Raw genomic sequence first — 144,179 nt, forward strand, 5'->3', positions numbered from 1 at the left:
AAGACGAAAAGACAACCCTCAGAATGGGAGAAAATATTTGCAAATGAAACAACAGACAAAGGATTAATCTCCAAAATATACAAACAGCCCATGGAGCCCAATATCAAAATAACAAACAATCCAGTTAAAAAATGGGCGGAAGACCTAAATAGAAATTTCACCAAGGAAGATATACAGATGGCCAAGAGGCACATGAAAAGATGCTCAACATCACTAATTATTAGAGAAATGCAAATCAAAACTACAATGAGGTATCACTTCACAGTGGTCAGAATGGTCATTATCAAAAAATCTAGAAACAATAAATGCTGGAAAGGGTGTGGTGAAAAGGGAACCCTCCCGCACTGTTGGTGGGAATGTAAATTGATACAACCACTATGGAAAACAGTATGGAGGTTCCTTAAAGAACTACAAATAGAACTACCATATGACCCAGCAATCCCACTACTGGGCATATACCCTGAGAAAACAATAATTCAAAAAGAGACGTACCACAGTGTTCATCGCAGCACTATTTACAATGGCCAGGACATGGAACCTAAGTAAATATCCATTGACAGATGAATGGATAAAGAATATGTAGCACATATATACAATGGAATGTTACTCAGCCATAAAAAGAAATGAAATTGAGTTATTAGTAGTGAGGTGGATGGACCCAGAGTCTGTCTTACAAAGTGAAGTAAGTCAGAAAGAGAAAAACAAATACCATACGCTAATGCATACATATGGAATCTAAAAAAAAAAAATTTAAATGGTACTGATGAACCTAGTTGCAGGGCAGGAATAAAGAGGCAGACATAGAGAATGGGCTTGAGGACATGGTGTGGGAGGGCAAAGCTGGGACGAAGTGAGAGTAGCATCGACATATATACACTACGGAATGTAAAATAGTTGGCTGGTGGGAAGCAGCAGCATAGCACAGGGAGATCGGCTCGGTGCTTTGTGATGACCCAGAGGGGTGGGATAGGGAGGATGGGAGGGAGGGCATATGGGGACATGTGTGTGCATATGGCTGATTCGCTTTGTCATGCAACAGAAACTAACACAGTATTGTGAAGCAATTACACTCCAATAAAGATCTATTTAAAAAAAAAAGAAGAGCAGATCTGGGAGATTTTTTTTTTGTCTCCTCCAAGCATGAATCAGCACTGATTGGTTTAAATACCTGTTGTGCTTTCCAGCCACTTCCTGCTTTGAATCTTGGGCTTGAATATAGTTGACAAAGGTAGCACTAATTAATTAATGCTACTTTATTTTGCACACCTGGAGTAGGGTCTCTTGGATATTAATGCAGATTTATGTAAAAATAACCAAATTAATACTGCTCTGGCACTTCTTTTAATGGGACTAGAGCCTAGTTCTAGATAGAAATAAGTTAACCATCTGCCTTTAGGAACTATTTTTTTCAACCACATTTGATTTTGATCTGTCTCATGAAGTTATTTTTAAAAATTAGAAAATCTCTCAAAACATAATACACAGCTCAAATGCTAAGGCAACAAAGAACATATTTTTGGAAAAACAAATCTGACAGTAAAAAAAGATTGGATTATTTTTACTGAATCATAACATAGCTTGAAACACAATCTAGAAATCCTTGTCAACACCAACTTTTTTACAGCCAATCTGTTCAAGACTGCAATTCTTGTAGCACCTCATCTTCTCCTGGGTTCCTACAGGACCTCGATCAAGCTGGCTTCCTGTAGGTTTAGCCAGGACTAGCAAGAAACCACTCATGAGGCTGGCACCCTCCTGTTCAACCTTCATATCACATCTACATCCTGAATCCAAAGTCTCCACTGCCTTTGTTACTTAGGCAACAAAGTAAGATGTACAGTAATACAAGACAAATGATAAAGCTTTGGGACCTCAAAAGTTAGCCTGGAAAATGATGGAAGCTTGGGAGACTGGATCCATTCAAATGGCATAAAGCTCCTTTCACTTTTCGCTCAATACTTCTGCCCACACATAACACACACACACACACACACACACACATCACACTTTGCTTGCTCTAAGAACTTCAAGAATATTATTGACCAATTGATTGTAAACAAGAGGGAGAAAAAAGGCTTCCAGAATATATGAAATAACTTTTTCGTATGATACATTTGTATACTATTGACACAAACAGACAAGATTGAGGTGCCCCAAATAATATTTGAGGATATAGAAAGACACTCTGGAAAAAAAGTTTAAAGCATTTTATAGGTCAAGGGAGAGCTCTTAAGGGATGTGACCAATCACTAAGTGGATAAAAATATTAGTGGCAGTAGCATCTTGAACTTACATAGAACTTTTTATTTATTGTCATTTATGGTATTTTATTAATAATTAAGCATACAGTATACCTTGATTTCCTATCTCCATAAAATGCATGTTAAATTCATACCAGATGCTCACCTACATTTTCCAACACACCCTCAATGATTTGTGTAGTAGAATAGTCTTCTTCAGAAAAGGGGAGACATAAACCAAAATTTTATTGAGTGTCTACCATATGCCAACTCATACTACATACATTATTTCATTTAATCCCCACAGCAGTCATATGAGTATCATATTATTATTCCCAATTTATAAATGAGAAATCAGGGATTTAGAAAGGCAAATAACTTTTTAAATGTTTCACAGCTACAAGGGAGAAGAATCGGTATTTGAATGGAAGTCCATCTGGCTTCAAATCCCAGCAAGTTTTCTTTCCCCTGTGTTAAATCCTCCCTAATCAATGTGGTATGTAACTGTGAAAAGGTAGAATAGGAAAATTCTCCCCTCTCCCCACTGTAGGGGATGAAATTTTGGCAACCCAAATTGTGTTTCTTTGGCATGAGGATTAATTTAGGCCGATTATTTTTAAGGCCCAAAAGACTCAGGAAGAAATGCTGACCTTCCCTCTAACTGCCTAAAAGAATGCAAACAGAGGACCTGTTACAGGAAGGGAGATGTCACCGTGGATAACGATAGTATGAACTAGGTGCATAGACAGGGAGGAATCTAGCAAAGCCTGTTTGTTAAAATTCCTCTCTGTGTCCCATGATCTCTGCATGGCCCATGGAACATTTGAAAACACCTGCTTTTCCATCTCCATGTGAATTGCCTTCCTCCCCTTTGAGGTCCCAAACCACTGCCCCCAACATCCTCTTCTGTCTTTAGCTGAAAATGGTACTCAAGGTGAAGTCTTCTGCCACTCTGGTGAGTTAGTTTTCTTGGGTCGGTCTCAGGTATACATGTTATTAAACCTTTGATTTTCTCTTGTTAATCTGTCTCATATCAATTTAATCTTTAGACCAATCAGAAGAACCTAGAGAGGCAGAGTAAAATTCTTCCTCCCTGACACCATAATCTAATATCAAGGATGATCTTAATGGAGAAACTGACATCAAGCCACAGTAAAGCCTGTCAGTAGTGAAAGCCTTTTGGAAAACTTCTTGGAATACCAATCCCTAGGGGTAGTCAGGCAACATGGCTTTTGCCTCCTCCTTCTAAGTCATTCACAGCTTATGTCTTTCACTAAAATGCTGCTGATTGCAAGTGACTTCCAAATCCAAACAAGCATTTTAGGTCTGTTTAATAGATCAATACAGTAATTCACTCCTGGGCCCCTGAAATCATTTGTTTGGACCTGATGTCTATGTCATCAGATTGAGGTGTATACATTAGCACGTGCAGAGATTACACAAATAACTTGCATTGAAAGATGTTAAACCAATTTAGATTGTGTGAAGGAGGTAGGATTTAACTCATTTCCAAGTGACTGGGATTAAATGGATCATTATAAAGGCAATGCCTTCAACGAGAATCACAGAGGAAAATAAACCTTCTGGCCAAAGAATACACTCCATCATGTATAGATGCTTCAGAATTCCACTGAGCAGAGGCTAGAAAGAAAACAGTCAAGAAAACCTAATATAGGTTGAAGAGGCTTTTTTCTTCTCTTTTCTTCTTCTTTTTTTTAATCACTTCTATTTGACAGTGAAAGAATCTCCCAAGGGAAATAGTAGACGACCTGTTGCTTGATTCACTTAAAACTCAGTGGACAAAACACCAGAGGGGAGCAATTTTGCCTCAACTCCCCAGAGGAACAGGGTCTATGTGGAACTAATAATAATTTTCCATCTCTAATTTTGATGACACGAAAAACACAGTATGTGCTTATTTGATCCAGTGTTGGGTTGGCTTCTAGCAGCAACATTTCATATCAACTGAAGTCTGTTAATTACGTGTGCTGGGACACCAGCCAAAAGACCATTACAATAGTCCAAAGGGAATAAAATAAAAAGTTTTAACATGGATCCTTCTATCAGGAACAGAGGATTGGCAGTGGAAGGAAAATTTCATTACAGCTGAGGTGTGACTCATTTGTCAGATGTTGAAGTAAAAGAGGATTCTCCATGACAGAAACAAAAGAGATACCTTGAAAAGAGTTAAAGGAAGTTGTTTGCTGATCAGTAAATGACTTGGGTATGTCCATTGGTACAATGCTGGTAACAGTGAGGTCATATAAGCATTTGTTCATTCATTTATTCAATCATTCAAAAAATAGTTTTATCACCAAGTACTTTGCCAGATGCTATCAGTTTGAAAAAGAATAATACTCCATCCATGTCTGCAAGATAGAAGGACAAAGTGGGGAAAATAGATATAAATAGAAATGATAAGTGATATTTGAAGCACAGTGTTACAGAAGCACAGAGAAAAAGCATGTCACTTTCCATGGACTGAAGTGTAGGGACATCTTCCTAGAGGTCAGGAAACCTGACATAATCTTGAAATATGAATAAAACTTAGCCAACTGGAGAAGATAGTATTCATGAAAGAGGAGACAGCATGGGCCAGAGGAAAGAAACTAAGGCCAGAGTTGTGGTGGGAACTGTAAGTAATTTGGTGTTGATGAAGCAGAGAGAGTTGCTGAAGGATGAGAAACAGAGAGAGGCCAGATTACGGTGAGCACTGTGTCTTCTCAAGGAGCAAGGGCTTCATTCTGGGGAGTGACACAGTAAACAGAGGATCACGGCAGCTGAACAGAGAGGGGATTATAACGTCACCAAAGTGGAGACAGGATGACCTGTGGGAAGTCTCTTACAGTAATTACAGCTAGGCGTCGCGAGGGAACACTGAATAAGGAACACTAAGGGTAGAAAAGAGGAGACAATCTGAAAAATATCTGAAAGCAAAGTGGGTACAGCCATTGACTGGATGTGAAGGCTAGTGAAAGAAGCCTCAGAAGCTTAAATGAGAAAGGGGAAGGCAGGATAATGAAAGGTAACAAGAGACTTAGCCAGGACAGAGGCTGAAAGAAACCATCATAAAGAGCTGTAGGGAGTCATCCTGAGTTCCTAGGTAATCCTGGTAAACCACGCCACCTTCCTGGGCTCGCATCCTTATTTCTACTTGTAGTACTTGCTTTGATGTCATTTAATAACACATCCAGATCTATCACATTTGGTTTTCCGTTTTTGTTTTTTTTTTTTTACTAGATAACATATATCTGTATGCTACACGTGGAAGTGCCTACACACATTTTGGTTGATTGAATTTGAATCTAAATGTTCTAGTACCCCCTGTGCCTTGCCTTCTTCCAAATAAGATGCCAAGCTCGTTTCAGAATGCCCTGTTAGGCCCATCGTTTCTTCCTCTTTTCTTTATTTTTCTATTAGTGTCTCTAACAGACTGAAGCATGACTGAAAGTTACTATCCAATCTGACCATCCGGCAGCACAATTCTGATATGAATCAGCATTTTCATTATATAAATCTCAATTTTCCGTTCAAATGACCAGTATATAAGGCATTACGCTTCCTGCCATTTGGAATCTCTGACTCATTCAGCGCTTACCTGTATGAGCAAGAAAAATGATAAAAATCAAAACATCATTTTGGTAGCTGTTCAGACAGATGAGACTCTAACGTGGCCTTTCTATTTCTAATTTTTACTAATCTGCCCTGACACATAATTTTTTTCATTCATTTAATAAGTATTTATTGAGCACTATTTTGAGGCCCTTGAATGTTTCTGTGGGGCGGGGGAGGGGAAGAGCAAAAATCCTGCTGTTATAAAATTCAGTTCTACTATAGGGAAACGTTCAATTAAATGTGTGTGTGTGTGTGTGTGTGTGTGTGTGTGTGTGTGTGTGTGTGTGTGTGTGTGTGGTGTATATGAAGAGGAGTGGGTAGATGGATAGAGAGATAGATAAATTAACAACTTGAGCAGAGTAAGGCATATTAGATGAAGGGGTTCCTAGGATGTGGGACTTGCAATGTTAAAACCAGGAAAGTTCCAGGCAAACCAGGACAAGTTGGTCCCCAGAGTGTAGAGTGGGGACCAGTAAGCAATTTTAAAGAGGAAGCTCAGCGTAGGCCTAATTGAGAAGATGGTATCAGAGCAAAGCCCTGATGGAGGTGAGGAAGGTGGATCCGTGGTTATCTGGGGGAAAAGCATTCTAGACAGAGGAAAGGGCTGAGGAAAAGGCCCTACGATGAGGACATGTTTGGTGTGTATGGATATAGTGGAAATATGTACCCCAGACAGCAAAATTAAAAGAGTGAAGTTGTAATCCAACGAGCAGTCCTCAAATGCAGTATCTTCTACTTCTTAGCTCTGATATTGACCTCTCCAAACTCTCAAGGGGCATACTTTCACATTATTGGAAATATAAAAACAATAAGTTTAAATAGCTAGAGAATGGATAACATTACGTTTGTGCTGAATCAACAAACCAGAAGAACTTGAACCCCCAATTCATTGTAGCCGTTCTTTAATATCCTTTGAGTCATTTAGACTTTGTCAATATAAACAAGCCCAACATGAAACCAATCAATATAATTTTTCTTCTGCATATTTCTGCCTTTGCCTTAATAATAAAACATGAGTGTGGGACTCCTAAAACATTCCATAAGTATTTGGTACAACCATAGTAACCCCAGCCTTTCTCCGTACCAAGACTAAGTCAGTATTTCACAAGAAAGACAGGAACTTGCACGTTCACTTTAATTTATTTCTTGTTGACAGCGTAAGTGGATAATTCACACTGAAGAACATCTTTAGCTGAGAAGGACTTTATATGGATTTGTTAGAGCTCCTGTTTCAGCAAACCATGCAATTGCATTAAATTTCATATTCATTTTGCATGTCGTGGGCAGAGTTTACCTGTTCAGCTAGAGTGGACCCTTCAAATAAAACTGGATTTACAGACCCCAAGTCTTTCCCCGCTGGTCATTTTCTACTCAAGGATACATTTTGGCCTAACATGTACCACATCACAACAGAAGCCCCTTTCTTTTCATTTTTTACTACATCCTAAGCAATTTCTCCAACGATTTCCTCAGAGTTATCTGCAGATGGGAAAGGCAATTCACAATGCAATAAAATTTATAGCTCATAAAATTATGAATAAGCCAAACGTTAAAAAAGAAAAGTTAAACTAGGTTTAAAATGATTTTTATAATATCCACCACATGAATTGACACAGAGAATGAACTGCAAATGTAAGGGTAGGCAACAACTGAATGTTCTGTGCTATCTGGGTGTTAAATGAGGACTGTTGGCACAACACAAAGAGATTCAGGAAATAGTCACTGATTTCTCTCAGTAGAGGTGGCCAAAGTAAGGTACAAAGTAGGTTTTTAAAAAAAAAAAAAAGATTAACTGGGTATGACTAAAGGAAAACCCCCAAAAGGAGGAATTTGGAAATTAGATGATGAAATGAAGTGAGTCAACCCAAATCATCAGTGTGGTTTTTGTTGTGGTTAAAAAGAATAAAAATGCAAAAGGAAACAAAGAATTAAACCATCCAAACTCTTTTTTCTCTGAGTAGTAGAAGTTCTTTTTAAAAAGAAGTATTAGAAGACTTACTAATATTCAGAATAAGCTCAGTTTTCCACTTCACTTGCCTACCTAACATAGATACCCTTGGAGAAAATGGCATTAGAATTTAGATTGAGGAAAACAGATATGATCAATATCTAATCCAGAATTGTCAAGTCCCCACAGGGTTGAGTCTTTGGTGGTCTTCTCTTCCCACTATACACACCTTTTCTGGATGACCTCATCTATTCTGTTGGCTCCAATGATTATCCACACATTGATGTTTCCCAGGTCACCATCGTTATGGCTCATATTCTCATGTCCGTATTTCTGCATCTGAATATCTGAATGTTTCTTGGTAACTTCAACCATATGCCCCAATTCAAGCTAAATGTACTTTTTCTTCCGTATTTTCCATCCCAGTTAAATGTCATTCACCCAAGTGTGTGTGGGGACCCGGGGAGGGAGGGGATGAAGTTACCTTCCATACATCCCTCTGGGGCCAGTATCCGTGGCCCATTCCATCCAATTAGCACACTTAGGCATCAATATCTAGGACATGTCTATTCGTTTATCTCTTCCTATCCATTTCCAGTATTACTTTTTCTTAGGTTCATGCGGGCCTTTTGCCTACTTTGCTCTGTATCACTGGAGATTGACCTCTGAAAACTCTGTTTCTGAAGCTCCCTTACCAATTGGATTCTACTTCAGTTTGATCAGTTGGGGGATGGGGGTTGTGCACATGTGGAGAATTGGAGGCCTGAGAAGGGTGACAGTCCAGGAATACCCAGCCACAGAGGGACCCAAATACTCCATGTTTACCAGGCTGCAGGGTTTTGCTCACACTGTTTCTCTACGCAGAGTTCACTTTTTCACCTTTTCCACAAGGCAAATTCCCACTTTCTTCACAGCCAACTCAAATATCATCTGATTGTCCCCTCACCTCAGGGGAATAAATCCCTCCTCTTATACAGCTGTCTTATATAGGCATTAAGGAACATGCTCTGAGCCCTTTGAAAACACGTTCGGTACAGCACTTAATGTGCCAATGAAACTGGTTCCTCATCAAAAATACCACTACCTTGTTTATTATTAAATTACATAGGTACAGTTTATTTCTTATCTAACTTGACATTTGACTCTTCAGTTCTTCCAAAATCTCCTGGGCAATCCCACCCCGGCTGCCACTCCCATTTCCTTCCTACATTCCCACATAAGCAACTCTTTTTCTGACTTAAATATTGAAATCCGTCTACCTGCCTTGTTTTGCCTTTGTTTTACTCTCCCCACCCTCCCTGAATGGCTTCAACCACTCTTATGTTTCCTTTTAGCCTCGGTAAATACATGACTCTTAATCTATAGCTCTGGTCCAGGTTTGTCTCCTCCGCTTCAGATACGAATACACTGGACGTCTATTTCAGTATGTCCCTCAGGCTTCTCAAAAGCAATGTATCAAAACTTAGTCCATTATCTTCTTCATTCCCACATAACCCTCCCGCTACAGAACCCTTCCACTCATCTGTGTCTCAGCAAATAGCACTGTGGAATTTCTCCAGCCAGAAACCTGAGAGTCAAGATTGATTTTCCTTCCCCTAGCACAGATATTTAAATCCATCAGAAATTTTTGTAATGTTTTCCTCCTCCACGACTCACTAATCCGTACCCTGCCTTCTACCCTCATTAAAACACCCATAAATAGGCTGTCATCATTTATCACACGGATCACGCCTTTACTAGCCGGTTTCTATGGCCTCCTATTCATTCTTCCCATGGCTGCTGGAAAGATGCCCTTTGTGGCTCTTTAGAATATAGTTCTGACTCCATCAACCCACAGCTGGAAATTCTGATGGCTTTCTCCTGAGTTCAGCGTAAAATCTAAGCTCCATATCATGACACAAGACCCTCCACGATTTTGCCCCATCTCACTCATCTCTCACCCCTCCTTCTCTTCACACTGTGCCCTCGTACTATCAAAATATCTGCAGTTCTCAGACTCTCAATCTGGTTTCACACTGGACTGCTGTGGCCCACTCCACCCTCCTCCCAGAATGTACTTCCCTTCCTTCTTGACCTGGATCACCCTTTGCACCTCGAGATTCCACAGAGGCATTACCTCTTCCAGGAAGTCTCTTCTGTACAATCTCCTTCAGGTGCAATTCACCTGTTATTCCATGATGCCCTGTGCATATTTCTATGAAAATAACTGTCACTGTCTCCTAATTGTATTTTTATTTGGTCTCTACCATCAGACTATGAATTTCTTGAAGGCCAAATCTCTGTCTTTTTCTCTGGGCTCCCCCTACTTATTACAGCTTTCTAGCACACAACAGATATAAAATAAATATTTTTTGAATGAAGGAGGTAATCTTACCATAGTTATATGTATATGTATAAAGCATATCTATAATATACTTACTGGAGGAAATTGAAAATTAAAGATGACTTTATTCACCTTTGAATCCCTAGCATTCTAGCAGAGTGCCTGACACACAACATGTGCCTAATAAGTGTTGAATTTTCATTGGTCTTAAATGGCCTAGATGGATTGATTTCGCTGCCTCAGTTCATTGGAAAATCATGCCAACCCTCTGCTCTCTTTTCCTATGCACGTTACTGAGTAGGTAAGTTGTCAGTCTGTCATTTGAGGATGTATATTGGGCAAAGCACTGTGAAAAGCTTAAAAGGTTTGGTCTTTGTTCTCTTGAGATTTTTACAATGTAAATACATACATAGATGCATATATAAGCTTTGTATCAGAGTCCATCACATGGACAAGACAGACAGGATCTTACTAGCCCTGTAAAATATTACACCACAGCCCCTGTGCTCCATGGATTCAGAGATAACATTGTTCCCATTTGTATATGGTGCTTTGCAATTCAAAAACTCTCTAAAATCCAATATCAAGAGCTAGGAAAAGAGTCAGAAAAAGACATCTCACTCTATGAGATAACTCGCTCTAATTTCCTCATTAGTGAACACGACATCGTCATAAAGAATATCTGCCAACAATCTGATATAAAAACGTACCTGCATCATGAAAAATAATTGCTGTTCAATTACTACTGAATTATAAAGCCGTCACACAGGTGCAATAATGCAAGAGCTTTGCAAGTATGGAAAACTGCTTAGTTTAGGTACTTACATGTGCTTGAATAAAGTCCTCAGAATAAAATTTGCCGAGCTTGAAGAAACAAATCAGAATCAAAGTGCCATTTATAATTATATAGTTTTAAATTTTCTCTTCTTTCTCCTGCATAAATTTTGAAAGGACAGGGATAATTTTTTAACTCTTGGGTCCAGGGAGTGAGAGAGAGATAAGTAGCTCTTCCTTTGCTTTTTACCTTCCCACCTCTCAAACTGGATCCACAGGGACAGTACTACCAAGATAGAAATCTAGCTATAACCACGGTTATTGCATCTTTTAAAATAGTTAAATCTTACTTATGCCCTGTGCAGTTTACATATATGAAAAGTAAAATTTATAGAAAGGCAATTCTATCACTACTGTGAAAAGGATATATTTCTCGTAAACTTCCAGGGTTTTCAGCAAGGGAAATTAGAATCAGAAAACTAGACAGCGCCTTAAGTATCATGTAATCCAAAGCCGTTGGTCACCATATAAGGAAACTGAGGTCCTGAGAAGATAAGTTTATTGTACAAATGTGTGTAGTGAGTAGGAGAACTGGGTCTAAAAGCATTTCTACAATATTATGGACTTCATTAAGCACAAACTTTACAGATCCAGGTCAATTTCTAATTTTCAAGATACTCAACCTTCAGAGCTCTAAGACAGATTTTTTACCCAATTACAATGCTATAGAAATAAAATTGGACTGGCAACAAAGGGGCATGAATTTTATTGCAGGACAGGCTGTTAATTAGTTAAGTTAGCTTAGGCAAATCACTTCACCTCTCAGACCTTCAGGTGTAAAACACTGTAAAACAAGGAGCTTGGCCAAAATGTCCTCTTCCGGATTTAAAATTGTATAATTTTGACATTAGGTGCTAGTTGATCTAAAATGATGAATTTTAAAAATTAGAGGCCACCAGTCCTACCCGTGTACCCACATCTCCAATCCTCCCTCACCCTACGGTAAGATGCCTTCCTTAAGCAAGCCATCATTCTTTCAAAACACATCTGTTAGTTTATGACCAAGCTCATATTCTAAGGGAATGATTGGTTTAAAAGTGGGTGCTTTAACATTCATCAACATTTTAAGTTTTCAAGGCCAGTACTATAGAGGTTAATGATTTCCTTCTACGTATCTTCCCTAAAATTGGTGCAGGCAAAAACCCCAAACTGAGGTGAGTGACAAGAAATTAGTTTTACCTTCACACTGATTAACATAGTATGTGATTCATCTGCTTACTTTTTTCTTTTAGTGAAGATATAATCTAGTGTTAAAATTAACAGCCAAATTGTTTAGTTTACTCCAAGAAATAAAAAAAGTGATTCAAAACATTAAAATTGGGCTTCCCTGGTGGCGCAGTGGTTGAGAGTCCGTCTGCCGATGCAGGGGACACGGGTTCGTGCCCCGGTCCGGGGAGATCCCACATGCCGCGGAGCGGCTGGGTCCGTGAGCCGTGGCCGCTGGGCCTGCGCGTCCGGAGCCTGTGCTCCGGCAACGCGAGAGGCCACAACAGTGAGAGGCCTGCGTACCGCAAAAAAAAAAAAAAAGCAACAAAACATTAAAATTAAAATCAAAATACGTGGATGGACCTAGAGACTGTCATACAGAGTGAAGTAAGTCAGAAAGAGAAAAACAACTATCGTATGTTAACGCATATATGTGGTATCTAAAAAAATGGTATAGATGATCTTATTTGCAAAGCAGGAATAGAGACACAGATGTAGAGAACAAATGTATGGATACCAAGGAGGAAAGCAGGGGGGTAGGATAAATTGGGAGATGGGGATTGACATATATACACTATTGATACTATGTATAAAATAGATAACTAATGAGAACTTACTGTAAAGTACAAGGAACTCTATTTAATGCTCTGTGGTGACCTAAATGGGAAGGAAATCCAAAGAAGAGGAGATATATGTATACGTATAGTTGATTCACATTTCTGTACAGTAGAAACTAACACAACATTGTAAAACAACTATACTCCAATAAAATTTTTTTAAATAAAATAAAATAAAAGGATATGGAGCGAGTAGAACAAATACAAAAATAAAATAACATAAAGGCTATTCAGCTATTTAAAAAAACCAAAATAGGGCTTCCCTGGTGGCGCAGTGGTTGAGAGTCCGCCTGCCGATTCAGAGGACACGGGTTTGTGCCCCGGTCCGGGAGGAGCCCACATGCCACGGAGCGGCTGGGCCCGTGAGCCATGGCCGCTGAGCCTGCGCATCCGGAGCCTGTGCTCCGCAACGGGAGAGGCCAGAACAGTGAGAGGCCAGCGTACCGCAAAAAAAAAAAAAAAAAATCAAAATAGATTACTGTTTTGTGATTAATTTCAAAACAACTAAAACAAATCCATTTTGTTACCTTCATAAAAACTTTAAGCTTTTCTGAAGGTTATTGTTCTGGGGTATGTTTAGCAGAGACTATGGTCTCCTATAGTCTTCTCTAGGTGTTTTTCAAAGGTATTACATAGCGCCCCATAAATTCTCATGAAATCCACATGGTATTCAGTGGAGGCGATTAAATAGTAACGTTTTAAGATGCTTTTGCCTTGGAATGTTTAACATCATTACAGAAAGTGTCATTGGGGTTGTTTCACTTCCACTCAAAGCAGGAAGTAACTCTTCCCACGTACACTCAAAGGGTTTTTGATTCACCTCTTTCATCACCGATTGGATATTCCACAGGTGCCTCAAATTCAATATGTCAAATGGTAAAGATGACTTCGCCCCAGCTCTGTTCCTTAGTGTTGAATAGCACCTCTATCCACTGCAACGTCTCTTCTAGGTCCTACTCATCATCCTTGATACTCTTACTTCTTTATACCACACATCCAATTAGTCCTAAGGACTCGGCCTCCAATTTCCTAGCAAATCCTAACATTTCTTTTTTCCATTCATTCTTTCCTAGATTACTACACTAGTACTTTGGGTAGTGGTGGTAGTAAAAGAAGTAGCTAGGAATTATTGAGTCTTGTCAATACCTCTTAATTTGTGCCCACACTTCTGATCATGAGTGGAAAAAAATGATTTCGTATGAAAGACTTTAGTCCTTTATACCCTGCTTTATAGTAGAAATTCATTCTATTTGACAGGTCCAACATATAAAAGAGGAATGACTTCAGGACTCAGTTAAATTTTCCATCTTATAAAGCCATTTATGATCTAGGTTTTTTCTTATCTCTTTAGCTTCCTCACTCTTTTCTCCCACACCCCTGGAGCTCCCCAACCCAGGCCTTTTGAATCTGCTTCTGCCTTGAACCATTAAAAACAACTTCTTTTGGTCCTTAAAGAGTAAAGTGCTCTGTATTATGGAGCGCGTGCCCTCTGTTAGGAAGAAGCCTCACCTTGTACATTTTCCCAGGGCTGAATTCTGTCCCTCTAAGGGATCCAAGCATGGGTATTGCTTCCATGGAAATCTTTCTGTAGACTTCTGAGGTCGGGAAACAGGCACTGCTACAGGCTCTGCTGTACTTTCTTCTTCCTCCACCATAGCATGTAACTCACTGGACTGTAGGTCTTGCTTAATTGTTGCTATTTCTCACTATGTGGTAAGCCCCATCCAGCCAAGGTTGCTATTTTGTCATCATGGGCTCCCCAGGGCCTGGCTGCTACTAGGTGCTCAACAAATACTGTTAGTACTCAGATAGGGTCCACTGGTGCATAATAATGCTGTTGTTTCCTTCACAATACCCTGAGAACATCTAATCCTAAACTAATCTTTCATTTATTCACTCAAGAAGTCAATTAGTCATTTATTCATTCAAAATGTTTTCATATAGAGGCATCAAGTGGCTTCTACCCAAGTATTAGAGTCAACATCCTGGTAGCAGATTTAAAAACAAAAAACAAACTGGGCTTCCCTGGTGGCGCAGTGGTTGAGAGTCCGCCTGCCGATGGAGGCGACACGGGTTCGTGCCCCGGTCCGGGAAGATCCCACGTGCCGCGGAGCGGCTGGGCCCGTGAGCCATGGCCGCTGAGCCTGCGCGTCCGGAGCCTGTGCTCCGCAACGGGAGAGGCCACAACAGTGAGAGGCCCGCATACCACACACACACACAAAAAACTAAATGAGAAACACTTCTTGTAGAGCTCTGTGCGAGTGAATGTTATTTGTGTCTGGGTATATCACAGCCACTCTCAGACACTAGACACAAACTGAAATAACATTCCAGGCACTGTTCTAGGCAGTGGGGTATAAAGATAAACGTGAAACCGCCCCTACTCTCAACACATGGTCAGTGAAGAAAATGCAAACTAATTGAAAATTATGTATTAAGAGAGATGTACACAATGTCTTAAGAACACAGAGAAGACTATCTTTGAGAAACAAAAACTTTGAAAAATTTGTTTTTACTGCAGTATAGTTGATTCACAATGTTGTGTCAGTTTCTGGTATACAGCAAACTGATTCAGTTATACATACAAATATTCTTTTTCATATTCTTTTCCATTATGGTTTATTATAGGATATTAAATATAGTTCCCTGTGCTATACAGTAGGACTTTGTTGTTTATCCATTTTATATAGAGTAGTTTGTGTCTGTTAATCCAAAACTCCTAATTTATCCTTCCCTCTTTTCCCCTTTGGTAACCATAAGTTTGTTTTCTGTGTCTGTGAATGTGTTTCTGTTTTGTAAATAAATTCATTTGTATCATATTTTAGATTCCACATATAAGTGATATCATATGGTATTTGTCTTTCTCTTTCTGACTTAACTTCACTTAGTATGATAATCTCTAGGTCCATCCATGTTGCTGCAAATGGCATTATTACATTCTTTTTTATGGCTGAGTAGTATTCCATTGTATATATATACCACATCTTTATTCATCTGTCTGTAAATGGACATTTAGTTTATTTCCATATCTTGGCTACTATAAACAGTGCTGCTATGAACATTGGGGTGCATGTATCTTTTCATATTAGAATTTTGTCTGGATATGTATTTTTTCTGCCCAGGAGTGAGACTGCTGGATCAGATGGTAGTTCTATTTTTAGTTTTTAAAGACACCTCCATACTGTTCTCCACAGTGGCTGCACTAATTTACATTCCCACCAGCAGTGTAGGAGGGTTCCCTTTTCTCCACACCCACTCCAGCATTTGTTATTTGTAGACATTTTAATGACGGCCAGAGAATCAAAAGAACTTTTACTGGGAGTGTGATACTTATGCTGGAGCTTAAAAAATGAAGAGGTTCCCTGAGTGAATGGAAAATGAAAGTATTCCAGGCAAAAGAGACAGCATGTGAAAAAGCATGAAGAGATAAAAGAGCATACCACAGCTGTGCAACTGTGAGTATGTGATCCCGCTCCGTGGCAGAACTGCAAGGGGAGATTCTTGTTACAAGTCAGGAACTTGATCATAAAGGACTCTGTGCCAGCAAAGAATTTGTAATGTGATTCCACAGTCTAAAGGAGTTGTTCTCAAACCTTAAGCAGAAGATCAAATTGATCAAATTCAGATTAAAAAAAATCTCCAGGGCCTTTATGGAGATTTAAATACAGAAGTGTTTTCCAATATCTTGGAATTGGAAACGATTTTAGGTGATATGTGGATTGAGCATTAAATAACATGGAATCCTGTGAAAAGTGGTTGCTTATGCATTATCTTCCAATCTTTTTTTATCACATGAAAGAAAAAGCATCTTATGACTGTAGGCTCTGGAGTCAGGTCACATAGGTTCAAGTCCCTGCTCTCCTATATATTAATTATCTTGAATAAGTTATTTACATTCTGTGCCTTAGTTTCCATTACTATAATAGAGGTTTCATAAAAATAGTATTTACCGCCTAAGATGGTTTCAAAGATAAGTGAATGAATGCTTAGAACAGAGCATGACCCAAAAAGCACTTAATAAATGTTAACTGTTATTTTTAATTAGCATTATAATATTTACTTTTACCTTCTATTTATGGCAAGTGATTCCATTTACGGTAATCATTTTAAATTTCCTTGTTAAACAGGCTTACTTTATTTTTGAAAGTAAATCATTTTAAATGACTATTAAGTAATTAGTATCAATATGGCAAAACTCAGGACAGTCAGAGGGGCAAGAGAGTACACAAACTGATGACAGTGATGTACAAATGACTGAGGTTTGACGTAGAAGGAGGCAATGTTGGAGCAGTGGTGCAAGGAGAAAGGTTAAGAGCTCAAGCTAACATAAAGTAGAAATGGTGAAGGAAAAACAAGGATTTGTGAAATATTTAACAGGTTGGATTGACAGCACTCCCTGCCCCCAAAGTCGAGGATAGTACCTGCCACATGGTAGGTACTCAATAAAAACTTTCTGGGAAAAGGTAGATAAGGAAGAAATAAAGAGTCGAAGACATAGTCTAGTTTGAATATTTGAGTCATGAACTAGAAAGTCGAGCAAGAGACCAAGGATCTGGAAAGAAGATAATGAGTTAAGCTTAGAATGGGACGAGTTTGCCTTTTCAGTAGAAATCTAGATGGAGAGGTCCATGCATTTACCAGGAACCCAGGAGAATGTCTCAGTTAAACATACAGAACTGAGAGCTATCGATTCCCTATTCTTAAGCTTGTCTTTCTCTTTCGTTCTTGTTCAAAGCAGGAAGAAAAACAGGGGCACTATGGGTGGTGTCTGTAGAAGTCAGGATTCTCCAGAGAAAGAGAACCAATAGGAAGTGCAAATATATAGTAAGAGTCTCATTTCAAGGAATTGGCTCACATGATTATGGAGATTTGTTGGGTCTAAAATCTGATCGAGGGGGCTGGCGGGCTGGAGACTCAGAAAAGATTTAGAGTTCGAGTCCATAGGTAGTCTGCTGGAAAATCTGGAAGAGCCGATGCTGCAGGTGAAGTTCAAAGGCAATCTGCTAGAGAATTCTTCTTCCTCCGGGGGAATTAGCCTTTTGCTCTACTCAGGTCTTCAGTTGACTGGATGAAGCAAGTTGCTTTCCTCAAAGTTACTGATTTAAATGTATTAATAAATCACATCCAAAAACATTGTCACACAAACATCCAGAATAATGTTTGACCAAATATCTGGGTACAGTGGCTCAGCCAAGTTGGCACAGAAGATTAACTACTACAGTGTACATGCTATAACTCATTCCCACCTTACTTACTTTATACAAATACACCTTCTATGTAGACTTCAACGCAACAGCAAGATTGATAATAATCATTGCACAGAAGAGGGAAAACCCCTTAGGAGTGCAATGGCCTTCATTCTTAGTTATCCTCAGAGAAAGGAGAATGATGGTACATTTTCTATGTTCTTGAGACTGTATGAGCAATGATTTGTGGGGGGCGGAAGTAAATCTCCTCCACACTTGACAGAAGGATCGAGGTATAGATATTATACAACTGCCGGAGCCTCTTTATAATAGAGGAGTAGGGGTTAACACAGAATGTCGTTTCCCAAAACGAATCCATAGCCCAATGTGTACATTTCCAGTTCCACTTTACAACCAGACGACGAAGCACAAATTGCCCTCCAAGTCTTTGATGCACAGTTTTTAATAGTTAAATTATAGTAAGACCAACCCCCATGTTCTTGACATTGTTTTCAAATCAGCTACGAAACCTCATAGTCAATGGAATTAAATGGAATCGATAGGCCTAAAAGAACAAATATCTTCCACTGACCTTTGTGCATAACATTTACGGAGAATTATTGAGCTAGAAAAATCTTCCCTTAAAAACACTTACTAAGGGACTTCCCTGGTGGCGCAGTGGTTAAGAATCCGCCTGCCAATGCAGGGACACGGGTTTGAGCCCTTGTCCAGGATCCCACATACCGCAGAGCAACTAAGCCCGTGTACCACAACTAATGAGCCTGCACTCTAGAGCCCACGAGCCATAACTACTGAAGCCCGTCTCCCTAGAGTCCGTGCTCCGCCACAAGAGAAGCCACTGCAGTGAGAAGCCCGCGCACCGCAACAAAGAGTAGTCACCGCTCTCTGCAACTAGAGAGAAAGCCCATGCACAGCAACAAAGACCCAATGCAGCCAAAATAAACAAATAAATAAATAAATCTATTTGAAAAACATTGTCTAAAGAAAAACAACATTTATTAAGTGTTTAGAGGACCTATGAAAAGTTATCCTGTAAGTACATATAAAATTTGAAAGTATTACAGCAACACGCTGTAAAATCATTTTGGAAGACACTACGGTTTTCTCAAAATTCATAATCAACTTGGAGATATTTTATAGAAATGCTTTTTAATCCTGCATTGTTAAAAATAGCCTCCTTAAAAGCAAGGCTTGGGCTTCCCTGGTGGCGCAGCGGTTGAGAGTCCGCCTGCCGATGCAGGGGACGTGGGTTCGTGCCCCGGACCAGGAAGATCCCACACGGAGCGGCTGGGCCCATGAGCCACGGCTGCTGAGCCTGCGCATCCAGAGCCTGTGCTTCGCAACGGGAGAGGCCACAACAGTGAGAGGCCCGCGTACCGCAAAAAAAAAAAAAAAAAAAAAAAAAAAAAAAAGCAGGGCTTACATTTCTGGTATGTTCCCAAGGCAACCCTTATGGGATCAGAAGCATTCAGGTTCTGGGTGCTCAGTAAAAGTCATGGGTAGTCATGAGGTCATCAAATAAGCTTCTGACTAATTTTTTCTAATAAATAAGATACATATTTCAATGCCTACAAGTATGGTCAACATCATTACCCCATATGTTGACATGACTTTTGTCTTTCCAATGAAAAATTCTAGTGATAAGTATAGTTTTTACATTCCAAAAATAATACAGGCTTTTTAATTATAAAAAATGCCTGAAATTTGCATTGTAATTTGACATTATATATCAAGATGTCTAAAAACTTTCCCACACTTTAACCCAGTAATATTGTTTCTGAAAAACTAGCCTAAAGATATAATCTGGGAATGGGAAGCTTTAAGCACAAATATTCATTAAAGTATTGCTGATAAAGTTGTCTTTTCTTTTAAATGTGGTTTCATGGTCCAAAGTTAAAGAAAGACTGACTTATAACTGATCTGAGACAAATGTAACTAACCCAAAATGGAGGAATAGTTAAGTGAGCCATGTATCTATCTATTAAAGCAACCACAAAAATTCATGTTTATAAAAAGTTCACAATGGCATGTTAAAGTGCTTATAACATTACTTACAAAAGGAGTAGAAAACATATTATACAGTAATTTTATACAATTTAAATATTTAAAGCCTACTAATAAAAACTAGCCATGAGGGGACAACATCAAAAGAAATGCTTCAAAAACATTCAGTTTGTTTTTTTCTTCTATTTTGAGACATTTTCCAGATTGTATCTAATGTGCATACCTGTTTCTATAATGGAGGGAAAATATCACTTTATTAAGGATGGCACGGAGTGGGAGGGGCAGAGAACAAGCCCGAGGGTGTTGGGGGTAGGATAGGGTTGCATAAAGCTAAAGTATGCCTAAGTTCTCACTTAAGGGCCCATGTGTGTTAATAAAGGTGGTATGCAGTATATCCTGCCAAGTGTTATTCTCAAGTGAAGTTGGAACTTGTCCTTTAAGCTCATTCTGAGCTTGGTATTGAGAAATACCAATAAGAAAGAGGTGCTTTGCTATTGTTTCAACACTACTCAGCAAATACTGTTGCTGTCCCGGAATAACCACCCTCACACGACAGGTCCCCACCACGTGTGTCACGTTCTTGGGCAAGGATGCACAGAAGTCAAACACAATCATCACCAGGCCCCAGGAAGAGGCGGTGCTGCCCTGCTTGGGAAATCACACTGCAGGAGACCTTTGTCAGATACTGGCTAAATATATCAGCCAGTGGCTGGGGACCAACTTTCCCTTCCATTTGCAGCAAATAAAAACAAAGTATCACTGAAGACTCTTTGTAAGTCACAGAAACCTAATGGGGATAAGTTAAACCAAAATTGATTGGAAATTGAGTCCTTTATAGAAGGAAAAACTAATCATGTGTCCTTAAAGGATAAGGACCATGGTGGCACTGAGTTCTCCATCAGGGCCACGTGGGCGATCCCTTTTTGGTAAGGCCATCTGACTCAGCTTCTACCATTTCTAATCTTGTCATTCCACTTATGATAAAAATTCCTGTGGAGAAACAGCAAAAGTACTATCTTAGACCATGTGCTGATCCCCTTGGCCAGAAGAAAGCCCCACCAAGATCTCAAGTATAGATGGATGTCATTCCCCAAAGTTAGGATGACTACAGGTTGGGGTTTGCCCTAGACCATCCCAGTGTGTATCTGTTTTTTAGGAATAACTATAAGTAGCATCACTTTCACTCACAAACGTGTCCAAGTTTCGATAATAAATTGCATGATCACTCTATACAAAGGAAAAACAGGGCATTGTTACCAAAGGGGGGAGAAGTGATGCTGAATGGATGAAAATAGCCGCCATTATGAGACTCTTAGAAGAGGTCAACACAAAGTGTTTTGCACCCAATCTCTCAGGTTAAAGATAAGAATTAGCATCAAAAGCTTTTATCAGTCTTTTGCTTTCGACTCCAACATGAAAATAACATTCCTATACTCCCCCCCTATGTTTTGAATTATTATGACTTTGACCCAGTAATTCCATTCCGTTGTCCTTGCTGCTAAACACCTAACTGTTAAAATGTTCCCTTTTACGGCTGCTTTTTTTTTTATTTTAGTATATATTTTTTATAATATTGTGTTTCAGGTGTACAGCAAAGTTATTCAGTTATACATATATATTTTTACAGATTCTTTTCCATTATAGGTTATTACAAGCTATTGAATATAGCTGTGCTATACAGCAAAACCTTGCTGTTTATTTTATATATAGTAGTGTGTATCTGTTAATCCTAAGCTCCTAATTTATCCCTTTGGTAAATTTATCTCTTATTTCCCCTTTGGTAACCATAAGTTTGTTCCTATGTGAGTGTATTTCTGTTTTGTGAATAAATTCATTTGTATTATTTTTTTAGATTCCACATATAAGTGATATCATATAATTGTCTTTCTCTGACTTGGGCAGAAGATCTAAATAGACATTTTCCCAAAGAAGACATACAGATAGCCAAAACGCACATGAAAAGATGTTCAACACTGCTAATTATTAGAGAACTGCAAATCAAAACTACAATGAGCTATCACCTCACACTGGTCAGAATGACCATCACCAAAAAGTCTACAAATATTAAATGCTGGAGAGGGTATGAGGAAAAGGAACTGCTACACTGTTGGTGGGAATGAAAATTGGTGCAGCCACTATGGAAAACAATATGGGTTCCTTAAAAAAGTAAAATAGAGTTACCATATGATCCAGCAACCCCACTCCTTGGTGTATGTTCAGAAATGACAAAAACCCTATTTGAAAAGATACCTGCATCCCAATGTTCATGGAAGCACTATTTACAATAGACAAGACACGGAAGCAACCTAAGTGTCCATCGACAGATGAATGGATAAAGAAGATGTGGTATATATAATATATACACAATGGAAATTAGTCAGTCATAAAAAAAGAATGAATTATCATACGGCTGCTTTTTCAGCTTAATTTGTGCTCTTCTGCTTTCCGAAACAGAATGTTAACATCCCTTCACCCAGCTGAAGGGTCAGGGTGATACCAGATCCAATATTGCCCAAAGCATGTGCGGGATAGTTGCTGTACCCCTGTTGCTGACTAATAAAGAGTCAAATAGTGCCTTTCACTCTGATTTCCTCCGAGAGGCTGTTCTACAAGCCTGGGGTCAACTTAAAGGAAGACGGGTTTTGTTTAATATTTTCTCTTTTCATTAGTGCACTTAAATTACTTTCTTGCAAACTCTGCTTGTTACCTAAATGTACTAGCACTTTTGTTACCTAATTAGCTTTCTTATCAGAATTCCAACCAAAAATAACAAGAAATTTAATAATGATAAGATATCCTGCCCCCTCAAAACAGATTTCCTTTCACGCTTTATCTCTTGATACTGTTCTGGCTTGTTTAATTAAAGTATCAGAAATTATTAGACTCAAATTATTTCTTGATCTAGTGCTCAAATTCTCCTGAAAAACTGCTTCTTCTGCCTCCGTATTTAAACTTTATCAGTGTGAGGCAGATGAGTTTCCACACGTATGCAACTGGATTCATGTAATTCAATATAAATTTGGAGGAAGAGCCTAATTTAGCCTCTAAGTAATTAGACGAACAAATCAGATTTGGCTACACTGAGCTACCATGGTTTAAATACTCATGTCTCTTTTCTTGTGCTCTTTGATCATCAAAATGACCAACACTAACGTGCAAAAAAAACGTATGAAACTTAGCATGGAGTTGTGAAATTCAAAGCAAAGATCTTATTTATTTTTTCATTAGAGGAGTGGGGGAAAAATCACCAAGTTCAAACCACGAGCATAAGTAGTCTTCAAGGAGGGTAGTCATGTCTGTTACAGGCTTTAAAAACACCGATGAGAAAGTACCCTTAAATCACAGCATTGAGAAGGAGAAAACTATAAGACATATTGGTTATTTGTCTTCATCATACTCTGTGAAAAAATTTCAAGTTGGAACCTGTTTGCTTCTGGTGGAGCTGTGTGAGAGGTTCACTTTCTTTGAAGTCGTCTGCAATATGATCCCCTTTTGCACCGTCAAGCTTGGCTATCACAATTACCAGGCCGCCATTTTGAACTTGTGTTTTATTGGAACGTCAATCCTTACCCCGGTGTTTGCAGGATGGCTTGCTGATGTATGTCTAGGAAGAAACAAACTGGTACAGGTTTGCTTATTTCTGCATTTTCTAGGTGAGTGTCCACTTCTGACTGGATTGTTTTACAACTTATTTTAGTGGATTTTTATTAGAACGTTTGATTTATGCTATACCCGCTCTGGTTTTAGCATAAGATGTAATAAATGAGCTAAGAATGTTGCTTCAATTTAGTTTATTCTCTGTATTATTTGAGGGATACTACTAAGTGTGTGTGTGTGTGTGTGTGTGTGTGTTAGAGGATGCTTTGATACTTTTATCATTGCACTGATTATATTTTATAATTATCTCTTCAAATGTCTGTTTTCTATACTCTGCAGAATTCCCTCCTTTCTCCCCTTCCTACCACAAGCCAAAATTTGTGACAAATTCTATGTGAAATATGAAGTTCATTTGCTTCACAACTAAAGTGAAGTGTGCTAAAAAGTTGTTCTGAAGTACATGTAGAAACGTTTTCATCAAAAGGTGGTCTTTTAATTAGTCATATAATAATTAAGATTGCACTTGAAGACATGATTTCCATATTATGAAGTATGGCTACATGCTAAAAAATGAATGAATTTAACGCTACACTGTGCTTCTTTACATAACAAAAAAGAAATAGATCTACAAAAGTTTGGGAGTGACGTGATTGCAAGCAATGTTGGGGAAATATCAAATTTGTTTGATATGGAATAGAGATCAAGTTGATGAACAGTCTAGAAATTTAGGCTGGGAAGTTCAGGTTGCTCTTCTAGACAAGAAGGAGTTACTGAAGATACGAACACATTTGTGAAATGCTTCAATAAACAGGACTGACAATCACAGTGAGAGGTTAGAGAGAGAACAGAAAATCTCAGGATGTTGGTCTAGGTGATGGAGAACTGTCAATCCAGGAAAGAACATAAAACCGTAAAAACTCGTCAACTATGTAAGGTCACAAATATGATGGAAGGACAGAAATTAACTCCAAGTTCTGAGTTGAGGAACTTAGGTAGGCAGTTCATCAAAACTGACCAGTGCAGCAGAAAGGCAGTTTTGGGGGACGGGGGAAGTGAATGAGGAAGTGATGGGTATCAGCCCCTCAACCTACACACAATTCCAATCAGATGGTAAAGTACCATTCACTGAATCGATCAGAGCATGATTCAAACTTGTAAGCTTCTTCATTGTTTCAGTTCCATGAAATAAAAACTAAGTCACTGCATGGCAAATATTTGTTCACCATTCCATAAGTGTTTCTCATTGACTACTCTGTGCTAGACATTGTTCCAGGATCTGGAACCCAACACAGGAGAAAGCAGTCTCTTTTCTTATGAAGTTGACTTTCTGATGTGGGGAGAGGGAAAATCAAGTAATAAATAGCTATCATGTTGGGTGGTAATGTGTGATAATGAAAAAAAAGCTGGGGAAGGGGACAGGATGGACTAGAGAGTGACAAGGTGGCTCTTCTGTGTCAGGGAATGTTTTCTGATGAGAAGACATTTAAGCATGATTTACTCTTCTTCACTTGGTAGCAAGCCATGTCAGTAGCATTAGGTAACTTCTTGTTTAACGTGGTGATTCCCATCAGTCTAAATTCCTGTGTGAGTCATCAGACTAGGACTGAAGTCCCAACTTAGAATTTGGCAAACAGAAGGCAAGTCAATTCCATGACCATTCAGTTTCCTACTCAAAGTTGTTTCCTGGTGTCCCCCACTCATGGATGTCATAAAATTCCAACCAGTCACCAAGTATCAGAGGTTCCATCAAAAAATGTGTCTTCTGTCTGTATTGCTACAACCTTAGCTCAAAAATGCAGCCTTCATCTTCTTGACCATTACAGTGGCCTGCTTACTGGCTGTCAGTCATCAGTGTGACCCCAATGCTGTTTCTACCAAAAAACACTGACTTCCTAAAAGAATAAATCTATACATTGGCTCTATTATCTAAAATGTAAAAGCCAATTTTATAAGAACCTTTAGAAGCTGTCCCAAATTTACCTCTCCAAACTGCTGTCTCAGTACACGACCCCAATCAGGCGGAACTTCTCCTCACGGGCTTCCCTACTTTTCTAATGTTACATCTGCTCTTTTCTCTGCCTGAAATTGTCATTTTCCTTTATCTTTCCATCCCATATCCGAGACATGAAAACTCCTGGCCCTTCCTTCAAGATTCAGGTAGTGGGAGGCTTCCAGGAAGATGGCGGAAGAGTAAAACGCGGAGATCACCTTCCTGCCCACAGATACACCAGAAATACATCTACACGTGGAACTACTCCTACAGAACACCTACTGAACGCTGGCAGAAGCCCTCAGGCCTCCCAAAAGGCAAGAAACCCCCCACGTACCTGGGTAGGGCAAAAGAAAAAAGAAAAAACAGAGACAAAAGAATAGGGACAGGACCTGCACCAGTGGGAGGGAGCCGTGAAGGAGGAAAGGTTTCCATACACTAGGAAGCCCCTTCACGGGCGGAGACTGTGAGCCGCGGAGGAGAGCACAGCAACAGGGGTGCGGAGGGGAAAGCGGAGAGATTCCCGCACAGAGGATCATGGCCGACCGGCACTCGCCAGCCCGAGAGACTTGCCTGCTCACCCGCCGGAGCAGGCGGGGCTGGGAGCTGAGGCTCGGGCTTTGGTCGGAGGACCGGCGTTGGCGGCATGAACACAGCCTGCAGGGTATTAGTGCGCCACGGCTAGCCGGGAGGGAGTCCGGGGAAAAGTCTGGACCTGCCGAAGAGGCAAGAGACTTTTTCTTCCCTCTTTGTTTCCTGGTGCGCGAGGAGAGGGGATTAAGAGCGCTGCTTAAAGGAGCTCCAGAGACAGGCACGAGCCGCGGCTAAAAGCGCGGACCCCAGAGACGGGCATGAGACGCTAAGGCTGCTGCCGCCACCAAGAAGACTGTGTGCGAGCACAGGTCACTATCCACACCCTCCTTCCGGGGAGCCTGTGCAGCCCGCCACTGCCAGGGTCCTGGGATCCAGGGACAACTCCCCCGGGAGAACGCATGGCGCGCCTCAGACTGGTGCAACGTCACGCCGGCCTCTGCTCCTTTAACCCCGTCCTGTCTGAGCGAAGAACAGACGCCCTCTGGTGACCTACATGCAGAGGCGGGGCCAAATCCAAAGCTGAGCCCCTGGGAGCTGTGAGAACAAAGAAGAGAAAGGGAAATCTCTCCCAACAGCCTCAGGAGCAGCGGATTAAAGCTCCACAATCAACTTGATGTACCCTGCATCTGTGGAATACCTGAATAGACAACGAATCATCCCAAATTGAGGAGGTGGACTTGAGAACAAGATTTATGATTTTTTCCCCTTGTGTATGTATGTGTATGCTTCTATGTGAGATTTTGTCTGTATAGCTTTGCTTCCACCATTTGTCCTAGGGTTCTATCCGTCCGTTTTTTTTGTTTTGTTTTTTAAATTTTTTTCTCTTAATAATTATTTTTTTATTTTAATAACTTTATTATATTTTATCTTACTTTATTTTATTTTACATTATCTCCTTTCTTTTTTTCCTTCCTTCCCTCCTTCCTTCCTCCCTCCCTCCCTTCTTTCTTCCTTTCTTTCTTTCTCTCTTTCTACTTCTACTAATTCTTTCTTTCTACTTTTTCTCCCTTTTATTCTGAGCCGTGTAGATGAAAGGCTCTTGGTGCAGCAGCCAGGAGTCAGTGCTGGGCCTCTGAGGAGGGAGAGCCAACTTCAGGACACTGGTCCACAAGAGACCTCCCAGCTCCACATAATATCAAATGGTGAAAATCTCCCAGAGATCTCCATCTCAACACCAGCACCCAGCTTCACTCAATGACCAGCACTCCACCCATTAGCAGAGAGGCTGCCTAAAATCGTAACAAGTCCACAGACACCCCAAAACACACCACCAGACGTGGACCTGCCCACCAGAAAGACAAGATCCAGCCTCATCCACCAGAACACAGGCACTAACTAGTCCCCTCCACCAGGAAGCCTACAAACCCACTGAACCAACCTTAGCCACTGGGGACAGACACGAAAAACAACAGGAACTACGAATCTGCAGCCTGCAAAAAGGAGACCCCAAACACAGTAAGATAAGCAAAATGAGAAGACAGAAAAACAGCAGATGAAGGAGCAAGATAAAAACCCACCAGACCTAACAAATGAAGAGGAAATAGGCAGTCTACCTGAAAAAGAATTCAGAATAATGATAGTAAAGATGATCCAAAATCTTGGAAATTGAATAGACAAAATGCAAGAAATATTTCACAAGGACCTAGAAGAACTAAAGATGAAACAAACAATGATGAACAACACAATAAATGAAATTAAAAATACTCTAGATGGGATCAGTAGCAGAATAACTGAGGCAGAAGAATGGATAAGTGACCTGGAAGATAAAATAGTGGAAATAACTACTGCAGAGCAGAATAAAGAACAAAGAATGAAATGCCAATAAAATGGACAACCTGGAAGAAATGGACAAATTCTTAGAAATGCACAACCTGCCAAGACTGAATCAGGAAGAAATAGAAAATATGAACAGATCAATCACAAGCACTGAAATTGAAACTGTGATTAAAAATCTTCCAACAAACAAAAGCCCAGGACCACATGGCTTCACAGGCGAATTCTATCAAACATTTAGAGAAGAGTTAACACCTATCCTTCTCAAAATCTTCCAAAATATAGCAGAGGGAGGAACACTCCCAAACTAATTCTACGAGGCCACCATCACCTTCATACCCAAACCAGACAAGGATGTCACAAAGAAAGAAAACTACAGGCCAATATCACTGATGAACATAGATGCAAAAATCCTCAACAAAATACTAGCAAGCAGAATCCAACAGCACATTAAATGGATCATAAACTATGACCAGTGGGGTTTATTCCAGGAATGCAAGGATTCTTCAATATATGCAAATCAATCAATGTGATACACCATATTAACAAATTGAAGGAGAAAAAACATATGATCATCTCAATAGATGCAGAGAAAGCTTTCGACAAAATTCAACACCCATTTATGATAAAAACCCTGTAGAAAGTAGGCATAGAGAGAACTTTCCTTCAACATAATAAAGGCCATATATGACAAACCCACAGCCAACATTGTCCTCAATGGTGAAAAACTGAAAGCATTTCCACTAAGATAAGGAACAACACGAGGTTGCCCACTCTCACCACTCTTATTCAATATAGTTTTGGAAGTTTTAGCCACAGCAATCAGAGAAGAAAAGGAAATAAAAGGTATCCAAATCGGAAAAGAAGAAGTAAAGCTGTCACTGTTTGCAGATGACATGATACTATACATAGAGAATCCTAAAGATGCTACCAGAAAACTACTAGAGCTAATCAATGAATTTGGTAAAGTAGCAGGATACAAAATTAATGCACAGAAATCTCTTGCATTCCTATACACTAATGATGAAAAATATGAAAGAGAAATTAAGGAAACACTCCCATTTACCATGGTGACAAAAAGAATAAAATACCTAAGAAGAAACCTACCTAAGGAGACAAAAGACCTGTATGTAGAAAACTATGACACTGATGAAAGAAATTAAAGATGATACAAATAGATGGAGAGATATACCATGTTCTTGGATTGGAAGAATCAACATTGTGAAAATGACTACTACCCAAAGCAATCTACAGATTCAATGCAATCCCTATCAAACTACCACTGGCATTTTTCACAGAACTAGAACAAAAACTTTCACAATTTGTATGGAAACGAAAAAGACCCTGAATAGCCAAAGCAATCTTGAGAATGAAAAACGGAGCTGGAGGAATCAGGTTCCTTGACTTCAGACTATACTACAAAGCTACAGTAATCAAGACAGTATGGTACTGGCACAAAAACAGAAAGATAGATCAATGGAACAGGATAGAAAGCCCAGAGATAAACCCACGCACTTATGGTCACCTTATCTTTGATAAAGGAGGCAGGAATGTACAGTGGAGAAAGGACAGCCTCTTCAATAAATGGTGCTGGGAAAACTGGACAGGTACATGTAAAAGTATGAGATTAGATCACTCCCTAACACCATACACAAAAATAAGCTCAAAATGGATTAAATACCTATATGTAAGGCCAGAAACTATCAAACTCTTAGAGGAAAACATAGGCAGAACACTCTATGACATAAATCACAGCAAGATCCTTTTTGACCCACCTCCTAGAGAAATGGAAATAAAAACAAAAATAAACAAATGGGACCTAATGAAACTTCAAAGCTTTTGCACAGCAAAGGAAACCATAAACAAGACAAAAAGACAACCCTCAGAATGGGAGAAAATATTTGCAAATGAAGCAACTGACAAAGGATTCATCTTCAAAATTTATAAGCAGCTCATGCAGCTCAATAACAAAAAACCAAACAACCCAATCCAAAAATGGGCAGAAGACCTAAATAGACATTTCTCCAAAGAAGATATACAGACTGCCAACAAACATATGGAAGAATGCTCAACATCATTAACCATTAGAGAAATGCAAATCAAAACTACAATGAGATATCATCTCACACCAGTCAGAATGGCCATCATCAAAAAATCTAGAAACAATAAATGCTGGAGAGGGTGTGGAGAAAAGGGAACCCTCTTGCACTGCTGGTGGGAATGTAAATTGATACAGCCACTGTGGAGAACAGTATGGAGGTTCCTTAAAAAACTACAAATAGGGCTTCCCTGGTGGCGCAGTGGTTGAGAGTCCGCCTGCCGATGCAGGGGATACGGGTTCGTGCCCCGGTCCGGGAGGATCCCACATGCCGCGGAGCGGCTGAGCCTGTGAGCCATGGCCGCTGAGCGTGAGTGTCTGGAGCCTGTGCTCCGCAGCGTGAGAGGCCACAGCAGTGAGAGGCCCACATACCGCAAAAAAAAAAAAAAAAAAAAAAAAAACTACAAATAGAACTACCATATGACCCAGCAATCCCACTACTGGACATATACCCTGAGAAAACCATAATTCAAAAAGAGTCATGTACCAAAATGTTCATTGCAGCTCTATTTACAATAGCCTGGAGATGGAAACAACCTAAGTGCCCATCATCGGATGAATGGATAAAGAAGATGTGGCACATATATACAATGGAATATTACTCAGCCATAAAAAGAAACGAAATTGAGCTATTTGTAATGAGGTGGATAGACCTACAGTCTGTCATACAGAGTGAAGTAAGTCAGAAAGAGAAAGACAAATACCGTATGCTAACACATACATATGGAATTTAAGAAAAAAAAATGTCATGAAGAACCTAGGGGTAAGACAGGAATAAAGACACAGACCTACTAGAGAATGGACTTGAGGATATGGGGAGGGGGTAGGGTGAGCTGTGACAAAGCGAGAGAGAGGCATGGACATATATACACTACCAAACGTAAGGTAGATAGCTAGTGGGAAGCAGCCGCATAGCACAAGGAGATCAGCTCGGTGCTTTGTGACCGCCTGGAGGGGTGGGATGGGGAGGGTGGGACGGAAGGAGACGCAAGAGCGAAGAGATATGGGAACATATGTATATGTATAGCTGATTCACTTTGTTATAAAACAGAAACTAACACACCATTGTAAAGCAATTATACTCCAATAAAGACGTAAAAAAAAAAAAAAAACAAGATTCATGTAGTGTTCGTTGCCAGCTCCTCTGTGCTCAGCCACACTCTGATCATACCCAAGTGATTGCATTTGCCCCATTATAATTGTCCACCTGCATGTGTGCCTTCTCCGATGGATGCATTCGCTCCTGATGGGAGGAACCAGCAGACCCCCACCACCTAGCAAGAGATACGACACATCACGGTGCTTTATACAGAGCTACCAAGTACAGGTGTGCGGACTGCGCACTGCACAATAGCACACATCAACAAGGAATCTTCTTATCTCATATGTCAATGACTTGTATTTTTATTACATCAATTTTACAGTAGATAGAAATAAAGTTTTGACCTATTGCAATCAGTGTATTATGACATTTTTCAAAAGATGGAAGTAAAGTGCCTTTCAAATTTACACAAAGGTACCACTAAAAGAATTTGTCTTTAAATAGATGGCTGCTGCAAGAAGCAGTTCTTCTGTCCATCCTCTTTGGATAACCTTAGCCTAGCCAGGCCTCACGTGACACTTCCAGAGATAAAAACTGAGTGGCAGAGAGAGAGAGAGAGAAGTTAGCTGAACATCTGGCTCACCTTAACAGGAAACATTTCAAACTCAGTAAAGGGCCCACCCGCATGGTAAATCAGTCTGTTACCAAACAACTATTAAGGGCATGCATTCTTCACATTGCAAAAGCCACTGTATGGGAGATGGAAACGTTAGGCCCAATTTTTGCCTTTAATACCCTTATAGTCTAATTGAGAAAACTAACCACATAAAATGACTATATAAAAATTTATACCAAAAAGTGTGAATGCCAAGTTAATAAAACGGAGTTGAAAACTAACATGGAGAAGCCATTTTTCCCTAATCAAATTGACCCCCCGAAAAAACTGATTTGATCATGTGATAACAGGAATTTCAAGAAGACGGAGATCACAACTGGGTTACTCCGTAACACTGGGTCACTTAGCCTCAACAAACCTGTTTCTTTTTCTTTTTTTTTGAAAAATCAGAATTAAAAAAAAAAAATCTGTCCTCTGTCATCACAAAGTTTTTCCAAGATCAAACAATGTAGTACACAGAAATGTTTTGCAAACTATAAATAGCTTAGCAAAAGTATGGAATTGAGTGGTAATTATTAGACAAGGAAAGTCTTCAAGTTTGGTCCCTGCAAGATGGAAGTGAGAAGTCAGCTTAACCTTCTTTTTGTTGGTTTGTTTTTGGGTTTGATTGAAGTCTGGTTGATTTACAATGTCGTGTTAGTTTCAGGTGTACAGCAAAGTGATTTCAACCTTCCTTTGTCATTCTCTCCTCCCTCCTTCCCACCTGTACTGCATTGCTCACCTCACACCCGTCCCCAGCCTTCTCACCTATGTGTGTGGCAAAGGAGTCTCCACGCCACTGCAGGAGAAATAAAAGGGATTTAAAAGGAAAAAGCGAAGTAGAAAAGGAAAAGAGAGGCTACGTTCTGCTCTAACTACAATAACGTTCTTCTTAAAACGTTCTCTTTAACAGGCTTCCGAGATGTCTGAGATCATCGCGGTTTCTCGCACTCTGTTGATTAAGAACAAATAACCCTTGTGAATGGTGGTTTTTCTCTGGGGGTGGGACTGCAAACATCTTTAGTGTCTCACATCAGGTATTTCTGAATTGTTTTAACTTTGTTAAAATGGACACGATTTGCTTGTCTGTTCTCTGAGAGATAGTTCAAGTCTGAGGGGAAAAAAACTAGGCCTTTGGATTCATTAAAAACATATACTGAGGGAAATATTTACATTTAGGAAAATCGTATTACCTCCAGAATTGCCATGATTAATATTTTAATAAGACAATTGCATAACGAGGCAACGTTCAGAGGAAAAACCTTATTTCTGATGTGATTTGGTGAGTCAGTGGTCTATACATATTTATTCCTTTTTTTTTTTTTTCTCTGTCTGTAGGCTCTGCTTTATTATCTGTGGCTGCTTTTCCCTTGGAGGGTTTCTACATGGGCACTCACCGTATGATTAACAACACACCAAAAAAGGAACAGACCAGGCTGTTTCACGTAGCACTGGTGGCCATCTGCCTCGGCACAGGAGGAATAAGGACCATTGTCTGTCCACTGGGCGCTTACAGCCTTCAGGAGTATGGATCCCAGAAACAAATGTCCTTTTTTAACTGGTAAGTAGCACTGGCTAGGAGAGAAAACAGGCATTCTCGGGAACAGACATTTCTCTCGCTTTGGGCATTTCTTGTTGCTTGCTCTCTGGTCCTGTTTTGATGATGGTTGTTCAGCCTTTGTCATTGATTGGGCTGGGTGACAAGGGGACAATACCTTTAACAATGACTCAGCCAGTAGTCTGGGAGCCTATGAGTCAGGTATAGACCAAAACAGTTTACCAGCACCTTCTTGAAGCACACTGATGACTTTATCCTTCAAGTAAACAAGTGTGAGATGGCATGTCCTACTGAACAGAATGTGGCTTTGGAGCCAAACAGGCCTTGGTGGAAATCTCAATTCTACTTCACACAGTTGCCTGACCTTGGTCAAGTCATTTCTTCTCTGAGTTTAACCATTTCTGAAGGGTTATAATAATACCTCTTCCTGCGTTTTATTAGAGGTAATAATATGTGTATTACTGGCATAGAATGTGGCACATAGTGGTAATCAATAAGCAGGAGATATTATTAGTTACGTCTACATTGTAATAGACTAACACGGCAGAGATTATAAATTCAGAAAGATGAAAAGGATGGAAGAAGTATTTTACAATTCATTAAAACATCAACCAGCATCTCTATTTAACATCCACTTCACCCCCAGCACCTGAAAGAATTTGTATTCCATGGAAATCAAACTACATTTCTATACATCTTTGTCTCTCTTAGTGAGTTCTTGTACAGTTTTATGTGTTTTCAAGGAACCAATTTTTATTATCAAATGCAAATTCAAGGAAAAATTGAGATTTTGATCTCAAGGTAGAGTATTTCAGCATTTAGTAGAGAATTCTGTTGTTCTTATTGGCATTCACCAGTTGATGTCAAATATATTGGAGATATATTGTCTTTTGCTTCCTCTTCTCTGTGAAATGGGTTAGTATCATTTTTCTAAAATATTTTGCCATTCCATCAATGTTAGCGATGGATAAAAGCAATGCACAGACAGCATCAGACAAAATGTTTAAAGAAAATTCATATTAAAAGCATTAAATGAAAAAAATTTAGAATAAATATTATCTAGGTATACATATAGCTATCTAAGACAGTTCCTTTTTCTTTGTTTTTCTTTCTGCTTTCTTTTGTTTCCTTCTTTCTTTCCTTCTTTCCCCCCCATCCTCCGACAATATTACAAAGCACTCAGGCCTATTTTGGATTAAGTCCAAACGTCAGAGAATAATGCAGTTTTACCAAAGGTGGAAGGGACTTTTTACTTCCTTACAGCAAATTCTGCCTCCTTGACCTGCCCAAAGGAGAAAGAAAAATCCTTCTTTTTTATTCTATTCGGAGGTTTTAATCCTTAATTAGCAACATCATTTTGATTAAATAAGACTCTGGAGGATTAAGACTAAAGAGCAATCAGTTGTTCTGAAAGATAGCTCTGGAGAATTTATTGTACTGTCGTCTTAGTCATTCAGAGTTGTGTTTAATCAAAGTGACATTTCTCAGTGTTGATTACAAAGGAGACATTATATGAATGAAATATTTCCTTGGGGAAACGGAGGGAACACCCAATGGGTTCGTGCTTTAGGACATTGGAAAGGCAGGGATGAGGAATGAGGTGAAAATGAATTTCTGTAGCCAGGCCAAATTTAGGATGAACACATTTCGATTGGGTTACTTATTATTTCCTGATTTCATTAAAATCTCTGATAAAGGAATCATGCAATATTTTTTAAAGTTAAGCACCGAGAAATGTGTATAAAGAACCAGGGTGTTATTCTTTAATGTGATAAGAGACTGTAGAAATAATAAGCCCCTTGAAGGTGGAATATGGTTGTTGTTTTCTCAGTTCAAATACTAAACTTTCATGAACAGCTGCTTGTTGCACTTTATAGAAATGACTGTTCATTCTATTCTTGTACATAACGCAGGGGTTGGTGGCAAGATGAACAGAGTCCCTGCTGGGCAGCCAGATAGCTGGCAGGATCCTGGCTCTGTCACTTAGGAGTCTTATGGTTTTCGGCAAGTTCCTTCACCTCTCAAAAGCACAGAATGGGGATACCTTGGAGGGCTGTTGTGGAGTTTTTACACAAAGTATCCTAGCACATTATAGGCGTTCAAATCAGGGTAACTATGACTGTTATTATTAAATGACGAATAAATAAGTCATCAGCTAAAATCATTGTCCAACTTCTGGGAAAGAGGAAGGCCATTTAGGAGAAGGCCATCTTTAAAATGAGCAGCCCACTGATTTATAATCTATTTCTCCAAGTCAAAAATGCCTCTAGAAATTACAAGCTTGGTTAATATAATGAATTTCAGCAGTGTCTTTAAGAAAGCGACACAGCTAACTTTTGACCACTAATCTCTCCCTACAGAAAGACTTACTACTTTTCAAATTTTTGAATTCAAGTCTTTAGTAATATATTCTTTTTTTTTTAGGCTCCGGACGCGCAGTCTCAGCGGCCATGGCTCACGGGCCCAGCTGCTCCGCAGCATGTAGGATCCTCCCGGACCGGGGCACGAACCTGTGTCCCCTGCATCGGCAGGCGGACCCCCAACCACTGCGCCACCAGGGAAGCCCTAGTAATATATTCTAATTCAAGTCTCTACTACATATATTTTTCTGGTTTAACGACAGCAGTGCTATGCTTATTAAATCACTTATAAACTGAAAAAAAAAAAAAAGCAACACAGCACTTGAACCTATAACCACTTGAAGGCTGCATCCAGTTCTGTTTTCAGCACAGATGTCAGCTGTTCATAGTTACGGGACGCTTAATGAGATGTGTCATTGCATCTCTACCACCTAAAGCTTCCCAATGATCATGTGAAATAGTATAGACTGGAAGTCTAAAGCACTGAAAGCACCACTTCCGAGTAGAGCTGCCAAATGTAGGTGAGAAAACCCCTCCCAGCCAACATCACCATCTGGTACTGGATCTTCCTTGACTATGTACCTAACTGAAAGAATAAAGCTAAACTCCCTGAAATCAAGAGGCATAATAATCTGCCAACATCTCCTTGTGCCATCGTCCAGATCGGAACCCGGCTCTTTCAGCATTTTCCAAAATCTGACATGTACAATAAGAGTTACCATACTGGCGATCATCTAGGTAAATACACCTGTGCAGAATCTTTTCTGGAAACAAAATGAATGGTGAACAATTAAGTCTGTTCATGACCATAATTTTAAATCCTACCACAATTAACCTTAAATCTTGCTTCCTCATGTCTCTACTTATTTCACCTGATAATTTGCATGCCATCTGCATATCATAGTCTGTCGCTAACCAGTTACCAGAGTGAATTATACATTATTTAAAAGCTCAAATAGTAGATTGGCATAAATTTCTTGAAAAAGTCTAGAGACTGACTTATTCCATCCCAGAAATTTTGAATATCTGGTACTCAGTTTGACTCTACATAATATCTGTCTCATACTAAAGTGTTCTGATTTTTAAAAACTTGCTCAAATTTAGTATCTTTTATCTTGGGAAAACACTAGAAGTAAAAAAATTATTATCCCACAGCCTTTTTTTCAAAGCTGTTTTAATATTTACTTGAGTGCTGTTTGACAGCAGCGATTCTCAATCCTAGATGTCCAAGGAAGCCACATGAGGACCCTTAAAAATACTGATGCCTGGGCCCTACCACCAGAAGTTCTGATTATGTTGATTTGAGGTGGGCACCAGAGACTAGGATTTTTTTTTAAGCTGCCTAAGTAGTCAGGTTTGAGAACCACTGCTCTCAAGCAGCATTGCATGATTTTAAGAATCACTTGAGGGCTTTGTTAAAAAATGTTTCCCATGCCCTACCCCCAACCTCCTAGATCAGAATTTCCCGGGAGCATAGCTGGGGAACAAACGTGCATTTTTAGCAAGTGCTTCAGAATTTTGAAAACAGTTCCAGAGACATAAGGAAAGTGGATTCCATACGTGGTCTAGAAATATTCTTGAAAAGGAATGGAGCTAAACATTGAGGGAAGCACCTATTTCATACCAGGATGCTTCAGAAATTTTTGATGATTCCTCACAATTTTTACCATACTTAGAAATCTACCTGTTTGAGAAATTCTACCTACTCCTTGAGAAGAGAAATAAAATATGAATTTACATAATTCTGCAATAGTAAAATCAAAATTTCAGCTAACGAAATCAAAACAGTTCACGGAACAGTCTTACTAGTACCCATTAATACAGGCATATCTCGTTAAATTTGCTTTATTGTGCTTCACAGTGACAAAGTTTTTAATTTTATAAACTTTTATAAATTTTAAATTTTGTAACATTTACAGGAAGTTTGCGGCAACTCCATGTCCAGCAAGTCTGTCAGCGGCATTTTCCCAAAAGCATTTGCTCACTTCCTGTCTCTGTGAAGCATCTGGTAATTCTCACACTATGCAAACTTCATCATTATTATATTTATCATGGTGATCTGTGATCAGTGATCTTTGATGTTACCACCACCATGCGCTGAAGGCTCAGAGGATGGTTAGCATTTTTTGCAATAAAGTATTCTTAATTAAGACATGCACGTTATCTTTTTAGACATAATGCTATTGCACATTTAGCCCATTACAACAGAGTGTAAACATAACTTTTATATATACTGGGAAACCGAAAACTTTGTGCAACCTGTTATACCTCGGGGGCCTAGAACCGGACCCATAGTATCTCTGAGGTATGCTTGCACTCAGAATATCCTCTAAGTTGCATATACTGAGGAATAGCTTGTAAGTAGCTTTCTAAAAAATCACTAGACCTTCCAAAGTTCTATTTTCATGGGCTCTAGCCAAGTTTAACAAATGCTACCCACTCACCCCAATTACAACAGGCACCTCCTTCATTATCTTGGCCAGAATTGTAAACTTTCAGAAAATACACTCAGAATACCTCTCCAACATATAACCATGTAAACTAAAAAGTATTGGGGAAAGAAAAAAAAAAGAAGAAATTTCTTACATCTCTTACTGATCCTGCAGCCTGCTGCTTTGTTTTAAGCCCTGCTTGGTAGCTTTTAAGCTTGGTAGGTGCATCAGCAGGGACTTATTTATATCAATAAACACGCAGTGGTTCAAAGATCTTAAACTCAGGAAATGAGAAAATGATACACATTGTTAAAAAGAACAAAATTCAACGGCAGAAATTTGAAGACCTAATGGGCTTTATTAGGCGATTCATGAATTGGACAGCATCCCATCCAGCAACTACAAGGGTGCTCCGAAGGGTTGTACAAAATGGAAGGTTTTTATAGGAAGAAGGGTAGGGCAAGGGAGCTATTCGCAAAAGAAAAGGAAGCATTATTTTTAGGCCAGGGTATCTTCTTTTTGGGGAGGTGGGGTGGGGAGGGAAAGGCAAGGGTTTTACCACGTAGATTGCCTCTTCTTCTGGGGGATGGAGAGGGCCCACATGACAGATGACCTCATTGATGCCGACCAGAAAATTCCAGACTGGTTGATTAAGATTACATTTCTGGAGAAGCTCGAAACTGCAATTAAGTCCTGTATCTAAGCCTAGGTTTGGTATCATAGGCTTTAGCACAAGTGATGCCATTTGGGGCCTGTGGTTTTCTCTTCAACAACATAAACAACTGTTAAAATTGGGATTTGGCAGAAGACAGGGGAAGAAAGACAGAAAGGGAATGAGAGCAAGTTAAAGGAGTGACACAGGCAGGGAGGGCAGGAGAAAGAGAGTGAAGCATTCCCCCCCAATATCTTAATTAAACGTAAACCTTTTACTTTAATCATGCTGTCGATTCACCAAAATCAATTATCTTCCTTTATTAAGCCATCTTTTCTTTAATAGCATTGTTGAAAAATATTTATAGATAAAAAGTAGGAAAAAATGATATAAATGACCTGATTTACAAAACGGAAACAGACTCACAGATTTCGAAAACAAACTTATGGTTGCCAAAGGGGAAATGTGGAAGGAGGGATAAATTAGGAGCTTGGGAGTAACATACACACACTACTATATATAAAATCATCAACAAGGGCCTACTGTATAGCACAGGGAACTCTACTCAGTACTCTGTAATAACCTATATGGGAAAAGACTCTCAAAAAGAATGAGTATATGCACATGTATAACTGAATCACCATGCTGTACACCTGAAACTAACGCAATCATTATACTCCAATAATTTTTTTTAAAAAAAGTAGGAAATGCAAAATTTCCTTCTGGTCCTTCTTTCTCCAAATTCATGTCAGCTAGAATATTCTTTGAAGTACTTCAGTGGGCCAGTGGTTATGCTAAAAGAAGCAATGATTGACAATAGCCATCCACCATGAAATCGGCGCCCCAGTGTTTCATTGACTCTTCTAAACAGTTCAATTTTGGCCCATTGAAGAACCACAAATCCCCTGGTGAATTATCTCAATATTTTTCAAGGCAGAATAAAATATTCTGTTTCAACTCTTTTTTTTTTTTTTGCGGTACGTGGGCCTCTGACTGCTGTGGCCTCTCCCGTTGCGGAGCACAGGCTCCGGACACGGCACGTGGGACCCTCCTGGACCGGAGCACGAACCTGAGTCCACTGCATCAGCAGGCGGACTCTCAACCACTGCGCCACCAGGGAAGCCCTGTTTGAACTCTTAAAATTGTCCACTAAGGCTATGAAGACCCAGAAGTTTTTCTCCCCTCTTCAATACCTTCTCAAGTAGGTTGGAAAGCCCATTTCAAACTATTTCTCTTATAATCACTTAAAATAAGTGAAGCATGTCAAAATTGGTCAGTCTAAGAAGCGACAGAATATTTGAGTGACTTTAAAAACTATTACTAAATAAATTAAGGTGAATGTTTAAAATAAATAATCTCAAAAGGTTTTCTGAATTTTGCAGCAATAGGGTTTTTTCCCCCTTATTTGTATTCAACACCATAGAATCATGAAGACCAAAAAAAAAAAAAAATTACCACTTATATATACCCCCAATTATTTGCAGTTCCCAGTCTGTATTTAAAAGTAAACTAAAGAAACATATTTTTACTGCTGCTTTCAATATTCCTTAATCACTGGTATTTGTTTTGCTTTAGTGCTTTGCTCTCTGACTTTCTGTGTGAGAGGTGCTTTATATATTCAATTTGCTGGTGAGCTATGAGATGAAAGGAGTCTTAATGGTGAGTTTGAAGACTGTGGATTTTTATTTCTTTTATTTTTTTACAGTTGAGACATATACAGTTTCACCCTTAATTATCTATGGCTTGTCCTGTCCATGGATCAGCAAAGATTATATAAAAGATGATTGTACTAGGTAATTCTTCCAGAAAATTACACAATCAAATAGGTTGGGTGGCATTTGTTAAAACACATTTAGTACTTTATGTGAAATCTCTCCCTATACAGAGAAATTCAGCACTATAATTCTTTGGTTTATAACTATATTTCACAAGATGTAAGTCTTGGAAGAATTGTAATTTTCCTTGACCCTCTTTAGAGCAATTCCGTTTACATCCCCCTGTGGTGTACTGAAGAGTCACACAGTGTCCTCTTGGATTTTTTCTCAGCAATACTTAGCATTTGAAAAAAGAGTTTCTTAAAGATGGAAAGGACCGTAACATTGCTCTGCAATTCCAGCCTCCCTTGGTTGTTACAGCCACAGTTCAAGTATGCAGCCTGCAACTGCATGAAAGGATGACCTGAGGCTGAGCCTAGGGACTCTACCGCATTGTCCTGGAAAATTCTAACTTTGTACCCACGCTGCACTGTGATAAATAAATTGCTATCAGTGGATTACAGTCAATCAGCTTGCTCAGCATGGCCATGTTTGACATTTGATTACTTTTCTAGGTCAGTTATGGAGAGTGGATGTTCACGATTTTGAAAGGGGTGATCGCTTATTGGGTGCATACATATTCAAACGTAAATTGTACATTTTAAGCACATGCAGTTTATTGTATCTCACTTATATCTCAATAAAATTGTTTTAAAAAACAAGAGAAAAAGCAACAGTAATAAAGATAGTATGGTTTTGGCATAAGGATAGATTAGTAGAACAGAATTGAAATTCAGAAAAAAGAACCACGTTTATAAGGTCAATTGATTTTCAACAAAGGTGCCAAAAAATTCAATGGGGAAAGGATCATCTTTTCAATAAATTGTGCTAGAATAACTGGATATCAAATAGAAAAAGTTACTCATGACACCTGACTAGAAATTTAATTAAAAGCCAATCATTGACCTAACATAGAGATCTAAAGGCATAAAACTGCTTTTTAAAAAAGGAAAAAATACTTGTGACCTACATATAGGAAGTATTCTTTACATAGAACACAAGAAGCATGAACCAATTAAAAACAATGATGAAATTTATTAAAATTAAAAACAGTTGCTGTTATCAAAAGATTTAACTAAGAAAATGATGAGGCAAACCACAGATTGGGAGAAAACATTTGTTGAACATATATCTGACAAAAGACATGCAGCCTGAATATATAAAGAACTTTTACAAATCAATAATAGGAAGATAAACTACCCAGTTGAAAAATCATAGAGGAATTCAAGGACAGACCATGACAGTAGCCCCATTCCTTCCAGGTCCTCCTATTTTTACATCTAAAAAACCCTGGACATAACACAACAAACAAACATAGGAAGATTCTGAAAGGTGGAAAGATAACAGACTCTAGCTAGAGATCTTGGAACTTGAGAGAGGAGAGCAATGAGTTTTCTGGGTTTTCTTTTTGCCAACAGTGGAGAAGCCTGGAACTGCCCACAGGCATGGTGGGGAGAGGGCAGCTCCAAGAAAAGCCTGCTGCCCTTAGGTAAAGTACCAGGGAAAGGGTAGCCTAACATAAAATATCTTTTTGATAATACCTGCCCTACTTCAGGCAAACACTGTGGAAAAACTGCCCCACCCTCCTACTCTGGCTCCATAGTTTCGCCAGGAAAGAGGAATCTAATGTACGTACACACACACGTGCACACACACACACCTACACACATACAAAGCAGGCGGGGACACTCTGATTCCCCAGCTTGAGTGGTATGTTGGTGGGACCAAGTAAGGAACTGGTCTTCAATCCTCTGCCCAGCAGAAGCAGGTCAGGCACCAATCCACCCTCCTGGGTAATGTCAGCTGAGCACAGCAAGGAGCCAATCCCCACCGTAAATCAGCAAGTGGAATTAGCAGAGTTAGGAGGCTGGTCTTCAATTAACAATCTAATTCCACATCCACTATTCCTCTCTCTCTTTCCCCACACTTAGCAGTACTCCCCTGAGGAATGAAGGAAGCAATCCTGGTTAAAATTCAACTCTTTACTTGTTCTATTACTGTACTTACAGAGCCAAACAGGTCTGGAGAAAAATGTAAAATCATGCTATGCTGGCACTAAATACATGGCCAACTTCAAGTGAACCCTTACCATCATCCTTCAGGTGTATAGTATGCAATCATTCTCTCTCCTCCTCCTTCATATGACTGTTTCTAACCTTTTCCTTTCTTCTCAAACCTTCAATATACCCTTCTCATAGCCAGTCTTACCTGTTCACTATGCTTCTTTTACTTAAAGGAAGAAAGAAAGAAAAAGAGAGAGAGAGAAAGAAAGAAAGAAAGAAAGAAAAAAAAAAAGAAAGAGGGAGAGAAAGAAAGAAAAAGAAAGAAAGGAGGGAGGGAGGAATGGAGGGAGGGAAGGAAGGAAGGAAAGAAGGGAGAGAGGGAGGGAGGGAGATGTATGGGAAATGCCACAGGATGACCCCCGGTGGGTCACACTCTTGGCAGATCCATGTCCCTGAGTATGGGAACAACCTGTGACCTGTCTCTACTGAATAGAACATGGAAAAGATGATAGGATATCACCCCCTCCTTATGTTATATGGCAAAGGTGAAGGGATTTTGCAATGTAATTAAGTTCTCTAATCAGTTGCTTTTGAGTTAATCAAAGGGGAGATTATCCTGGTATCCTGGGTGGGCCTGATCTAATTAGGTAAGCCCTTCATATTTTAGTGATAAGTGTTCTAATGTAGATCTATTAGTGTTTGTACAACTAAAACATGGACCAAAACTCATAAAACCATATTTTAAAAATTTTTATTTGATTTTAATTTTTATTTTACATTGGAGCATAGTTGATTAACAGTGTTGTGTTAGTTTCAGGTGTACAGCAAAGTGATTCGGTTATGCATATATATGTATCTATTCTTTTTCAAATTCTTTTCCCATTTAGGTTATCACAGAATATTGAGCAGAGTTCCCTGTGCTATACAGGAGGTCCTTGTTGGTTATCTATTTTAAATATAGTAGTCCATAAAACCATATTTTTAAATGGGTAAATTTTATTATATTCAATATTACTTCAATAATTTTTTAAGCTAATGTTAATGAAATGGAATAGGACCCTTTGGTCCTTGTCCCCCATGTCCTCTGCCTGCCCTTTGTCTGTGGAAAAACTTTAGCCAAAGAATGAATTTAGTCAGAGAAGTAAGAAAATGCAGAAGCAAAGAAAATCAGTCAAACAGGACAAAACAATAATCGTTTAGTCCCTAAGCATAGTCAAGGGCCTTTAGTTCCTTCTCAAGGGCTGTAGATAATATTCTAAGCCACATCCTGTGAGCTGTCTTGTAGATACTGAAACCTGTGCCAGGTGGAAGAAGTTAACTACACGATGACCAGACTGTAGCTGTGATATAAGCTGCCACAATTCCAAGAATTGGCCTCAAGGAAATGGGAACAAACTGACCCCGGAACTGAAGATTAACTGTACTTAGGACAATCAAGATGATGCTCGTCAGACCGCTGTATGACCAATTTCAAGATGACTGTCAGAACTAACTGTACTGTTTCTACATGTAGTCCCCTCCTTCCGCCAATAAGAGCTCTTGCCCACCGGCTGTCAGTGGAGGGGAGTAAGCCTTTGGACGGGAGTCCGCCCTCCCCCTGCCCCAGTTTCAGGCATCCAAATTAAAGCAAACTTTCCTTTCCACCAAACTTGCCTCTTTATTGGCTTTTGAGCGGTGAGCAGCCAGACCCCACTTTCAGTAGCTGTAAGACACCCCCTTTGCAATGGGACTCCAGCAGCAGAATTTAGACCCAGTGAAAGGTTGAGAAGTAGAGATTATTCCTCCAGAACTTGCAAACCGTACTACTGGGATAGGTACTTATTTTTAATATTGTTTCTTAGGAGGAGACACTGGAAGCTTTATTCAAATGACACTAATTTCTTTGGTTTACCCATGCCATGGTCTAGGTATAACCTGGGTATTCCTGAGTTTTCCCATACTTTGAAAAGTGGAATAAATAAGTTTCAACTCTTTAACCATGTAATCTTTTCCAGGTTCATTAGGCATATTCAGTGAGGTATTATTTATGGCTTCTCTAGAGTCACAACAGAGTTGACTTGTTGCTGTAGAGACCATATGATTTGTAAAGCCTAAAATATTATCAGACGCTTTACAGAAAAGTTTGTCAACTTCTGCTTTAGAGAAAAGAGAACACATTCTTCCTATATCTATTCTAAATAGAAAGGAAACATAGATAACGAAACTGATAAGACATAGCTGATGTGTATGCGCTTATTAAGAAAGATAAAAACAGAAATGTAGATGGCTAACAGGCATATGAAAAGATGCTCAACATCGCTAATCATCAAGGAAATGCAAATCAAAACTACAATGAGATATCACCTCACACCTGTCAGAATGGCTATCATCAAACAGAACACAAATAAATGTTGGTGAGGGTGTGGAGAAAAGGGAACCCTTGTGCACTGCAGGTGGGAATGTAAGTTGGTACAGCCACTGTAGAAAACAGTATGGAGGTTTCTCAAAAAACTAAAAATAGAACTACCATATGACCCAGCAATCCCACTCCTGAGTATATACCTGAAAAAAAAAAAAAAACCACTAATTTGAAAAGATTCATGTACCCCCATATTCATGGCAGCATTATTTACAGTTGTCAAGATATGGAAACAACCTAAGTGTCCATCAACAGAGGAATGAATAAGGGAGATGTGATACACACACACACACACACACACACACACACACACACACAATGGAATACTACTCAGCCATAAAAAAGAATGAAACTTTGCCATTTGCAGCAACATGGATGGACTTGGAGGGTGTTTTGTCAAGTGAAATAAGTCAGATACAGGAACACAAATACTGTATGATATCACTTATATGTAGAATCTAAAAAATACAGCAAACTAATGAATATGACAGAAAAGAAGCAGACTCACAGATATAGAGAACAAACTAGTGCTTGTGGGGTTGGGGGAATATAGGGGTAGGGGAGTGGGAGGTATAAACTACTGAGTGTAAGATAGGCTCAAGGATGAGTTGTACAACTTGGGGAACATAGCCAATATTTTGCAATAACTATAAATGGAGAGTAACCTTTCAAGATTGTATAAAAAATTTTAAAATGAAATTTAAAAAAAGAAAGCTGATAAACATTTGCAAAATCTAGTTCGGCTAACATGCTGCTAAGTTGTAGCTTATATTTATTAAAATCATTAAAATTAGCAATTGTTATATTAAGTAACTCAATGGTAATTTTATTTTTGTTTTGGTATCCCAGGTTTTATTGGATCATGAGCCTAAATGCAACTGTTGTCTTTCTGGGACTGTCTTATATCCAGCACTCGGCGTCCTGGGCCCTGGTCTTACTTACTCCTTTTATGTCTACACTTATGGCTCTGATAACCCTTCGTATGATGCACTATAACCTGATTTATCAGCCAGGAAAATGTAAGCAAATCACACTTTACATTGGTTTATTTGGTTCTTATGGTTTTCTCAACACATCTTCTTCCTCTTGGATCCCCTATAACTTCTCTTTCAACTCAGAAAATTTGCAGAGTCTGTCAGTTATTATACTTGAGAGCAACAGATTCTTCAAGAATATCAATAATCTCTATCTTCTTTGATCAAATTGTTCCATGTTTGGGCAGTGAGGTACTCTTCATGCTGGGCCTGAGTCCTTCAGACAAGCCTGTGTTGTCTTTGAATGCTTCCTTGCTTTCTGGTATGCCAAGATATTCTATGGTCATCATTCTCTTCCCTGAACTTTGAATCATCTCTTTCTTAAAGAACTGTTTCCTTTTCTTGTATATATACTGGTATTTAGAGACTACAGTCTTGGTGATGGAGATGCTCATCGCTACTTAGTCCATCATGGTTTCTAGGTCTTTTCAATGCACAGACCTAGAAAATGTCCTTTTTTTTTCTCTAAGATAACATACATTTTGAACTATAGAATACCATAATCAAAAATGGAACTACAGGATTTTTACTTAAACTTGTCAAACTCAAGTCTTTTTCTACTTCTTCCCATGCCAAAATCCCAGTTCACAATGATTATTGACAGTCTCAAAATTCTTCTTAGTTGTTTTCTTTATGTTATAATCCCTGGGAATGTACACTAAGATGATTATGTTTTAAAGTCACTTGGTATAGTTCCTCTCTGTTTGGTTATGCCACTAACTTTAAATACAATTAAGTGCATCTGTTCCATTTGTGAGGTTAGTTTTTTTTAGCTGTTGATAGAGTGTAATATGATTCTTATTTTGTGTTAGGCACTTTACATCCTGTATCTCATTTAATACTGTATCAACAGTAGGAAATAGTGTTAAAATTCACTTTTTGCATGTAAAGATTTAGACAATAGTTACTAAAATCTGGGCCCAGACCATTCCTAATAAATTGGGAAAAAGCACAGAATCTTAGTAGCTCTGAACCCACAAGTCTCCTATCCAAAGTATTTCTATATCATATTATGCTCAGTCTAGCCCACTCAAAGCTAAATGTGAAAACTGTTAAATAGCTCATATAACCCTGTCATAAGCATATATTGTTTAACATCCAGCACTGATCCCCCTTAAATCACAGTAACAATACTTCCTATATCTTTGAAGGACCCACAGGTCTTTGGAGACCTTATTGAGCTACACTGTGAAGCCTTGCCTGTTGGACTTTTTAATTACATATCTGCATACATCAGGTTTTTCTTTCCTCCAGTTTTAGTGAGATATAATTGGCATACAGCATTATATAAATTTAAAGTACACAACATAATGTGTTGTTATCCATGCACAACACTTATTGTTTATTTGTTTTGTCTTTTGTGTGGTTTTTGTTTGTAATCAAATGACTTCCATACGTTATGAAATGATCACCGCAAGTTTAGTGACGGTCCATGACCTCATACAGATACAAACTACAAGAAAAAAATAAAAAAAATGTTTTCCTTGTGATGAGAACTCTTAGGATTGACTCTCTTAACAACTTTCGTCTATAACATACAGTTGTGTTCATTATATTAATCATGCTGTACATTACATCCCTTGTACTTATTTATCTTATAACTGGAAGTTTATACCTTTTGACCGTTTCTGTCACCATACAAAGATATTACATTGCTACTGACTACATTGTCCACACTGTATATTTCATCCCTGTGACTCGTTTATTTTGTAACTGGAAGTTTATACCTCTTAATTTCCTTCATCTATTTCATTCATCCTTTAAAAATCCTGAGGTATTTTTAAATTTTGAAAATTTTAAATACTTGGAAGCATTTAAAAATTTTTTTTTTGTTTTAAATCTTAAATAATTTTATGGATCTAAAATTCATGTACAAACAAGGTCTACTTATATTCCTATATCCCCTCTATTCCTTTAGGTGTCCATTTACATATTTTTAAAGAATCATCCTTCCATTTTTTAAATAAAGGAAAATACTAAAATTGTATATATGTGTATGTATCTCTATGTATATGTATGTATTTCCCCCCTTCTCCTATAAACAGTAGCATTTTATTCACACTTTTCTCACCTGCTTTTTTCATTTAATATAACCTAGGAATTGCTTCATAACTGTATATAACAATATTCCTCATTCTTTTTCTAGCTGGATAGTACTCCATTGTTTATTTTACCAGTCTTATATTGATGGATGTTTGGTTCATTTCTTTACTTCTGCCACATTAAATAGGTTCTAAAGAATAGCTTGGTGCATACCTCTCTTAGCATTTTTTCCCCAGCAGATCTTTAGGATAGATTCCTACAAATTGGATTACTAAATCAAAAAGTAAATCCACAGATAATTTTGCTATATATCGCCAAATTCCCTTCTGTAGTGGTTGTACCATATTGTATTTCCACCAAAAATGTATGGCAATGACTACTTCCCTACAATCTCTCCAATTTTTTTCAATTTTTAGATTTCTATACACTGAAGATATTAATTCTTTGTTTACGATAAAAGTTGCGAATATTATTCCCATTTGTCATATATCTTTTAATCTTGCTTCTTGTGTTGTTATCCATGCACAACACTTATTGTTTATTTGTTTTGTCTTTTGTGTGTTTTTTGTTTGTAATCAAATTTATCAGTCTTCTCCCTTATTGCTTCTAGATTTTGATTCATGGTGAAAAAGTTTTCCTCATTCCCAGATTATAAAGGAATTCATTCATATTTTCTTTTGGTATATATATATATATATATATATATACCTTTACATCTGTGACCTATTTGGAAATTATATTAGAATAAGTTTTATGAGTGAACTCAATTTTATCTTTTTCCCATATGACTGTCACATTATCCAACCTCACTCATTAAGAAGTCTGTATTTTCCCCACTAATCTGAGATGCCACCTCCCTTGTATATGGCCACTTGCATTTCTAGAGTTTCTATTCTGTCCCTTTGGTTAGTCAGTCTACCTGTATTCATATTCATCTATTTTGTTTAACTCTGACCTTAATTTCTAAATAACACATTTTACTTTTAGTAGTACTTTGACTGCTACCACTGTTTCTACCACTTACCTATACAACTACCAGTAACAGCAGTGCAATAAGTTATATTTTTAAAAATTCACTGTTGTTACTTCATTTCTCCACATACCAGTGAGGTAGGCAAGAAGGGCCCCATATTTCCTTTTACAGACTAGACTCCATGTCCTATGCCCCTGCTCCTGTACCATCCTGAGCTATTTTTTTTTTTTTTTTTTTTTGCGGTACGCAGGCCTCTCACTGTTGTGGCCTCTCCCGTTGCGGAGCACAGGTTCCAGACGCGCAGGCTCAGCGGCCATGGCTCACAGGCCCAGCCGCTCCGCAGCATGTGGGATCTTTCCGGACCGGGGCACGAACCCGTGTCCCCTGCATCGGCAGGCGGACTCTCAACCACTGCGCCACCAGGGAAGCCCTCTGAGCTATCTTTACCATTTCACCTACCGTGTTGTGCTGAACTATTTCTGAATATAGTTAGAAATTCCTGTGTTGTGTACATACTTGGAATATGGTAAATGCTCAGTGTTTGTTATTGTTAAACTGAGTACAAAAAATGAGACATACTTGAATTAAATGACTTGCCCAAGATGTCACAGGCAGTGGCTGAAGTGGAACCAGAACCCAGGCCTACCTTTTCTCAGGCTAGAGCTCGTTTTATTACACCACATACTGAAGCAGTGAAACAGGGAAAACATCATCCCCAGAAGCCTCTGCCTTGTTCCTCAGAGCTCTGTGCTCTGTGGATCACAGCCAGGCAGTACACAGCCTCCTGGTTGTCTGTGGAATGGGTTCATTATGCAAAAATGGTCTGGGAAATCCTCTCTGTCAGCCCCAAAAAGGCAAAAAAGAGGAAACTGTAAAGGAAGTATAAACTTTTATCAAAAGACCACTTTGATGTATTCTAAAGTGTGTAATTATCAAATAATTCTGATTTTTTGTGACTAATTATGTATACATAATTTTCATATTCAAATTTTCTAAATAACTATTTGGCGTCCAACCATTTGCTTCCTAATCTCCTATTTGAAAATATATTCATCTGAATAAAGAACTACAATTCTTCAAGTCATACAAATCTATCTGAACACCTCTGTTTACTGCCAGCCTACTCTAGTCCATATGTTACATATTTTAACATGTGATAAGGTAACCTTCCTTTGGACATTTACAAGAAAGAAACTGTATTAGCTGCTAGTAAAATTATAATATAAAATGTTCACCCGTGGTTTACTTTACACAATACTATATCAAATGAATATTTTGGAGTTGTTTTGCTTTGTTTTGTTTTCTATTTCCAAGTTATACGATCACCCAATTATGATGAAGTAAAACTCTGTCTTGCCTCTAGAAAAGTATATAATCCTTATTTTGGCTTCTTCCTCTCTGATGACTAAATTGGAAATTCCTCAAAGCTGTAATTCAAAGCCATAGGTGACCTTAAAGAAATGATTTTTTATATGCTACCTTTTATTTTAAGGTAACTTTTCAAATGTGGACCATGCGTTCCATTATGTTTAGCTGTCAAGCATGGCCTTCATTTGCATTTCTTCCCACTGCTATAATTTTGAGAACTGGCAGGTGACCAAAGAAGAAAAAAATGTGCATCTACCATCTACAGTGCAATGTAGGCTTTTTAAATTATAATTAGGTAGCATAGATATTCATGATTAGATCAAGGTCAGAGGAGCAGAACGTCAGAGCTAAGAACTTAAAGGTACAAAGAATAGAAATATTGCTTTCTAAAGTTTTTCTTTTTTAAATAGTAATGGCTACAATCTTTAAGTTTTTCAACAAAGCATTTAAAATAGCTCATCTGTTTTATTTTAAAATGTGCACGCCTGGTGTGTTTGCCATGCACGTTTAAACTGGAGCTTGAAGTTTCAGTTGCATTTTCACTTCAGGTTTTTTTTTCAGCTTCCCATTTCTGCTCCTGGTGCAGAAAACCAATCTGGGGATTATAATGACAATGGATTTTTCTTTTTAAGGCTGAGTCTACAAGACACACAAAATTATTTGTACAGAAGGCATGAGTTTTCTATTAAGTCTAATAGATTAATCCAGGAAGGTGGTGTGATGTTTAGATGCAGAGGTTTTCACGGGGACATCCCTCCTAACACTCGGGATAACTACCTTTGGATGGGACAATGGGCGCTCCCTTTGGGTAGACAGATTACCATATAGCTCCTTTTCTTGACCGCTCTAACTTACTGGCTCCCTCTCAGTCCATCTGATCAATTTAGGTTTATTACTTCCTCTTGTCTCTTGACTTACAACCCATGTAGTTCATTGTCCGCTCTTGGGTACCTTTTCTCCTCTCACAGTCTCCTAATGGGGAGCCCTCCAATTTATTCTAGGGACCCCACTCTTCTCACCCTCTTTCCTTAAGTAACCTCTAGTCCCACAGCTTTTAATGCCAACTATACACCAAACGCTCAATTTCATTTGACCTCTCTCCTCACCTTGAAACTCATATATCCGACTTCCTATTCAACATTTTGATTTTGTTACCTAGCAGTCATCTCAAATTTAACCTGACCAAAACTCAACTCTTGATTCACCCAACTGCAAACGGATTCCATTCTTGTCTTCTCCATCTTCATGTAAGTCACCGAAACCCAGTGGTTTAAGGGGAAGGAAAGTAGCATCCTCAAATCTTCTCATTTCTTCAACCTCTCCCCACATTGGAAGATCCTATTGATTCTCTAACAACACATCCCATTCTGTTCACTTCTCTTCTTGCTGTTTTATGTCCAAGTCATCACGACTTCTTACCTGTATTCCAGCTTCCTCTCTTGTTCCTTAAAATCCATTATGCATACAACTACTAGAGTTCCAGAGTAACTTTTTAAAAATATACATCATATGTCCACTCTGCATAAAATTTCTTAATGGTTTCCCATAACATGGAGAATAAACTCCAAGCTCCTTACTTTTGGCCTGTAAAGTCTGACCCTAATCAAATCTTAGACCTCATCTCCTTCCAACATTCTACCTGAGCTACTGCCTCATTGGCCTTTCCTGTTCCTGAGCTTCTCCCTTCTCATTTCTACTTCATGACATGCCTGATATATGCTTCCTCCAGGTCTTTTTGCCTATTTCCAGTCTATTCAATCCTCAGTTCAAATTTCAACTCTCTAGGTGTCCTCTACACCCTACCCACAATCAGTCTCTATCTTATCACCTCATTTTGTTTTCATCATTGAACTCACCTAATATTTCCCTGCTTGTTTAGTGTCTTCTCAGGGATCTCTAGATCTTGTTCACTACTATATTGTTAAGGCCTAGAAAAGTCCCTGACACATAGTAGGTACGTACTAAATATGTTAAATGAATGAATGATTGCATTCACATTTGTTTGGCATCAATTATGCACACTTGGAGGGCTAAAATTTTAGACCTCATTCATACCTAATCATTTCTTGTTCTTAACCATTTTGTTTTTGCTGCTTCATATCACCATATCAGGTACAAATTTACTTTTTAAATAAATTAGTTTTTCAAAGTGTGTATTCAAGGCAGTGCTACTCAAAACTTGGTCCATGGGGTGGTGTGCAACACAGAAGATAAAGACACTGAGAGAAAACATGTGGAAATATTATGGAAAGTTACCCCATATGTCTGTTGAATCTAATAATCAAAAGATCAGGTTTTATATTTTGTATCTTTGTTTTTATTTTATTTTTTAGGTATTCCATTTTATCGTATTTCACAAATGTATTGACCATGATAGTTGAGAATTCTTTTTTAAAAACTTATCTTTTAACACAGCTAGTTTCAGAAGCGCTAATCCAAACTACCTTTGATATGATATTACCTACCGTGATAGTGGTATTTAACTACTTAATAAGACTGGAGGTATCAATTTATCATGCATAAAAGCAGATCCAAATTTATCTTGTGACAAAGAGCGATTTGTTTATATGGAAAAGAACTAGTGAGTTTAAAACATATTACATTCAATAAAGTCCTGAATTTAAAACATAGGAAGGAAATCGGGGAGAATACCTCTTGAAATAACCCTTCATCCTGAAAATAGTTATTGTTTAATAATGAAGTCTTTTTGAAAGCACAGAGTAAGTCGGATCAATGCCAGTAATGACCCTCCTGTCTACGTGGTATTGTTTCGCAAGAGTTGAGCAGAGAACAGGTTGATGAGCAACAGAGATAAGACGAGAAGGAAATGTCAGGAATTTAAGCCTCCTAGCCCAGACCTGTTCAAATTCAGTCTCTAGACTGTTCATCAAGACATTCTCAGTTTTCATCTTACCAAAATCTTAAGTAAACTAATTGAAACAACTGGAAATAGTCTCCTAATAGAGAAGTTCTTTCTCCAATAGTAAAGAGATGTCCCAATGACTTCCTTGTTAAGAGACACAGACCTTGGTCACTCACAGGTGCTTCTGTTCTCTTGGCCTTCTCAGTTCTGGTCTGGCCACAGTGACTAAAAGGCAGTAGTAACTGTAGATATGAGCCTATCTCCTGCCAGAAATTATCCCGACCTACTTCCACTTGACCTCAACGCACTTCACAGAGGCCTCTGCTGTAATCATTCTTGGTCACTACCAATTTGGGCTGGATTGGATTCAGTGACTTAGAGGTGAAAGGCTCCATATTCCACTACCAGGCTCCCAGCTTCCTCAATTAATCAAAGACTGACATAATAGGTCTATTACAACTCTTAAAGAAAAGACCAGATCAAATCACTATCATCACTCTATAACCATAAAAAGAAATATTAATAAATACCCTTTATTTAAATATAAAAACCAATACTCTTTGGCATTTAAATGAACTTGGTTAGAAGGCATTTCACCTAGCATTTTACTATAGGAAACTTGAACATAATTAAAATGATGATCAAACTATTATCTGAGTTTCTACAGCAGCTTTCTTTGGAGAAACTCCAACATTTTTATATTTACTTTATCGTTTATCCTGCAACCATGGTTTGGTGTCTTGGTAATTTGTGAAAGGGTTTATCTGGTCAAAAGGAGTGCTATGAAAAGTTGTATCATGATGGCACAGCTGAACTGCTAACCAAACCGGGATCTCTTATCTGTCATTGTATCAGGAAGTCCTAATGGAGTCAAAGAAAAGGTGAAATCTGAAAGATCATAAAAGAAGCAACGATGAGATTGCAAATCACTAGCAGTAAGTGATTGCAAACATCTAAAGCAATAAAATACTTCTGATGCTAAAGCAACAGCCATATAAACCCAGAGGAAACTACTAGAAAAGTCAAAAGCCAACTAATCTAATCTGAACTTTTAGTGACACTATCAACATACATAAAGTCATTTGAAGAGTTCAAAGTTTAACCTTATGTCTGAAATTCAAGGATAAAGTCAAAGCAGAGAAAATATTTCCTTTCATCTACATGTCAAAATAAGAGACCGCCTCCTACCTAACAAGGAAAGTGCGGATTATTTATATGGCAATTTATATTAAAAAATAGTACTAGTTCTTTGTGTTAAGGCTGTAAATGAAACTTCAGGTTGTCTTATTCATTAATGTGTTCAAGTTAGAGGCTTCTGAGAGATTCTGAAATCTTTTACTTTGGTGCTTTATTTTGTCACCTTTCTTCCCTTTTTAATATGCTTCCACTGATCTTAGCTTTTCCATTTTTTACATCATCTGTCAGGCACCACCTTGGGCTGGTCACCAGGATGCCAGAACCCTTGTCAGAAGCTTACTCCTTTGAATTCAACCCCTTGGGTGCTAAAATCTTCTCAGTCACTTTACTGCCTTTCATCCTTACAATTGCCATCTTTCTGATTGACATTTTGGAAACTTGAAGAACAGTTCCTTTACTAATATGTAATATTTCCAATTGCTTGCAGGTTGCTCCCTCCTGACAACCTTTGGGGTGTTTGTTAATGCACTAAAAACATGCTGTCTGCAGTATTGCCACCTTGGCAGAGGTGTGACAAGCTGGTTAGACCATGCCAAGGAGAAAAATGGCGGCCGCTACAGCGAGCTCCATGTGGAAGACACAAAATTTTTCTTCACCCTTCTCTCTCTCTTCATTTTTCAGCTCCTCTACAGAATGTGCCTTATGCAGGTGAGGAAAGGTAATTAATACTACCCCTAGCAACAACCAAATGACTGCATGTTAACATAACAAGTGAACATTTCTTTTCACCCCAACAAGTGCTTCCCATATACTTCATTAGGCTGTTATCATATAAGTACATTACAGGCTCTAATTTTAAAAGCTAAGTGGGGTCAGACAGAGGCATACCTGAGGAGGACCTGGGTGTAATGTTTCTCCTATAGAACTACGAATGTCTGTCAGTAAGTGCAGACAATACTTCAAAGAATTTGTCATAAGGCCTAAGAGTAATGCACAAATATGAGATCTAAGGATAATTACCCAACTACTCCCTTCCAAAGGTTTTGCCTTCCTCCTTGACCAAGCCTTTAAAAACTGGTACTAACAAGTAGCTAAAATGGCTGATTTGAGTACCACCCCCCACTGTACTCTTAAGTATAAATACTAATCAGCAAACGATTCTTTCCCTACCAATTCTTAGTTCCCTTGGTGAATCAGTCCCTATGCTATGAGGAAATCAAGGGGAAAATACTAAGTCCAAAGTACTGTTTGTAAGTATATGTGATTTTAATACAATTTTAATGTAGTAATGGTCAAAGAGTCACTTACTTATGAAGAAATATAAATGATTATAAAAGTCTTTGAAGAAATTTGGGACTCTGCATTACTAACGTCTACCTTGGAATTAGATGGCTAATGAGTGAGCTATATTCTTAAATCATAGAATAATAGAGCTGGGAAAAAACTTAGAGGTTAACTTATTCAACTACTTCATTGGTTGAAGAGGAAACTGAGGCTCAGAAAAATTAAGTGATTTTGAAGGGGACAAGGAGGTCATACAGTGAATAGTAGTGAAGGAAAAGCAGAATCTACCTTCTTATTCTTAGTACATTGAGAATTAGTACATCTTATTCTTAGCTTCTCTAAACCAGGGGTCAGCAAATTATTACCTGCAGGCCAAATCAGCCCACTGCCTTTTTCATATGTCCTGCAAGGTAAGAAGGTTTTTATATTTTTCTATGGTTTAAAAAAATCAAAAGAAGAAAAATGTTTTGTAGCAAAAGACAATTATATGAAATTCAAAATTCAGTGTCCGTACCCACAGACATAGAAAACAAATTTATGATTACCAAAGGGGAAGGTGGGGGGTGGGGAGGATAAATTAGGAGTTTGGTATACACACTACTATATATAAAATAGGTAACCAACAAGGACCTACTGTATAGCACAAGGAACTATACTCAATATTTTGTAATAGCTTTAAGGGAAAAGAATCCAAAAAAGAATATATATATATATATATATATATATATATATATATATACACACACATATATATATGAATCACTTTGTGGCACACCTGAAACTAACACAACAATGTAAATCAACTATACTTCAATTAAAAAAAAGAAAGTAGCCCGTGCACAGCAACAAAGACCCAGTGCAGCCAGAAATAAATAAAATTAAATTCAAAAAAAAAGGAAGAAAGTACAATTGTTAGAAAAGGATAAGTATAGAACTTCTGTTTGGTTAGAAGGATCCTGTCCTTCTAACCAAACAGAATAAAAACTTCTTCTTTAAAAGAAAAAAAATTCAGAATCCATAAATAAACTTTTATTGGAACACAACCACTCCTGTTTGTTTGTCATAGTATGTCTGCTTATGCATGAAAACAGCAGAGCTGAGTACTTGCAACAGAATCCACATGTGGAAATATTGTCTATCTGGCCTTTTACACAAAAGTTTGCTGACCCTTGTTCTAAACAATGCATGAAAGCTAGGCTGACTTAGCAGATTCAACCTCTCTCTTGACTCCACAATAGTAAATGGAACAAAACCACAAAATTACTACCTGTATATATGTCATTAATAGCATGAAAACACACTCCCTCTTGCAAGAGCATCAGAATCACAACTAACTGCTGAGTAATCATCAACAGGAAGACACTGGGACTCACCAATAAAGATACCCCACATCCAAAGATAAAGGAGAAGTCTCAATGAGATGGTAGGAGGGGCTCAATCACAATAAGATCAAATCCCATAACTGCTGGGTGGGTGACTCACAAACTGGAGAACACTTATACCACAGAAGTCCACCCGCTGGAGTGAAGGTTCTGAGCCCCACATCAGGCTTCCCAACCTGGGGGGTCTGGCAACAGGAAGAATTCCCAGAGAATCAGACTTTGAAGGCTAGTGGGATTTGATGGCAGGACTTTCACAGGACTAGGGGAAACAGAGGTTCCACTCTTGGAGGGCACACACAAAATAGTGTGTGCATCAGGACCCAGGGGGAAGGAGCAGTGACCCCATAGGAGACTGAACCAGACCTACCTGCTAGTGTTGGATGGTCTCCTGAAGAGGCGGGGGTGGCTGTGACTAACTGAGGGGACAGGGACACCGGCAGCAGAAGTTCTGGGACGTACTCCTTGGCGTGAGCCCTCCCAGAGTCCACCATTAGCCCCACCAAAGAAACTGTAAGCCTGAGTGCCGGGTTGCCTCAGGCCAAACAACCAACAGGGAGTGAACTCAGCCCCACCCATCAGCAGACAAGTGGATTAAAGTTTTACTGAGCTCTGCCCACCACAGCAACACCCAGGTATACCCACCACCAATCCCTCCAGTCAGGAAGCTTGCACAAGCCTCTTAGATAGACTCATCCACCAGAGGGCAGAGAGCAGAAGCATGAAAAACTACAGTCCTGAAACCTGTGGAACAAAAACCACATTCACAGAAAGATAGGCAAAATGAAAAGGCAGAGGACTATGTACAAGATGAAGGAACATGATAAAACCCCAGAAAAACAACTAAATAAAGTGGAGACAGGCAAACGTTAAGAAAAAGAATTCAGAATAATGATAGTGAAGATGATCCAGGACTTCAGAAAAAGAATGGAGGCAAAGATCGAGAAGATGCAAGAAATGTTTAACAAAGACCTAGAAGAATTAAAGAACAAACATCTAGAAGAATTAAAGAACAAACAAACAGAAATGAACAATACAATAACTGAATTGAAAAATACACTGGAAGGAATCAATAGCAGAATAACTGAGGCAGAAGAATGGATAAGTGACCTGGAAGACAGAATGGTAGAATTCACTGCTGCCAAACAGAATAAAGAAAAAAGAATGAAAGAAATTAAGACAGCCTAAGAGACCTCTGGGACAACATTAAACACAACAACATTCGCATTATAGGGGTCCCAGAGGAGAAAAGAGAGAGAAAGGACCCAAGAAAATGTTTGAAGAGATTATAGTCGAAAATTTCCCTAACATGGGAAAGGAAATAGCCACCCAAGTCCAGGATGTGCAAAGAGTCCCAGGCAGGATAAACCCAAGGAGAAACATGCCGAAACACACAGTAATCAAATTGACAAAAGTTAAAGATGAAGAAAAATTATTAAAAGAAACAAGAGAAAAACGACAAATACAAGGGAACTCCCATAAGGTTAAGAGCTGATTTCTCAGCAGAAACTCTACAAGCCAGGAGACAGTGGCACGATATACTTAAAGTGATGAAAGGGAAGAACCTACAACCAAGATTACTCTACCCCGCAAGGATCTCATTCAGATTCCACTGAGAAATCAGAAGCTTTACAGACAAGCAAAAGCTAAGAAAATTCAGCACCACCAAACCACCTCTACAACAAATGCTAAAGGAATGTCTCTAAATGGGAAACACAAGAGAAGAAAAGGACCTACAAAAACAAACCCAAAACAGTTAAGAAAATGGTAATAGGAACATACATATCAATAATTACCTTAAATGTGAATGGATTAAGTGCTCCAACCAAAAGACACAGGCTTGCTTAATGGATACAAAAACAAGATCCATATACAAGCTGTCTACAAGAGGCCCACTTTAGACCTAGGGACACATACAGACTGAAAGTGAGGTGGTGGAAAAAGATATTCCATGCAATTGGAAATCAAAAGAAAGCTGGAGTAGCAATACTAATATCAGATAAAATAGACTTTAAAATAAAGAATGTTACAAGAGGCATGCAAGGACACTACATAATGATCAAGGGATCAATCCAAGAAGAAGATATACCAATTATAAATATATATACACCCAACGTAGGAGCACCTCAATACATAAGGCAAATGCTAACAGCTCTAAAAGAGGAAATCGACAGTAACACAATAATAGTGGGGGACTTTAACACCTCACTTACACCAATGGACAGATCATCCAAACAGAAAATGAATAAGGAAACACAAGCGTTAAATGACACAATAGACCAGATAGATTTAATTGATATTTATAGGACATTCCATCCAAAAACAGCAGATTACACATTTTTCTCAAGTGCCCACGGAACATTCTCCAGGATTGATCACATCTTGGGTCACAAATCAAGCCTCGGTAAATTTAAGAAAACTGAAATCATATCAAGCATCTTTTCGGACCACAACACTATGAGATTAGAAATCAATTACAGGGGAAAAAATGTAAAAAACACAAAAACATGGAGGCTAAACAATGTGTTACTAAATAACCAAGAGATCAGTGAAGAAATCAAAGAAGAAATCAGAAAATACCTAGAGACAAATGACATTGAAAACATGATGATCCAAAACCTATGGGATGCAGCAAAAGCAGTTCTAAGAGGGAAGTTTACAGCAATACAATCCTACCTCAAGAAACAAGAAAAATGTCAAATAAACAATCAAACCTTACACCTAAAGGAACTAGAGAAAGAAAAACAAAGAAAACCCAAAGTTAGCAGAAGGTAAGAAATCATAAAGATCAGAGCAGAAATAAATGAAATAGAAATGAAGAAAACAATAGCGAAGATCAATAAAACTAAAAGTTTGTTCTTTGAGAAGATAAACAAAATTCATAAACCTTTAGCCAGGCTCATCAAGAAAAAGAGGAAGAGGACTCAAATCAATAAAATTAGAAATGAAAAAGAAGTTACAATGGACACCACAGAAATATAAAGCATCATGAGAGACTACTACAAGCAACTCTGTGCTAATAAAATGGACAACCTGGAAGAAATGGACACAGTCTTATAAAGGTATAACCTTCCAAGACTGAACCAAGAAGAAACAGAAAATATAACAGACCAATCACAAGTAATGAAGTTGAAACTGTGATTAAAAATCTTCCAACAAACAAAAGTCCAGGACCCCGATGGCTTCACAGGTGAATTCTATCAAACATTTAGAGAAGAGCTAACACCTATCCTTCTCAAACTCTTCCAAAATATAGCAGAGGGAGGAACACTCCCAAACTCATTCTATGAGGCCACCACCACCCTGATAACAAAATCAGACAAAGATACTACAAAAAAAGAAAATTACAGACCTATATCACTGATGAATATAGATGCAAAAATCCTCAACAAAATACTAGCAAACAGAATCCAACAACACGTTAAAAGGATCACACACCATGATTAAGTGTGATTTATCCCAGGGATGCAAGGATTCTTCAATATACACAAATCAATCAATGTGGTACACCATATTAACAAATCGAAGAATAAAAACCATATGATCATCTCAATAGATGCAGAAAAAGCTTTTGACAAAATTCAACACCCATTTATGATAAAAACTCTCCAGAAAGTGGGCATAGAGGGAACCTACCTCCGCATAATAACCATATATGACAAATCATAAAAGACAAACCCACAGCAAACATCACTCTCAATGGTGAAAAACTGAAAGCATTCCCTCTAAGATCAGGAACAAGAGAAGGATGTCCACACTTGCCACTATTATTCAACACAGTTTTGGAAGTCCTAGCCACGGCAATCACAAAAGAAAAGGAAATGAAAGGAATACAAATTGGAAAAGAAGAAGTAAAACTGTCACTGTTTGCACATGACATAATAGTATACATAGATAAGCCTAAAGATGTGAGCAGAAATTACTAGAGGTAATCAATGAATTTTGTAAAGTTGCAGGATACAAAATTAGTGCACAGAAATCTCTTGCATTCCTGTACACTAACAATGAAAGATCATAAAGAGAAATTAAGGAAACAATCCCATTCACCATTGCAACAAAAAGAATAAAATACCTAGGAATAAACATACCTAAGGAGGTAAAATACCTGTACTCAGAAAAACTGTAAGACACTGATGAAACAAATCAAAGATGACACAGATGGAGAGATATACCATGTTCTTGGATTGGAAAAGTCAATATCATGAAAATGACTATACTACCCAAAGCAATCTACAGATTCAGTGCAATCCCTAGGAAATTACCAGTGACATTTTTTACAGAACTAAAACAAACAATCTTAAATTTTGTACGGAGACACAAAAGAACCCAAATATCCAAAGCAATCTTGAGGGAAAAAAATGGAGCTGGAGGAATCAGAGTCCCTGACTTCAGACTATACTATAAAGCTACAGTAATCAAGACAATATGGTACCAGCACAAAAACCGAAATACAAATCAATGGAACAGGATAGAAAGCCCAGAGATAAACCCACGCACCTGTGGTCAACTAGTCTATGACAAAGGAGGCAAGGATACACAGTGGAGAAAAGACAGCCTCTTCAGTAAGTGGTACTGGAAAAACTGGACAGCTACATGTAAAAGAATGAAATTAGAACACTCCCTAACACCATACACAAAAATAAACTCAAAATGGATTACAGACCTAAATGTAAGACTGGACACTATAAAATTCTTAGAGGAAAACATAGGAAGAACACTCTTTGACATTAATCACAGCAAGATCTTTTTTGACCCGCCTCCTAGAGTAATGGAAATAAAAACGAAAATTAAAAAATGGGCCTAATGAAACTTAAAAGTTTTTGCACAGCAAAGGCAACTGTATACAAGATGAAAAGACAACCCTCAGTATAGGAGAAAATATTTGCAAAGGAATGAATGGACACAGGATTAATCTCCAAATATATAAACAGCTCATGCAGCTCAATATTAAAACAAACAAGCCAATCCAAAAATGGGCAGAAGAAGACCTAAATAGACATTTCTCCAAAGAAGACATACAAATGGCCAAGAGGCACATGAAAAGCTGCTCAACATCACTTATTATTAGAGAAATGCAAATCAAAACTACAATGAGGTATCACCTCACACCAGTTAGAATGGGCATCATCAGGAAATCTACAAACAACAAATGCTGGAGAGGGTGTGGAGAAAAGGGAATCCTCTTGCACTGTTGGTGGGAATGTAAATTGATACAGCCACTATGGAGAACAGTATGGAGGTTCCTTAAAAAACTAAAAATAGAACTACCATATGACCCAGCAATCCCACTACTAGGCATATACCCAGAGAAAACCATTATTCAAAAAGACACATGCACCCCAATGTTCATTGAAGCACTACTTACAAGAGCCAGGTCATGGAAGCAACCTAAGTTTCCATCAACAGACGAATGGATAAAGAAGATGTGGTACATATATACAATGGAATATTACTCAGCCATGAAAAGGAATGAAATTGGGTAATTTGTAGAGACATGGATGGATCTAGAGACTGTCATACAGGGTGAAGTAAGTCAGAAAGAGAAAAACAAATATTGTATATTAACGCATACATGTGGAATCTAGAAAAATGGTACAGATGAACCGGTTTGCAAGGTAGAAATAGAGACACAGATGTAGAGGACAAACGTACGAACATCAAGGGGGGAAAGCGGCGGGTTGGTGGTGGTGGTGGTGGTGTGATGAATTGGGAGATTGGGATTGACATGTAGACACTGATGTGTATAAAATTGATGACTAATAAGAACCTGCTGTATAAAAAAAATAAAAATCTAGAGGGGCTACATCCAAGATTCTGAAAGAAACTGGGGATGTGCTCCTCTGACTTCTTCCAAGTACGCAGTCTGATTCACGTGCTGGAGATTGGTTTGTCACCCATGCTAGAGACCAACACCCATCCTCTTCTACTAAGTGGGTTTTCAGATTCTTAAAGAAAAAGGCCGCAGAAAATATTACATTATATTCACACAGAAAATATAAGTAAAGCCAAGCCCAATGAATCAGCTTTTTCTAAAACCTCAACTCCAAAAACTCTTTCTTCACAGGAGTTAATATTTCACTTCATGTTGCCAAAAAAAAAACAAACTTTCAGCAATGGTATCAGAGAGACTTGGTGTTGGGAAATACTTTCACTGAGGCTGAAGTCTGATCTGGTAGACTCTATTCTCATGTTAACTTCCCCCTTCCATTCCAAGAAACTCATTTGAACGTATTTATCACTACAGGGTAGAAACAGTTTGTAAATCCAGGTTAGCTGTTTCTAACATATGCCAGCAGTATTCAAACACAGTTTCAGACGATAGAGTAACTGCTTGGAAACTATTTGGATTATTTTAACATAACTGAACTAAGAGAATCCACGTTACACTTTGGGTGCTTGTTCCTGCAATAAGTAAATGTAACAACTGCTATTTATTAGCTTCTACATAATGCTGGAGTTGTGATGGGCTTCCCTAACTTTTAATCATAAGAGCCCTCAACCAGCTAAGGTCTTTTGCTAACTGTTGATGGTTAGACTTCAAGCTTTGGTAGTGGTTGTATTCTTTTAACCTCAGAAGGGGAGGAGGAAGATGGTAGTTTTGTAAGCTTGGATAGACACTCTAAGCCACAGCTTTGACACACAAGTAAAAGCATGATGCCTATTTAGTTCTAGGGTAACGTAGGTGAGCAGATAAGACGTGCATGCTACAGGTGAACTTTTAAAACATATCACCATTTGCATCCCACACACTTTAATCACTGTCTCCCATATTGTTCTAGAACTGTACTGTTCAATATGGTGGCCACTTGTTGCTCTTGAGCACTTGGAATGTGCCTTGTCCAAAATGAAACATACTATACGTGTAAAAGACCAGATTTTGAAGGCTCAGTATGAAAAAAGAACAATGTAAATATCTCATTAATAATTTCTATATTGATCGTGCTAAAATATTTTTACTTTATTGGGTTAAATAAATGTATTAAAATTTTAAAAAATATCATGAAAACATCTTAGAATGGAGAAATTAATCATGAGTACAAAACTACTGATGGTTCCATGGGATGCCTTGAACCTTCTGTGCAAATAGCACAAATTACTGATTCTTACCTTCATAATGTAGTGACACCTGATTTTTTTTTTTTTACTAAGTTCGAGTCTTCTCTGCAAACTGTTACATATTTTAAAATTTAACATAAATTAGAATAAATTTTGATAAGCTAATTTTTAAGCATATCACCAAATCTAGATGCCTAGTTTATTGCAAAGAACAAATACTAATACTTATTGATCACCTATATGTGTCAGAGCCTCTAAAAGATGACTTCACAGTGTCTAATTTAACCCCCAAAGCAAGCCTACAGGGCAGATTTTACCATTCTAAATCTGAGTCTCAGAGACATTAAGTGACTTGCAATTGGTTCTTGGTTACCCTACTAGCATATGGCAGAGTGGCTATCCCTACCCCAGGCTGGTATCAATGCCCACACTTTGCTGTTACCCACTATGCCTCTCTTGCAGCTGGGTTAAACATCCCTGGTACAGACTATACAGGTTCCAAAATCATATACAGTAATGTTATACCAGAAACTTCAAAGAAAATGTTTAGAATGTACTTCTCAAGGGAGGCAGAGGTAACTTCCATTGGGATAGGCTGGAATAAGATTTTTGCCTCCAGATGAAATAATCACCAGTATAAAGGCGATCAAAATACCAAGAATAAAACATCATCGAATTCCATATTTTAAATTTAGTAGCCATTATTGACCTTCAGTTCCAAGACATACATTTAAAATATGTTGATATTAAGGCCAATGATGTCTCCATTTGACATTACTGGCCATTCAAAGGTGAAAATGAATCTTTATTGACAGCAGTTATTCCTGAATTCTCAGAGGCTTGTATGAAATAAAAGTATTGAAAATTTTTAAAGGAGATGATTTCAGAACTTGAGGCAGAAGCAGAAGTGAGTTCAAGCTTTCAAGATATCGGGGCCTTTTTTTAGATTATGCAATATATTAATACTGCTTCACTAAAGATTAATAGTACATTTGCCACATTATTAAGTTAACAGGTTTCTGTGTCTGTGATTCATGCCGATAATAACTTTCTTCCTGTTAACAATAATTCTCACTTGAAATCAGTAACAGAAACTTTCAAGTTGTGCCGAGATCCTTTCAGTCTTAGAGTAGTTCTGCTGCCAGCACTATTTTAAAAACCATCATTCATTTGCCTCTGACTGGGGATACATGCTTAATATTTTGATTGAACTAGGGCAGAACTAGCTAATACTCCCTTCCCTCTTGCCATCTGTACCCAACCAAAACAATCCTGTTTACAGTCCCAAGGGTCAAATTAAAGATTGGAAGATAAATTATCACCAGGACATATTTTATACAGATAGAAAGAATCTCAGTGAAAATGTGGTCCATTCCCGGATTTAGGCAGTTAACATAGCAATAGGCTCATTTTACAACTGGTGGGCTGGTTAGCAGCTGTACTGACTCATGACTCTGCTTCTCCTTATACCTTCTCGAATTGCACAATTGGTAATAGAGAAGGAGTTAGTGAAGGTTTCAGACAAGAAGCTGTCATCTGGATGTCTGAGCCGGGTTGCTCTCCCAGGATGGAGGTAAGGCAGGACTCCTAATGTAGTTCACACACTGTAAGAAAAAATGGAGAATCCACTCCTCAAGGACAAGACTTGGGTTGACTTTCTCGCCAAGACACTCAGTAGCTTTGTGTGCCTCTGGGAATGAAAGAAATACTCTGTGCTACTAAGGATAAGGACAAAGATGTGATTATTGCAACACAGCTCATGAACTATAAAAGTGAGGAGATGCCCCTTTTCCTGTGACATTGTACTTTAGTTCTGATGTTGTGACCTAATGAGAGGTTAGGGATACTTGAAGAGACTCCAAGTTAATGTTAGAGTTTTAGTTAGTATTAGGTTTTTTTTTAAAAAATGAAGAAATTCTAACACTACCTTGACGGTTTCCAGTGAGGTAGAGGTGTTGTTAGTGTTTTGTTTTTGTTTTCATTTCTGCTACTTTATTGTGTAACTTTTTTCTTGGAGTTCCCTTTCTGGTCCTCTAGTGCCACACAATTAGTTTAAAAGGAGAGTATAGACACAAGTGTGTTTTCTTTCCCTTTTCTCGTTTTACTTGGCTTATCTTAAAAACAAGGCCAATCCAGGTAGCCTATAAAGACAGCCTACAACAAGTAATATGTTTCCTCACTGGGTCCCCTCTTAGGGAAAAATCATTCTTACCTATTTCGCCATCAAACTCGATGGTATTTAAAGGATCTAGCCTAGCCCCAAACTATTTTTTAATCCAGGTGAAAATGAAAGTCTTAATACTTTCTACTGGCTTTTGCTTTATTGTTGGGAAAAACAAAAAGCTTATTTGCTTATATGCAAAATTTATTACTTGATTTCTTATGTGTCATCCCAAGCACAAAATTAGGGTCACTTTTACTTTTCCAAGGAAAATTAAGAAGATAGACTAGATGACAAAATTCGTCCATAAAGAATCAGTAGAATTGTCAATAGACTAGACACAGTTCCTACTCTCCTTTGTCAGTTCATAATCATGACCTTGGAGACCCGGGGAACATCCAGCTCATCTGTCACAGAGTACTGGCAAGGGACAAGAAATCTGCCACAGGACACTTCCTCCAAAGTTACTTTAACCACTGTCTTACTGAATGGCTCTTTCCCCCTTCAAATACAGATTCCTTCAGGATATTATCTGCAGACCATGAATTCCAACCTGAATTTGGGTGGATTTCTTCTGCCAGTTGCAGTAATGAATGTCGTCAGCATCCTACCACTACTACTTTTAGCTCCTTTAATGGAGTATTTCAGCACCTGCCTATTTCCCTCTAAGAGAGATGGCCCATTTCTGTTGGCATGCATTAGTAAGTACAACTTACCATTTCAAGTGAATGGTTTACAACTTTTAAAATAAAAAAACACTGTACTAGGATCTAAGCTAGCTATATGCTCTGGAGTAGTCTGATTTTGACAAATTGGGAAGAAGGTGAATTTGAGAGTGATTATGTCCAGCTTCTCAAATCTCTACATAGACATCAGTGTCCCATTTTCTTTTCATCCTTTTATGCTTCCTCAGAAGACACACATAAAGACTTGGTGCAACTTCCAATGCCACCAAATGGCCTCTTCTTCTTCAAGTAAAGCAGTCTCTACTCTTAAGTCGATGCTGAGAATGTTCTTAAAAATTAACACAGGTAATGGACCTAAAAAATAATGCTGAGCTACATTTGGGAGGCTTTAACTTCTGAACCAGCAGAAAAATTTATTAAAAGTCGTATTCACAGCTTTAATATAGCACTTCTTCCAATAGTAAAGTGTAAAACAGTAATTTTCAAACATTTTTTCCAGCTTTATTGAGATATAATTGACATACTGTATAAGGCGCACAGTGTCATGAATTGATGCAAGTCTATACTGCAAAATATTTATCACAATAAGGTTAGTTAACACTTCCATTACCTCACATAATTACAGCCTTGCTGTTGTTATGGTCTACTCCTATTTTTAATAATTATTTTATTTTATTTATTTTTGGCTACATTGGGTTTTCATTGCTGCGCGTGGGCTTTCTCTAGTTGCAGCGAGCGGGGGCTACTCTTCGTTGCTGTACACGGGCTTCTCATTGCGGTGGCTTCTCTTGTTGTGGAGCACGGGCTCTAGGAGCGCGGGCCCCAGTAGTTGTGGCACATGGGCTTAGTTGCTCCGCAGCACGTGGGATCTTCCTGGACCAGGGATCAAACCCATGTCCCCTGCATTGGCAGGCGGATTCTTTGGTCTACTCCCATTTTTTTAAGTGAAAAAAAATGTAGGACTTCTTACTCAGAACACAATCAATAGACTGTAAAATAAAATCTCTGCCAACGAAATGGGAGAGGAGGAGCATTCTGGTCACACTCTCCTCTGCCTCGCTGTGGTCCCTCAGGAGCTGCCGTGGAACAAGACGACAAACGATGGTACGGGAAAACCAGGCTCAATCTAACGACCAGAAATGGAGGTCTCAGCCCCTGCTCTGCTACTGAGCTGCTCCTGAGTGAACTGGAAAAGCCACTTAACCTTTCTTGTCTTCTAGTTCACTTATTTTTTTTATTGAGGGGCATGCCTGAGATAAATTTTGGGTCCCTTTGTTCTGTAAGACTTTTGAAATCATTCAGGGTGACATCAGTACCTGGAGCCCAATTGGGACACAGAGTGAAAGCTCTATAAATGTTAACTAATATTGAGTCATCATTTGCAAGGGGCAGGTCTCATTGTTTGGTGAGTATAAACACAAAACAAAGGGAGTTTGAAACGCTTAAGAAATAGCATGGGGCTTCCCTGGTGGCGCAGTGGTTGAGAGTCCGCCTGCCGATGCAGGGGACACAGGTTCGTGCCCTGGTCCGGGAAGATCCCACATGCCGCGGAGCGGCTGGGCCCGTGAGCCATGGCCGCTGAGCCTGAGCGTCCGGAGCCTGTGCTCCGCAACGGGAGAGGCCACAACAGTGAGAGGCCCGCGTACCGAAAAAAAAAAAAAAAAAAGAAATAGCATGCAATGGCAACTTTATGTCTTATCATCTACTTGAGAAATAACTTCATTGAAATAGCCAAGGTCAAGCAACTGATTCTTTTCTCTTGGCTAACCAGTTGTTCTTCTTAATTCCTCCTTTGTAGAGATCTGTGAAGACCAAGCAGTCTTCTAGTAACCCATTATTATATATTTTGCTGTTCCTCTGTTTATAAATTAAATTTTAGGGTATGTGCTTCCTATTTACCAAAGCCATCAACAAGATCACATCACAAAGTAGATTTGTTTTTGGAAAGAACTCAAGTGACTAAACTCTCCCTAGTTTATTTTATCTTCAACTGTAGAGGTCTTTAGTGCATATTCTGTTTGGATTTATCCCATAAGCCAGTAACCCTGACATTCTTTATTGTCATAGGTTTAGGCAAACTATAAATCTTAATAGGTTTTGACAGTCCTTAAATCTTAAAAAGTGCTTTTTTTTGTCTGCCAGTGAAATCCAAAACAGTATTAGTGAATGCCCGACACTATTTGAGGATACAAAAGAAAAGACATCGTACCTACCCACAGCCAGTGTACTATTAATATATTGAATGCAGAAGAAAATGGGGGTAAATTTACATTGCAAAATACCAGACACTTTGGCAGTCCTGTACAGAATCATGAAAATTGAGTCTATGCTTCCAAATTATGCTTTAGTACTAAAAAAATTTTTTAATTGGGCTACTTTAGAGAAATATGGTATACAACATGACTGAAAGAACTACTTTAAAAATCCTTCCTGGAGGCTTCCCTGGTGGCGCAGTGGTTGAGAGTCCGCCTGCCGATGCAGGGGACACGGGTTCGTGCCCCGGTCCGGGAAGATCCCACATGCAGCGGAGCGGCTGGGCCCGTGAGCCATGGCCGCTGAGCCTGCGCGTCCGGAGCCTGTGCTCCACAGGGGGAGAGGCCACAACAGTGAGAGGCCTGTGTACCGCCAAAAAAAAAAAAAAAAAAAAAATCCTTCCTGGGAATTCCCTGGCAGTTCAGTGGTTAGGACTCCACACTTTCACTGCTGACCAGGCGAGGGCTCAGGTGCAATCCCTGGTTGGAGAACTAAGATCCCAAAAGCAATGCTCTGCAGCCAAAAAAAAAAAAAAAAAAATCCTGAGAATAAGAAATCTTAAATTCACTTGAAATATGAGCAACTTTCTCTTGGACAATTCTCCACTCTTGCATATTTGAAATCATGTCTATTCTTAAAGTGTGTGTGTGCTTTTCTGGATAGAGGAAAGTTAGAGTTATCTAACATATTGTTTGATGTTAATGAACTAAATATTCCCTATGAAGAGTGGTAACAGACTTATTGGGCAGGAAAAAGAAAGAAACTAGATTCATCTAAAAAAACTGAGCTATATTCTTCTGCATACAGAATACTGAATTCAGTTGTTTCTAAGCCAGACTCCATTCATTTGTTCATTTACATACTTGTTCACTTATTTGCATAATATTTTGCTATGGGAATATAAAGAGGTATGCATCTTTTTAACTAAATGTTTGCTTAAGTTTTCCATATTCTGCCTGTGATTATGGAAGATGAATAAGTTTTATCAGGACATATAAACATAAACCTAGGGTACTTTTTGATAGTAATCTACGTAACTGAATTAATCTAACATTAAAATTTACTTTCACTTTGAACCCAAGTACCTTGAAAATTGAGTGAAGTATATAAGTATATAAATTATGAACATACAAATATTTATGAATTCCTAATTGGAACCTAGGCACCTTCATATACATACCCCACTTAACTTCACGATAATTCATCATTTACTAGGTCAAGGGTCTCAAAGATAATGTCTTATTTGAATTCAGACCTTCTGATTCTAAGCCCATTGCATCATCATCATCACCATCATCATCATCATTATTCCACTTACCAGCCATACAGAGTTCTTAGATTACAGAAGTTATCAGTGTTAATTTGGAATCCTGACTGCGATTTCCAATTAAGGCTACGAAGTGAATGAAAAATTTTGTCATCACAATGAGTAGTTGCTCCTGGAGTCCCCCACTCCCTTTCACATTCAGTCGTTCCCCATCACGTTTAAGGAGGCAGATGGTATAGACAATGACGATGCCTAGTGTTTGACATGGATAATCACAGCCCCGGCCAAGAGTGAGGGATAGAGAAATCTCATTCAGTTGGTCAAACTAGAAATTTAATAAAGGGAAAAAAATGAGCTCACTTTCCTTCATCTAGCTCATAAACAGTGCAACGAAAGAGGAGTTTCTTATTCAAGATAGGACATTCTTGAGTTTATCAGCTAAAGAAAACAACAAGTGTACCAAAGTACCAACAATAAAAAAATCTCCAAACCTTCCAGAACTGTGAAAGGCAAAGGTTTGATACGCTCAGAGTGTTTCATCAAGACTGTATTTTCCTAACATTACATGTGACAGATTTGTCTGTTTAAAAGTCAATCTTAGTACACTAAAAATCTAGAATCAGTGATACTGTGATTTATCCTCTGACATCGTTGGATATCCTTTGTTTTAGCCTTTTTCGGTTCAAAAATGTTTACACCATGAGTATCTCCTTTCCTTACCATTAGCTAAAGCCCTGCAGTCTGTGGCTTTAGTAGCTAGCGCTGACACACACAAGTATTGATCTGACTAAAATCAGCCTAATTAAGATTGTTATTAAGCCTTATACAAAGCAGATGTGTACAACACAGCAGGTAGCAATTATCTGGGCTTTTAAGTAGCATTGATATTGAAATGCAGATGAAGTATATTCAAATATCTGCCAGACCTTCCTCTTTAAAATAAAACTTGAAAATTCAAATTCTAACTTAAAGTCTTTTATGATATAGGTATAGCCGAGGTGTTGTTTCCTTCTTGTGTAACCACTAACTTCTACGAGTCCTAATAATTGGCAGTGATATAAAATTTCTTTTTGGTTGGAATCAAAATGCTTGATAAATTAAAAACCAAGTCAGAGATCCAATCACCTTCATTGAAAGTAGGATTATTTCATCAAAACTACTTTTTCTCTATTATAGTTTTTAGAACTGTGACATTTTTCTAAGAAACATCACAGTGTATACCCATCGCAGAATACCTGGCGAGAGGAAGTATATAAACGCTAAAAGAAGTAACGTGCAAATATCTAGCCTGAATAACTCGTTCTTTCGGTTGTTCACGTGTTTAATAAAAGCACGTTAATGTTCTCAGGTTCTTACTTTTAAAGTTGACATGAACACTGGAATTAAATTTGAGGCCGACCATCTAGTAAACCATCTGAAGCAATAATTTATACCTTACAGATACACTTGTATAACTGATCTCCATGTAAATGAGTTACCTGTTCCAGGTTCAGAAGGTTAAACGCAAACTGAAGCCGAATCTCCTGAAATGAGTTTCGAGTGGTCTAAAGAGAAACGAAAGACAGAATATGGATAGCTCAATTCAAATACAGGAACACACCACTAGCAGGAGAAACAATAAAGCCAAAAACGTATGCCATTCTAATAGTGGGTGAGAAGGATCTTCCACAAAGGCAGCAGACGTGTATGATGATAAAATCACAGCTGTCTCTATAAGAGTGTTTTATGGACACCAGTATATTCTTACATCAGCTAATTTCATATCCTCAGAATTTTCCAAAATCATGGATCCAAGGGCAATTTCTCAAGGATTCAGTAGAATTCCATACTTACTGTTGTGTTACACATCAGAGACTCATACATCAAACTACACATAAAAAAACCCATAGTTTTCTCAGTGAGGTAAATTTAACCAATAATGGAAGAATCTTAACATATCTATATTGTAGTATTAGATTCTGCTTCAATAGGAAATGGCAAGTACAACCGAAATGTTTGAATAAATTCTGACTTTTAAAAATTTCGTTGTGGTCTAGGTTGGAAAATTATTACATGGTGGGATAATAGAACAAACTATAAGAGCTTTAAGACTTTTATAGACCTGTCTACAATCACACAGCCAATATTAAAACATACATTATTTATCTGAATATAATATCTCCTTTGGAACCATGTGCTTTATCTTGTAAATACAGATCTGCTAGAGGTGTAAAATGTGTACATTCTGATAAACTGTACTCTGCTTTGGACGAGTTATGATCTAATAGAAGTTAGGAATAAAAATGGAGCAGATTAAATTTAGGTTGGAATCCAACTTTGTTATGAATTTTTAAAAAGCCATTTTTCACTTGCACTGGAGTGCAGCAGCAAATAAAAAGCAAATGTAGTTACCTAGATGCTTCAGGTGAAATACACTTTGCCCTAAAATATCTAGGCAAATGAGTTAAATATTCGTGCTTTGCTTGAAATTGGAGAACTATCTTTCATTGGGCTTTCCTAGACCTGGTCTCAGAGCGCTCTATGCTAGAGAAGTTTAACGTGTGTAGAAATCTTCTTGGATCTTGTTGAATGCAGATCTGATTCAGTCTTTCTAGGATGAAGCTTGAGATTCTGTATGTCTAGCAAGCTTCCAGGTGATCCCTAAGCTGTTGATCAGGGACTATACTTTGAGTTTCAAGGCCAGAGCAAGAGGCCAAGAGACTTCTCTCTCACGTTTCATGCCTATGTACAGGAAACAGAGGCCCAGGTAAAAAAGCCACAATTCCGCATCAAGTCAGAGCTAAAATTCATCAGTAAGCCATAAAACCTGATGACTAAACCAAGGTTTGGCCAACCATTACACTCATGGGCCAAATCTGGCCCCAACTGCCCTAGCAAACTGCTTTACATATAGCGGTAACAGAGTAAATATTAAATTGAATTGACATTTCAGGTCTCTTTCTGGTGAGTCTTAACGTGCCAAGTAATCTAGATAAATCCTGTGATGAATTTTATCTTAAAGGTAGATAATATTAAAATTCCTTTTTTAAATATGAACTGTTAACAGAACCAAAATCTCTACTTCATTATGAATGGGCCTTCGTGGAACCTGATTTAAAGTAATAATAAATTTTAAAATTCCTCAAATTTTCTCTTATTCAGATTTCCTCCCTTTTTACACCTTCTATTTCTTGAGGTCTCAGTAAAGAGCAGATTTTATGGATACATTTAAATGCTGAGATACAATCAAAAAATTTACCTACCAGTTTCTCTATCAACCAAAACAAACATTAAGCTATTTAAACATCAGATTGATTTTTCGGAATTGAAAGCTTTGCCTTATCTGAAATTTTATGCAAGTTAGCGAAAGGTGACTATCTCTAAATTTCAAGTAAATTCCATCAAGCTAAAGTTTGCCTCTGCTCTAACAATGGGATTAAGTCCAGTAATAGGAATGATAAATTGAGAAATGGAATGGTTGCGGTAGATATAAACCGTACCAAAACTGTAACAAAATCTCTACTCATTTTCAACCAAAAATTCCTAGATAATTCCTTAAAAGTAAAAGAGAAAAGCTGAACCACTATCTGAATAATTGCTTCCATTTATGTCTGTTTCCTAGTTAATTCACCTTTAATATTTTTTTCCTAAGCCAAAGTTTCTAGTCTTTAATTCAGTAACAGCTGCTTTACTTTTTCTGAAAAGATTAGAGAAATGTCAGAAAACTGAGGACTGATGATGCTTACAGGTTATTTCAAAACTGTTTTTCAATAATAATTAAAATCTTATAAAGAGATCATTTTATTTAAAATTTTCCCAAATCATTTTTGATTCAGATATATCTAAAAAAGTTATCAGAATAATATAACTTATCTGAGGATAAAAGTTCAAAACCATTGCTTTAGCTTCAATAATAATTGCTACTAATTGCTACCAGGAACCGTGACAATAATAACTGTACATTGTCTTTAAATCTCACAGCCATCCTACAAAGTAAGTGTCTTTAACCCCATCTTAGAGCTGAGGAAAGAGATAATGAGGTTAAATAACTGAGGCCATGTAACCAGTAAGTCAGGAAATAGGGAACTCATGTAGCCATTTCTGAGAGACCAGAGCCTGAGCACAGGAAAATCACACAACACAGTTAGCTGGCATCTGGATATCCTTGGAACATCAGCAAAAACAACAGATGTTGAGGATACATCCTCTACTGTCCATGTGTAAGAAATGCTATAGCCTATTACACTGATTTGGAGGCTCTTTAAAATTTTTTTTTCTTTTTCACTTTTTCTTCAGTTGCTGGCAATCTTTCTGCTGCATTATCTGTGATGGTAGCTGGCTTCTTTGAAATACACAGAAAGCACTTCCATCCAGTCAAGCAGTCTCTTTCAGGCAAAGTTGCCACCATTTCCTCCATGCCCTGTTTCCACCTGGTTCTTCAATACATTTTACTTGGAGGGGCTGAAACTCTGGTCAACCCAGCCTGTGAGTAACAATTTTTTCACCACCTGTTAGAACACACTGAGTCTTCACACAGAACACATCACCTCAAGCAGCTGGAGATCTAGTCCCACGCTGGAGATTTCCCACAATGCTTCAGAACAAGCCTATGCATCACCCTCATTTTTAAAAAATGTATAATTACTCTTTCTTCCTTTACTACATACAGACTATCATTAATTCTACCTGAATATAGATAGAATGGAACGTAAGATTTACTAACTTGGTTAAAGGCAGTGATCATTTGGTCAGATACAAGACAGGAGGAAAAAACTTTGCTAAAATCTAGAAGACACTGCTGACATATGCAGACGAAAACTCTCCTCTTCTCCCTTCCCTCTTCCCACCCCGCTCCCTCTCATTCATAGATAAACTCACATATATACTCCCTCCAAGAATGACATTTCTAATGTACTTTCAGAGTATATAAGTATGCAAAGCAATGAAAATTTGAGTCAATTTTCCAGACAACTCAATGTCTTTAAATTAAATTACACTAAATTAAGTGGGATCACTAGTGTTTCATAAGACAGGTTCAAAGTAACTTTATTAAAAATCAAGCATATTCTGGCATATCTAGATGGCTGATATTAATTAAACTAGCCACTTTAAAATTCATCAAAATATTTCTGTGACTTCTTGCACAGAAATGTGTGTGTGTGTGTGAGTGTGTGTGTGTATTTACCAGTGTGATCTACTGCATCCTATATTTCTATCTTCCTTATTGTTCCCTGTATGGGGAATCCTGATTGTAACTCAAGCACCAATTATACTTTACCAAGATTATTTTTATAACTTCCTAACTCTTCCTACCTTTAACATCTCTCCTGTTCTAGCTACTCAATTCACAACCTTTTGAATAATTATCCTAAATGACAATTCTACCATTTCCCTTGTTTAAAATCTTCAATGATTCTATTATCTTCAGTTATTCTTAAATTCCTTAAAGAAATATATATTTTATATATACATACGTGCACACATACACATACATATATATGATACTGAAGCAGTTCTTTGAAAAAAGTCAAAATAAAATTGTGTCATTACAGTCATATATATGTTGGACTTCTTTTTTATAATTTTAAATCATTTCATTCCACATGAAATAAAAGGTTTTATGAGATTCTAAAATGTGGCTATCACTGTTTAACACTACAAGGAATACAACAGAAGTATAAAAGAATGCCACCACACAAATATTTGTGACTTCCCTGATGTTTCCAGAAAACTGTTGGACGTAGTCAGCCAGAATTTTATAGGTTAGATGTGAAGAAAGGTAATGTATGAAGGTGATGAGTGAATGCAGTCAGGAAATGCCCAGCCAGCTAAGCAACTGTGGTTCAACACACAAAAGCCAGAGAGGCACTTACACACATAGACTTCAAAAGGCAGATCATGTAGTATAAATCATTTAGTCCAGCCATCCCTGATTTACCCATCTGGAAGCTGAGGTCAAACTAAGTCAACTGACTTTTCCTCTATAGAGCTCATGGGGTAGGGACCAGAGACTTTGTTTTGACTTACAGCTTTGTCACTTACTACATGTGTGACCTTAAAAATTCATTTAACCACTAAGCTTCACCTTTTAGATCTTTAAAATGGAAATAATTATAATCCTTCCTTATATCACAGCATCAGTGTAACAGTCAATGGGAATGAAGCCTACTTCTTGAGAATTAAATGACATAAAACGTGAAAGGGTGTTTGGAACTGTAAAATCAAGAATCACTCTTCTGGAAGGCAGTACAGCATAGCCGTTAATATCCATGGTCTTAAAGTCAGGCAGATCTGAATTCAAACCCACTTCAGCCACTGACTGGTTGTGTGACCTTGGCAAAATTATTCTGCATTTCTGAGCCTTTCTCATCATCTATAAAAAATGGGGAAGGGATATTGTAAGGACTAAGTGAAAAATATTTCACGTAAAGGAAAAAAGCAGAGTGTCGAATATATAGACAGCACTCAGTATTAGCAGCAGTAATGTATGCTGTTATTTTTGTTACTATCTTTCACATAAATTAATAGTCCAAGACTCAGGGCTCAAGCACAGATGTCCGGCTCATAACTCTTTCTACCACACCTACCACAATGTGAGCACCAGGAGACTTGGCAGTGTGGGCAGAATCGTGTCTTTCTCACCAGTCGTCCTAGGTCCCTTTTCTCTCCTTACTTCTCACCTCCAATCCAACAGCAAGTCTTTGTCTTTACTCTGAAATATAATCTAAATCTGTCCCTGTCTTCAAATGAATTGATCTATGAAACACAAACAGACTCAGAGACCTAGAGAACAGATTTGTGGTTACCAGAGGGGAGGGGGTGGGGGAGGGAAGGACTGGAAGTTTGGGGTTAGCAGATATAAATTATTACATATAGGATGGATAAACAACAAGGTCCTACTGTATAGCACAGGCAACTATATTCAATATCCTGAGATAAACCATAATGGAAAAAAAACCATTAAGAAATGTCTTTATATGTATAACCGAATAAACTTTGCTGTATGGCAGAAATTAATACAACATTGTAAATCAACTGTACTTCACTAAAAATAAAACTTGTAAAAATGAAAAAATGACAAATAAATCTGGCTCTGTCTCACTATGTCCTTTGCTATCCACCTGGTCTCTAATCCCAATTCCTTTTTTTTTTTTTTTTTTTTTTTTTTGGCCATGCTACAAGGCATGCAAGTTCTTTCCCAACCAGGGATTGAACCCTTGCCCCCTGCATTGGGAGCATGCAGTCTTAACCACTGGACCACCAGGGAAGTCCTCTAATCTCAATTCTTTCTGAACCTCCTAACTTGTCTCCCTGCTTCCTCTCCTGCCTGAGACCATTCTCTTAACAGCTATCCTGCTCTTTCTAAAACATCAGTCCTGTCGTTCCCCTGCTTAAAATTCCACAATAGGGATTTGGAGATAAATTTCTTAAATGGTGAGTAAGACTCCACGTGATTCGGCCTCCGTGTACTGCTCCAACCACATTCTAGAACATTCTTTCCCCGACCGCTTCACTAGAAATTTGATGATCTTCATTCTGTGTTTCTAAGGTGTCAAACTTATTTTTGCCCCAAGGCCTTTGAACTTCCTCTGTCTAGAATCTCTTTTCTTTCCTCTTCAAGCAGCTGGCTTCTCCTCATTATTGAGTTTTCTCAAAGATTGAGTTTCCTCGTCAGAGAGGATTCCCTGGTCATCCCATCATCTTCCAGTCCATTACCCTGTTCCACTTTTTTTAAAATAACACTTGTGAGAATCAAAAATTTTCTTATTTATAAGTGTATGTTTATTGCCTGCCTCTCACCATGAGAATGTACAGTCTTGAAGTACATTTTCTGATCTTTCTTTTTCATCTCTGTATTCTTCCGTGTTCTGAAAAGTACACATATATGGTAGGTGATAAATAAGTATATTTTACATACTAGATTGAATAAACTAATGAATGGATGAACTCTATAGCCATTTCTATTTGAGTATAATAAAAATATACTATTCAAATTACTGACAGTGTCCTACATTGTTAGCACTGAGAAAGCAAGCACAGTGGATCACTTCCCAAATTTCAGTGGACGTTTTTTACCCCGTTAAGTCATGGTGGACATTGAAGATGATTCGCAAGAAAAAAAAAAAAAAGAAAACACTTCAAATTACGTCTTAATCATGGCAGTGTATACCCCCGCTATCTCATAACTTGTTTTTGTTTATTCAAATAATACTGTGTGGGCGTCTACAATATGCCTGACACTGCTCCAGGAACTTAAGACACATCAGCTTAAAAAAAAGAAAGAAAACATTTCTGCCATTGTAGGACTTATATTCTACCAAGGGGAGAAAGGTAATACACAATAAATGTAATAAATAAATCACAGAGCATGTTAGAAGTTGATGAGTGCTAAAGAAGAAAAGATAGAAAAGGATAAGGGGAATCAGAAATGCCAAGGAGGGAGAGAACAGGTTGCAGCATTAAGAGATTGGTCAGGATAGACCCCAGTGAGAGGTGACATTTGAGCAGAGACTTGAAATAGTTGAGGGAGTCATCCACATGGATATATGTAAAGAATATCATTGCTGGAAAAGCAGTCAGTAAATGCAAAGATGGGAGGTGTGTCTGGCAAGAAAGTGCAAGGAGTCTCATGCAGTTGGAGGAGTGAGGAAGAGAGAAACTGGTAAGAGATGAGTAAAAGTGGCCATTGTAAAGACTACAACTTGGGGCTTCCCTGCTGGTGCAGTGGTTGAGAGTCCGCCTGCCGATGCAGGGGACACGGGTTCGTGTCCGGGTCCGGGAGGATCCCACATGCCGCGGAGCGGCTGGGCCCTTGAGCCATGGCCGCTGAGCCTGCGCGTCCGGAGCCTGTGCTCTGCGGGGGGAGAGGCCACATCAGTGAGAGGCCCGCGTACTGCAAAAAAAAAAAAAAAAGACTACAACTTGGGCTCTGAGTGACATGGGAAAAGGAGTGACATGATATTACTCACACTTAAAAAAAAAAGAAAAACCCTCTCTCTGCTGTAGAGAATATACTATAGTGAGGAAAAGGATAGATACATGGAGGTACTAATCTAAGGAAGACCAATGAGTGTCTCAGAACAGGAAGAAGCAGTATAGGTAGTGAGAAATAGTCAGAGTTTAGTCATATTTGAAGACAGACCACTAGAGTGAAAGAGGGGAGTTAGCGATGACATCAAAGTTGTTGACCTGAGCAATTGGAAGGATGGAGTTGACATCTATAGAGAGATAACAGGCTACCGGTGCAGCAAGCCTTGAGGAGAAGATCACGAGTTTCATGTTGGACATGTTGAGGATGAGCTGTCAAACAGAGATATCAAAAAGGGCATTGGATATCCAAGCCTATGATTTGGTACTGAAGTAGGGGACAGATGCAATTTGACAGTCATAAGCATTTCAGTGGTATTTAAAGTAATGGGACTAGTTGAGATCACCAAGGGAGTCAGGGTACATAGGAAGTCGGTGTAGACAGAGAAGAGGATTCAAGAACTGAGAGCCCTGAGGCACTCCATTATGAAGACATTCAGGAGATGAGAAATTTGCAAAGGAGACAGAAAAGAACCTGAGAAAAGAAGAAAACCAAGAATGCAACATCTTAAAAGTCAAATGAAGACAAGGTATCCAGGAGGAGGGAATGATCAACTGTGTCAAATGCTGATGGATCAAACAAGCTGAGGACTGAGAATTGACTATTGAATTAAACAATCTATGGGCTATGGGTGATTTTGGCAAGAGTTTTTTGTATGCCCAGAATGGGAACGTTCAAAAGCCTGACCAGAATACGTTTAAGGGATAACGGGACAAGAAGAATTGAAGACGATTCATTTGAAAAACTTTGCTACAAAGGGAAACAGGGGAATGAAACAGTAGCTGACAAGGAACGGGGTTAAGAAAGGGTTTTTTATTTGTATTGCTTTTAAGGAAGAAAAATGATGGCATCACAGATTATTCTGGTGGGAATGATTCAACAGAGAGGGAAAGTTGATGGTGTCAGGAAAATACAAGTTGAGAATTTGGCTTACACAGTAGCAAGCATAGTTCATCAATGGGGACAGTTTGGAAGTCAGAGTGTGTAGATGCAGAAACTCATGGTGTGGAGATTCTATGGAAATTCTCTTCCAGCTAATTCGATATCTTTAGTGAAGCAGGATGCCAAGCCATGAGCTGAGGATGAAGGAGGACATGTTGGGGGTTGGAAGAGAGGGGAAAGGCGTGTAGTCGTTGTCTAGAACAATGGGGAGTGAAGGAACCAGGGAGATAATATAGAAGTTACCACAGAGCATAAGGAGGCCATTTGAGGTTTGTGGGCAGGAATTTAAAATGGATTGGTCAACGGAGTTATAAGGTTTTCTCCAGCCACATTAGACTGCATGGATACAGGAGCAGAGATAGCAGGTAAAGAATTGTTTTGCCAATCAATTTCCAGAAAGCAAGAGACAGGCAAAGAAATGAGGGAATGTGTTAGAATATGACTCTGACAGTTGAACTTAACTCATCCAGTGGAACTTAACTTGAGTAAAAAGAGTAGTGAGGGGCTTCCCTGGTGGCGCAGTGGTTGAGAGTCCGCCTGCCGATGCAGGGGACACGGGTTCGTGCCCCGGTGTGGGAGGATCCCACATGCCGCGGAGCGGCTGGGCCCGTGAGCCATGGCCACTGAGCCTGCGCGTCCGGAGCCTGTTGCTCCGCAACGGGAGAGGCCACAACAGTGAGAGGCCCGCGTACCGCAAAAAAAAAAAAAAAAAAAGAGTAGTGAGAACATGAAGGGCATGAAAGAGGTGAAAATAATAAAAGGAGTAATGGAGTGGAGGCCCTGAAGGAGGACAAGCATTCTGGTGGTTGAGTAGTCAAGAATAAGCTGGGGAGATGGAAGGTGGTAGTCAGAGGGGAAGGCACAAAGATGAGATTATGGAGTGGTGACAATTATTACTCTAGGGCATGGGTTGGCAAACATTTTCTTAAAAGTGTCACATAGTAAATGGTTAAGTTTTACACTCTACTCTCCGTTACAACTACTCAACTCTGTCATTGTGGTGTATAAGCAATCAGAGACAATATACAGTAAATGGGTGTGGCTCTGTTCCAATAAAACTTTATTTATAAATAGGTGGCAGGCTGGACCTTACCTGACTGTAGTTCAACAACCCTGGTCTGGGGTGCAAGATTCAGGGTGTGACCATGGGTGTGAGTGGCTGATGTCAAGTGGAGGACAAGGACATTGGAAAGGAGGTCAGGAACTGGGAAACCAAGAGATGGCAGGATGGAAGGTTGGGAGGATGATCTATATGTATGTGTGCGTTAAAATTGCCGAGGATTAAGGCAGAAGTGGAACTGGAGAGTGTGACCATTAGAGGGGAGCTGATGACTTTGAAAAATAGAGGAAAATGTCTTAGCGATTGGTGGCTGACAGCACAAAAGAGAAATATTAGGTGATATAATTGGGTAACATGAGATTCAAAGCTGAAGCTTTTTAGGGATGAGGAAGGAAAAGTGACCTGAAAATTGAAATAGTATAAAGTTCCATTTTCTAGTTCTGTGGTGCTTCTCCACATGTTCAAAATAACCCCTCACCAAATGCAATAAACACATTTTAACTGTTTAAGAACAACTGGAGTAAAAGAAATTTCCGGCAACGAGTTCCTAGCACCAGGTGCGTCAGGAAGGCAGTTCTGGCCCTATAGTTTGTAGATCCCGCATATGCTGTGATGGGGCATCTTTGCAAAACACTAACCACCCTCCACCTGGAGACACATTTCAGCTCTCTTTGGCAAGAAGACCAGCTTTCCCGTACACTGAATATTTTCTACAGTGTCTTCACAGTAAAATGAGAATTTTAGAATAGTGGCAGACTTGTTGATCATATCTATACTACAACATGCCAAAAGAAGTATCATGGAGCCTAAAAAATCAAGCTGGTGATCACCAAAGTCGAAAAAGATCAGAACATGCAAGTAGACGCCTGGAATTGGAGATCAGAGGACTAGAAGCGCTAAGTCCTATAAAAGGGAACCGGAGGCTTTCAAAACGATGGAAATGACATCAAAGAGAGGTTCACCAGCAGGCAGAGAGCTGGCAAAGTGTGTTCATGAATTATATACCGCACCAGAAGTTCTAGCAAGAGAAAAGCACAGGATTAATAATTAACTAGCAAAGTAATACTGGGCTTGTAGAGTTTCTGCTTTTTCTCAGTGAAAGAAATCGGCCTACTTCGTCTTTCTGCCCATTGTTTGTCTCCTCATATTTATAAAGAGGAAAGTTCATAAGCCACATCCTTTTTATAGCCATGAATCATTTCTTCCCAAAGCCTCTTCAGCATTTTCCTCGTACTCTCCTTTGGATCTTTCTGAACAAACCTTGCGAGCCTGGCCTCGGGCTCCTGCTGGTGGTTTGCACTGCACAAGAGAGCTCTGGTACCCACGGCCTCCTGGTGCCGATATTTGAAGCCCTTCTTCACAGCATTTTATTTCTCACCATCATTACCTTCATCTCCAGTAACTATGTGTGGTATTAAGTGCGCAGTTAGCACCGCCGTTAGTATTGTGCATATCTCTGCTTTCTGCCCTCCCAGAGTTTAAAATCCAGGAAAGATGTACTGATGCTTTTTTCCCACCCTCGGCCCCAGAACTCAGCACATCTGGAGCACAGAGACTCCTTTAAATGTTTATCAAATGATAAATAAAAACACGTGGAGAACACACAGAAAGCAAAACAGAAATGTTAATTGAAAACAGGAAGGAACATGAATACATTGACATTAGGTGTTAGTAAGTTCATTTAAAAGTGCTGGACAGGACTTCCCTGGTGGCGCAGGGGTTGAGAGTCTGCCTGCTGACGCGGGTTCGTGCCCCAGTCCGGGAAGATCCCACATGCCGCCGAGCGGCTGCGCCCGTGAGCCATGGCCGCTGAGCTTGCACGCCCGGAGCCTGTACTCCGCAACGGGAGAGGCCACAACAGTGAGAGGCCCGCGTACCGCAAAAAAAAAAAAAAAAAAAAGTGCTGGACAAATGCAGAGTTTTACTGGGGTAAAAGTACAGAGAAACCAGGGGTAAAGTCTTCCTGAGAGGGAAGGGAGAAGGTAATAAAATCTCATTCTTCTTAGAGAGAGGGAAACTAAAAGTTTAGTGCTTACAGTATATCAGTTTTCTATCACCACATTTCTTTTTTAAAAGAGCTTTAGTGTTTATCTACTAGCTCTCATTGTAGAAAAATTTGCAAAATTCAAGAGTAAAAATCCAATAATTCAGCCAGTCAAAGCTAAAACTGTTCATGCCATTTAATGTGTTTACTTACAATATTTTGCCACTCATATACAAAAGAGAGAGATGAGTACAATAAACTCCCATGTATTCATGTTCCAGCTTCATATTTTAGCTTTATCCCTTAGATTGCCATGCATATTTTAACATAGTTATGTTGATATGGAATGTACAAAATTATATATACTTATTTTGTTTATTTCTGATATTGAAAAAATTATTTTTAAGCGAAAATTAAAAAGAACTTTGCTCCGTGATTTTCTTTCAACCTCTTACCACCATCATTACTATTACTCCAACGATGACTTGGGGGGGAAAAGATAACCATTTTGGAGACCCAATGCTTAAGCTACTGTCTCTTCTTAACTGGGATAATTTAAATGCATATAAAGGGCTTTGCACAGTGCCTTACACAAGTAGTTAGGGGCTATTTGATTTGGTAAAATTAATACTGTTAAAAATAGCTAAACTTATTCAGCACTGTAATAAACACTTTACATATATTATAGCAAGTAACAGTCACAGCACCTCAGCAAGTGAGTAATGGTCTTACTCTCATTTTATAGAGAAGAACACTGAGGCTTAGGAAGTTTAAGTAACATACTTAAAATCACAGGGGTAGTAAACAGTTGACCCGAGATTTTAGTATAAGCTTATCTAACTCCAGAGCCCATGCTGTTAACCTCCATGCTAGTTTTCTATGATAAATTCAAGATCTCTATAGGGAACCTAATGATGTATATGGAAGTACAGAATCATAGACCTTATTGATAGATTGCCATGATATTAACCAGTACAAGCCTTAGCTCAATCCAAAATTCATAAGAAATATTCCAATTGAGGTGAAATTTGGGTGAATATATTGGGACACTCAACCACCAGTAATCAAATTTTCCTTGTACCATTACAGCAATATATTTTGCCATTTTTTATTCCTTGTAGACATCTGTAAATTGTAACATCATAATATAGCTTACTATAGTAACTTTAACAAAGTCCAACAGAAATTTTGCCTGTTTTGGTAAACTTTCTTTGAGGTATGATCAATACTAATTTGAAGAATACCTGTGAAAGTATTTTAAAATTTAAAGAATTCTAAATTCTGACCTTTTTCCTTCTCAGTCTCTGTAATATCATACAGATTTGTTCCAAGTACCATCAGAGGAAACTTTATGAATTGTTTGACGCTGTTCAATGGTTTTGGTTGTTTCATGGGGGCACTGATGGTGGAGCTGGTCTACCTCATCTCAGAAGGTAAAAACAGTTTCATGGTATGCTTATATATATATTGATTTGATGACTAGAGAATTGAGGGACAAAACCTTAAGAGAGGGGTTTTGCTAGCGTAGTCTTTTTTAAAATTGATCCACTTTTGCAATTAAGAGAGTTAAGATAGGAAATAGACTCTTGCTGTATTCATTAATTTCTAGGAATTGTTTTTCTTTTGATAGGGGGAGGTAATTACAGAATGTCACTTCTCATGAGACCCTGTCTTTCTTTCGTGTATTTTAAAACAAACTGGTCATTATATTCTTACTGGGTCTTTCAACAGGGCTGTATTCCATAATGTGTCATAGCTGGCACAGGTGACCCTCAGAAAAGGTAAGTCCTGTGTAAATATAAAAGGACAGGGTATCTGGATGATCCTTTAGCCAGAAATAGTGTCTGTGCAACCAAAGAGAAATTGTGAGTTGAATGACAACTGATCTTGGAAATTTTTCCCTATAGATATTTTGGTAAGGAGAAACAATCAATCTGAAAAATTCACATGCAACATAAAAAGTACTACACTTATATGGGCTGGTAGAAAAATCAAACAGGATAACATTAAAGATTAGCTGTCACAGTGAAATGTCTTTGGCTGTTTTTTAAATCTACAGACTTTTTCCTTTATTTGTTCTGAGAGGTTAATACAGCTTAAAATTTATTAAATTTGCTTGTGCTTATTTTATGGGAAATACTGCATGCCTATTCTCTGCTTTCAAAAATACTTAGTTATACTTTTAAAATAATGTAAAGAAACATTCATTTGTATTCTCTACAAATAAATTTTACTTGCCTACGTTCACACTATGGAAAACATAAATTCTATGAATGAGAAACTCCTTTTAACACTAGGGTATCCATTCAAAAAATATTTATGGAGGATCCACTCTGTTCCAATTACCATACTGGGCGCTAGAAACACCATGGCAATCAAAATAAACTTCCAAACCATCACAAAATTTCCAGGGGTGTAGGGAAGCAATAAAATTGAGTGATGAATTAAATGATAGGTATAGTAGAGTTCTAGGGAACAAATCTACAATCCTTGATTGTTAAGATCAAACCCTGTTCTTTTCTTAGTTGACTGAGAAAGTTAAGCCAAAGTTTATTTTGAATACTTACCATGTGCCAGGCCCTGTGCTACATGGAATTATGCGAGATGCGGTTCCAGTTTTCAAAGGGCTCAAATCCAAACTGTCACAGTTAAGTGTGAACTGCAGGAGTTGTTGACATCTCTGATGATTAGATTCTTTAAATGCAAACAAAGAACAAAGCACTGGTATTAGGAGTTTATAAGATAACTTGGAAAATTCTAACCTACATCTCTACCTCAACATCTTAGTTGTTGAACATGTTTATTTTCTTCAACATTACTCAATGAAGATGTTTCTGAAAATTTGCTAAAAGAAGGTCTATAATCAAATTACATTTGACATATTCTAGAAAGACTGCAAAGTCAAACATTACTATCAGTTTACCTTTTATATAAGTCTAAATTTTTCATATACATGCTTAAGCAACTGACCCAGAGTCTGGCCAAACTTCAAGTTAAGTTCTCCACAAGGCAGTTCTCACTTTAGTCATCAGCCACAAGTTTGGAGGTCCCCAGGGCTGCCATCACTTCTGATAAGCTGGCTATAAATATGGAGATTCCCCACAGACTCCCCCTCAGAACTGACGATTTGCTAGAAAGCACAATACTTAGGATTACAGCTTTATTATAGCAAAAGAATACAAATGGGAATGTGATAAAGGGAGAGAGGCATAAAACAAGGTCTGGGAGGGTCCCAAAAGTGAAGCTTCTTTCACCCTGAGAGATGTGGTACCCAACTGGCACATCAGTGTGTGACAATACGCAGAGTATTATCACCCAGGGAAGCTTACCTGAGCTTTGGTGTGCAGACTTTTTCTTGAGGCTTTATTATGTAGGCAGATTGACTGAAACATTGGCCATGTAGTTTAACTCAATCTCCAGCCTCTTTTCTCTCTTAAGAGATCGGGCTGATATCTTGTGGCTCAAAACCCCAACCCTCTAATCATCTGGTTGGTCTTCCTGGCTGGCCAGCTCCCATTCTGAGTCATGCCATTAACATAACCCATCAGGTGGGGCTTAAGAGGCCAATCATGAATAACAAACATACTTCAATCACTTCGGAAATTCAATGGTTTTAGAGTTTATCTCCCAGGAACCAGGAAGAAAGACCAGGCAATTTCTCTATCATGCACAACTATTCCTGCAAATACATTTCACTGAAAACCTACATTTTTATTGAGAATCTGCATAGTGTGGTAGGACCTGTTATATACATTACTGGGTTTATTACAGCAATCTTATAAAGTTGATATTACTATCCTCATTTTTGAAACTTAATAATTAAGACAGAAAGAAGAAAATGAAGTGCTTCAGTCACCACCACTAGTATCTGACAGAGCTCTGACCCTCCCAGCATTCTGAAACCAATGCCAGTGTTTTTCTTCAATATTTATTTACTTATTTAAGTTGACTTTGGCTATGCCAGGTCTCAGTTGTGGCACATGGGATCTTTGTTGCGGCATGTAGGATCTTTATTTGCAGCCAATGTTGATTTTAATACATCAAACAGCTACTAAGGGTCACACAATGTAAGGGCTTTTTACTTCTGCAATACAATCTCCTTGGATGGAGGTCTGCATATAGGATATTATTGATCATATTCTAGACATAGTAAAAGATACATTTTTAAAAGTTTATATAATTTTGGCAGAGTTTGGTGCCCATGAAAGGAGGTTTACTAAGAACACATGGTAAGGACATCTTAGCAACATGGGATGTGCAGGGGAGATTCTCTAAACTTATGTTCAAAAGAACACCATTTAAATTACTGATGATTGATTTGATTTACTTCTGAAAACTTTTTTTTCTGTTCATAGTAATACCGTGTTACATCAAATCACATCCCAATAAATTAGAATCTTACAGCTGGATGTCACCTTAGAGGTAATCTAGTCTAACATTGTACCAAAAACTAGAAGATGTACCATCATCTTCCAGTGCCCAGAAAAATTCTCTACTTTGAGAAGTAACCTAAGTCTACCCATCTGTTGATAACTGTATTCCACAGGATAAGCTTAGTTTTCTATCCACATATCAACTCTTCAAACATTTGATAAATATTTGGAGAAGTAATGTGGTACAATGTTTAAAAGAGTAGGTCCTGTAGTCAAACGATACGAATTCCAATCCAGGTAGTCTAGCTGTGTGTCCTCAGTTTTCATGCCAGAAACAACAACAGTAAATAATTCATCATGTTGCTGAGAGGATTAAGTAATTAATATGCACAATAAGTGCTCAATAAAGACAGCTGTTACGATCCCCTTCTATTTTATAGACAAACCACTCCAGTTTTTTTCATGTTACATGATTCCCTGATTTTTCACTATCAAAACCCCTCCATCCATTAAACAAACAACTTGTCAGTATCTTTCTTAAAATATGGTTTCCAGAATCAATAGCAATACTCAGAATGGGTACATCAAGATAGATATGTTACTTTTATCAACCTTCTCTCTCTCTTAATGCCAACAGCGACTGTGGTGATTTTTTCAGTAATTGCATCACACCTATGGTAAATTAAAACCTGAGGCTTTTTTTTATTTTTGGCAGCTTTTCTCAATTCAGTTCCAGTCATCTTATCACAATTTCTTTTCCTAATTAAATGGGGGACTTTATCTCTATCCTTAATAAATGTCAACCCATCATTCTAAATAATAGACATTTAAAAACTTTGATTCTGTCATCCAGTGAATTACTAATCTTTACTTCTTTACCAGCTTTGTGTCATCTGCAAATTTAGTAAGCAAGTTCCTTGACTTCTTCCAGGTAATTGATAAAATTGTTGAACTGGACAGGACCAAAACCAAAGCCTTGTGGAAAATTCCTAGAGATCTCACTGCAAGTTAATGACAATCAACTAATCCTCCCCCTTTTGGATATCATCATCTCCCACTTCACCTAATTACTATCATTCAGCCCACACACTTCTCCATCATTCCCAGAATGACATCACAGGAGACTTTTGTCACGTTTTTCTAGGAATAGGATGTATCTGAGTTTGTGACAGTCCCTTTAACCATCAGATTAGCATTCGTCAGGAAAGGAAATGAAGTTCATTTAGATGATTTGGTTTTAGTGACCGTAAACTGGCGTATGGTGACTAATTAGGGCCCCTAAGAGAGGGTGATCCTTTGACTTTTTGCATGACTTTGGGTGGGTCATCATCACTCTGTTTCCTCTTACGTAAACAAAGAGAATGCTGCACTTCAGTTTTCTCAGAGATGATGGGAGGATAAAATTAAGTAATGTATTTGAAATTTTAATGCCAGAGATTATTTTAAATATAAAATAAAGCCATAGTGGCACATTTGGTTAGAAATAAGATGGGTCTATTTAATCAAACAACCAGACCAATTTCTTTGACAGAACCGACCGTAGTGAAAAGAACATTATAGCTGTATGCTTAAGCATCTCACAAGCCTCCACATTCCATTCAGCATATAGGATATTTTAAACCTTTAAGGATTTATGTCAGCAGAGCATGTGTGTATGTGAGTGCGTGTGTGAGTGTTAGTGTATGATTGGAAAAGATGATCAGCTATCACAGTCTCCAAGCAGCATTAGTCATTTTTAGCACCATGATGGAGAATGGTGTGAATGCGGTAAATTCAAAAGATTTCTCAAAACTTGACTGTGCAGACAGATAACTGTTAGAATGACATTTTCAGTACAAGTGAGAAAACTGATCCTTCTGGGATCTCTAACTCTGAGTGCTTTAAAGAAGATACAAGACTAAACCCATCCTCCTACACTAATCATTTCAGGAATAGTTTATCTAAAAGTAGCAATGCTAATAAAAGGGAGTGAAGTCAGTCAAACTGCTTATTTCGACTCTATGCCATTAGCAACCAGATCAATTTTCTCACACACATGAGTGCGAGCTTACCTTTTGACAAAAATAACGAAATAGAATTCAGTGACAAGTGACATCTTAGTTATGGATGTGTAGGTGATTGAAAGATCCGAAGCAAAATGTCTCAGAGAAACTGGATAATTGGGCAGAATCAAGGGGTCAAGGTATACATCTTCTTGTCCCCGTTAGTCCTTCCTCTTCAGAGTCCAGGAAAGAAGCAGAGAATTTAGCTATTTAATTCCCACCAAGAGCATTTTAAATTAGAACAGTGATCTTTTAAAATTCTCATTTAAATATCTATGATTACTGAGACCACTGACAGCCCTCTCAGCATGAATCAAGGAGTCGGTCTTGAAACAGGAGTTTGCAGTTGCAGTAAACTTGAAAGAAGAAAGTACTTACGCATCTGGAAGGCTATTCAACTGGATTTCACAGGTCCGTGCCTACTCTCTTAGAGATGTGTTTCTTCCAATTCACATCAACGCCTCAGGTCTAACTACAAATGGCTTTCGAGATGACAGATTTTTAGACCCGGAAGGGAAAAGAAGTGGGCCGCTACCCCATGATTCACCTTTAGCCAGGCCATATTCTACTAGACCGCCCACTGGTTTTGTGCCGCTCTTCCCGTGGCTAACATGGCATTGCCCCCAATGCTCCACGGGCAAACCTGCTATCGATCCTCCATCAGAATCAGGTGCAGAGACCTCCTTGTCCAATGGGGCACTTAAATATCCCAGAAACAACTTATTCTACACCCTCAACCTTTGGCTCCAGAGAGACCCTTAGAGCTGCCTGGAGGTCTTAGGGTTCATAACAGTATCAGGACAAAGCCCCAAATACTTTTTACATGTGGACAGGAGCATCCATTGCTGTTGGCTCATGAGAGGTAGAAACGGAGGAACTTGGAGTCAGACCAACCTGAGTTCAAACTCAACTCAGCCCTTGATAAACTGTGAGGTCTTGAGCACTAGGGGTTCAGAACAGCCCTCCCCAAGATGTGCCAGTTTGGCATATTATTCATTTGAGCTAAAGTTTGGATTATTTTGAGCTAAAGTCAGCGGAGGCTTTACTGCCCCTCCCTTAACTTCCTAGAAAAATTTAAACTGAGAATGTTTCCCAGAAAAAGAGTTTTCACCAGAGGTAAATTTTACCTAAGTGGGCCCCATCTATATGGCAGGGCAAACATCTAATTACGAAACATCTGCTCTTTTTCTTATTATCCTGTGAATTCCCCTCTTTCTTTGGAAGCTCCAGGCCCCTATCCCATTTCTTACATCAGGTTGGCATATATAGCTCATGTTATCTTTCTGTCTTTGAACCTCTCATGTGTGTGGGGTTCCCCGTAAGTACAAAATTAAATTTGATTTTCTCCTGTCAATCTGTTTCATGTCAATTTCATTCTTAGACCAGCCAGAAGAACCTAGAAGGACAGAAGGAAGTTTTTTCACCCCTGCCTGACTGCACATGACTTAACCTGAGTCTCAATTTCTCCTTCTCTAAAATGGTATCACTAACAATTTCCAAGGTATCTATGAGGACCAGAGGAAATAGATATAAAGCACCAGATCAGTAAAGGTGCACAAAAATAATGATTCGTATTGTTATTGTAATTCGAGTGGGGTCTCAACATTTTCCAAGTGAGCTAGGATTACCTGATGTTCAGGTTTGGCATTTTTATAATTCTTCAGAAAAGAATATGTCCCATAAATGCTGAGCTCAGGTGTCCTATCAGCTTCAATTCCGGGACCAGATTGGGATTAGATGAAATAAAGCCACGTTCTGAGATCCTTCTTGGCCTCATGGACCCACGCCATTAGCATTGCTCCCTTTGCATGGCAAACTTACACGTCTAGATAGAGTTAGATTCACATCCATGTTCATACTAAGAGTGCCTGCAAACGGTGTTGAAGTTGACACTAGAACATGCTCCATGTTCATACTAAGAGTGCCTGCAAACGGTGTTGAAGTTGACACTAGAAAGATGAGTGGTATTTGGCTTGTTGAGCATAATAGTGAAGAATTTCTGGTAGAAAGAACATATAACAAAGCCTGGAAGTAAGGAGTCACCTGGTGCATCAGAGGAACTCAGAGATCAGTAACCTGAAAATATTCAGGGAGTATCCCATGAAGTCAGGTTGAGAAAGTAGAATTAAAATCGTGAAGGACCTTTGGCTTACAGGGATTTTTTTTTAACCGGTATGCAATAAGAAATTATAAAGGCATCAAGCAAGGACATGAGCTATTTGTGTTTTAAGATCACTGTGGATGCAATGTAATTTGAAAAGGAAAGAAGAATGGCTTGGGAGAAGCAGGAAGGGTTCAAATGAAGTAACTCAGGCAAGTCTGGTGGTGATGAACTAGTGAGGAAGTAGGCAGATGGAGAGAAATGGATAGATGTAAGCTTGATTTCAGAGGTAGGATCAGTAGTGCTTAGTGATGGTTTTGACAGAGTCAGGAGGCGGTAGGATGCAGAAGAGAGGAGTGGTATCAAGGAAGCATCCCAGATTCTGCCAAAAGCAACTGGGTGGGCAGAGATTCTATTTACTAAATGGAGAACACTAGAAGACAAAGAGGTTGAAAAACTTTTCAGCCATTCATTTTTTAACACACTAAGTTTGACCTACCTGTGAGACATCAGAATGGAAACAGCTGGATCTCAGAAAAAAGATCTGGGTTAGATATATAAATATGAGAATCTTTGGCACAAAAATAGCGTTTGAATCCATGGAGGTGAATAAAATTATGTAGTGTGAATATTAAGAACGAGGAGAAGAAGGACCCCGGGAACTAGACCTGAAAAGCCTCAATAGTAGAGGTTAAATGGAGGAGAAATGGCCAGCCGGAGAAGGAAAAGGCCAGCCAGAGGGTGGAGGGAAACATATACATACATACATGTGTGGGTGCGCGCGCACGCGCGCGCGTGTGTGTGTGTGTGTACTGAAGAGAGAGGACTGATTCAAACAGGAGATGATACATTGTGTTAAATGCTACTGTGAGATCAAGTAGAGTGAGGAATGGAAAGTATCCATAGATTCAGCAACATGAACATCACTGGTAACTTTAGCAAGAGTCATTTCAGCAGTGAGGAGGGAAAGAAAACCAGATTGGAGTAGGGTCAAAAATATCTAGTAAGTGAGGAAATAAGGGCATCACATCTAAACAATGCTTTTGAAGAACTTTCTCTGAAGATTTAAGAAATAAAGTGGTGGTTTGGAGGAAGCTGTGGGTAGATTCACCAGATGTAGCACTTAAAAATGTAAGACACCCAATTATGTTTGAATTTCAGGTAAACTAAAAATTTTTCTAGAATAAGTACGTCCCATGCAATATTATGGATGTACTTTGCATAAATTATACTTTACAAAATTATGTGGGTGATATTTAGGACATGCTTATTCTAAAAAGTAATTCATGGTTGTTCTGAAACTCAAATTTAACTGTGAGCCCTGTGTTTTACCTGGGAAACTGAGATGTGGGTTCGAGATACATTTTTTTTCATTTTGAGAGATACTTGATCACATTTAACTGATGAAATTACCTGGCACAAATGGAGCAGTTAAAAATGCAAGAGACAAAGGGAGGTTGACTTCTTATCAGAGGGTGGATACTTCTTTCCTGCACTGAAATAGAAGAAAGGAGAGCGTGGGTGCAGGTGCAGATGTGTAGTTCTGGTGTTAGAAATATTCTGGAGCCTTCCTTTCAAGGTTCCCAACTTCCTTTAAAAAGTAGGCAGCAAACCATTCATGAAAGCAAAGGTGGCTTAGGATGAGAATAAAGAGTAGGAAAGACAGGGGGATAGGAATTTGTTATTTCGAGAGCTAGAAAAGATGACTTAGAAGAGAAATGTTAAGAAGGGTGGCAGTGTTGAGGACCCAGTTGACACTGGTGATCATGAAGGGTGATTTCAAACCACCTAAAGCATGATTTTGCCCAGTGCTATTCAGGTGCTCAAGGCAGGCATGAAACTGTCTGGTAGATTTTAAAATGGTCTAAAGACCATAAGTCACAAGAAGAAAGGCACAAACTCTATTCTTGATTTTAAGTAATTCAGGGTAAACCTTATATTTCCCTATAAATATGCAAAAAATGAGAAAAGCTTTCTTCTCAAATTTTGATATTAATAAATCTACACCATTAGCTAGTTGCAGGTGCAAATGAAAGGATAGACTGTACAAGCAAGCAGATTTGGGGCAAAAATCAGTTTCTGCTATATCGACGATGTTATTTAAATTCAATATTTCACTCTTTGAAATAGCTCCACTTAGAGCTTGATTTATTAATTCAGTCCACAAAAACACATTAGGTTCCTACTATGTGCAAGAACTGGCTAGATACTGAATTAATAATACCACAGCTGATGTTTAATTAACAAGAAGAACCTTACAGAAATATCTGACACTCAAATTAATATCAGATCTATTCATTTGACTAATGCCATTACAATTACAGTTCAGAGCTGATGGCATTATCGGGCTATTATCACAAAGCATCGCCTCTCTTCTAAAACTCATTTCCATGATGATTCATTGAAATCATCATGAGAACACACTATCTTGATGGGTTTTTACCTCCCAATGCTCTTCAAGAGAATGAAATCACCCTTATAAGAAAGCTTGTTATCCCAAATATCAGCCAGGCCCGTTCTCCTGCAGTTCAGGTGAACAATGCAGAGAGATTTCTCAACAATTTTGAAAGACACTGTGTCCCTTCCTGGAAATAGCAAGTTGATTTCATTTTTATCCACAATTCCCAAGAAGTAGAAATGCAAATTTTAGTCTCGATGCAGACATTGTTATGAGAACAAAGTATTGAGCATGTGCCGATCCGGGGCCCAATCTCCAATCACCCATTCATTCAACAAATATTCATTCTGTCTCCTTTACATGACTTCAGGCGAACAGTTCAGCCTCTCTGTGCCTCTGTTTCCTTGTCTGTAATTTGAGGGTAATAATAATTTGAGTAGTTATTAGATAAATATGAAAAAGTGGTAGAAAAGACAAAGTTAGAATATAGTTGTTAGGTATTTTTTCCTTCAGGTATCATGAAAATTAATGTGTTTTAAAAATTAACTCAGGTAGTAGAGCTATGAATCTCAAACGAAGCATTTAAATCAGGTTAGTGAAAGGAGGAAGGAGAGAAATTAACATTTATTAAGTGTCAGTTATATGCAGACCTTGCTGTATGCATTTCACAAAGATATTATTTCATTAAATCTTCACAACAATTCTTTGGGGGTAGATATTTGTAGCCCCACCATGAATAAGAAGAAAGTGAGCTCAGAAAACTATACAAGCTGCCCAAATCATACGGCCAAGGTGGATCCCTGATTCCAAAGCTCTTTTCACTGCACAGGGTTTATTTCCCTGGACACAGAAGCACGTCCACGCTGGAAAATGATGGTTACATCTTTTCAGTTGCATGCTTCTTGGCTCCCAAGCAAAAAGCACATAGTGAAGTGATAGATGTGCCTAAAGTAAAGTAAGGTGTGAAACCCATTTCAGTTTTGTCTCAACAATTTTGGATGTTTGCTAGATGACCCCCATTGTAAAACAACTTTTTAAAAAGTCTAACAAAGTTTGAGATAAATAATTGCTCCCTGTGTCCAACTATCATTTGAAAAATTTCAAAAGGCACATTTTAAGATTTTCAAAGTTTCAATAAAAACAAAAATAAACAAATGGGACCTAATCAAACTTAGCTTTTGCACAGCAAAGGAAACCATAAACAAAACGAAAAGACAACCTGCAGAATGGGAGAAAATATTTGCAAATGATGTGACTGACAAGGGCTTAATTTACAAAATATACAAAGCTCATACAACTCAAGAACGAAAAAACAAACAACCCAATTGAAAAATGGGCAGAAGACCTAAACAGACATTTCTCCAAAGAAGACATACAGATGGCCAATAGGCACATGAAAAGTTGATCAACATCACTAATTATCAGAGAAATGCAAATCAGAACTACAATGAGGTATCACCTCACACAGGTCAGAATGGCCATCATTAAAAAGTCTACAAATAATAAATACTGGAGGGGGTGTAGAGAAAAGGGAACCCTCCTACACTGTTGGTGGGAATGTAAGTTGGTGCAGCCACTTTGGAAAATGATGGTCAGAATGGCCATCATTAAAAAGTCTACAAATAATAAATACTGCAGGGGGTGTAGAGAAAAGGGAACCCTCCTACACTGTTGGTGGGAATGTAAGTTGGTGCAGCCACTTTGGAAAACAGTGTGGAGGTTCCTCAGAAAACTAAAAATAGAATTACCGTATGATCCAGCAATCCCACTCCTGGGCATATATCCAGACAAAACTATAATTCAAAAAGATACATGCACGTCTATGTTCATAGCAGCACTACTCACAATAGCCAAGACATGGAAACAACCTAAATGTCCATCGACAGATGAATGGATAAAGAAGATGTGATACATATACACAATGGAATACTACTCAGCCATAAAAAAGAATGAAATAATGCCATTTGCAGCAACATGGATGCAACTAGAGATTATCATACTAAGTGAAGTAAGTCAGAAGGAGAAAGACAAATACCATATAACTTACATGTGGAAGCTAAAATATGACACACATGAACCTATCTATGAAACAGAAACAGAATCATGGACATTGAGAACAGACATATGGTTGCCAAAGGGGAGGGTGGTGGGGGAGGGATGGAGTGGGAGGCTGGGGTGAGCAGATGTAGGCTTTTATATAGAGAATGGATAAACAACAAGGTCCTACTGTAGAGCACAGGGAACTATGTTCAATATCCTATGATAAACCATAATGGAAAAGAATATTAAAAGAATGTATACATATGTATAACTGAATCACTTTTCTGTACAGCAGTCATTAACACAACATTGTAAATCAATTATACTTCAATAAAAAAATTTAAAAATAAAAAAATAAAGATTTTTCACAGTTCCATTACCTTCAGATTAAAACAGTAGTTAGTAAAAAGGGGCAATAATGCCTCTTCCTCCAAAAAGAGATAGCCAAAGTCTGCCTTGAATCAAAAACAATATGCTTTAGCACTTAAAATAATGCCATGTATACTTGAGGTATTGGGTAAATCTAGGATTTCAATAGAGAATACAGTGAAATGTCACTGAAGGGTTCAGAATCAACCAGTTTTTGTCACTTGGGGTATTATAATTTCCAAAATAAAATCTTAGGACAGGTTTGTAAATAGCACGTAACTTGTTACAATATTGAGGCTGTTATCCTGTACTTTGCTGAAGAAGAGTTAGTTGTGATTGAAAACCAGCCAATTCTGATCTTTTATAATAAACCAGAAATGATTTTTAGAAATCAAATTTTTTCAAAAGTATGTTTGATTAAGTGGTTTTAAAATAGTAATTTTCTGCCATAAAGGTAATATATGATGAAATAAATCCAAAGTATAAAAGAAGGGAGAAAAAAAGACTTTGAAAAGATAATAGCAATTATTATTTGGGTAAATTTTCTTCCAAATTTTTTTTATTTGTGTGTGTAGGTATTAAATTTATATGGGTATATATTTTAAGCAAAATTAGTGTCCGAATTAATCCTGCTGAAAGCTCAATAAATAAATTTGTATCAAGTACCCACCTTTTGTTCTTTCCTTAAAAATATTGAGAGCATATTTCCATGTCTCTCCAAAAGAATAAAAGCTCACTTTTAACAATTACTTGATATATTTCATTGCATGGATGAATATATATCTTAATTTAACTTGCCTTTCCCTTCTTGAGGAATGTTTACGTTGTTTCCCATTTTCTAATGCTACAAATAGTACTAAGGTGAGCATGTTTTATATAATATTAAAGTACATCAACTTACTGTCTCTGTGGAATAGAATTCTGGATATGTGATTGCTTTCAATGAAGTTAAATATTTTAAAGACTCTTGAGAAGTAAAGCCAAATTGTTTTCTAAAAGGCTACATCAATTATGCTGCCAGTGTGGTAGGATAATACTTGTCTCAATGTATTAATTTCAGCCCTGAGAATATTACTATTTTAATCTTTGTTAATCTGATTAGCAAAAATTATATTCCATTGTTAGTTTGATTTGTGTTTTTAAGAACAGGAAATTGAAATTTTTAATGTTATGAACATTGCTATCTTTTTTTTCATTCATAAAATGACATATCATATTCTTTGTCCATTCTTCTTTTGGTCTATTTGTGTTTTTTCTTATTGCTTTCTATGTCCTTGAAACTTTAGAGATATTATCATCATTTATTGCTAATATTTTCCCAGTTTTAACTAAACATTTAATTTTATAGATGAGTTTTTTTACATGTGTTTTGCTAATATATGTAATCAATTCTATCAACCTTTATCACTGTGATTAATTTCATTGCATCTATCTGTAGTTATGGAATTTTAGTAGATTAATAGTTTGAACAGAATTTTCTCATTCATGTGGACTTAATTTTCATGTTAAGATAACACTTATTTGATTCAAATTAAAAAGTTGCACAACATAGTTTGATATATGTTGAGAAAGGTTAGCTAAACCAAAAATATTCCACAACCACAGGATAAATGAAATGAATCTGATTAGTCAATGATGTGTACTTTATTTACTTTTTTAAGATATTTTTTGATGTGGACCATTTTTAAAGTCTGTATTGAATTTCTGTTACAATATTGCTTGTCTTTTATGTTTTGGTTTTTTGGCCACAAGGCATGTGGGATCTTAGCTCCCCAACCAGGGATCAAAGCCGCACCCCCTACATTGGAAGGCGAAGTCTTAACCACTGGACCGCCAGGGAAGTCCCGTGATGTGTACTTTAATATAGCCTTAGTGCTCAGGTGATCTTAGGACTGTTTCAGGGCTATCTTTGCATCTTGTTCCTTTCAGATGCCTCTTGATTTTAGATTAGTATCACCCTCTTTTTAATTACTACAGTTTTATGATATATAATACATATCCGGTATTACTAATCATACTTCTTATGGTCATTCTTCATTTATAAAAATATAATGAATATAAGAATCATATTCCCTATGGTTTATACCTCCATATGAATTTCAAAATCATTCTTTTAGTTTTCCCCAAATCCTGTTTTTATTTAATAAAATAAGTAGAAGTTGTTAGCTTTTAGGAAAAAAAATAAAAGCTTTTACAATAGTGTTCCGTCTAAGTGTATAACATTTTTAATTTATTCAATGTTTAAAAATTTAGTTCAGTAAGATTCTTTTCTTCATATATATCCTTAACATTTCTTGTTAGAGTTATTGTAGGCATTTAATGCTCTTTTTCTTTTTGCTATTATAAACTGAATCATTTTCCCTCATTACAACTCAATGAGATAATCACTATTATATAGGGAGATTATTAATGTTTATGTCTTCATCTTGCATCCAACTTCTTAAACTTTCTTAGTAAATTTATGCGAATATTTTAGTTGATCCTTTTAAGTTTATAGCAGTATTCTCTAATCTTAAGATACATATAATTTTTATCCTTATTTTCAGTATTAACTCCTATGCTTTGCATCCTCATCAGTACACGGCACTTCCAGGGCAATGTTAATACCAGAAGACAGTCACATTTTATCTTGCTCATGATCTTAATATGAATTTTTCTCAGCTTTCTATTAAGCATATTTGTAGGTTTATAAAGATAATCTTAAATGATGTTCTTTACCATAAGAAAATGAAAGTTTCTATTTCTTGTTCTCTAAGATTTAAATAAATCAGGTTAAATTTTATTGAATGCTTGTTAAACAGCTCTTGAGATCACCTTTTGATTTTTCTTACTGCTCCTGACATTATGCTGTATTTAATTAATAGATTTTTCAATATGAAGTCATCTTAACATACATGGGATAAACAATCCTCAGTAGCATCAATACTGGATGATCTTTTGCTCTGGAAGATCCAGGGGAAAGATTCACTTCTTCCACGAAAATTAAAAGGTGCATTCAGGACCTAATATCTCTTTTGAGAATCATTCTTTGTAACGTTTTCCTGCTATTTGCCGCCATTAAGATTTTTCATCTCTTCTTAGTTCTATTCTGGCAATTAATGTTTTCCCAGATAATCACCCTCCTTGCATAAGATTTTTTGACACTAACATAGCATACTCATAACTAAACATTGTTATCTCTTTTGATTCTTTTGTTGTGTATTTTGATTGGATTTGTCAGGGTTTTTGTTGTTACTGTTGTTACATTTTCCTGCAATGAATCAGCTCTTAGAACTATTTAATATACTTTAAGATATTGACTTTCTGTTCTATTTCCTTCCTCTTACTTTCCGTAGATTTTTTAAAAGTTATTTTCTGATTTTTTTTGTGTTGAATGTTTAATTCATGTATGCTCGTTCTTACTCTAAAAATGAAAACAGTGTGCCTTTAAATCTGTCTCTTAACAGGATTTAAATCTGTATGCCTAAATTTGTAAATGCAATTTTCTCATTTTCTTTATTTTCTAAATACATTGTGATTGTGGTTTTCATTTCCTCTTTGACCAGCTAGTTATTTAGCAGCAGAATCTTCAATCTATAGGAATTTGGTTTGTCGTTGATATTACCTGAACTTCTATAAGTTCTATAACTTTTTTCTTTCTACTAAACAATGTGGTGGTCTTAATTAAATTCTTACCGATTGTATTCTTCTTTTTTTATTGAAGTATAGTTGATTTGCAATATTGTGTTAGTTTTGGGTGTACAGCAAAGTGCCAATCACATTATTCTAATTCTCTACATTATTTTCCTTTTTGCCTATTCTATCAAAAATTGATCAAAGTGTGATGTATGTAATCATTCACAAGAATTATCTACCTGTTATTTATTTCTGTGTTTCCAACAGATTTTGTTATGTTTCATTACCTAAGGGATATTCATTGACATATCTTCAATTTGAATTGTGCTTTTTACCAATATAAAAAGATGCTTGATGTCTCTTTGACATAGTTTTTCCTTTGAATTCAATTTTTCCTGAAATCAGTATTTTCTGCTATTTTATTTTCATCTTTGCCTTATGAGGCAAAGTTTCTCATTTTTATGAGTTTCTCATTTTTATTATTATTTTATGAGTTTCTCATTTTGTTATGAGTTTCTCATTTTTATTATTATGAGTTTCTCATTTTTATTATGAGTTTCTCATTTTTATTATTATTATTATTTTAACCTTTGTCATTTTGTGTTGGGGTGTATTGTAAGCAACAGTAATAATATATATTATCATCACATTTCCTCCTTCATATGGATTTTTTTTTTCTATTTACTTATCTTCAAGGTAGAGATTTACTGAGAGGCAGTATCTACTAACTGAGAATGTATACGGATTTCCTTACCTCTGGTCACATTCCATATTTTTGCCAAAATCTTCTGTTAAGGTGCCCCATTAAAACTCAAGTTACTGCAACAAGCAGACTGCTGAGATAAAGTGAGAACGTTATCTATAGCATTTTCTGGTTCTCCAACACTCTGATCAGACAGTGTGATTATAATTTGCAGTCTCAAGCATACTTGGCTCTCGCTCACATTCAACTGTAATGCTTTCCTTCTGAGAACTACAATGCTGTGCTCCCATTACTTCTTGTCTCAGGGTTAATGGAAGTTCCACTCCCCCATGTATCAATAGTTTAGCAGCAGAGGTACTTGGTGCTGGGTACTGTTTAGAGGGATGTAGGGGAGGACTTCTCCTCCCCAAAACAGTAACTATGCATTAGATCAACATCAAATACTATAATTCTGTCTAGAATTGACCTTGATTTCTGTGGTAGGGGCACTTCCTGATCACCTCCTATTCACCCCATTGGGGAGGGAAGAATCCTCGCCCTAAATAGCATAAGAAGGCTGAATACGTGGGCAGATGAGACTGACAGCAGTTTATTCATCACCTGTGCTCACAGCCCAGGGGACCAGAGCATGCCATGCCTGGCCCTGTGGGGTTGCACTGAGGAAGAGAGGGAACAAGCAGGGTCTGTAGCAACAAAGCAGTGAGGTGATCTACAGGAGGATGTGATTACTGGTCTGAATAATGTTGAAAGCTGGTAAGGAAGTGAAATCTGTTAGGCTGAGGACCGAGTGGAGTGCAGCTGGTCTGGCTAATAGGGAACTAGCCAGGAGGGGACGATATCCCGTTGTGGGGAACATATCTGACAAAGGAAGCAGGGAAATGTGCGGTCAGGCCTTTGGGGCCCTGTGACACTCAAGACGGAAAGGCAGCACACGAAATGTTAGGCCTTATAATACAGGGCATAAGATGGGACAGGAATAAAGTATGTTCCTCTTTCACATCAGCAGCTTTGCGCTGTTTATAGCCTCATAGCATGTGTGGGTCACCGTATGTATTTTTTCAATCCTGTTCCAAAAGCCTTAAATTTAGTGTAAATTACCCCAAGAGTCTCACGATAGGTTGAGTCTCACGATAGGTCAATCCCAGGATTTAGGTGGAAATGTCATCTTAGGTATTTTAAACGGTATGTGGGGTAAGCTATGTCAAAAACTGCTGTCCAGACGTTTTTAAACTGTTGAAATGCTAAGGAAAGTCATAAAATTAGTAGTTCTGTTAGCGCCAGTAGGGGGCTGTATTCGTGCAGTGGTGAGGGTAAGAAGTGAGGGTTCTGCTGAGCGATGATTCCCTTTACCTCTCTGTGTCTTCACCCTTTAGTAAATAACATACAAGAACTAGCTTAGATAAGCCTATAGTCTATCTCTAAAGTGACCATGATCATTTAAGATAAATAGAAACATTTTATTTAGTATCTATAAAGTCTAATGCTTGAGAGTAATTACAGACATACCTCGGAGACACTGCAGGTTCGTAAAACAAATAAAGCAATAACACGTCACGTGAATTTTTTTGGTTTTGAGTGCATATAAAAGTTTTGTTTACACTGTACATTCCTTTTACTGTAGTCTATTAAGTGTGAAATAGCATTATGTCTAAAAAACAATGTACATACGGTAATTAAAAATAATTCCTTTGGGAAAATGGCACTGATAGACTTGCTTGACAAGAGTGGCCACAAACCTTCAGTTTGTAAAACGTGAAGTATCTGTGAAGTACAATAAAACGAGGTGTGCGTGTCTCCCTTACTAATCCATGAGCTCCTTTTCTTAAGCAACTTGGAATGCCCATTTCCTGGCACATAAAAATTTCTTAACAAATGATTTTCAAATGAACAAATAAATCTAGCTGAGCAAGAGATATTTGAGGAAACTGTGAGCAATGCCAAATATTTTGTGAGTGCTCTATTATGTCAACAGCCTAACACTCATTACTAACTAGCTGGTTATTCAATTAAAGTACTTAACTGGGGCTCACTGTCAGCATTAACGAATAGCACTTTGTCATTCCTTGGACTCTTTACATGGCTATTTTCTTCTCATGTTGATAACCTGCCTGTCCACCCCAGCTAAAATCTAGAGAAGTCTAGTTAGTCCCATTCGAGACCTAAAGTCTTCACTTTGTCTCCTTTTGCAAGGATACTCCCGATTTCAATCAGGTACTAGAAATGTCAGATGAAAAATGGCACAAATGTGAATTATGACAATAAAAGTTTATAAGCTACTAAAATAAAGTTATAGTACCTAAGAGCTGAGTCAACTGACAATGTTAAATGGAACATTTTACAACCAGTCCTGGGATAATGATAAAAAAAAAAAAGAAAAGGCACACAGAACATGAAGAAGTATCCAACAGGAAATGGGCCCAAGATCAAGCTGAGGCTACATGATTTTATATGAGCATCTCTAAAGAGGGGAGAGGTGATAGCCTAATTCTTATGGGTGCCTAACCCTTGACCTCTATTATCTCTTTTACTTCTCTTAACAGCTCAGTGAGAGAGGTACTGCTGTCATTTTAGAGAGGAGAAACCAAGGTTGAAGGGGTCCAGTTGAGCAAATGCCCAACAACAAAGCTATTAAATAACAGAGACATCAAAAGTCTCTCTGATTCCAGAGCCCATACTATTTCCATTGGGTATATCTTTTTACACCCAATGCTATCTCTTTACATAGACACAATAGCTCTATACATATAAAACAAATTTAAGCTTCATGAAGAATCTCTCTCTCCAACTTGATGCTAGTGTTTGTTCCATGTTATCAATTCTGGTGACGGTTCTCTTTACCATAAAGCTCACCATGTAAATTAGCTATACAGTCAATGTTAAATTGTAGCTAAAGAAGGCCAAAATATGGTGCTAGAATGAGCTCAGCCTTAGGAAGAAAGCTGAACACGAAAATGGTATTTAAGAAAGAATACTAGGGCTTCCCTGGTGGCGCAGCGGCTGAGAGTCCGCCTGCCGGTGCAGGGGACACGGGTTCGTGCCCCGGTTCGGGAAGATCCCACATGCCACGGAGCGGCTGGGCCCGTGAGCCATGGCCGCTGAGCCTGCGCGTCCGGAGCCTGTGCTCCGCAAACGGGAGAGGCCACAACAGTGAGAGGCTCGCGTACCGCAAAAAAAAAAAAGAAAGAATACTGCTCTATATAAAATAGATAACTAATAATGATCTACTGTATAGCACAGGGAACTTTACTCGATACTCTGTAATGGCCTATATGGGAAAAGAATCTAAAAAAGAGTGGCTGTATGTATAACATTCACTTTGCTGTACACCTGAAACTAACGCAACACTGTAAATCAACTATACCCCAATAAAAAATTTTTTTAAAGAAATAAAGAAACAATAGAGGAGTATTATCAGGAGTCTGAACAGGTGGTACGGCACTCTTTCGTTTTATTTTTAAAATAATTCCGCTCACAAAATATCCTGTTACTCGTAAATTTCCACTGCCTTTAACTTTCCTAGTATGACATCCTCCTGTCACCCCACATGCACATAATGCCAAGTCACAGTGCTTCTCATGCGTGCCCACCCCGGCATCCCCAGTGACAGAGACGCAAGCACACTGGCATGCCCAGGGGATCTAGCGCCATCTCCTGATAGGCTGGTATTCGCTGTAATTGCACAATTTCTTGGAAATATTATGTTTTACCTTTAAAGATCTTACAAAATTGATATTCTTCTCCCTCAGCTGACTTTGTTATAGAATAAAGATAGACTTTCCAATTACTTGTTATGGACCAAAATGCATGCTCCGGGAAGAATTAATGCCATGTTAATTCTGAGGCTTTGCATACTCTGTGCAAACTCCTTTTACTCTAGCCACAGAAACACAGTGATAAAATGGTATAGGGCTTCCCTGGTGGCGCAGTGGTTGAGAGTCCGCCTGCCGATGCAGGGGACACGGGTTCGTGCCCCGGTCCGGGGTGGGGGCGGGCCGTGAGCCATGGCCGCTGAGCCTGTGCGTCCGGAGCCTGTGCTCCGCAACGGGAGAGGCCACAACAGTGAGAGGCCCGCATACCACAAAAAAAAAAATAAAAAAATAAAATGGTATAATCGCATGACATGTAAAGTGCTTATGTGAAATGAAAAGGACAAAAATATGAGTGGGATATTAATTCAAGAGAAATAAGGAAACAGGACTGTTTGAATAGGCTTAGCAGGATGGCTTAGTTCTCCCTGACAATAAGTGTGATGCTATCTCACCATACCTTGACCTCTCTACCCTGACTCCCCCATGCAAGTACAATCAAATGTTTAGTTTCTGTACACACACACACACACACACACATTAAGAGGGTTACACAATACCCGACAGACAGACATAGAGGGAAACATTCAGGGAAATTTCTCCTAAATATCAGATAAAGGCAGCATGTCAATATAGCAATAAAACCATACATTTCTATTGTAACGGAACACAAGTTAATAAAATGGGGAAGTAGAACTTACAAAATAGCTTTAAACTCAGTACCAGATTTCATTATAGGTCCTAGACTATAGTGGACACAAGCTAATTTTCATGGTTGTCCATAATAATAGTCATTGGGAAGTTAAATGACAGAAGAGAAGCAGCTTTAAATGGGAAATGGCACAATTATTCACAGCTGTCATGCTTATGCACTTGCTGACTATCAACCTTGAACAGAGCATTTAATTCAAACCCCATTTAAAAGTATACACTGTCAAGGGAGAGGCCAAGAACCATATACTAGTTCAGGAAGCAACCCATAACCCATGTGCGAAAGATGACACTGAAGATCAAGTCTACTGGGACGTAGACGGATTGCTCACAACCCAATGTAGGAGCTGCTCCTGTAAAAAAGCAAGGAAATGCCAAGAACCTTGGCATCTGACTGTTCACAGATGATCCATTCCTGCTCTCATAATGCATAACATTTTGAGGGGAAATATTCTGCCCATTCAGAACAGCAATTGAATTTAAATTCTCTCTCTGAAGATAGATTTCACCTTTTAATCAATCTTTTAAACTTCTGTAATGCTATATATGTGTGATATATTTGTTAATACTAAGAGTCCATTCCTGTTTTTAAAGTATTGCATAAAAATAAGTGCTGCATGTATAATATATATGATATAATACATCATATTTCATATAATGTATTTGATAATATCTCAAAACCAACTGAAGAAAAATTGAATGTGTGTGTAAGACATAGAGATAATATGGATATAGATACATAGGTGTAGATATGAAAAGAGAGTTCTAGCAAAGATCAAAGCAAACGTCACAACTTAGGAGCAAAGTAAAAGAAATTACCTGAATCCTAATTAGTTTCATATATACTCAGTTGGACATCAAAAGGAAGTGAGGATTCCTTACTTAGGGGTATTAAACTGAAGGAATTACTCATCAGGTTAAAAGAAAATCTTCACATCAACCAGAGACTGCAAGTATTTGACCGATAGGGTCTGTGATATTATAACAAGGTAACACTGGATTATCTTATCTAAGTTGTCAAAATAAAGTAATATCTGACATCTACATATATTATCTCACTAGCCTTACAATTAGCACATGCAACCAGCTATCTGGTGATGGTAAATATTTTTCATACATTCAATGTATATTTACCAAACAATCCCTATGGGGGTGCCAAGCACTGTTCTAGATATTAGACATATAAGGATGAAAAAGACAAATGTGGTTCCTGCAAATTAATAGCATAATCAGGGTTACCTGATTATAGCATAATCAGGGTTACCCAGTTACCCAGAAGAACCCAGCTCTTCTGACACCTATATTGTGTTATGCAAATCAAGTTTTTTTGACCTTCAAAACATTTGGCCTGCCTTGCTTATTATTTTACTGTTAATTACAGAATTAAATGAATTTTAACTCTGAGTTTCAGATGTGCTTTTCTGCTTTGTAGATATTATTCAAGCGAATAAAGCTCTATGAATTATGGCATGATAAAATATTCACAGAAACTTACAACTCCACAGTTGAATAACAATTACATTTGCTCCAAACAGGCAATTGGTTTCCAAACACATTAAACAAAGGCAATTTAGAAAGCTTCTTCTTCTTCTTGGCATCATTAACGTTGTTGAACGTCCTGGGATTCTGGAGTGTTTCACAAAGGTAAGTAAGTGTGTGGTAAGATGAACAATTTCTGAGTCCATGAAAGAGTGATCTGGGAGCCATCACTGAGCCAATGGGAATCCTGCATTCCATGACTGGACCAGTTAGCATATTAGACAAATTTAACAGATATTCGGAGCAAGAAATTTCCATTTAGACTTCACTTTTTCTTTTCTCTCTTTTTTTTAACATCTTTATTGGAGTATAATTGCTTTACAATGTTTAGTTTCTGCTGTATAGCAAAGTGAATCAGCTATACGTATATATATATCCCCATATCTCCTCCTTCTTGCGTCTCCCTCCCACCTGCCCTATCCCACCCCTCTAGGTAGTCACAAAGCACTGAGCGGATCTCCCTGTGCTATGCAGCTGCTTCCCACTAGCTATTTTACATTCAGTGGTATATATATGTCCATGTCACTCTCTCACTTCGTCCCAGCTTACCCTTCCTCCTCCCCGTGTCCTCAAGTCCATTCTCTACGTCTGCATCTTAATTCCTGTCCTGCCCCTAGGTTCTTCAGAACCTTTTTTTTTTTTTTTTTTAGATTCCATATATATGTGTTAGCATACGGTATTTGTTTTTCTCCTTCTGACTTACTTCACTCTGCATGACAGACTCTAGGTCCATCCACCTCACTACAAATAACTCAATTTCGTTTCTTTTTATGGCTGAGTAATATTCCATTGTATATATGTGCCACATCTTCTTTATCCATTCATCTGTCGATGGACACTTAAGTTGCTTCCATGTCCTGTCTATTGTAAATAGAGCTGCAATGAACATTGTGGTACATGACTCTTTTTGAATTATGGCTTTCTCAGGGTATATGCCCAGTAGTGGGATCGCTGGGTTGTATGGCAGTTCTTTTTTAGTTTTTTAAGGAACCTCCATACTGTTCTCCATAGTGGCTGTATCAATTTACATTCCCACCAACAGTGCAAGAGGGTTCCCTTTTCTCCACACCCTCTCCAGCATTTATTGTTTCTAGATTTTTTGATGATGGCCATTCTGACAGGTGTGAGGTGATAACTCATTGTGGTTTTGCTTTGCATTTCTCTAATGATTAGTGATGTTGAGCATTCTTTCACGTGTTTGTTGGCAATCTGTATATCTTCTTCAGAGAAATGTCTCTTTAGGTTTTCTGCCCATTTTTGGATTGGGTTGTTTGTTTTTCGATATTGAGCTGCATGTAAATTTTGGAGATTAATCCTTTGTCAGTTGCTTCATTTGCAAATATTTTCTCCCATTCTGAGGGTTGTCTTTTGGTCTTGTTTATGGTTTCCTTTGCTGTGCAAAAGCTGTTAAGTTTCATTAGGTCCCATTTGTTTATATTTGTTTTTATTCCATTTCTGTAGGAGGTGGGTCAAAAAGGATCTTGCTGTGATTTATGTCATAGAGTGTTCTGCCTATGTTTTCCTCTAAGAGTTTTAGTGTCTGGCCTTACACTTAGGTCTTTAATCCATTTTGAGTTTATTTTTGTGTATGGTGTTAGGGAGTGTTCTAATTTCATTCTTTTATATATAGCTGTCCAGTTTTCCCAGCACCACTTATTGAAGAGGCTGTCTTTTCTCCATTGTATATTCTTGCCTCCTTTATCAAAAATAAGGTGACCATATGTGCATGGGTTTATCTCTGGGCTTTCTATCCTGTTCCATTGATCTATATTTCTGTTTTTGTGCCAGTATAGACTTCACTTTTTCCATTGGTCCTTATAATAAAGTAGTTCTTTGCTCAATTCTAAAACAAGAATTTTTTCTCCACCATTTTAGAGTTAGAAATAACCATATCGATAATAAGAATGAATGAGTCATTATCATTAAAAGCAAATATCATTAAACAAATAGCTTGAAATCTAATGATGCTTAAGATTTGGATTCCATTCAGGCCTTTAAATCAGCAGTGACCATTTCAAGGTCAATAACAAACTGTCCAAAATCATTTAGCCAGTCAGTCACCTGAGACCATTCAGTGGCTTAATATGTATTATCTACCATCCATCCATTGCCAGCCTCCCTCCCTCTCACTGACGTATTCTTGGATGGCTGTGTTCTTTTGAGATTCTCTAACCTCTCTGAGTCTCTGTTGATAAAGGACCAAGTGCGATGTCTGCCACATAGCAGGAACTAAACAGATTTTTATTTTCCTCACTTCTTTTCATTCATTCACCTATTTAGTATCTCATCTATCGCCACTTATTTCCTGCCTGAATTCTTCTTTTGTTCATCTAATAAATCTCTTTTGGAACATCAGTCATGTGACAGGCACTGTAAGAAGTTAGAAGGACATAAAGTCAGTATCAGTATATGTTTAGTGTCACCTATGTCCCTGCTCTCATGGAGCTTACGGTCCAGTATAAGAGAGGCACTTAAACCTCATTCAAGACAGAATTAATGACAAAAAAAAGTTTTAATGGCTCCCTGAATTTTAAAATTTCTTACCTTCCAAAGTGTATATTATCGAAGTAATCCTCCAGGATGCATAATTTCCCTAAAATGCCTGTCTCATTCTTAGATTGAAAACCAAATTAGAAAGTCAGATTCTTGCAGAAGGATTCAACAGAAATGTCCCCAGCTTTGCAGCAAAATGTGTTGGCATCAAAAACTGAAATTGAAGGCAAGAGCTTTCTCCCCTCTGTCCATCACCTCCAAACACGAGTGGTGCCCATCCACTAATTCTCACAAACCTGCATTGTTTCTCAATTTCAGTTACTCTCCCACTGTAAGAGTTGACCCTGTCTTTCATGAAGTAGTTTAAAAGGCAGTCTCTAGAGGCAGCCCAGTTGAATCCAGTCCCACAACTTAGCTGTACAAACTTTAAGCTGTTTAACTTTGCTAAGCTTCAATTTCTACTTTGTAAAAAGGAAATAATAAGAATGGTGACTGTGTCAGAAAGTTGCTGTGAGGATGAGTAAATTGCCAAAGTGTTCGCAGTAATAATAATGGCTTCATATGTTGCCTTATGCTCCCTTCTTTTTATTCTTTACCTAGACTCATGCTGAGATATGGTTAAGATGACCATGATTGTGGGCTAAATTCAGGTAGAACTAGCGCTGGAACCAAATACCTACTAGCTCAGGGACTGATTCATTTATCCATTCATCTAACCAACATGTTAAGCATTGTTCCAAGCACTAGAAAAATAAAACCAAAGAAAACAAGGTACTGGTCTACAAGGAGCTGGCATCTAGCACTCAAAATATTTAAGTATGATTCTTCTGTGATTGTCGAGCAAGTGAGTTACTGTAAAGTGAGAGATGGTAGAGTTGGGGTTCAGAGAAGGAGGCGAGAATAAAAAATACAAAGAACCAGAGATTGGAGGAACCAAAGATGAAAGGAACTAAGGGATAATGTAGGGCTTATTCAGAAAGAAATTGGAGTCTTACCAAATCTTCTCCATCTCCTGTATACTTTCTTTTCTCCTGCATACTTTTTGAGGGAAGGTAAAAAAGAGAGGGTGAAACAAAGCAGGAAGGAAAGAAATTAATTTTCCATGTGTTGAGCATTTCTGTCTTAAGCAGCAGGTTTGTCCCCCTCCCTGGTATGGAGATCATACCATTCCACTTTATAAGTAAGAAAACCAAAGTGAAAATCTAACCAAGTAAATTGACTAAGTTCACACAAGTAGGATTCAAACCCTAGTTTGTCTCCAAAGCCCATACACTTTCTCCTAGACTCTGCTGCCTCTAAGTGCCATAGAAGAGCCCTTTTCCTGCTCCCTGACGGCCCCTTAACTCTCGTGGGGGAGGAAACCAGTCCCTTCAGTTCAACTAACTATACCCACCATCACCTGTTGATCAGCCTCCACAAGAAAAGAATGTGTGTCATGTTTCACAAGAAAGGAGAATCTGAAAAATTTACCTGCAGAGATTAAGTAGCTAGAACCAACTACATTAGTTCAAAGGCACACATTGCCTTGGGTATCTATTTCCCACTGGGATCCAAGGGGCCAAACCAAAAGAGTTAACCAAAAAACTATCGGGAATCCAAGGCATCGGATCACTGTCTGCAGTGAGAAGTGCACGATTCCAGCTTATTTCTATACTGATCGTTTCTGTCAAACCCTAACGAACAAGAAGGATGCAAAGAAACAGGGGAAAACACAGACGTCCCAGGGACAGCATTATTGAAACATATTATTTATAAGTCAGATGGTGTTTGATCTTAATATACTTCCAATCACAATCCAATTTTTACCAAACCCAAAGGTGTATTTGTTCAGAGCCAGATACTGGTGACAAATCTATCAAGAATAGGACAGTGCCAAGTTATTCTTGTCCCCAAGATCTTGAGACCAGTGGATTAATGATGAAACAGCAGCCTCGCTAATATACAGGTGGAATTGGGTTTGTGTTAGCACCTGTGGGCACCCTACCATCAAGTTTATATCAGTGTGCAACAATCCTGGTGTAAGTCCTAGAACCAAACTAATCTTGTAGGGGTCAGTAGGAGATCACTTAACTGAGTATAATTAGGACTATTCCATGAATGGCAGTCCAGATGTACCTTCCATTACTACAAAAAAAAAAAAAAAAAAAAGGCAAACAATCCCCTGCCTCTGCCTCTGTCTGTATTAGAGTCCCCCTCAATCAAATCTGAAATAGGGCAATGGTGACATGACACACCTGAGGCTCTCCAGGTTGGGGGTGGAGGAAGTAGGTGGATGAAATGTCTTTCCTTGCTGAAAAGTATTATACAAACACCTCTACAGTCCTTACTATAACTATGTATCTTACATCAAATGCTAAAATAAAGGATATTACAGACATTTATGGGGGGAGAGAGCAGAAGCGTATTTGTTATTACAACTTGACACCACCGTCCCTCCAATGTTGTAAAACACATCTTATGAAGTTGATATCATTGTGCTTATTTTGTTAATGATACCAGTAATCTTTTGTGTATAACCTGCAATGATTATTGAAAGAGACATAAATCAGAGAAAAATGACCAGTCATTCAAGCATATCCTTTTCTTACAGTTATCGCTAGCAATATATTAAGAAGGGAAAGAAGGTAAAACTCTCTAGCGTTGGAAACTTTCACAAATCAAAAAAAGAAGAAATGTCTGACCTCAAAGACTTAGGTGCATTTGATAAAATTGAACTTATGGCCCTTGACCATTTGTTCATTCAACCAATATTTATTGTACATCTGCTATGTACCAGGCACTGATCAAGGTACTAGGAATACAGCAGTGACTAAAGCAGTCTGAAATTCCTCTCCTCCTGGAACTTCTTCAAAAATGTTTAAGAAGTAAGTTGCCTTTACAGGCAGTGTACCATAGAGGGAAAAGGCCAGGACTCTGAATAAGAGACTTCTGGTTTCAAACCCAGGCTCTGCCAACTATTACTCATACAAACCCTAAGCAACTTATTTAACCTCCTAGAAGTTCAGTATTTCTGTCTGTGAAATGGGGATGGCTCCACCCTTCCAGAGTTATAGTGAGAATTCGGTACGTTAGGGTGAGCACTGGACCCTAGCACGCTGCCTGGCACTTAGAAGATTTTTCTTGAGTCATGGACAGAGGGCACACATTTTTAGAAATATGTTCATGGATTTTTTTCTTTGACAGTGGTGTTTTCCACACAGTCTCAGCACCGAATTTACAAACCCTCAGTGCATCTGATAAATCTTTCGAGTCCTGCCGCCATGAAATCTACAAGGTTGATAATTCCAGACTTTCCAGTTCTCTCACCGTCAGACTCACTGCAGGTTGTAAAAGAGCGCCATCTAAAGGTCCTCGTGAGGCACCTTAATATGTCCTAAAACTCCTTTTGTCGTTTTATAAAGACTGTTCTGGTGAGCGGTGCTCTTAAATAACCATCACTGTGGTGCCAGTATCTATGGGCCTATAATAAAAGTAAGACAAGCACAGGGGGAAGGCAAGTGATTTATCAGGTCCTCTACATCTGGTCCTAAAAAAAGCTTTCTTTCTTTCTTTTTTAGATATTGTAATGTAAATCATTTTAATGCCCAGAACATCAGCGGAAGTCATCTTGAAGAAACACTTCCCCTCCATGAAAAGTCTCTGAAATTTTACGGCAGTACACAGGAATTTTCTTCGAGTATTGATCTTTGGGAAACAGCCCTGTGAAGCTCTGTTGTTTGACTCAATCTGTCTTATGAGCAGAGTATTCACTGTTTTCTTCGGCTAGACACTATGCGTTTTTGTTCTAGAGCTAATATGTGTGAGGGTGGCCTTATGAATGTTATCTGTGTACTTTACAAAGACTAATTATGACTCCTCTAGTCATAATTATGACTATTACGCTTTTGCATTAACATGTTATGCCTTTGAATTAATGAAGTAATTTCAAAGTCTAAGTAATTACTCTATGACAACACAAGTTAGTATTTCCTATGCATCACGATATTTTAAAACTTTTTACAATGGTTTGGCCATTATAAGCAACCTATATGACATTTTTTAGTTTTCATGTGTCCTTAGAATCAAAATAACAGTATGTTAACACTCTTTCTTTCAATGCATTAATTGAGTACTTACTGCATGCCAGGCATAGTGATCATATACTGTCTACGTCAGAGTAAATAATAAACCTATACACAATTTCACTATACTTCATCTTGCTATTACACTATCAAGTTATGAATTAAGGAAATATTCTCTGAATCAAAGAGCAACATTACTACAATAGAGGTCCTTAACAAAAAGAGAATATTCACATACTGAAGAAACTGTAAAATAAATGGAAATGATGGAATTATTGCGATTGAAGGAAAGAAGAAAATTAAGGAAGGTTAAATGAGTGTTGGGGGAAGGGCAAGTGATCAAATCAATCAGGGAAGCTTAAAGAGATTCCCTAGTCCAAAGGATGTCTTTTAGTCTCCACTGCTACCAGTTCAGACGCAGCCAGAAAATTATCTTCTAAAAGAGATTTTTCCCGTATAAGCAAAGAAATGTGAAAAAAACTCATTTAAACCAAAAAAAAAAAAAAAAGGCAAATACAACTAGTGTCCCAAATCTTTGTAGCAGTGCTTGTCAACGTTTTGTTAAGGACCCCCTGCTTCAGGTACCTCTTTCTGGCCCCTACCATAGACTGCTTTAACCCAAACCTTTTTCCAAGACTTCCCAAGTCTTCTTACGCTCCCTGAAATCTGAGCACCACTGCTTTAAGGGACAGTTCAAGCTGGATAGGAGAGGGGACTGCAAATGATTCTGCAGTTAAGCACCTCCCTTGTGACCTAAAATAGTTTAGATCTGTAGAATAAAAGATTTACACATCTTGATTAGGTGTGATATGCATTTTTCATTGCAAAAGAACAGCTGTAAAGCACCAGGTGTTTCCCTTACTCAAACTATGTTTTGTTTGTTTGTTCTGAGGACAAATGAAAAGACAAACTCTTACAGACAAAAATTCTTGCCCTGTAACTTTTTCAAATCCTTCTTTTTTCAGCATTTGTTCTCTGACGAAACACTGAGGCCGGTCCTTGATCTTCCTTAGAATCTTTCTTTGCTGCAAAACGTTAAATGCCAAGTTTGCGATTTGGGTTTAATGAACACCGCAAAGATCAAGAAACCTTTAAACATCTCGTCTCAGTACAAGTCAGAAGCTCTAACAGTCCCTCTCAGCATTAGAAAAAGGGTTTGCCTTATTTTGTTGTTCCCCCTCCCCACCGCCCCAAATTTGCCTTCCTCTCCTTAATTTCTACATCATAATAGAAAAAGGTGCTCATTATGCTTTCACTCATCCTTAGAGATGAAAAGGGAGCTACAGAATTGTAAAGATGACCCTAAGCGAACACCAGAAGAGCTTAGAATTCTCACATCGGGGCTGACACTCACGATTAGCTAAATTGCAAGAACTACACACGCTTCCATTGGAAACAGGATGCATTCATGCACTAGTTTCTTGTCTCGTGCTTAGCAACATTATCACCGAGCACCTGGAATAGTTTAGGCATTAAGTGTAATTGGTTTTGCTTTACATAAATCTGTAGCTTTGTAAATAAGCGGAGCATTCCAGCTTCTCTGTAACACCAATTAACTTAAAGGGATGCGTTGTCTGTAGGAGACTGCTGGGTTCTGTACTGTATTTCTCCCGTAATGTGCTCATTGGCTGGCAAAGTTCTGTGTCCCTGCAGTGTTGCATTGACTCCCAGTCACTTGGTGTCAAGGGTCTGTACCCAGCCACTCATTTGCTCCATTTTTCAGTTGTAAAAGATTGGGAAAATGGAGTCTTCCCTAAGAAGCATCTTCGGTGCTCTATTTCTGTTCACGAGGGAGACCTGAAAGGCAAGGTACTTGAAAGTGTTTTCTGTGACCTGCAGAGCACAGATCTGACCCCAGCTGATTCTATCCATAACTGACGTCTACATCTCTTTCCTCTTTCTTTTTTTCTTGTAACGTTTCAATCCAATGCAGCCAAAAGTCACTGCATTGAGCCTGTATACAAAATTAAGAAAACCATATTCTTATTATGTACATTTGCTAGTGAAAATGTTTCCATCAGAGGGACTTTTTTTAATAACACTCAGAAATCTGCTCCTGGGAGTTGGTAAATTTTTTCAGGCTTCTGGGATATTACCCCTCATCTCTTTACTCGGTTTAATCCCTTCTCTCTCATATCCCCTTCAGGTAATCTTGATATATAGCATTCATTCCATAGCATTCATTCCACTCTGGCCAACCTCTAATTCTCTTAGTTTCTGAAAGTGTTTTGTCGACTATCAGAGTAACAGTATCATCAAAATACAGCTCAGGATTCCAAAAAGTTTCCTACTAATATTATGTGATTTACAAATTGAAGGAGGGAGAGTCACCCCTTCTGAAAACTGTCAGGATCCCTTGTTGGATGAGAAAAGAGCTTCAGCATTAGGACCGTGAACCAGTCCGGCGGTGGGCATAGCCCATCGCCACTGCTAGAGAAGCTGACATACAATTACCGGTCACAGGCTTATGGGTAAGGTTCTTAAATGAAATCAACAGCCAAGTGATGACAGCACACAGGTGCTGCTAACATTCAGGTCTGCTTGTAGAGAACAGGGAAATGAAAGGACCCACTCATAATAACAACCCGATACAGTTTACAAGTTGCTGTCACATGTATCGTCACATTTGGTTGGCACCACTCCTGGGAAGTAGGCACATTTTGGCATGCCCATTTTGTACATGAGACATTGCAGCTCTGAGACATTATCAAGAGTCACAGAGATACTGGATGCCACAGGACTAGAACCTTGGTCCCTCTGTCTCTAAAGAGCCAGCCCCTTCTACAAATGACACTCATAATGTCACCAACACTGGATCATCCCCAGCCACTCGGGTGAAACACTCTCTAAATAATCCAAAAGGGAACAAGAATGAAAAGAAAGACCACATTGGGGTCAGAGACTCTGACAAAATGGTTACCCAAAACAGCATGTTTCTAATGGTTACCCAAAACAGCATGTTTCTAACATCTCTTTCCCTGCCCTCAGCTTCCTCTGTGGAGCCAGGGCTTTAGGCTGCTAGAAGCACCGCACTGAAAAGACCTGCCCAGACTGACCACACTGGGGTTGGGAAAGAGGGTCTTGGGCTCAAAAGCATCCTTTCCTTCCCCTTTCAACAAAATGCCCTCAGATGCGCTACAGTCAATTCCAAACTGCTTAGGAAAGAACGGGTTAAGAAAAACAAATTCACCCCCCAAAATGTGATTAAGATTTGTGAAGACTCCTGCAGTACTTGCTGAGTACAAGACACTGTTCTAAGTGTTTTTATTTAATATTAACTCATTAATCATCACAGTAACTCTATAAGTACAATTGTAGACCCCATTTTACAGATACGAAACATGAAGCACAAAGGAGTTAATAACTTTCCAGGGACTTCCCTGGTGGAAAGTGGTTGAGACTCTGTGCTTCCAGTGCCGGGGGCACGGGTTCGATCCCTGGTCGGGGAACTAAGATCCCACATGCCGTGTGGTGTGGCCAAAAAATAAAAATAAATAATTTTCCAAAGGTTATACATGCAGCATGGACAGAGTAAAAATTTGGACCTAGGGATCCTGATTACAGATTCCAGGGGTTAGCCCTCTCTATATAGCTGCCTCTCAGTAAAGCTGTTGTCTACAATAGATTTTTATGTATTTTCAGGGCAATTCCATGGAAGACAATGCCTTAGCCCAAGGGATTTCAGTCTCTTTCTGTCCCAACACAAAAGAACGTGACTTCTTCCATCAGTCGTTGCTGGATGGAAACAACAGGTACTTTTAACACGCCTAGGTAGTGCCCCCTCCCTCCCTTTTTGTGAATAATTATTGTTCTCCTGCTTACACCCACAGGCATGACTCTAAGGGCAGAATTTCAGACTCTATGGTAGTGAGTGGGTACTTCTATCTCAAAACTGTTGTAGGGAGGATTCCCTGGTGGCGCGGTGGTTGAGAGTCCGCCTGCCGATGCAGGGGACGCGGGTTCGTGCCCCGGTCCGGGAAGATCCCCCATGCCATGGAGCGGCTGAGCCCGTAAGCCATGGCCACCGAGCCTGCGCCTCTGCAACAGGAGAGGCCGCAACAGTGAGAGGCCCGCGTACCGCAAAAAAAAAAAAACAAAAAAAGGAACTGTTGTAGGGATCCTTGTAGGGTGTTTCTTAAATCACAAGGTAAGCTGTCTGTTCTTCAAATGACAGTCATTATTAGAGATCAAGATGGAGCCTTAGGTCAACTAGTCTCTCCACTTCCTTAGCCTCTCCAGAGACATTCCTGGAATTCCTCCAGCCCTGTTCTCCAGTGAGCTTAGTGGAAGTGTCAAAGATAATCGAGGATTGTGATGACAAGACCCAGCCTCTCCGTCTCTCTCTGCCTATCTCTGTCTCTCTGTCTCATTCTCTCTGTCTCTCAGTGCTCTCTCTCTCTGGCTCTGTGTCCCACCGAGGTTGTCTATAGTAGAATGGATGCTATTTGACAGCCAAGATCTTTTCCCCAAGTGATACACTGTCACTAGTCTACTCAGAGACTTTCCTAATTATTAAATAATAATAGCACCCAAACCTTAATCTATCACCCATCTTAGACAGGTTTGAATCCATTTACTGGCTGGGAATCAGGTTGTTGCTTCAGTTTGCTAAACCACAAGTGACCAAGTCTCATATAAATACAGTAATCAGTCAAGAGTCTATGACAAGTGTCTATTACCATGGTAGCAGCAAGTCAGGAGCACATTTAATGACATTTACGCAAAGAGCAAGGTAACACTGCTACCAGGGATAAAAGAAGGAGAAAAATGGAATCAACGGGAGGCGGAAATTTGGCAAAAATCAGGGGGAAGTCACCATAACATTGAAGAAACTACCAAGAAAGCACACATGTCGTCATCATGCAGTTTTCATTTTCCCAAAGCAATCTCTGGAAGCAAAACGAGAAGGCAAGTCGAGAGAATATGCTAAATTTTAAAATAAGAGAAAGAGCTCTCTGTCAGAAATGCCAGAGAGGAAGTGCGAGCTTCAGAAGCCAGAGCAGTGAGAGGCCATCTGGAGACACTGATTTCCCATTTTTGTGTGATACAATGCACAGCACAGGTGCCTGGATTCCCATGAGTTGATTAGGACCCCCTAGAGCAGACCCCATGCTTCTTACCACATTCCCACGCCTCTCTTACATGAGTGAAACCTTCCTGACCGGTTTCTACGGTATCTCCGTAAATGCAGACTTCTGTCTTCATGCAGCTTGTACAGTTCTGCCTTACTTCTTTGCAGCCAACCACGCCTGAAAGACAGGAACAAACAAGATGGACAAGTGTGGCAGTGAATGAACCGTTTTACTGCAATTGGAAGTTCACGGAGAATAAATTATCCTCTAGTTCAAGCTGTCCAGTAGTAATTCTCATTAATAATAACACTGCGACAACAGTCTGCCTCTCACAATGACAGTGAGTGCTGGAAACTTTATCGTTACTCTCGAAGCAGGAGTCACATCCCAGACGGCCGGCGCAGATCACCATATGCAGCTCACAAGAGAAGGCTTAAATTACTACGAAGCTTGACTGCATAACTGTCCATGAAGTTCACTGGCTAGATGAGCAGGTGGAAAAAATCCAAGGGCTTCTCTCCTTCCAGCTTCCTCTGCTGATCCATGCTACATCGTAAATGATTTTTCACATTAATGAGATCGTCTAGCTAAAAGGATACTTTCCTCTCTTCTTGCTTCATTGACGGTATCTCTTTTACTACAGGATCTTTATTTCCTACATGTGGCCACAAGGTAATAGAGAATCTGTGGTCCATGAAGACAGAGATTTTTGTGGAGATCTACATCTCCACATATGTACTCACATATACATATACTTACACGTACAGAAGGAGGGTTCCAGTCAGTAGCAGATGCTGCTGTGCTTCTCCATGTGGGCTTCTTTATGTTGTCTCTCTATACGGGCTACTCTGGGCTTCTTTGAAGCTTGATGGCTGGTACCCCAGGGCAAGTATCCCCCCAAAGAAATAAAGCCAGGCAGAAACAATATTGTCTTTTGTGACCTAGCCAGGGGCTACGCAGCATCACTTCTACTGCATTCTATTTGTTGAGGCAGTCAGAGAGTCTTGTTTAGATTTAAAGAGGGGAAACCAGCTCCATCTCTTCGTGAGAAACAGCAAAATTCCAGAAATTCACTTGGGACCCCAAATGTTGCTGTGGACATTTTTAGTCTAAAGAGGGACAGACATCTGTTAGACAAACAAAGGGCAGAGGCAGGAGCATTTCAGGTCACGTTAAGACGACGCGTAAGCAACATGGCAAAGTGTGAAACAGAACAGCTTATCCTGCAAACTGCAAGTTGTTTGGACTTTTTTTTTTTTTTTTTTGCGGTACGCGGGCTTCTCACTGCTGTGGCCTCTCCCGTTGCGGAGCACAGGCTCCGGATGCGCAGGCTCAGCGGCCACGGCTCACGGGCCCAGCCGCTCCGCGGCATGTGGGATCCTCCCGGACCGGGGCACGAACCCGCGTCCCCTGCATCGGCAGGCGGACTCTCAACCACTGCGCCACCAGGGAAGCCCTGTTTGGACTTTTGACAGGAGCAGTTGTTTGACTGGAGCACAAGATTCAAGGGCAGGATAATATGACAGATTGGTGTTTCAAAAAGAACACTCAGTCAAAAAATGTAAAGGATACATTGGTCGGGGCTAGAAAGAAGTTAGCTCAGGATGGTCACTGTGTTTAAGTGAATATTGGTAAGAGATAATGAGGTCTGAGGTTAGGACAGCAGGATGGGGATGGGAAGGGGAAGAACATAGGAGATTCAAAGGCATAATGATAGGAAGAAACCATCTATTGGATTTCCACTGGGCATTTAATTATCTCAGGCACTTAATTATCTCACAGTAACTCTATGATCTGGGAATTATTACTGTCTTTATTTTGTACGTTAGGAAACTGAAACAGGGAGAAGCCAAGGTACTTACCCATTTTCCCCACAATTAGAACTAGGATTCATAGAGTCCAACACGGAAGCCCACACATTTAATCACTAAGCTGAACTGATTGGATGTGGTGGTGACAAAGGAAAACGTGTCCAAGATCATCACCAGGTTTCTGATTTAAGCAGCAAAGTGACAGTTAATGCCACTCGACTAAAGAAAGAAATACAGGAGGATGGGGGACTGGGATGGTGGAAAGGATGTAAACATGTTTGTACATAATGAATTTGAGGTGTCTGTAGGGAGTTGAGTGGAGATTTCTAACACCCTGTTGGTGATCTACACAAGGCATGATGGGTTTTGTTCATACAGAAATGAATCCGATGTTTAAGAATCTAGTTGGAGACATTAGATGTGAACAAGTAAAATTAAACAAATATTTTAATAGCAACTTGAGACAATACTATGAAAGATGTCATAGGTCAGCACACAATTAATTTCCATCTTAACTGAAAGTAAAATAAGGATCCAGAAGAGGAAGAAATCTTGATAGGTTGGGGTGATAGGACCATGTTTTACTGAGGAGGTATAACCTGGATCTTCAAAAATGGATGAGGATTTGGATAAAGAAAAGAGAAAACGGAATAATACAACGGTTTGGGATGAAGCCAGAGAAAAACTCATAGCCCACAGTGCAAGTGTTTTAAAAGGGAAAGCTTCGAAGGCAATATAGGAAATCAACACCAGAATGCCAGAGTTCTAACCTGCGGGGCAAGATATGCTGCCTCGCTGAGTCTCAGTTACCCCGACTGTAAAATGGGTATTTCAGTTACGACCTCAAGGTTTTTATGAGGATTAAGTAAGATAATATATGTAAAGCAACAAGTAAATGTTTATTACTGTTTTATTTTTTTAATAAGAAATGAATCTAAGTCATCAAACGTTTATACTTAAAAGGACCTTAAGGAACATCTAACCAAATTTTTATTTTATAAATGAGGAAATCTAGGCCCAGAGAGGTGATGCAATTTGCAAACAGAGAAACACCTATTTAGCTGGTAAAGCTTCCAGGAGTTCTGACACTCAGTCTGGCTCACTGGAGTATGGATTCGCCAAAGAATTATTAGGGAAGAAGCCTCCATAGTCAAATGCTGGGTTTAACAAACAATTTAGTTCAATGTCTTCAGGACTTCTCAGAAGCTTTATTATATATATTGGGAATTGCTAAGAAATGGATTTGCTGTTCAGTGTTTTCTAAATTCATGTGGCCACTCGGTCCTTTGCTCAGAGAATACTTCTCAGTACTGGTATTCTTTGCTATACATTGGAGATGCTGGTAGGGTAGAAAATACATAGGCTTTGTGATCAAACAAAATTGGATTTGAGGGCTTCCCTGGTGGCTCAGTGGTTGAGAGTCCGCCTGCCGATACAGGGGACATGGGTTCGTGCCCCGGTCCGGGAAGATCCCACATGCCGCGGAGCGGCTGGGCCCGTGAGCCATGGCCGCTGAGCCTGCGCGTCCGGAGCCTGTGCTCTGCAACGGGAGAGGCCACAACAGTGAGAGGCCTGCGTACTGCAAAAAAAAAAAAAAAAAAAAATTGGATTTGAACTAAGTATCCATCAGGTAGTAGCTGGGCAGCCTTTGACATACTATTTAATCTCCTTGAGGCTTAGTTTCTACATCTGCAAAATAGAGTAAGAACATATACTTCACAGGACTTTGTACATCAACATATATAATGCATGTGGCAAAACCCCTGAGACATGATGATAGTCAATATAAATCAGTCACCTGCTATTTTTTCCTCCTCTTCAATCAGCAAATACTCATTGGATATCTTCTATATTCCCCAAACTACTCTCAAGTATATATTATTTAATATTCTATTTCTCACTCTTAGAAAAATAAAAAGCATTTAGTCTTTCCTATTTGTTTTACTCTAAATAAAATGTTTATGCATTAATACCAATCACCTTGATGCCAGACCTTAAAGTCTTCCAATCTGGGGACTAGAAGAGATGAAGTAGAAATCTCATTTATGAGAACAAAAAGTCCCTTGATTCATTGTAACAAGTCTTCATGGAATTTGGAATTTCTCCAGATACACAGTTAACAAGTTTCCTCTTGCTTGGTACTCATAATTGAATTATAAATGAGTTAGAGCTTCATACAGATAAACACTATATAAGATGGAAAGAAACTGTGATGGTTAATTTTATATGTCAACTCGACTGGGCCATGGAGTGCCCAGATTAAACATTATTCTATGGATGTCTATGAGGATGTTTCCAGATGAGATTCGTATTTGAATCAGTAGACTCAGTAGATTGTTCCCCCACGATGGGGCTGGACATCATTCAATCTACTGAGGGCCTGAATAGAACAAAAAGTAGAAGAAGGGATGATTCATTTCCTCCCTACCTGCCTACTGATCTGGGACATTGCTCTCCTGCCCTTGGACTGAGACTTACATCATTGCTCCCCTGGTTATCGGGCCTTCAGACTGGGACTGGAATTATACCACTGGTCCTGGGTCTCCAACTTGCAAACAGTAGGTCATGGGACTTCTCAGCCTTCATAATTTTGTGAGCCAATTCTTAATAATAAATCTTCACATGTATATCTTAATGGTTCTTTTTCTCTGGAGAACCGTGACTAATACAGGTTTTGGTACTGAGTGTGGTTCTAGAAGAACAGAATATTAAGAATGAGTTTTCTGAATTGGTTCCAGAGTTTATGGAATTGGCTCTCTAATGTGATTAGATTTAAAGTTGCTAATGACTCTTTCTGGTAGTAAAGAGAGGGCTGACAATCCACGGCATGATCTGGCAATAGACATATGCAAAACATCTTCATTGGGCACTCACTTATAAGAATCAAGAAGCTAGGTAACTCTGTGTACTACATATGATACTTTCATTTTTTAAAAACGAATGAATATAATGACATTGGTTGCTTCTAATGCTGGACAAAGTAGTGTAAGAAAAGGATGAACTCAGGGGTCTGAATTCCCAGTTCAAGCACCACATAAATAACATAAGAGTTTCTTTGTGTGTCCTGAGGGAGATTCTTGTTTCCTGTAGCTGCAGGGCTGAAAATTTGAAAATCAATGCAGAACCATCCTGGGAATGAATTACAATGCAATTTGTTAACGTCTGGGCATTGATCCTGGAAGCTGGGATGGGGTCATCTGGGAAGACCCTGAGGGAGCTGGAGACATGGAGCCTCTAAATTCTGATGAATCTTTGTCAGTGGAAGAGGTCTCCCCACCCCCCAGTGGAACTAGCCTCTCCAGACCTTTCCATCTCAGTCTGAGGGGATTCACCCTGCATTGCCTGAGGAAACTGTTAAGGCCTTTCCCTGAGGCAGCTGCCAAGCAAGACAATGCTGAGTATCCTCAGGACCCACCCCTACATCCCTCTTCGCCTCTAGACCTGTAACTGGACTCAAGTCCTAGTAGACTCCTAAAGGGGAGGTAATGGACTACACTCTAGAAGAACTACATGAGTTTTCTAATTTATACAGTCAGGAAAACAGGGAACATGTATGGGTATGAATATTAGGAATATGAGATAAAAGTAGAAGAAATACAAAGTTGGATCAGGCAGAATTTATTAATATGGTTTCACTAAATCAAGATTATACATTAAATATTACAGCTCAGGGAGTTAGAAAGGGTTCTAACAGTTTGTTCAGTTGGTTGGTTGAAACATGGACCAAAGAGTGGCCCACAGTGAGCAAACTGGAAAATCCCAACCTGCCTTGGTTTAAAGTATAGGAAGGGATTCAAAGACTTAGAGAGAGAGGCTGGAATGTTAGTGTGGATTTGTCATTTAAGACCTACTCACCCACACTAGAAAGGCCCAGAAGACATACTTTTCACCAATACTATGAGAAATAAGGTAGTGATGGAGCCCCAGCATCCTTGAAGAACTCTGTAATCACTCTTCTGTGTAGGCCAGACCTTACACTGGGAACTGCAGTCACTGAATTGGGAAACTTAAATGCAATGGGAGTGATTGGATTCCAGGGTGACAGAGGCCAAGTGACAGCACTCAACCACCAAAGGCAGGGTGAGCCTTCTTACCATGATGGACAGCAGAGTCAAAGTAGCAATCAGGATAGCCTGACTCATGCAGACCTATGGCACTGGCTAGTTGATCATGGTGTTCCCAGACATAAGATGCTAAATTCTTACTTAATGCATATCGGCAGAAAAGTTCTAGGTCAAGTGGACACAAGTTTAATCTGAATCATAAAAACAGAGAGTCACAGCCATCTGAACCATTTCCAGGCTTGAGCCACCTTACAGACCCAGAACCACTTGGATGAAGTGGGTGCAGGGCAGGTCCCCTTGAGAAAGGACCCCAGTACACTACAGAAATATATTGTTAATTTTCATCCTAGGCCCCCCCCCAAAAGGTACATACTGCCTTTTACCAGAGTACTTGTACACTGGGGATAAGGAAATGATCAAACTTTGGGGGAACTACTGGATACTGGCTCTGAACTGACACTGATTCCAGGAGACCCAAAACATCACTATGGCCCACAAGTCAGAGTAGGGACTTATGAAGGCCAGGTGATCAATGGAGTTTTAGCTCAAGTCTAATTCACAGTGGGTCCAGTGTGTTCCCAAACCCACCCTGTGGTTATTTACCCAGTTCCAGAATGCATAATTGGAATAGACATACTTAGCAGCTGGCACAATTTCCACATTGGCTCGCTCTCCTATAGATTGAGGATTATTATCGTTGGAAAGGCCAGTGGAACACATTAGAACTGCCTCCACATAGGAAAACAGTAAACCAAAAGAAATACTACATTTCTGGAGAGATTGCAGAAGTTAGTGCCACCATCAAGGGCTTGAAAAATGCAGATATGATGATTCTCACCAAACCCCATTTAACTCTCCTATCTGAACTGTGCAAAAGACAGATATCAACACACATACACACAAAAATCAGTAAAACACAAAGGAAGATGCCAAGGAAAGAAATGCAGGACAAAAGACCTATAAGACTAACAGGAAACAGATAAAATAGCATTACTAAATCCCTCCCAATCAGTAATTACTTTAAGTGAAAATGGCTTAAATTCCTCAATCAAAAGACATACAGTGGCTGAATGTATAAAAAAAAAAAAAAGCAACTATATGCTATTTGTAAGAAACTCACTTTAGGTTTGATACACATATGCTGAAAGTGAGGGGATGAAAGAAGATATTCCATGCAAATGATAACCAAAACAGAGCAAATGTGGCTATACTTATATCAGACAAAATAGACTTTAAGTCCAAAACTGTCACAAAAGGCAAAGAAGGACATTACATAATGATAAATGGCCAATTCAACAGGAAGACATAACAATTATATATATATATGTGTATACACACACACACACACACACACACACACACACACACACACACACACACCCAACGTCAGAACACCTAAATATATGAAGCAAATATTGACAGAACTGAGGGAGAAATAGACAAGAATACAATAACAGTAGAATACTTCAAAAATCTACTTCCAGTAATGGATAGAACATCCCAGTCAGAAGATCAATAAGGAAACAAAGGATTTGAATAATGCTATAGACCATATGGACCTATACCAAACATTGCACCCAACAGTAAAAAATACACATTTTTCTCAAGCACACATGGTTTTTCCCAAGATAGATCTTTTTCCATGTTAGGTCACAAAACAAGTCTTAACAAATTTAAGAAGATTGAAATTATGCCATATATATTTTCCGATCACAGTGGAATTAAACTATATACCAACAGCTGAAGGAAAAGTGGAAATTTCACAAATGTGTAAAAATTAAACAACACAGTCTTGAACAACTATTGTGTCAAAGAAAAATTTAAAAATAAAATTAGAAAATACCTCAAGACAAATAAAAATGAAAACACAACATACCAAAACTTATGGGATGCAGCAAAAGCAGTACTTACAGGAAATTCATAGCAATAAATGCCTACATTAGAAAAGAAGAAAGATCTCAAATAAATGATCTAACTTTACATCTCAGGGAATTAGAAAAATAAGAAAAAACTAAGCTTAAAATTAGCAGAAGGAAGGAAATAACAAAGATGAAAGCAGAAGCAAATGAAATAGAAAACAATAGAAAAAAATCAATGAAAGTAAGAGTTCATTTCTTGAAAAGGTAAAAAAAAAAAATTGCCAAAACCTTAGTTAGACTAACTAAGAAAAAAAAGAGAAGACTCAAACAGAATCAGAAATGAAGAGACAATACAAGTGATGCCACAAAAATAAAGAGGATCATAAAAGACAACTATGTACAATTACACACCAGCAAACTGGATAACCTAGAGGAAATGGATAAATTTCTAGAAACATACAATCTTCTAAGACTAATTCATGCAGAAGTAGAAAGTCTGAAAATAGCTATAACTAGTAAGGAGGTTGAATTAGTAACTAAAAAATTTTTAAGAATAAATAAATAAAATGTAAAAAAATAATAAAAATTAAAAAAAAACACCCTAACAAAGAAAAGCTTAGGACCAGACAGCTTCACTGGTGAATTCCACCAAAAATTCAAAGAAAAATTAACACCAATGCTCCTCAAACTCTTCCAAATACATGAAGAGGAGAGAACACTTCAAACTCATTTCAGGAGGCTGAAATTACTTTGCTAGCAAAGCTAGTCAAAGACACAACAAGAAAAGAAAATTATAGGCCAATACTCTTGATAAAAATAGATGCAAAATCCTCAACAAAATGCTAGCAAAACAAATCCAACAGCACATTAAAAGGATTACCACAACCAAATGGGATTTATCCCTGGGATGCAAGGATCGTTCAACATATGAAAATGAATTAATTTAATACAACACATCAACAAAATAAATGATAAAATCACATGATTATCTCAATAGATGCAGAAAAAGTATTTGACAAAATTCAACACCACTTCATGATAAAAATTCTCAACAAACTAGGAATAGAAAGAAATTACCTCAACACAAATAAGAGCATATATGAAAAGCTCACAGCTAACATCAACTCAGTGGTGAAGAACTGAAAGCTTTTCCTCTATGATCAGGAACAAAGCAAGGATGCCCAGTCTCACCACTGCTATTCAACATAGTATTGGATGTCCCAGCCAGAACAAATAGGTAAGAAAAAGAAATAAGTGGATGTCCTAGCCAGAACAAATAGGTTAAAGAGAGAAATAAAAGTCATCCCAATCAGAAAGAAGTAAAATTGTCCTTCTTTGCAGATGGCATGATCTTATATATGGAAAACCCCAGACTCCATAAAAAAACAAAACAAAACAACAACAAAAAACTGTTAGAACTAATAAACAAGTTCATTAAATTTTCAGGATATACCATCAACATATAAAAATCAGCTGCATTTCTATACACTAAGAATGAACTATCCAAAATCAAGAAAACCCATTTACTATAGTATAGAAAAGAATAAAACACTTAGGAATAAACTTAACCAAAGAGGTGAAGAAGTTGTACACTTAAAACTACAAATCATTGATGAAAGAAATTTTTTAAAAGACACAAATACATTTATTTGTAAAAAACAAATAAAAGACATCCCATGTTCATAGATGGGGAAACTTAATATTTTTTAAAATGTCCATACTTCCTAAAGTGATGTGCAGATTCAATGTAATCCATATCAAAATCCCAATGGCAATTTTTACAGAAATTTTTAAAAATCTAAAATTCATTGGAACCACAAAAGACCATGAATACCCAATCAATCTTGAGAAAGAACAAAGCTGGGGGAATCACACTTTCTGATTTCAAAATATATTACAAAGATACAGTAACCAAAACAGTATGGTTTTGACATAAAGACAGACACATAGACCAATGAAATGGAATAGAGAACCCAGAAATAAATCCACACACATTGGGTTAGCTGATCCTCAACAAAGGTGCCAAGAACACACAATGGATAAAAGATAGTCTCTTCAACAAATGGTGTCAGAAAAACTGGATATCCACATAGAAAGGAATGAAGCTGGACGCTTCTCTTACCCCATATGCAAAAATCAACTCAAAATGGATTAAACACTTAAACATAAGACCTGAATCTGTAAAATTCCTAGGATAAAACATAGGGAAAATGCTTCATGACATTGGTCTTGGCAATAATTTCACGGATATGACATCAAAAGCACAAGCAACAAAAATAAAGTAAGACTACATAAAACTAAAAAGCAACAAAATGAAAAGGTAACGTATCTGAAATTTTAGATTTCAAAACTATAGTTAAATAATCTGCTCCAAATCTAAGATAAAGGACTAACATCTTCTAATTCCCACTTCTTACTGGTTGTGTGGCCTCCTTGTGATGAACCCAAGTTAATAAAGATCAGATATCACACACATATGCTAAATTTTTGTCTTGACTTTGAGAATATATAATAGCTCTCTGTCTTTGGTATCTGATACAAGGAAGGCATATGTCCAGAGAAAATCCCAGACAACTAGTATCTTCCTTGGACTTTATTCTTCATCCCTAAAAAAATTTAGCTCCTAGGTACAGCTGAATTGGATATGGATGAGGTTTAAACAAGTGGAAATAAGCACTCTTCTCACCCTTACATGTGCTGATCATAGGTGGACTTACTTCTGTGCAAAACTAGTTTACTAAAGACATGGTAGCTATAAATGTAATAAGAAAAATAAAAAGAAATGAAGAAGGAAGGAGGGAAGGAAGGAAAGAAGGCAGGAAGGAAAGAAGGAAGGGAGGAAGGAAGGAGGGAGGAGGGAAGGAAGAAATGAAAGGAGAAAAGGGAGGAGGAGGGGGAGGGAGGAATAAAGGAAGAGAAAAGTTGACCCTTCTCAGCAGAGTACAGAACATTTCAATTTAGTTAGTTTGGTGTTCTCATAAACCCATGAAGAATGGAGCCAATTGTCCATTAAAGATTTACCAGCCATTCCTAATTTTCAATGCGCAAAGTGTCCTTTGGAGATTTCCCTGTACTAGTTGATGAGGATTACTCTTCCTTTCAAAGTGATTTATGGTCACTGAAGCATCTGAACAGTAAGAAATGGACTGTTGGTCATATAACCAAAATTTTACATGTGATTACTGACTTTGTCAGATCTCAAGTTGTCCCAGAGCACTCTAATAGGACATTAAATGTTTGCAGAAAAAAAATTTTAACCATCTATCTGAAAAGTTAGATAAATGTCATCTTAAAACCCAATTGTCTCTTTAAATTGGGGGCTGTATAAGGGATGTTTACTTAGGAATAGTAACCTTTCCCTCTTAACCCACTATCTCCAGATTTGCAAAGATGCAGCCAGAACTAAGACAATACTTCTATTCTTCTGAGATAACTGAACTAGCAAAATCTAGAAAACACCAGCAACCCTCTGAAATGTCAAAATAGCCTGGTTCAAATAGTTCAACTATTCGTGTTCACATTAATTATTTCAAACATACGTACTGACTGCTGATATGCCCAGTATAGTACCTAATAACACAAAGGTGAGGAAGACAGAGAAGATCCCTCACGGAGCATACAGTCTAGGGAAGAATCAAGGGGTAGGTCTCATCTAAACCCTGAAAGATGAGGATAATATAACCAAACAATGGGGGACACTTGGCAGCCTCCTCAAGTGACTGTGTAGATAAAGGAAGTCCTTGGAGATCTAGAATTATTTTTAAGAGGTCTCATAGAAGAAGCCTCACGCTCTCCTCTCCACTCTCATCCCATGATTAGTTTCAAAGAGATGGAGAACAGAATAGAATTCTGGGATGATTTGGGGAATCCAAAAGAACTCCGTTGTTCTGGAAGTCTGGGAGACAGCATCTGCATACATTCAGTCAGCCAATCAACAAACATTCAGAGTGATCCTTGTTGTGTGCCAGGTGTATCTGTACAGGGCTTTTTTTGTGTGTGTGTGGTACGCGGGCCTCTCACTGTTGTGGCCTCTCTCGTTGCAGAGCACAGGCTCCGGACGCGCAGGCTCAGCAACCATGGCTCACAGGCCCAGCCGCTCCGCGGCACGTGGGATCTTCCCAGACCGGGGCACGAACCCATGTCCCCTGCATCGGCAGGCGGACTCTCAACCACTGCGCCACCAGGGAAGCCCTGTACAGGGCTTTTTGTTATTGTTTATAGCACTAAAGCAAGACAGCAGCAGAGATGAATGGCTTCATGGGATGTCTGGGGCAGAGGGCCCAAGGTATCTGCAAGTCTCCAGCACCCCCTCTTCCCCAACTTTCAGGATGCAGAAGTTATAACTCTGAAAGAAAGGAGAGAGAGAGAGAGAGAGAGAGAGAGAGAGAGAGAGAGAGAGCAAACAAGTGTCCCCAAATGCACTTTGCAGTCACGATGAGGGGTCACATAAGCACAAAGCAGCGTGGAGGACCAAATGGGAGAATTGTCTATCTCAGGAGAGACAAGTGCAGGACAGGTGAAGACCAAGGAGTAGGTACTGCCTCGCCACTATTGCTATGAGACTGTGCTATGAGCTTAGATTAGTCCCAAGAAAAAGGAGAAACTATGACTTAATGGAGTTTAAACCAGAAATAGGGAAAACTCAGAACTGACTTAGATTGTGTTGTTTATAACCAGAGAGTAATAGTGTCTTTGAATGCATAATTTAGTTGAATTATATAAAATAAAGCTTTATTTTCTACACAACCGAGACACTTGAAAACACTGCCACCTGTACACAAGCTGTGTGTGTGAGTGTGTGTTTACAAACATAGCCAAATGTACTTGAACGTTGGACCCTTCAGAATAGCCACCTTGGAAGGTTCTATTTATGGTGTTGTCATTGTTCAACTCTTTCTTAAGCCTTCAGCATCATTTTATAAACCATACAAGAAAATCAATTCCATTAGTTTATATTTACTCTCCATGTTTGATTATCAATTGTAAAAGAAAGAAAGAGAAAAAAATGATCCACTTAAATCAAGGTTTTATTTACCAAACATGGCACTTGCAGGCTTCTGGCAGTTTCCAAAATTCCACAGACATATGTTTATTAGCTCTCAATATACTCAAAAATAAGTAATGGCAAAGATGCTTTGAGCAATGGCTATTGTATTGTAATACATGTACTATCAGGTGACTATTTCGAATGAAAACATTCATTTGAATGTATTAGTATATTTGTGGAAAACAAGAACCAACCCAAAATGCAGCCACGTTATTTTATTATTACTATTATTTGAAGTCTTCATTGAATTTGTTACAATTTTGCTTCTGTTTTATGTTTTGGTTTTTTGGCCGCAAGGCATGTGGGATCTTAGCTGCCCGACCGGGGATACAACCTGCACCCCCTGCATTGGAAGGTGAAATCTTAACCACTGGACCTCCAGGGAAGTCCCACAGCCACATTATTTTAAAGTCCTAGGTATTTAGGGCAGTGACGAAAATTTCAACTTTGACTGAACGGTCATTTCTCCTAAAATTGCATGTTCTCTGTCACTGTCTCAAGCTCCACATGCCATATACTTCTCCACACTTTAGAAAGGGCTTTCTCAAGAGGGCTATGGCATCAATGCTGTCACACGAGAAGAGAGGGGAGCTTGAGAGAGTCTGGGTCACACTTCCTCCACTGCCTCGCACACAGATATCTTTGCATTTTTACAAGCATTACTCATAATCTCATTTTTCATTCCCATCTTGCAACTTTATGCCTTTCTTTTTTCTTATTTTTTTTGTAAATTTTTAATTTTATTTTACTTATTTTTTTATACAGCAGGTTCTTATTAGTCATCCATTTAACACACATCAGTGTATACATGTCAATCCCAATCTCCCAATTCATCACACCACCACCACACACACCCCGCCGCTTTCCCCCCTTGGTGTCCATAAGTTTGTTCTCTACATCTATGTCTCTATTTCTGCCCTGCAAACCGGTTCATCTGTACCACTTTTCTAGGTTCCACATATATGTGTTAATATATGATATTTGTTTTTCCCTTTTTGACTTACTTCACTCTGCATGACAGTCTCTAGATCCATCCATGTCTCAACAAATGACCCAATTTCATTCCTTTTTATGGCTGAGTAATATTCCATTGTATATATGTACCACTTCTTCTTTATCCATTCGTCTGTCAAAGGGCATTTAGGTTGTTTCCATGACCATGCTATTGTAAACAGTCCTGCAATGAACATTGGGGTGCATGTGTCTTTTTGAATTATGGTTTTCTCTGGGTATACGCCCAGTAGTGGGATTTCTGGATCATATGGTAATTCTATTTTTAGTTTTTTAAGGAACCTCCATACTGTTCTCCATACTGTATCACAAATTGATACAGTGGCTGTATCAATTTACATTCCCACCAACAGTGTAAGAGGGTTCCCTTTTCTCCACACCCTCTCCAGCACTTCTTGTTTGTAGATTTTCTGATGATGCCCACTCTAGTTGGTGTGAGTGGTACCTCACTGTACCTTTGATTTGCATTTCTCTAATGATTAGTGATGTTGAGCAGCTTTCCATGTGCTTCTTGGACATCTGTATGTCTTCTTTGGATAAATGTCTATTTAGGTCTTCTGCCCATTTTTGGATTGGATTGTTTGTTTTTTTAATATTGAGCTGCATGAGCAGTTTATATATTTTGGAGATTAATCCTTTGATCGTTGATTCATCTGCAAATATTTTCTCACACTCTGAGGGTTGTCTTTTCGACTTGTTTATGGTTTCCTTTGCTGTGCAAAAGCTTTGAAGTTTCATTAGGTCCCATTTGTTTATTTTTGTTTTTATTTCCATTATTCTAGGAGGTGGATCAAAATAGATCTTGCTGTGGTCATAGAATGTTCTGCCTATGTTTTCCTCTAACAGTTTTATAGTGTCCGGTCTTACATTTAAGTCGCTAATCCATTTTGAGTTTATTTTTGTGTATGGTATCAGGGAGTGTTCTATTTTCATTCTTTTACATGTAGTTGTCCAGTTTTCCCAGCACCATTTATTGAAGAGACTGTCTTTTCTCCATTGTATATCCTTGCCTCATTTGTCATAGATTAGTTGACCATAGGTACGTGGGTTTATCCCTGGGCTTTCTATCTTGTTCCATTGATCTATGTTTCTGTTTTTGTGCCAACACAATATTGTCTTGATTACTGTAGCTTTGTAGTATAGTCTGAAGTCAGGGAGTCTGACTCCTCCAGCTCCATTTTTTCCCCTCCAGATTGCTTTGGTTATTCGGGGTCTTTTGTGTCTCCATACAAATTTTAAGATTTTTTGTTCCAGTTCCGTAAAAAATGCCATTGGTAATTTGATAGGGATTGCATTGAATCTGTAGATTGCTTTGGGTCAGTCATTTTCACAATATTGATTCTTCCAATCCAAGAACATGGTATATCTCTCCATCTGTTGGTATCATCTTTAATTTCTTTCATCAGTGTCTTATAGATTTCTGTATACAGGTGTTTTGTCTCCCTAAGTAGGTTTATTCCTAGGTATTTTATTCTTTTTCTTGCAGTGGTAAATGGGAGTGTTTTCTTAATTTCTCTTTCAGGTTTTTCATCATTAGTGTATAGGAATGCAAGAGATTTCTGTGCATTAATTTTGTATCCTGCAACTTTACCAAATTCATTGATTAGCTCTAGTACTTTTCTGGTGGCATCTTTAGGATTCTCTATGTATAGTATCACGTCACCTGCAAACAGTGACAGTTTTACTTCTTTTCCAATTTGTATTCCTTTTATTTCTTTTTCTTCTCTGATTGCCATGGCTAGGACTTCCAAAACTATGTTGAATAATAGTGGTGAGAGTGGACATCCTTGTCTTGTTCCTGATCTTAGAGAAAATGGTTTCAGTTTTTCACCATTGAGAATGATGTTTGCTGTGGGTTTGTCGTATATGGCCTTTATTATGTTGAGGTAGGTTCCCTCTATGCCCACTTTCTGGAGAGTTTTTATCATAAATGGGTGTTGAATTTTGTCAAAAGCTTTTTCTGCATCTATTGAGGTGATCGTATGGTTTTTATTCTTCAGTTTGTTAATATGGTGTATCACATTGATTGATTTGCGTATATTGAAGAATCCTTGCATCCCTGGGATAAATCCCATTTGATCATGATGTATGATCCTTTTAATGTGTTGTTAAATTTTGTTTGCTAGCATTTTGTTGAGGATTTTTACATCTATATTCATCCGTGTTATTGGTCTGTAATTTTCTTTTTTTGTAGTATCTTTGTCTGGTTTTGGTATCAGGGTGATGGTGGCCCCGTAGAATGAGTTTGGGAGTGTTCCTTCTTCTGCAGTTTTTTGGAAGAGTTCGAGAAGGATGGGTGTTAGCTCTTCTCTAAATGTTTGATAGAATTCACCTGTGAAGCCATCTGGTCCTGGACTTTTGTTTCTTGGAAGATTTTTAATCACAGTTTCAACTTCATTATTTGTGATTGGTCTGTTCATATTTTCTATTTCCTCCTGGTTCAGTCATGGAAGGTTATACCTTTCTAAGAATTTTCCATTTCTTCCAGTTGTCCATTTTATTGGCATAGAGTTGCCTGTAGTAGTCTCTTAGGATGCTTTGTATTTCTGCGGTGTCTGTTGTAACTTCACCTCTTTCATTTCTAGTTTTATTGATTTGAGTCCTCCCCCTTTTTTTCTTGATGAGTCTGGCTAATGGTTTATCAATTTTGTTTATCTTCTCAAAGAACCAGCTTTTAGTTTTACTGAACTTTGCTATTGCTTTCTTTGTTTCTATTTCATTTATTTCTGCTCTGATCTTTATGATTTCTTTCCTTCTGCTAACTTTGGGTTTTGTTTGTTCTTTCTCTAGTTCCTTTAGGTGTAAGGTTTGATTGTTTATTTGAGATTTTTCTTGTTTCTTGAGGTAGGATTGTATTGCTGTAAACTTCCCTCTTAGAACTGCTTTTGCTGCATCCCATAGGTTTTGGATCATCATGTTTCCATTGTCATTTGTCTCTAGGTATTTTTTGATTTCCTCTTTGATTTCTTCAGTGATCTCTTGGTTATTTAGTAACGTATGGTTTAGCCTCCATGTGTTTGTGATTTTTACGTTTTTTCCCCTGTAATTCATTTCTAATCTCATAGCATTGTGGTCAGAAAAGATGCTTGATTTCATTTCAATTTTCTTAAATTTACTGAGGCCTGATTTGTGCCCCAAGATGTGATCTATCCTGGAGAATGTTCTGTGCGCACTTGATAAGAAAGTGTAATCTGCTGGTTTTGGATGGATTGCCCTATAAATATCAATTAAATCTATCTGGTCTGTTGTGTCATTTAAAGCTTCTGTTTCCTTATTAATTTTCACTATGGATGATCTGTCCATTGGTGTAAGTGAGGTGTTAAAGTCCCCCACAATTATTGTGTTACTGTGAATTTCCTCTTTCATAGCTGTTAGCAGTTGCCTTATGTATTGAGGTGCTCCTATGTTGGGTGCATATATATTTATAATTGTTATATCTTCTTCTTGGATTGATCCCTTGATCATTATGTAGTGTCCTTCCTTGTCTCTTGTAATGCTCTTTATTTTAAAGTCTATTTTATCTGATATGAGTATTGCTTCTCCAGCTTTCTTTTGATTTCCATTTGCATGGAATACCTTTTTTCATCCCCTCACTTTCAGTCTGTATGTGTCCCTAAGTCTGAAGTGGGTCTCTCATAGACAGCCTATATATGCATCTTGTTTTTCTATCCATTTAGCAAGCCTGTGTCTTTTGGCTGGAGCATTTAATCCATTCACATTTAAGGTAATTATTGATATGTATGTTCCTATGACCATTTTCTTAATTGTTTTGTGTTTGTTTTTATAGGTCCTCTTCTTCTCTTGTGTTTCCCACTTAGAGAATTTCCTTTAGCATTTGTTGTAGAGCTGGTTTGGTGGTGCTGAATTCTCTTAGCTTTTGCTTGTCTGTAAAGCTTTTGATTTCTCCATCGAATCTGAAGGAGATCTTTGCGGGGTAGAGTAATCTTGGTTGTAGGTTCTTCCTTTTCATCACTTTAAGTATATCATGCCACTCCCTTCTGGCTTGTAGAGTTTCTGCTGAGAAATCAGCTGTTAACCTTATGGGATTTCCCTTGTATGTTATTTGTCGTTTTTCCCTTGCTGCTTTCAATAATTTTTGTCTGTAATTTTTGCCAATTTGATTACTATGTGTCTCAGCATGTTTCTCCTTGGGTTTATCCTGTATGGGACTCTCTGCGCTTCCTGGACTTCAGTGGCTATTTCCTTTCCCATGTTAGGGAAGTGTTCAACTATAATCTCCTCAAATATTTTCTCTGGTCCTTTCTCTCTCTCTTCTCCTTCTGGGACCCCTATAATGCAAATGTTGTTGCATTTAATGTTGTTCCAGAGGTCTCTTAGGCTGTCTTCATTTCTTTTCATTCTTTTTTCTTTATTCTGTTCCACAGCAGTAAATTCCACCATTCTGTCTTCCAGGTCACTTATCCATTCTTCTGCCTCAGTATTCTGCTATTGATTCCTTCTAGTGTAGTTTTCATATCAGTTATTGTGTTGTTAATCTGTGTTTATTTGTTCCTTAATTCTTCTATGTCTTTGTTAAACATTTCTTGCGTATTCTCTATCTTTGCCTCCTTTCTTTCTCCAAGGTCCTGGATCATCTTCACTATCATTATTCTGAATTCTTTTTCTGGAAGGTTGCCTATCTCCACTTCATTTAATTGTTTTTCTGGGTTTTATCTTCATCTTGTACATAGCCCTCTGCCTTTCCATCTTGTCTATCTTTCTGTGAATGTGGTTTTTGTTCCACAGGAACAGGACTGTAGTTCTTCTTGCTTCTGCTGTCTGCCCTCTGGTGGATGAGGCTATTTCTTTATGCCTTTCTATTGATTTTAATTCTGCCGCTCAGAGACACCAATGAGAAATGCTGAGTACTTTCAATAAATAAAAATTATCCATCCACCCTGTACGTGATTCCTCTTTAGAAAATTGTGCAAATAAAATAGTGTTTTTCTGCTCCCTGTTCATTCTTGAGACCAAAGACTATTCCCTGAATTTGTAACGGCCTCCAGGGATAGGTAGAGGGTGTTCTAAATTTCAAATCTCAGTCCTGGTTCTGAAGCCCAATATTGCCTTAGAGAAGTTTCCTTCTATAATTATTGATTACCTCTCACATACTGGAAATGAAGTCACATCTACAAAGATCCCAGTTTAGACTGTAGCATTTGTGAATTTTTCCTGAATGAAAAGTGCATTTATTTGCATTATTTCTATAAAAGAATTTGTTTACAAATGAGAAAACAGTTTTTTATCACATGTATTTTGCCAGTTTGAATTTAGTCAGGGGTCTTGGTATATTGATGCATATTTCATTCAAACAATACTTTGCTTTAAAAAATTTGCAGCTGGGGCTTCCCTGGTGGCGCAGTGGTTAAGCATCCACCTGCCAGTGCAGGAGACACAGGTTCAATCCCTGGTCTAGGAATATCCAACATGCTGCGGAGGAACTAATCCCATGAGCAACAACTACTGAGCCCATGTGCCACAACTACTGAAGCCTGCACACCTAGAGCCCGTGCTCTGCAACAAGAGAAGCCACCACAAAGAGAAGCCTGTGCACCACAATGAAGAGTAGCCCCCACTTGCCACAACTAGAGAAAGCCTATGCACAGCAACAAAGACCCAATGCAGCCAAAAAAAAAATTTGTAATCAAAGATCACCTAGGAGGTGAATTTTTTATCACACAGGTGAGTCAATTCAGGGATCAAAATTATGCCTTCTTCTCTTTACTGTGGATAATTGAAGTAAATACCATGGAGAAGGATGGAAAGAATTCTGATCTAGGCATAGGAGATGTGGGTCCTAGTATTTGCTCCCAAGCTCTGTGGATTTAATTGGACTTCCTCAAGCTTCCTTTCTATTTTCTGTGAAAATGAAAGGGCTGATACCTTATCTCCACTGCCACTAATATTTTCAAGCTTCATGGACATAGTGTGAAGGTATATTTTCATAAGCATCTAGTTGTACTTCGTGACAACTTTATCTGTCTCTCTTCCCTCATTTCCAAGTTTCTTAAGAGCATTAAAAATATTTTGTCGGGGCTTCCCTGGTGGCGCAATGGTTGAGAGTGTGCCTGCCGATGCAGGGCACGTGGGTTCGTGCCCCAGTCCGGGAGGATCCCACATGCCACGGAGGGGCTGGGCCCGTGAGCCATGGCCGCTGGGTCTGCGCGTCCGGAGCCTGTGCTCCCAACGGGAGAGGCCCCAACAGTGAGAGGCCCATGTACTGCAAAAAAAAAAAAAAAAATTTGTCCATGGAGAGCAGAATACTGAGGAGCAGGACCTGACAGGCTGCATTGGGAAGACGTCTCAGACTCAAATCCTAAGTGACAAAAATAAAGCCAACCTAAATTACATAAAGAAACCAGAAGTTATGGGCTTATGCCATTGAAAAGTCTAGTTACGGACTGAATTGTATTACCTCAAAATTCATAGGTTGAATCCATAACTGCCAGTATCTCAGAATGTGACTGTTTGGGAAATTGGGTCTTTAAAGAAATAAGTGGGGCTTCCCTGGTGGTGCAGTGGTTGAGAGTCTGCCTGCTAGTGCAGGGAGCACGGGTTCGAGCCCTGGTCGGGGAGCATCCCACATGCCGCGGAGCGACTGGGCCCGTGGGCCACAACTGCTGAGCCTGCGCATCTGGAGCCTGTGCTCCGCAACAAGACAGGCCACAATAGTGAGAGGCCCGCGCACTGTGATGAAGAGTGGCCCCCACTTGCCGCAACTAGCGAAAGCCCTCGCGCAGAGACGAGGACCCAACACAGCCAAAAATAAATAAATAATTAAAAAAAAAAAATTAAAAAAAAAAAAAAAAAGAAATAAGTAAGGTTAAATTAGGTCACATGGGTGGGTCCTAATCCAATCTGACTGGTCTTATAAGAAGAGGAAATTTGGACACAAAAGAAAACACCCAGAGTACACATGCAAGGGGGGAGGACCGAATGAAGAGGCAGCAAGAGGGTGGCTGTCTGCACGCCAGGGAGAGAGGCCTCAGAGGAAACAGACCTTGACAGCACCTTCATCTTGGATCTGTAGCCTCCAGAACTATGAGAAAATACATTTCTATCGTTTGAGCCACCCAGTCTGGTGTTTTAATATAGTAGCCCTTGCAGGGGCCTGGTGAAAAATGAAAATGTGGTATCCTGGTTTAAAAAGCAGGAAAAAAGTGCCACTAAAGATACTAAAACAGTAGGCTTTTTCCCCTTCTTCCTTCTTCTTTCTTTGACTTCTGGTGATTTGTTGTTTGGGGGTTTTGGGTTTTGATTGTTTTTGCTATTTTAGGTGATTCTGAGCAAAGGAAAATTAAAATGTTGAATTATTAGCATGAATTTTACCATTTATCTCTCTATTGTACAATGGCAGTTTCAAACGCAAATATAAGAACACTTAATTCACGTGCAGAATCACCCAAATTGCACAGTTCATCTTTCATGCCCTTTAGATGCATATGTAGACTATGGTTATCAGAAGAGTAGAAATGCTGCAGAAACTAACTCAACTGTTTTTACTTTATTTCTCAATACACACACATTCTACCGACATTCTCTTTCCTCTATGTATTTATTGATGAGTGTGGAAGGACAGAAAGGAAAAGGAACTGAAAGTTGTCCTTTCTTTCCTTTTCCTTCTATGTCATCATTTTCAGCATAAATGGTTGACTCATACAGGGAAGTAGCACTCAAAAAAGAAAGGATCTGCCAGGGTTCTTTGTTCGTTTGTGTTTCTTGCAATGCAGTTGCCTTCTTTCTGCATTTGAAGCAAGTTCTGATTCAAAGGGAAAGCATGGCTTCTCAGGAGCGTCAGCATCCCGCTTACCCTGCCAGAGACCTGATAGGCTCACCTTGTCCTCACTTGGAGTCTCAATGAACCTCCACACATGGCGGGGTTCATTGAAATTCTGTGTTTCTGGGTCATCGTGAATGCTCTGTGCAAACGGGGTAGCAGGGAGTGGCAGACACACATGTTACCTGTACTACTCTGCTCACCTGCATGACCCATTGTCCCATTAGACTTCCTTTACAAAATGCAAGTTCAATAATAAAATGTTAAGATGTTTGAGAACAGCAACAGCTGAGTATTAATCGCAGCACAGGGCCCTTCTGAACACGAGACCCTGTGCAACCACATAGGACATACACCCATGAAACCAGTCCTGGTCCCTGGATATGATGTTATGGAAAGCTCATGATAGCATCCTAACTCAGTGTCTCTTTTTCTGTTATCTGTCTCTACTCGCCTCCATGTCAGCTTTATTCTCAGCCAGGGTCTTATTTCATGGTTATCTGATGGCTGCAGTAAACCAGCTAGAGTTCTTCCTCAAAAGTCCTAGCTATTGTCTCAGTACATCTCACAGATTCCAAAGGAGCAGGTGCCCATTTTTGAACCAATCACTGTGACCAGAGCAATATCCTTCTCCAGCTACCCAGGGCTCTATCTCATTGCCCATCTCTGAAGCTGGAGATGGAGATGACTTCCTAGGAATGAAGCACATGGATAGAACACCAGGAATAGAGTAGTCTTCAGAGGAAAACTGTGGTACAGTCTCCAAAAGTAGCGTAAATGGATGCCAGGAAGCAAAACTAAAATAAAAGTCAGAGACCATTTCCACGATCTAGGATGTCAGAGTAGGAAGCTTAGTGCAATTAAGCAATGATTTTGGAGCTGGAAAGGTCACAGAACCTAGGTTGCTTACTTTTCTATTCCAAGCTAGGACCAGCAGGTAAGATTGTACAGCACACCTTATGCTGTAGCTGTTTTCCAAGGAGTTATGGTACGTGTACAAGTTCTGTTCCAGGAGAGTCTATTTGGATAATTCTTTTAGCATCTTCCCTGCATTTTCCCATTATCATCCCAAATTTACCATCAAGGTATCCTGGACCCCCCAAAATCATTTGTATTCCTAACTTTTATATAAGAACTGCTTCCAAACACTGCAGCAGTACCCAGCACTGCAGCTGTTTTAGTAGCTCTGTTCTATTCAGACCTTCTTATGATATTTCACTTCCAACTGACTGGGTTTTAAGACACCAGTTGTGGGGAGGGCGTGGCCAGAGGGAGGAGATTGGGGGCTGAGGGTGCTGTTAGAGGTAGAGGATGAAGAGTGAAAACAGAGTCACGCTTATACACAGTTGTATAATTACACACTATGTTCGTGTGATTCCCCCTTGGACCTGTGATTGTTGGAGCTTCTGCCCTACTCAAAATCTCGCCCCGGGGGGCCTCGCAAGTTCTCATGGAAGAGCCTTCTCCACCCCATAAGGAGTAAGTACCCACTGCTGTGTCACACCTCTCCCCACACACATACTCCCTAAAGAGTCACTCAGGAGGATCTCACTGGCACAGCTGCAGCGTGTCCTCACAGTGAGGCCACCAACCATCAGAGTTCTGCTTCCCGGTACTTCCAAGACCCCCCAGGTGCCAACACTGCCAGATACCCTTGTCAGAGCCCCTAGGTATCTCGACAGCTCCTGACATTGTAACTCTGATAGAGGCTTTGGGATTCTATATGCTGAAGCCCTCAGTTTGCTGAAGCCACATTTTTTCCCCCTGCCAAACGGTTTGCCCATTTTGTGCTCCACTCTGTCACACAAATACCAAAGCAGTGTAGCCAGGCACTTTTAGGTCTTGTGGAGGTATTAGTGGAAACAGCAAAACAGAAATAATGGACACCATTATGTATTCAAATTCAAAACCTTTCAAGGGTTTTGTTTCAGCAAGCTTGGGTACCTGGAACTCTCTTCTCCAAGAATTTCTTTCCTGGACAGAGAATACATAATGCTGACAGCTCCCTTGTGCAAATAGGCTCCTGGCGGGTGACCTCACTGTTTTGGTTTTGTCAAAAGGAGTGAATGTGTCCAGCTGTCTGGGGTGACAGCAGCTTAAATTCAAGCTTGGAACTCACTAGCAGTAAATTAATTCTGATGATGAATTTGGTCAGGATAAGGTCCAAGCTTGAGATCTTGTCCAGAATTGGGGAGTTTTGGAGGTAAAGCTTACAGAAATATTACTGTTTCTCATAGAAACTTCTGTGTTAGAGAGTTGTTTGAAATTGAATGCAGTGTTCTTGACACATCACAGAGACAGGTTTTATAGGAACTTAGCTCTGAATGGGAATTTTGATGTCATCTAGTACAGTTCCTTCTTTTTGGCATTTGAGGAAACTTCTTTTTTCAGCTAGTGAGTGACAAAGCTGGAACTCAAATCCAGATAATTCTTTGTTTTATTTCCTCATGGAAAGAATCACAAGAACAACAGGGAAAAGATTACTGACACTTTTAAAGCTTTGGCGTCTGCCACATTTGTCCTGGATTATGGAAAATTTGCCCTCATATAATCCAGACCACTTCTTATTCTGTACTCTCATGAGAAAGATTAGAGAGAAAGTCCTGTGAAGTTTGATTGGCATCTATTCCTGAGATCCATATGACAAAGCCAAAGTCTTACATCTTATTTTCCATAGCAGGTACCCTGGTTCTTCCAGTTTTACAATGATTTTTTTTCTCATCTGTGACTCATTTAAAGGAATGTCCTTGTCTAAGTGTTCTTCTCTCACACACACCCACTCTATTTCCCCAGAAAATTAGGACATAACTCGAAAGCTAATGAACTCACATCTCTTTAAATTTCACAGCTCTGATGTTGGCCTCACCTCCAAATGTAGTTCTCCAAAGGTACAGAAGAGTTTTCACAGAACAGAAAACAATAAAGGTTTAGGTAATTTTAATGATGGAGAAACTGAAGAAAAGTTGAGTCACACAAAGACACTCTAGGAACACAACTGGGACACAGGTGATCTTGTCCCCAGGCCACTAGACAGAACCTATATATTATTCAAAGAATAGGGCTTCCCTGATGGTGCAGTGGTTGAGAGTACGCCTGCCGATGCAGGCGACACGGGTTCGTGCCCCGGTCCGGGAAGATCCCACATGCCGCGGAGCGGCTGGGCCCGTGAGCCACGGTCGCTGAGCCTGCGCGTCCGGAGCCTGTGCTCCGCAACGGGAGAGGCCACAACAGTGAGAGGCCCGCGTATCACAAAAAAAAAAAAAAAAAAAAGAATAATCTTACTGACTCTCTGATCTCTGTCCATAATTACGTAGAGATCAGATTCTCCTTGAGAGAAGTGTGTGTGAGTGTTTGTGTGTGTGTGTGTATTTGGTTCACAGCATTTAGCCCAAGGAGTTTGCTGATTGTCTATACTGAATATGCTTCCTGAAAGCTAACTTAATAATCTCACTCAGTTCTGCCTCCCTCTTTTTCATTCATGTGAGTAAACGAGGACCTGCAAGACTAGTCCCCTAGGTCATCACCATGAGTGATTTAGTTGTCAGCCTTTCTAGTAAAGCTGCCTACCTGGATCTCAATTAATGCTAATTATTATAGGGACTCCATTACCCAAGTGAGGAAATGTCTCCCCTGATAAAGGCTATGCAACGGAAAGAGAAATTCAAATTTGCCTGCTTCTCCATCAAATATCCAAATTCTAAGTGAGCCTAACACCTGACCTATGAGTAGGATAAGTACTAAGATTCAACATGGTGCAAGTGTACCCCCAA

At 38.6% G+C, this 144,179-nt stretch overlaps 1 protein-coding gene across 1 annotated transcript; it reads left to right on the plus strand.

The window, feature by feature from the left end:
- The first annotated feature begins 23,286 nt into the window (after window positions 1-23,286).
- SLC15A5 (solute carrier family 15 member 5) lies at window positions 23,287-113,412 on the plus strand. Its single transcript, XM_065888358.1, has 9 exons — window positions 23,287-23,647; window positions 33,082-33,304; window positions 45,810-45,979; window positions 54,866-55,086; window positions 66,773-66,959; window positions 74,740-74,928; window positions 84,819-84,950; window positions 107,211-107,319; window positions 113,265-113,412. The coding sequence occupies exons 1-9, from the start codon at window positions 23,287-23,289 to the stop codon at window positions 113,410-113,412; spliced, it is 1,740 nt and encodes a 579-aa protein (XP_065744430.1).
- The last annotated feature ends 30,767 nt before the right edge of the window (window positions 113,413-144,179 follow it).

Source organism: Phocoena phocoena, chromosome 11, assembly GCF_963924675.1.
Source record: "Phocoena phocoena chromosome 11, mPhoPho1.1, whole genome shotgun sequence".
NCBI lineage: Eukaryota > Metazoa > Chordata > Mammalia > Artiodactyla > Phocoenidae > Phocoena > Phocoena phocoena.

Bases quoted from the DNA above. Each gene is read 5' to 3' on its own strand.
- SLC15A5 (XM_065888358.1), top strand. From the start codon at position 23,287: ATGTCTGTTACAGGCTTTAAAAACACCGATGAGAAAGTACCCTTAAAT. The intron at 84,951-107,210 runs GTAAAAACAGTT...TGCTCCAAACAG, and splicing joins GGTCTACCTCATCTCAGAAG to GCAATTGGTTTCCAAACACA. The intron at 107,320-113,264 runs GTAAGTAAGTGT...TTTCTTTTTTAG, and splicing joins TTCTGGAGTGTTTCACAAAG to ATATTGTAATGTAAATCATT.